Below are 118225 nucleotides of genomic sequence, written 5' to 3'. Positions count from 1 at the left end.
ACAAAACCCGCTCATCCCCGCCGAAGTCCTAAACCACGCCCCTTGGCATCTCTTAGCAACCGTAAACCCGCCCAGTCTAGAGCCAACCCTTTCGTAATTGGCTCCCTAACCCACCAATGGGCGCACAGGAGGACCTTCCCGCCACCTCTGGCGCCCGCTTTCAAACAGCCAGACATTCGCAACTGCGAGAGGAATTCTCAACCAAGCTTGAGAAAGGAGGGGACTTCCGCCGCCACGCCCCGCCTCGAGCCGGCACGGCCCCGCCCGCCCAGCCAGCTTTTAGCCGGCGATTGAAGGAGGAGGCTGCTCCTCAATGGCCTCGGCACCGCTGGGTTCGGTTGTGACGAGGAAGGAACAAGCGGATTAGAGTCCTTGGGAAGGGGGTTTGTTAGAAGTCCGCCTTCGGCGGGGACTAGGGTTTCCCCGTGGTGGCAGCACCCGTGGCCTCCGGTGAGTTTCGCTTCTCGGCTGGGCTTGGAGCTGGGGTTGGAGGAGGTGCGGGGTCCTCGGGATTCTGGCTGTGGCTGCCCGAGGGCTCACCCGCTGTCCCCTCCTCAAATCCGGTGGTGGTGGACTGTCCGCAGGTTGCAGGATTCCGGCTTTGACTTTGGACCCCAGTTTCTCCTTACAAGCGACGTGTGGGAAGCCCCCCCTGGCCCCCTGCAGGCTGCGGGGGAAAGCCTGAGATCCTATCCTGGGGACCCCCGCTGTGGTCACCCTGGCGCCACGCCTGGCTCACAGTGGGTGCTCTGTACACGTGTGTTGACCGAGTGCATGTGACGCTGGCAGCTAAAGCCAGCAGCCGCAAGGCACCCCGTGCTGGCACTCTACAGCTTCGCTGTCACCGTATCTATTTGTTGTGCTGTAGGTGACGCCAAACGGAGTTCCTTGGTAAGGCCGCTGATTGATTCTGCCGTTCAGCTGTGGGTGCCTACTTGCTGCATTCTTCAGGCACCTTGACTCGGTTTGTCCAAGCTGCTGTCATTAGCACTGATGACAGATTGTCATCATTTGTATAAACGTCTAGTCTCTTCTCTACCAAGTCCTGTTGAACTTTGTAATCTTGAACAGTGCATGGTGAATAATTGTTGAATAAATAACCAGGCCTCTTAAACTGATATTGCACGTCTAAAACAGGCTAGTGTGTTCTGGTTATTTTCCTTGTAGAAGGGAAGCTAGCATGTAAGCAAGTAAGTAGAATTTCCTAGCGCGTTTATAGACCAACCCCCTTCCTGGCACTTAGCCTTTTTTATCTTATAGTCATGAATTTGAGTCTGATTTAAGCTGAATTTGACCATATCCTTCACAATGCATGGCAATTTATATGCACTCCCTAGATACGTAAATGCATACATCGAAGTGAGAGGTTGAAATGGAAGCGATAAAAAAAAGTATAAGAAATACAGTCTGAAAGTGCAGAATCCTTCCCTCCTCCCTAGGGCAACAGGATTGGGAGGGCATCTTGAAGGAGGAAGCGTTTTCATCCCAGAAGAGGTATTAGTTGAAGTTAGGTTTCCCACAGGCAGCGTATTCACCTTTCTTAGATACACTGAATGCTGTTTACCTCTTCTGTAGCTGCTGTAGACTCCTGTTCATAGGTAAGAATGTTACAGTAACAAAACTAAAATGTAGTGATTGGTACATGGTGCTAAACACTTTATATTGATTGGTTATGAAGATTCACAAGATAATCTTTGAAGCAGGTACTATTTTTACCCGCATTTATTTAATGAAAAAATGGAAGCAGTGTCCTCAAACGTGCACAGCTGATAAATAAAAGAGCTAGAATTGAGCCCAGGTTGTCTGAATGAGTTATTATTCTTATTCTTAACCACTTCCAGAGGTATTGAGTTCTTTCTAACTGAAAGTCTTTTTCTGTGAAATTTCCTTCAGCTGCCCTTTCTTTTCAGTCAAAGTTAATTTGTGCTTTATACTCTCCTCTATTGCAGAACATATTACAATGTATCATGGTAACTCTTGATTTATATCATTGTTTCTCTAAGGGGCCTTAAACTCCCCATGGCTGATACCCTGTCTTAGATACATCTAGGATATAAACTGGCACACATTAGATGCCAAGGAAAAGTTTATTGAAATAATGAATCCTAGAGGGTGGCATGAATGTATCATATTCATTCAACAGATTCTTATCGTGTGCCTGCCTTGTGCAAAATGTGGAGGACATGCATTTTAACTCTGCTTTCAGAGAGCTTATAGGTTTTGGATGAGACAAAAGCAGTGCTTTTGGTTTTTGATATTTTGTCCAACTAAACACTCATTGGTTTTTCCTCTCATTGCAAGGTGGGCAAAGAAAACATAAAGAGTAACTACAAAATGAGTACTGAGACTGAGCCCTTCTGATCTGAGTGTTAAAAACAAACAAAAACAACCAAAAAACCCGAACATAGTCTTATTAATAGGTTCAGAAAAAGTTATCTGGGGAAAAAGTATTAACTATTTTTTTTTTAAAGTATACAGTACACTTATTCTGTGTCTTGACTGTTTAAGGATCAGTCAGTAAATACAGAAATATGTCATTATTTCTCTTATTAGCATAGTATCACCAAATTTATTCAAAAGTACTTTTACAAATGTTCTTTTTCAATATACTCATATGGTAGTTTTCAGGATGGTTTTTGCAATTCATACATTTAACCAGCAATTCATACGTTTCACCAGGAATTCATGAGGATATCTCTTTCCTACAAAATAGGTGTTTTAACACTAGGTGTTGTTAACTTTTTTTTTTTTAATTTAGTGGTTGAAAATCATTTCAGTGTTTAAATGACACTGTGAATTCTTCATGAGCTTACTTTTAAGTTAATTGAATATTAGACACTTTTTTAAAATGAATTGTCAGTTGCCCATTTTTAATTAGGTTGTCTTTCTCATTTCTTTTTGAAAGCTGTATATTGGGATTTTGTCATGTGTTTTGCAAACATTTTCTTCTGCATTATTTTATCTTTTGACTTTGTTAAGTGCGTTTTTTCATACGTAATATTTGACTTGTCAGTGATGTCTTTTGCCATATGAAAATTTTATTTTTTGTGATTAAGTTTCTTTCAAGTTTTTCTTCCATGGCTTCTGGGTTTACGGTCTTACTATTTAGTTGTTCTTATGAAGCAGTTTCTTTTATTCTGAATATTATGGTAAAGTCTCTGATAACAGTGATAAGTAGTAGTGGTTAATACGTTGAGGAAAAGCATTAGCTTTTATTTTAAAATTTCATTAAAATACTAATTATCTATTTATCCACAATAAGGTTATCAGATTTCTCTTTATGCCAAAGTAGTTTCTTAAGGTCTCCAGTAGTTTGCACTTTTGAGAAGGAAAACTTATTTGTGTCTTTTCTTCCCCAATCTAGAGAGACTTTAGTCTTTTCAGATATTTGCAGATTTCTTCAATGACATTGGACTAAAAAGCCATTCAAAAGCGATACGTTTTGGTCTTTTACATTCTCTTCATTTAAAAATGAAAATACCTTGCAAAATTCACTATTTTCTGAGAAAAAATGTAGCTCTTTATTTAAAATAGCTGTATTGGGGTGCCTGGGTGGCTCAGTGGGTTAAAGCCTCTGCCTTCGCCTCAGGTCATGATCCCAGAGTCCTGAGATCGAGCCCAACATTGGGCTCTCTGCTCAGCGGGGAGCCTGCTTCCCTTCCTCTCTCTCTGACTGCTTCTCTGCCTACTTGTGATCTCTCTCTCTGTCAAATAAATAAATTAAAAAAAATAAAATAGCTGTATTTAGCAAAAGGCTTTTGTAAATCTTGATATTCTTTTCCAATATTCAACAGGAATTGATGGCATGTTAGTGAACAATTGAAAAAAAAAAACCCTCTCCTTTCTTTTACCCAATACAGGAGAAATTAACCCAAATCCATATTCTGGCTTTATTAAATACAGGAAGAGGTGGAGAATACTGTAAATACTGTAAAATACTGTAAAGAGGTAGAGAATTACTGTAAATACTGTAAACTTCTGGTGAAGCAGGAAAGATGATTTCTGCCTAGAGAATTCAGGGATGTCCTTAAAGTCTTTAACTCCTCCTTTAAGGAACCAGGATTTAAATTGGCTAGTATTTTCATTATCTGTTGAATTCTATAGACTTGGTATTCACTTGCAGTAATAAAAAAACCCTAGAGACATGGGCTTGTGTGAGTGTTTTCCCCTTACCATTTCAGCTATATTATAGGCTCTTTACATTCAGGTCTGTAACTAACGCAGGTGTACAAGAAGGTTCTCATAGCTGTTGGATGGAGACGAGGTTTAGATTCCCTAAACTTATGTATTTTCCTTCTTAGTGAAAAAGTGCACATTTCCCTTCCTCCTTTCAGCTCTGGCACAAGAATAGAAAGGAGCAAGTCTGGTCTAAGAAACAGAAGCTGGAAGAGTTTAAGTTGATGCAAGGGGTTTGAGCTGATGAGATGAAAGGGATGCACTGGGTGTAGGGACCAGAGAGAGAGGGTTAAGGAAGGTGGACTGCAAAGTACAGTTTGGACAAGAAGTGTAATTCAGTCCTTGAAAAACAAACAAAAACTTGATGTTTGGGGATTTTCAGCATTAAAATTTATGTTAGTCTAACACCATATTTCATCTATTCTAAAGTGCTCATTTTCTTTTTGGATTTTAATATCTACAAAGTCAGGCTGCAGTTTAAAATTAATGATGTGTCATAATTTAATTGGCCACATCTTTTTCTTAGTGGTACAAATGGAATGGTGTCATACAATCAAAGGCGTGTTAGATCTGATGCAGTGGAATATCTTTTGCTTGTAGAGCTGTCGGCTTACGTAAAAGTTTGTCGTCATAGTTCTTAGCTGTTAACGCGAGGGAGCTAAGTTCTTTATGGTAAAATGTATTTGGATGCCTGGGCCTGTGCTTCTTAATTCACTTCCAATTTAATGGCATTTTAGAGCCCGAAAAGTGCAGGGAATGAGTTGTGGCTCAGGCTCACATCAAAGTGCATTTTGCTGGCATGCAGAGGAGTGGAGTGAAGGGAAGGCAGTATTAGGCTGGGTAATTGATGACGCCTGCCTACTTTTTTGTTGGGATTCTTTGGACCTTTGAAATTCTGGCTAGTCACCATGTAGCATCGATTCCTAAATATAATTCAAATCATCAGCAGGCTTTTGACTGTAAGTACTTGAAAACCCACCTCCTGCTGCTGCTGCTGCTTCTACCACTGCAGTAACCGCTCTGCAGAGAAATTCTGCTGTTGCTTTTGGAATTGGAACTCTACATGGTACAGCTTCACACTCTTCACTTCTGTTTTTCCTGAGTATTTTTTCCTTGAGCCTGATTTTATCAAGCGAAAGAGCAGGACATTTAACACTGACATTTTTGTCGTGTGCTACACAGAGTTGAGCAGATCGTCAAGGTTTTCAGATGGCAATCATTAACTCGGCATTTAGTGGGTCTCTTTTTGTAAAACACGACGTTTGGATTTGTGATACCGAAAGGATGAACCAGTTTGTGGAGGTTACCACCTTTGCCATATCTAATAAACAAAATTAGTAACTTTGAGCATATTCTTAAAATTTTTAATAAATTATTTTATTTTTATGTGTGTGAACAAAACTCTTGCTGTTTTAAGTTATACGTTCCAGACCATGAGAAAGGTCTAGTCACAGATTTATTAGCTTTTTGCATTTTTCTTTTTTCTTTAAGATTTTATTTATTTATTTCAAAGAGGGCTACCAAGAGAGCACGAGCAGGGGGTGGGGGAGTAGAAGCAGGCTCCCTGCTGAGCAGAGAGCCCAGAGGACCCAAGGCAGACATTTAACCAGCTGAGCCCTCCAGGTACCCTGCATTTTCCTTTTCTTTGAGTTACTGTCATACAGCTATTTACTGTGAATTACAATTAATTTGTCAGTGTAGTCTTTATATTTGGAATACTAACCATTTGTTATGCATGAGTTACATATATCTTTTCCCTGGCTGCTGCTGTCTTTGTGTGTGTGTGTGTGTGTGTGTGTGTGTGTGTGTGGCATCTATGGTGTCATTTGGAGAGACTTTATGGGATATTTAGAAACCAAGTGTCTTTCTCTTTCCACAGGAACACCATGTCATTAGATTTTGGCAGCGTGGCACTGCAGACACAAAATGAAGATGAAGAGTATGACAAAGAAGACTATGAAAGGGAGAAAGAGGTAGGTTACCCAGAGAAAAGACTCTAAACCCAATCTTAAAGTTTGATTTCCTGATCAAAATGCTATCTTCTTGTGTCCTTTTGAAGGAATTTATAATTTTTTTGTCACCCCCTAAAACCTGATCAGTATTTGAACTTTTAAAAGGTGGTTGAGGGGCACCTGGATGGCTCATTGGGTTAAGGCCTCTGCCTTTGGCTCAGGTCATGATCCCAGGGTCCTGCTTGGCAGGGAGCCTGCTTCCTCCTCTCTCTGCCTGCCTCTGCCTGCTTGTGATTTCTATCTGTCAAATAAATAAAATCTTAAAAAAAAAAAAAAAAGGTGATTGAGTGGAATGCTTCCTTTTTTGAGACAAGACTAAAACCTAGTAAATGGTTTGATTCTTTAAGATCTTTTCATTTAGGAGGTAGTGGTTGGTTTTGGAGGCAGAGACCTAGTTTCTTGTCGTTTGGAACTTTGCCTTGAACAAGTCCAGCAAGGTTCTTTGCTTCAGGGAGCTTATGTCCTTGTGGAGACCAGCAGTAAGCAAGTGAACAGATGAATAAATTAATTCAAGTGGCTGATAATTTAGCACTAATAAGTGCTAAGGAAACAAAATAGAGTGAAATTAAAGCAACTGGTGAGAGAAGGCCTTTTGGAGAAGGAAATGCCTGAGTTGAGACTTGACTCATGAGAAGGAACAGCCATGCAGAGGCCTAAGGAAGAATATTCCCAAAACATGCAATGAGTGTAAAGCACACAAGTGGGAATAGACCCTGTATATCTGCAGACCAGCCGGAAGGCCGTGGTGTGGGGATTGTGTAACCAAGGGGTGAGTATGGAGACAGCGTGAAGAGGTGAGCTAGAGTCAAATCAGTGTATGTAATGGGAAGATGTTTGGAATTTATTCCAGGAGCAATGGGAATTCAGTGGAGGATTTTCAGCAGGGAAGTGATGTCTGATCATGTTTTTAAAGATCTTACTCTCTGCTGTGTGGTGAAAGACAAGGAGAAAAAGAATAAGAGAAGATTATATTTTAGATACATAAATGAGTTTAACGGAATTCCTGGCACAGAGTCATGTTCAGTAAATGGGGCCAATAGTAGTAGTAGCAGTTGATGAAAGTCAATTTATTAAGATCGTTTTTAGTTTGAGTCAGATTTCTTTCTTTCTTTTCTTTTCTTTTTTTTTTTTTTTAAGATTTTATTTGACAGAGAGACCGCAAGAGAGAGAACACAGGCAGAGGGAGTGGGAGAGGGAGAAGCAAGCTTCCCACTGAGCAGGGAGCCCAATGTGGGGCTTGATCCCAGGACCCTGGGATCATGACCTGGGATCATGACCTGAGCCCAAGGTAGAGCCTTAACAACTAAGCCACGCAGGTGCCCCTTGAGTCAGATTTCCTGATTGCCTGTGATGATGGGCTTCTTTTATATTGAGACTATGCTTGATATGATCCATTTTCTCATCTATAAAACCTTTTTAATCATTACTGTGAACTATCTGTATAAACAGGAAGCAGGGAATAGGGTCAGTTGCCCATGTAGCTGGCAGTAGAGTTCGGGTAGAGCTAGAAACTGGCAGCTTGGTGGATTTTTGTCCATAGACATTTTGTCTTGTTTGTGCGGTGTTTTTAAAGTTCAATCTATATTTAAAGATTGGAAAATTTCTTGTAACAAGACAGTTTCTGGCTTGTATTGAAACATCCTGCGCCCTGGCCACATGTGCACATGGCAGCAGGCAGGCTGGATCTGAGCAGTGGCTGTCCCTTCCCAGTTGGCCACAGTCCTCTCACACTGACATGGCCTTATTCACGTGAACTTAACAGCTTCACTCTTGTCAGTCCTCTGCCGGTTGCTGAAGCATTGGCATTTATGACCCTGAGTAGGGTTTCCGGATTTTGACTGGGTCCTTCACAGCAATTGTTGTGGCAAGGATGGAGGTGAGGATTTTCTGTTACTTTGTGAACTCACAGCATGAGGTCTTGATGACCCCAATGGCTTTGGATAGTTCACTGGAATTTAGCTACCGGGATTCCTGAGGGGATCAGTTTAAGTAATTATTATAATAGATTTTAAAGAAAAAGAAAAAATAATCTGACAGGTGATTTTTCATTGGAAAAGATATTAGATCATTAGGGTATTACAGGAACTAATTAGAGGTGTATTTTGTGGTGAAAGTTTTAAGGGTGACATTAGTAACTTTAAAAGAGGCAGTTAATTCTAGGTATATAGAAAATAGCCCTAGGGATCACTTCTTGGTAGGTTATAAGCTGGGATAGGGAATTTCCAGAGGAAAAGGAGCTCTTAAGAAGTGAAATACCTAAGAATGAGTGTTTCTAGCAGAATGGAAGAAAAGAATGTAGAGCCAACTTAACTCTGACATGATTATGTATTGTGTTAATAAAATGTGTTTTTGCCTTTTTTTCTTCTTTAATTGCTTCAAGGGAAGAAGTGAGATCAGAGGCTAGAGGGTTTCAGATTTTCACCAACAAAATTCAGGATTATTCATAAAATTAGACTTATGTGTATTTTGTCACTACATGTTAAAATGATAAATTGGTTAATCAAACCTAAGTTTGTTTGCATATCCAGAGGCCATTTCAACCTCCTCAGGCTGTCTGACCTCGCCGTAGTAGAACATTTCACAGCCTTAGGTGGTTAAAGAAGAGTGGTCTTCCTGCTCCCTTGTTGGTAGCTTTGGGATTGACAACTGGGTTATAAGTGTTAGTAGTGGCCTAAGGCATATTGCTTTCTCTACTTAGTGAATCACTTGGTATTCAATTTTCTCATGTAGGAGGAATGTCTGTATCCCTAAGGATGTACTATAGGGCCAAGCAGGACGTATCTGACTCTCGGTCTACCCTGCTAAGGATTTGTGAGATCCTCTCTCTAGAAATGTTAGAATAATCTTGATTTTGACCTTCTGCTATGAATGGCCAGTTGCTAAGTTTAATTTTGGTGCTTTGGGGGTCAGTTTGAATTTTGTCCACACTTGCCCCTAAGTCAGTGAATAAGTCAGAGTCAAATTCTGACTTCCTTGCCATCCCAGCAGCAGCGCTATAATTATGATCTTGCCTTTTCCATTTCTGTTCCCTCCTCTTCAGTGCAAAAAATGGAGAGAAGAAAGTGCATTTAATCTTTGGAAGAGGAAATAGTCACCTCATTTAGTAAAGCGATTCAATATTCAGAGGACATTTAGACCAGTGGAATCTCAAACCACATGATTAGACCCATATTTTGAAAAAATCTCCCAAGATTTTTGCAGAAGAGTCTGGCACTACAATCCTTTCTAAAGTCCCTCAGTTCTAAATGGTGTAATGGTAACGTTTGGGCACTGTTGGCCAAGACGTAGCAGAGAAGTGTACAACCCTCAGCCTCACCTAGTGTTTCACCCCAAACTCCATTTTCTACACAGTAAACAGGGCAGATTAGGGTGCAGATGAGTGAGGACCATGGATTTATGCGGTCACGTCAATTAGTATTCATCTTACTCCTATTTCTCATGACATACTGAAGCACACTACTTTCTTATGGTACCATTTGAGAATTATGGCTGTAGTTATCTTTGCTACCAAGTAGACCTCATCCAAAGTATTCTAGGCAAACTTTTCCTTGGAAAACTGGCCCAGAGAAGAAGAATTCAAAAGTTCTTTTATTAACTCGTTCATAATGTAACAATGTGATTTTTCAAAATACTTTACACTTAAGTCAGCATGCTTTGTGATCACCGTGGGATATTACAGACCTATAGTTGTTGTTGTTATTGTGATAGGAGTGAAGGTACAAAGTTATTGGTGAACCCACAGCTTAAGATCTTTCATTTGGGATCTTCCAGTTTGCTGGAGTATACACATACTTTTCTGCAGTCTCCCCAGAAACAGCTCTATGCTTATTGCTCACTTCTAGGTATGGTACTAGCAGAAGTACTAGTAATCTCTACTGTCAAGGTAATACTTTAGTAACGATCGATTTGAAGCCAGGAAAATGATCTTGAGTAGAAACGTTTGTGGTTTAAGTAGCAGATGGCAGAGAGGAGCTCACACCTGGCCATGCTGATAGGAGTCCATTTGGTTTTGATATCGGTGCTTCTCTAATAGAATAATAGAGCTCATTTGAGCTTCAAATCCTGTATTTTTAAGAGGTAGGGTTTCCCATTGCATAGCCTTTCTTCTACTTTTTAATTGCTTTGTTTGATGTAATTATAGAAAGATTTTTGACGTTTTGTCCCCACTAGAGGGAGTTATGAAGCTAGTATTTGTTTACATTTTATGATATTTGACTTATTAATGGCATTTTCTTGTCATCACCAGAGAAAAAGAAACAGATGGTTTAGTAATTCACATGGTTGATGTTTTTTTTTTAGCAATTTCTTATACTTGATCTGGATTGTGCCTTTTGAATGTTTCTCAAAACATACAGTTTTTCAGAGACTGTCACGATGGGAACACAAACATTACTCTGGCTGACTGTAGCTCAATTGTATACAAACAGGTACAAATAAGTGTCTTCCAGTGACAAATGAAATGTCTTATAGAAGAAAATTGGAGTGAGAATGGTGAGATTCAGATTCTGCGGCTGGCTCTGGGGCTGTAACTCTCGTCGTTGGGCTTGCTCCTCACCTTCTCTGGGCCTTGGTTTGCTTCCTTTTACAAGGCCAGATTTGCTTGGGAGGAGCTCCGGTATTCCTCCCAGGCTTAAAGTTCTGTGTCATTTGTGGGACAGCCAGTACTTGTCTAACAAATGCTGCCATATTTCTTTTTCAGATATGGGGCAATCTAGATACAGCTTTCCCCACTAACCTAAATTTAGTTTAACTAATGGAATGGTTTTAAAAAAAAAATTCTGCATGCAATGTAATTCATAAACTAAAGCTCTGGCTGCCCAGTTATTTGGTCCTTTAGCGTTCCCATACTAAGCCTTTGCAAGGAGGTTTTTAACTCAGCTCTTAGGTTAAAAGGAAGATTTTCTTGACTGAATATCCACGAAAGCATTATTTAATAATTTATAAAATATCAATCTTTTCAGTATACTTATGAGGTAACCTGTTCAAAAGACATATGAACATTGGTTACTCCATTTGCTGCTGCTTTTCTCCTGGGAGATGTATGGTTTGTAATCCGAGAACTCTGGCTTTCATGAGTATTGAAGATCATAGTCTCCGGAGACAGTGTGTTTAGTTAATTTAAGTAGAAAATACTAACAAAAGGTTTACATGTTCTCTGTTTTACATTCCCCCTAAACATAGGTGTTTTGGATGTTCTTCATGGGTTATTGCAAAGTATTTTGCTGTTGAAGTTCTTTGAGTAAAATGCCCTCAGTTTTTTACTAGACAGGTTTCTTCCCTAAAAAGAAAAGGTAGAGGAGTTTACTGAAATGCATTCTAAACCATTCTATAGGAGTGTTAGCAATGGCAAATGATCTTTTTTTCCCTAGGCAAGGTATCTGTTTAATTATTAAACTCAGTTGACACATAAGAACATCCCACTGAAAAGATTGCATTTGTGACCAAAAAGCAGTCTGATGAATTTGAAAGTAGTGAGTGGAATTAAGTGTCATTTATAAAGATTATTCTCTGCCCATGAATCTCTTTGGTAGCCAGGTGAATCTTTAACAAGGAAAATTTATGGTTTATAAAATTCTATACTTGGTAACATGCCAAGTTGATCTGATAATTCTGTGTTTTATGGCACAAGGTTCAATGACCGAAAGCAAAATCTGTTTGACAGTGTATATGACAAGGGCACACTTTGGTCCTGGGAATGGAGGGCTTGGGGGAGGAATTTGTTCCTGAATGGCTTTATGAGGCGGACTCACCTCATTTAGCTTCTCTTTGGTCATGAGAGTTATGGGAACCAAGGAATATGGCCCAGCTATGCCAAAGAGCTTCATGGAGAAATTTTTTGAAGGTGAAATGCTTTCAAAGTGTTAGCATATGTGTAAAATATTTTATAAGAAACTAAATACTATAGGAATGATTTTGCCAGTTGATAAGTTCACCTGTGGTTCCAGAAACATTTTGATGAACTTATTGCTTATGCTTAAATTAATTTTCCTCTCTGGATGCCAATTTTGTAAATTTTGAGGTGTCACAAAGAAAGCCATAAGAACTGCTTAGTTATCATACAGCTTTTTCTAGGTGAGAGGAAAAAAATGTACTGTTCAGATGTCTCTCTTAAGGTTCCCCTTAATTATAAGACCATGTACTGAACCTCATGGAAGGTTTAGAAGAAAATATTCTTTCTGTACAGGACTCTTTACTTGATGCAAGTATAAGAGATTTATTTCGTTACTTTTCTCTGTGTAGAATGTGGGGGTAGTCTTTTTCCATAAAGGAGTGATGCGTAATTATAGACAAGCAGGTTGGACCACTTTTAAAAGACCTCATGTATTTTTTTTTAGTGAATTTTGCCTTTCTCAAATCACTTGGTTACCTTTCACTTAAGGCACACGTGTGGTATACTAATATTTTTATGTGTTCTGTTTAGCTTTTGATGATTCTTTTGTGTTTCTTATTCTTTATATCTTTGGATCATCTATGATATGGCTAATTCTCAGAATGACTTTTCAATTACCCAACATGAGCAGGTGACCAATAAATCAAGGTCTTGGTTACTAATATTAACATCAAATAAATTTTGAGATGAAGTTAACTTTTCATTGGGTTAGAATATTTTTCTCTTGTTTAATTTTTAAAGAATGATGGATCAAGACAAACCTTTTTTTAAAAAAATAATACTGAATATTAGAAATATATGTGAGATCAAGGAAATATCCCCTCCCCTCTTCACATACCCCATTTCCATTCCCAAATTTGACATCTCCAAAACCCAGTTAACACTGGAACATTCCTTTGAGTCCTTTCTTAAAACAATTTTTTTAAAAAGTGGGCTCCATGCAGGGCTTGAACTCATGACTCTGAGATCAAGATCTGTGCTCAGACAAAGAGTTAGGTCTTAACTGATTGAGCCATCCATGTGCCCCCATAATATTTTAACTTTTCACATATGTATTTGCTTTCAGAAGGCTTTTGGTTGTAAATGTAACACTCAGATAGATTTTATAGCTACATTTCATTTCTTCTAAAATGGATTAAAAAAAACAACAAACTTGCCATAGACCAAGGAGCATCTCATTTTCCCCCCCAGGTTTTACAGATTATTAAAATCTTTAAAATTCAGTCATTGCAGGACGCCTGGGTGGCTCAGTCAGTTAAGTGTCATGATCCAGAACCCAGGATCCTGGGATAGAGTCCTGCACTGGGATTCCTTGCTCAGCAGTGACCCTGCTCTCCCTCTCCCTGCTGCTCTCCCGCTTGTTTCTCTCTCTCTCACCAATATATAAATACAATCCTTAAAAAAAAAATAAAATTAAATTAACTCATGGCATAACTTGATGGGGTTCATTTATTTATGAACTGCGGAGGACTCAGTCAACTTGTTAATTTAACTAATGCTTAATTTTATTTTTTTATTTTTTATTTTTTTTTAAAGATTTTATTTATTTATTTGACAGACAGAGATCACAAGTAGGCAGAGAGAGAGAGAGTGGAAGCAGGCTCCCTGCCGAGCAGAGAGACCGATTCGGGGCTCGATCCCAGGATCCCGGGACTGACCCGAGCCGAAGGCAGAGGCTCTAACCCACTGAACCACCCAGGTGCCCCTGCTTAATTTTAAAGAGAAGTGATAAGCAGCCCTCTTCTGTTTAATAATATTTGAATATTCTGATGGCTATAAATTTTAAGACAATATATTGGGAATTGAAGAAAGTCATTTACAGATACTGAAATTCAACAAATTAGACAATTCATTCATCTCTTAATCACCGTTTATCTTGAAACAATAAACAAATTTATCTAGTTTTTAAAGGTAGAAGAATGTAAAGATGTGATTTATCTGCACAAAAATTGGAGAGTGAAGTCAAATGCTTTTATGTCAGTTTGGAGTTATGCTTTTGAGAGTGCTCTTGGTAGAAAACTGAGTCTTAAAACTCCCTTTTTACTCAATTGTGTTAGCAGAGCAGAGTATCATGTATCTTTTCTTCATTGGAATTAGATGGCAGTCTGCTAAATTAGTCACTCTCCAAGGGGTTTCTATCACATTATTAAAGCTTTTAAGAGCTTCTGGGCCACCTGTTGCTGCTGGTACTACTGTTCTTACCACCTGGGCACAGCAGAGCTGGCTGCTTGGATTCCCAGGGGAATGTGTGATTGTCACGTCCCCAAGGTCTGATTACTGGGAGAACAGGATTCTGAGACTCAGGTCTACTGCATGATAACATAATACGGTGATTGTACCATTACCATGAGTTGCTGTGTTTCCATAAAGAAGGTTTAAAGTTCTATTATAATGTTAAGTGTATTTAAGTCTAAGAGTTTTGTAGAAAAAAAGCCTTCCAGAATAAATCCTGATAATTTGTGTGGAATTTCAAACAGTTATTAAATGGAGAAATTAGGACGGTCACTGACTTCTCAAGTCAAAGTCACTCGTTGCAAGGCCGCTTTGGTTTGGCCCCTCATGTCTCCGTCAGTGTGATATTGACGACGACTTTCCTGTCTCAGTTGCAGCAGTTACTCACCGACCTGCCACATGATATGCTGGATGATGACCTGTCCTCGCCCGAGCTCCACTATTCTGACTGCAGCGAGGATGGCACAGAGGGAGAGTAAGGACCTGAAGTCACTTGCACTCATATGTTCCGATTCTATAAGGCTCTTTCTTTTGATTCTCTGTAGGCAATAATGGACACAGTTGTAAAATTGTAGACTAATTCTTAGAATTGTAGGTGATAGAGGGAGAACATGTTAAAATCTTGAGGTTCTTTGTGAAATCTGTGTCTGAGTAAGTGATGGGCTTTAAATCTAAAGTATTGATTTTTCTCAAGACTGCATCGCTCTGAGCAATTGGAGGTGAATTGGTGTGAGCATCCAGTGCTGCCTAAGTCTCAAAGTGTGAATGTAAGTATCTAACAGGTAATGACTTTGGCAAGGGTGGGAATAGATCTTAGTGCCTTTGTTTCACTCTTGTTATCTACTAGGACTATAATGAGATTCGGGATGTATATATTGGAGAGAAAAGTAGCAACGGCTGGGAAGACAATCCAAGTAAAAATGACGACCAGCATCCTGGCTACCGTCCCAAAGAAGGTGGAGATGAAGGCGGAAGTGGTTATAGTCCTCCAAGTAATTATGAACAGACAGATTTATATCACCTTCCTGAAAACTTTAGGCCATATATCAATGGTCAGAAGCAGGAATTTAATAGTCAACCAACCAATGTAATTAAATTTTCAGATCCTCAAAGGAATCATTTCCAGGTATTATAAGAACTTGACTTTCAGGAATTTGTGTGTATGTCTGCACACATTTGCTTGTATGTGGATGTGTATATTTAAAAAACATATGTAGGTGCAATGATAAGCTTTAAGTACAAAAATCCCTGAGAGTGCTTTTATTCAGGCTTGTGCTGAATTAGTCATGCTGTTTTCTGTTTACAATCTAATGAAATCATGGCCTTAAGTTCAAATTTTAAAATAGAGGCTTTACAGAAACAGTTAAAAGATAAAAGTTAAGTTTACCGAAGAAGAACCATCCTCATTTACTGCCGCTTCTGGCTTCTACCACTTCACCATGCTTCAGCGAGAAGCCATGTTCAGGTATCTTGGTATAGTTTTAAAGTGGCCAATGTATGTAGACGATCCCATTTAGTTACTTGATTTTGTAGCCCACCACCTTGATAACAAATTTTAGGTTGAATACTTCAAAGCTGTTATCTGTTTTGAGGTGATACAGCACTAGACAGAATGAATGCTAAGGAAATAAACAAAGGTCGTTCCCTTCTTTGCTTCCCCGGGGAAGTTTATTAATGAGCTAAGGATATAGGTGGCTCAGATATAGGATGAGCTTAGGATATGGGTGGCTGCTTCTTGGACTTTGAGTGACATTGATTTTGCCAGTAGCTTTTATCTTTTTGCCAACAGCTGTTCTGTGTCACCCAATGACAGGATGACTTTTTCATCCTTTTAAGATGGTCATTTTCTATCTCTGTGGAATATTAATTATTCCGCAAATGTTAGTGAATATTTATTATATACAAGGCATGTTCTTGCTATTGAATATGTACACTCTTATGTTCTCAAGATGTTGCCATCACCTAAATCATTCTTATTTATATACAATCTTACTGGAATTCTTGAGTGTTATTTATGTAATTGGACCCATTGTATGCTCAGAAGTACCATTAAGATACGTAAAATTATATATTATAGACTTTTAACTAATAGGGTTAAATGACTGTAAGTGGTATTTTTAAGCTAAGATATATGTATAAAGTTTGTGATTGTACCACAATTAAATTTCCTAACAAAATTGAGGTGTCTAATTCAGATCATTTTCAAAGAAAAAGCCAAATCCTGATTGTCAGTTTCATTTATCATCTTTTGATAGCAATTTGTTACATCACAAGGTCCCAGTTGTCAAGCTTTGGAACCGTATAAAGTGACATATAAACCTTATCAAGCTTCTGCACAGAATAATGGCTCACCAGCCCAAGAGATAGCAGGAAGTGACACATTTGAAAGCCTGCAACAACAATTTTTAGGAGCTAATGAAAGTAGGTATCAAGTTTATATTTATTTCTTAATAACAGAATTAGTTTTGAACACTGGGCATACTCAAAAATTGTCATTTTTTCTTAAAGTATGATAATGGGATTGTGGTTGATTTTTTCTTTTTTTTTTTTAAAGTTCTCTTATTAGAAATCTGGAAGTGTTTATGAATAAACTGATATGGAGTCTTGGATTTACTTTAAATAATATGTTGTTGGGGGTAATGTTAGGTGGAGATATAAAGCAAGACTGACCATGAGTTTGTAGTTACTGATTCTGCGTGGTGGGTTTATGGGGTTCATTGCCACTCTACTCTCTACCTTATATATTTGAAACTTACCATAATAAAACATTAATAGTTCTTCTCAGCTGCATATTTCAGTTGTTCTAGTTGGTTAAGACTTTTCATTAGATACAAGTTTTTCTTACTGAAGTCTAATTTGGAAAATGAAATTGAGTTTTCTCTTCAAACTTAGATTTTTTTATTACTATATAGAAATGTAATTCAGTAAGTCAGCCGTTATCATCTTAAGTTTTTCTTTTAATTTTTAGACTTTTAGTGTGGTAATTAGGTAACTCTGATATGCAGTACTTAATATTCAGAATTTAAACTAGGGTTATCTCGGGTTTAGTCCTGTGGCGTTTGCGACAAAAATTCCCTTTATGTGCTGCATGTATAAATATGAGAACAAGAGAAATGTTACTGGAGAGTTGGGAGGAGATGAAAAACCCAAAATCAAAAGCCAGGACTTAGGCTGTGACTGACCTGAATGAGTGTTTCCTACATTTAACTTTTGTTGTTACTCTCCAGCACGTGAAATCGCTTCCAGTTATTGTGCATATTGAAGAGCCAGGGTGACTCTAGAGTGTGACAGCAAGGTGGTGGTTTGTTTCACGTTTAAGAATCAGGGGGGTATGTCATTGGCTGTTCTGGGCTTCCTGGGCTCCACCTAGAAGACTGGGCTGCACGCCCTAACTTCAGAGCACTGCTTGTGGCATAACACATACACGTGGGCTGCAGGAGAGCTATGGGGGAGGCCAGACCTCCGTTCCCCGCAAGGAGTTGACAGCAAATCAGGGTCGCCTCTCTTTGTTCAGGAGGTTTTATGGAATGAGGTGAGGGGGTGGACAGCCTGGGTGGCATAACCGATTTTAGGCTGAGTTAATAAGCATCACACCAGTGGCCCGATATCTTGGTATTTGCTCTTTCAGTTCTACTGTGTTCAGTGATGTTTGTATGTCTGGTCTTTCTGTGTAGATAACCTTATGTGACTCTCTTAAGAGTCTGTGTTTTGATAAAACACAGTTGATTTATTTTTTGTTTAAGTAAGTTACACATTTGCCTAAATTAAACATTTGGAAGTTAATTAGGTAACTTAATGGTACAGTAGTGTTGAATTTTAGTGATTATAGCTTCTTAGCCATAGTAGTTAAAAAAAAATGACTGGGGAGAGGTGTGGCCTGTAGACTGCTCATTCTTGAGTTAACCCTGTTCTAAGTTGACCTGTAACAAAGTTTTCAGTCTTCAGGTCTCAGCCTTATCTCTTTTTTAAAAAGAAGATTGTTTTGTTTGTTGGCAAGTAGAAGTATTGTTCTAGAAGAAAATGAAGAAAAATATTTGTCGTTTTGTGGTTGAAGCACTATCCTTCTCCTACACATCACTTTTTCTCTTTTTTCCCCCAGTCATTTTTAAGTGGTCCCTAAAGTGACTTTAATCATTTCTGTTTTTTTTTTTTTTTTTTAAGATTTTATTTTATTTATTTGACAGAGAGAGATCACAAGTAGACAGAGAGGCAGGCAGAGAGAGAGAGAGAGAGGGAAGCAGGCTCCCTGCTGAGCAGAGAGCCCGATGCGGGACTCGATCCCAGGACCCTGAGATCATGACCTGAGCCGAAGGCAGCGGCTTAACCCACTGAGCCACCCAGGCGCCCGTCTTTAATCATTTCTGAAGGAAGACCTCAAAATTCTTTATTCATCTCTTCATTGGTTATGTGCTAGCATGAATGTGAATACGATGTAATTCCCATTCCTGTTTAAGATAAAACACTTTGAGAAGAGTGCCTAGAAATTTCCTTTAAAATTGGCTTTATAGAATCTGATGTAGTTTTCTTTTTTCAATTTTATGAGAACATAGAACTCTGTTCCATTGTAATTGGTATGTGCTTATTTTTAATTAGCCAAAATGGTAGTGTGACTCAGGGTTATACTCTAGACCAGTGACTTCTTAAACTTTTCTGGCAGTGACCACAGTAAAAAGTACCTTTTTTACATTGTGATGAGGTCTTATAATATTTACCTATGTAAATAAGTATACGTAACGAAAACACATTTCACAAAATAATCATTATTCATACTCCATGATGCACTCGGATATACTGTCTTATTTTTTTAAAAAATAGTAATCAAAATTCACTGAATTGATTTCATGATACTAATGAGTTGTATCCACAAATTTACATTTGGGTATGTTTTTATCTAATAAATTATCTCTAATTTTAATGCAGATGCTGCAGAAAATATGCAGATTATCCAACTTCAGGTTCTTAACAAAGCAAAAGAGAGACAACTAGACAATTTAGTTGAAAAGTTAAATGAAAGTGAGCATCAAATTAGATATCTGAATCACCAGCTTCTGATAATCAAAGGTAAGATGACACCTGTTGGGTGCTGTCATTTATGAGGTACACTAAAGCTAGACATCTTGTTTCTAACAGCTTATTTTAAATATGAAGCTTGGAGAGTGGATGCGCTTGGTCAAAGGGCTCCTAAATGGTCAGTCAGAATGAAACAAAAACCCAGGATTTTGACACCGTGCCTTGGATTATTTCTCACCAGGACATTCTATTTTGAGGTCCTCGCTTTCTCATTCTCTTCTATTGGGCTGTTAGAATCAGTGAACATTATTTAACTATGCTTATAGCATTCTGTCCTAATAAGTTGTTGATTCCATATGTAGTTTACCTTGGATGAAGTATTCCAATTCCCAGAGAGACTTGTGTTTAGTTTGCAATACATTTTCTAAGCCTACAGATTATAATAAGATTTTAATCCAAGTAAGAGTTTGTGATCTCAAACTCCTTTTGGTGTGTCAAGGAGAAAAATAGTGCCATTACTGAGAGAGGCACATAGAGGAAAACAGTTTCAAGTTATAATTGTTTACTCTTCATGCATTCTGTAGTTTTGGTCAATGGTGAAATTTTCATTTGTAGAATAATTTTGTGACTGATCTCTAGCTTGTTTCAAACTTAATTAATAGTGAAAAGATCTCTTTCTGTGATGTTTATAAAATTTATTTTGAGAGAAGAACTTGTAAACTGTTACCATAAAGTATGTGGGAAGAATTTAAGATTAGGTGAATGTTAAAGTTCATTGCAAGTGTGTATGAAAAACAAATAGTCTTCAGATTCCTTCTTTGATTAGCAGGGATTTGTCCCATCTATGTAACTTCTCAAGTAAACAAATGCTGAAACCATTGTTAGGAAATCTTATGGTCCTCAAAAGGATACAGTAATATTTTTGAGAGAAGTGGTTCTGATTTTCTCAATTTTTTGGTGCCACTGAGGCATTCTTTTTTGGAACTTTCCTGGTTTTCTCTAAATCAACTGAAGTTTACCATCTGAATTGAACTGAACATTCATATGATACCAACCTGATATTTGATAAGAGATTGTGAAAATAAGGGTCCCTGCACAGTAAGTTATTTATATAATAATTTTTAATGTTGTAGATGAAAAGGATGGTTTGACCCTCAGCCTCCGAGAATCACAGAAACTCTTTCAGAATGGAAAAGAAAGAGAGATACAGCTTGAAGCACAAATAAAAACACTGGAGACCCAAATACAAGCATTAAAAGTGAACGAGGAACAGGTAAATATTTTATCGTGATTATTTATGGTAAAAGATTATTCATTACAGTGAAAACTTTACTTAACTTTTGGTAATGTGGGGCTAAACTCAGCAGAACTTTGCAGTTTATATCTTCTTCCAGCGTCAGCCTGCTTTGGTTTCCCTGACCTTGGAGGGACGGTGCTCTCACATACCCAGTCATCTACTTACCAGATTAAAGTCTGCACAGCTCCTCTGTTCCCTCTCATCCAGTCAGCCACTACCTTCTGTTGAGTCTCCACATTTCTGTCCCCATGTCCCTGATTCAGGATTTTACCATTTGTTGCAAAAGTATCTTAACTAGTCTCTAGTCTTTTTTTTTTTAAGGAGTGGGGGGTGTAAGGGTGGGAGGAGGGGCAGAGGGAGCTGGAGAAAGAGAATCTTAAGCAGGCTCCATGCCCAGTGTGGAGCCCAATGCGAGGGTTGATTTCATGACCCTTTGAGATTGCGACCTGAGCTGAAATGGAGAGACGGGCACTTAACCCACTGAGTCATCCAGGTGTCCCTAGTCTCTAGGCTTTTACCCCTTCTGCAAATTCTCTCTTGGCCAGTCTTTCTAAAATCCCGATTGTTTTTCCCTTGCTTAAGGCCTGACCCCACTTTACTTGTGGGATGAAGTATGGCATGGAAATGGCCATCAGATCCTTGCCTACCTCTTTCCTTATTCTTCTCAAACTCAATAGTGCATGTGTTGCTTTTATGTACTTGTATATGCCATTCCTTCTCTCTGGAAGGTGCTTTCCTCAGCAAACTGCTAGTTGATTAACACGTCCTGCTGGTGGGTTTTCTTTTCCTAAGTCTTCCCTGCCTTCTGGCACACAATAGGAAGTCAGTATAGGTTGAGTGAATGCTGTTGAAAACTGATGTAACCTGTACATATTTTGTCTTATGTATTTCTCTATTCTTGCTCTGATACTGGCACAACTATGGTTTTATGGTGTGTTTTAAAATGTGGTGAACAAACTAGTATTCTTAAAAAATTTGTAGCTCTTTTTCACATTTTCTTTTCTAGATTTTGCGTATCAACTTTTTATGTTTGTAAAAAATCTTGTTGGGATTTTGATTAGTGAGGCATGAGGCATTGTGTTTACTATTTTATCAATGAATTCATCAAGTTTTGGAGAAGTCAAAATTGCCCAAGGTTACAAAGCCAGTTATTGACAAAACAGCAACGCCTGAATTTCCTGACCCCGGTAGACTTGCCTTTAAAGTGGTGGCACAAGGGAGCCTGGCTGGCTCAGTTGGTGGAATGTGTGACTTGATCTGGGGGTTGGGGGTTCAATCCCCACGTTGGGTATAGAGGTTAGTTAAAAATAAAATCTTAAAAAAAAAAAAGTGGTGGTACATTCTTTGATTAATGAGATAGATAGCCATTTAATGGTTGGAAATGGTCATAAGTCATTGGTAGCGAAGGCTGGTGAGGGTGACTCATGATATTGTTCTGGAGGTGGGGGGAGGAAGGGGGCTAAAATTAAAAGTGCCTATAAAGTTGTGAGGTTGGTTTTGGAGATGTGTGGCTAGTTCTGAGGATGGTTCTATGAAAGAATTTAAACAATGCTGTCTCATAGCTGTCTCCTTATCCTTTGGGTGTCAGCTAAAACAAGCCACGTTATATCTAGAGTAGCCCATAGCTCCATATTCCTACTCTCCTTCATCATGCCATATCCTGTTACTCTATTTTAAAATGATCTGAAACGATCTCTTTGTTTACTTGTTATTGTTTGTCTCTTTCCACCAGAAAGTAGCAAGAGCTTGGACCTTGCCTGTCCTGTCATCATGTCCTTAAGTTTTTAGAAGCCTGCCTGGTACAAAGTAGTCCCATTCTTTATTGAGCAAATGAATAACTGTCATAAGTGCTTTAAACAGTATTGGAATAAATGGTCAATCTCTGTAATAGAAAGGAAGAATAAGCCTCATTTGAAATTTTAATTTTTTTGTGTAAGAGACTGTTAGCATTTTTAACTTTCTGAAAATTGATAGTTCTTATAAAAAGTTGAATTGCTTTTATATAGTAAAATGTTATAACTTTTAAATCTTTTTATAAATTAGAAATTGCATGTATAAAAAAATACAGCATAAATGAAAACATAAAAGCAACAGAATCACCACGTGTACTAATTTTCTATTGTTAGCATAAACTTAATGGCTTGAAACAATGCATATTATCTTACCGTTCTAGAGGCTGGAAGTCTGACATGGGTCTCACTGGGTGAAAATCAAGCTGTCAGCAGGGATTTGTTGCTTTTCAGAGGCTCTAAGGAAGAATTCATTTTCTTGCCTTTTCTAGCTCCTGGAGGCCACCGGCATTCCTTGGCTTGTGGCCCATTTTCATCTTCAGAGCCAGAAGTCACTGGTTCTGATTTTTCTGCCTCAGTTTTCCTCATTTAAGGACCTTTCTTGATACATTGGGCCCACCCAGATAATCCAGGATAATCATTTTTAATTTAAGGTCATCTGAATAGCAATTTTAATTTGGTCTACAGCCTTACTTTTCCCTTGCCATGTGACATAACATATTCGCAGGGTTTAGGGATTAGGATACAGCCCTCTTTTGGGAACCGTTGTTTAGCCTGGTACACCATTGTTTTTTCCAAAACTGTAGAGATTCAAAACTTTGTTTTTAACAAATGGTTGTTGACAGTTTTCATTAGTCTTTCAAGAAATGGTTGTCATTTTTCTGTGACCCAACAATTGGCTTGCCCCTCACACTTGGTTCACAGAGCAATGCAAACAGTGCTGGGACCACTATTGTAGCAGCAAATGCCTTGTCTGGTACCCACATTGCCATTATGCTGAGCAAAATCCTCTATCACTCTCCTCAGGTAACTATAGGTTCTTTTTCTCAGTGAATGTTTCCAGCAACTGGAAACATTTTTTAGGAGTGGGGGGTGTAAGGTAAAATGGTAATGGCCTGGTGGGTTCCAGCTAGGGAAGTCCTAAGGAACTAAATCTCCCCACCATAGGGAGACCCTTTCTTGACCATTCTTCTTGAAGGATGGTTGATTTTTGGCATTACAATCTATAAAGAGAGGACAGAGTTAAAGTACTGCAAACATGGCTCTCCCGTGTGTATCCGCTAGATGATTAAGAAGTCCAGGACAACTGAAATGGCTCTGGAGAGCCTGAAGCAGCAGCTGCTGGACCTCCGTCACTCGGAATCCCTTCAGCGTGCTAGAGAGCAGCATGAGAGCATCGTGATGGGCCTCACGAAGAAGCACGAAGAGCAAGTGGTGTCCTTACAAAGGAAGCTGGATGCTACAGTTACTGCCCTTAAGGAACAGGTTAGGAGGCTTTCACATAAGCAACTGTTATAAATGAGGAAGGCTGGCTATTTTTTGTAACTGATATTTTGTGGTTCCTCATGTGAAAATTTTGGATGTTTGCAGTAGGTGTTTATAAGTAAAACTTAAAAGCCAATGATTTTTCATCAATGAATATGTCCTGAAGGCTTAATTTTGGAAATTCTCTCCCTAATAGGATTGGTTAGTACTTTCTCAGTTCTCACATTACTAGTCCTGTATTTGTACAGTATTTATACATATTGTTGTTGTTGCCCTAGAGCAAATCCATACCGAAAAGAGTGAGTGTTCTGGGAGCTGGAGTGAACTTGAGAGGTTGTCCTGGGAGCTTAAACAGTAGAAAGTCTTTCTTGAGTAATTTACCCGTCAGTAAATATTGTGTAGAAGTGGTTCTTGGGAGAAGAGTTAATTTTTGAGAATAGTGTAATAACATAAGGAAAGTCTGATCTAAAATCGCCGAGATATAAAACTTGAGCATCTCTCACAGTCTGTATTATTTCTGCCCCAAAGAGAATAAAATGGAAGATGATGGGGAGTCAGGTGGTGAGTTTGCTTGTGTTCCAAACCCCAGGTAACCACTTGAATGAGTAAAATTTCAGAGTGTAATTTACTTCATGTAATTTTAAAATTAATTTAACCCAAGGGAAGAAGAGCAAAAAAATAAAATGGGAGGGTATGGCACATCCTACCACACTTAAAATTCATCCTGATTTGTGTTGCTATTTTTTATTTATAATAGCTGACTAAATTTTTCCATATATTAGGTAGAAGTACATAAGATTAGGTACTTAAGTACTGCATTTTTACCAGTAATAATTGTATTCCATCTTATTTTTATATGTATTTATATGAATTATGAGATTTATTTTCTTAAATATACTTTTTGTATAGAAAAATATTGAGAGTTTGATTGGTGTGGAGGCTATGTGGGGAAAGACAAGCTATGCCAAATTATTGAAAAAATCTTCAGTATTTAAACAGATGACATTTGAGATATAGTTTTATTTATTTTGGCTATGTTGGTATAGTAGCATTAAAGTTAGTTGGACTTGGACAGTGGTCCTTTTTGGATGACAAGAGGGGTGGAGTCTGGTGGCTTTTCCTTGTAGAGGATCTCTCCATTCTCTGCTGACTTTGACACATTACACAGGGGAGGGCTGAAAGAAATTCTTGCTGTGTTCAACCCCTGTGCCCACTCCATTCTGTTTTCGCCACTACCCTTCCCCCTGCCCCCAATAAAAGGACCTTGGACTAGAACACAGAACAAAGCCTTGATTTTGTGCTGACTGTGTTTCAGATTCCTGAACCACAGATTGAAGGTGTTGACTGATGTCTTTTCTACTGTTACATTCTGTGACTGATTTTATTTTATTTTATTTTTTTTAAAGATTTTATTTATTTATTTGACAGATAGAGATCACAGGTAGGCAGCGAGGCAGGCAGAGAGAGAGAGGAGGAAGCAGGTTCCCTGCTGAGCAGAGAGCCCGAGGTGGGGCTTGATCCCAGGACGCTGGGATCATGACCTGAGCCGAAGGCAGAGGCTTTAACCCACTGAGCCACCCAGGCGCCCCTTTTTAAAGTTTTTTTTTTTTTTTTTTTTAAAGATTTTATTTATTTATTTGACAGATAGAGATCACAGGCAGCGAGGCAGGCAGAGAGAGAGAGAAGGAAGCAGGTTCCCTGCTGAGCAGAGAGCCCGATGATTTTATTATTATTTTTAAACATATCATAAGATTGATGTTAGCCCTCTGGATGTAATTGCATAGCTGCTCTGCAAAGTGATGATTCCGAAGTGCTTATAGTTTTTCCTCTTGAGAATGTTTCTTAGGGTATTTCTTTTGTGCTGACAATTTGGGATCAGTTGGCTCAACAGTATTTTTAATAAAAAGACAATCCATACTATCTTAGAATCCAAATTGAGATTCCTGGTTAGAAAGCCGCTATAAATTAGATCAACCAGGAGCTAGGGAGTTGCCTGCCTATAATCAGAAAAAGGTATGAATATTCTATACAGAGAGGGTTGATTTCTTAGAGTAGCTGGTAACCATACATACATTCTGCATTTTGCCCCTTGCCCTCTTTTTCTTTATAAAGTTATTGAAGAGGGATATACTTTATAAAGTATCTCCCTTTCAGACAAACCTTTTCCTATGTTCCATTCAGCACAGTACCAAGACAACTAAAACAATTCTTGGAAAATAGTAGCAAGGTACAAATGACTGGATAATTTAGTAGATGAACTTGAGTAAGTTTCTCAGTGGGAAAGGACTACAGTTGTAAACTAATCATATTGTTATACTCAGCTGAAACTTCTTGGAGCTCCGTGTTCCTTCAGTGACAGAACTCTCTTATAGCAAACCATCTCCTGGACTCTCCTGTCTTCTGTCTCCCATTCTTGGGAGTGTCATGTTCTGAGGTCTCTGAATGTCAGGTTAAGATCTCTGATTATCTCCTTGATGGTATAAAATCTTTCTTCACTCTGATCTTCTTGAAATCTGCAGCTTTGGGTGAAGTCATGGACTTTGGTTTCTATGTCATAACTTTTGCCTGGTCTACTTTCTAACTTTCCTTTAACCTTATATTTAAAGGCTCCAGTTGAAATACCTTCTCTTGGCTAAGAGATTACCACAGACCTTTGTGTGGCATAATACTCATGTCCCTGTGCTCTAAAAATCTGTTCAATTCTATTTGCTCCCATAGATTCAGCTATTATCTCTGTCATCACACTTGTCTTGCTCAGTCTTTTTCTTTTTTTTTTCATATTTTTACTACATTCAGTTAGCCACTGTTTAGTACATAATTAGTTTTTGATGTAGTGTTCACTGATTCATTGGTTAAGTATAACACCCAGTGCTCATCATAACACGTACCCTCCTCAATACCCATCACCCTATTTCGCCTCATCCCCACTCACCTCCCATCTGAAACCCCCACATTGTTTCTTGGGGTCCATAGATTCTCATGGTTCATCTCCCTCTCTGATTTTCCCCTTTGGATTTCCTTCCCTTCCCCTATGTCCTCCATGCTATTGCTTATGTTCCACATGTGAGTGAAACCATATGGTAACTGTCTTTCTCTGCTTGACTTACTTAACTTCATTTAACATAATCCCCTCCAGTTCCATCCATGTGGATGCAAATGGTGGGTATTCATCCTTTCTGATGGCTGAGTGATATTCCATTGTATGTATGGACCACATCTTCTTTATCTATTTATCTGTTGAAGGGCATCTCAGTCCCTGCCACAGTTGGGCTATTGTGGACATTGCTGCTTGTTGAGTCTTAAAGCTTCAGCCTTTAACCATCTTGAACTGCATGTTCTCACTCAAGCTACCCATAGAAAAGAAGGAACGACTCATTTTGTTTATTCATTTTTGAGGGTCTTCTAATTGTTTTTATTTTTTTATTATGTTAGTCACCATACAGTACATCATTAGTTTGATGTAGTGTTCCATGGTATTGAAACTGAGCAAGTTTGAGTGTAATTGGTTTCCCTGAACTTGTCAATAGGAAACAACATGGTTCAGTTGATTGCTGCATTTAGTCAAGTTATTGCCACCATTGGCCTTCTCTTCATATGTTTTTCATATCTACTTTTTCTTGAACTTTCTTTTTGCCAGTTCTTAGGCTCTTATAAAAGTATTACGGCCTCCCCAGCCCATAAATGTTGTCTCCCCACCCCTTCTCACACATACATTCGAGCTGTTGTTAATGTTAGTCCATTCATTGTGTTTGCCGTGTTATTTTGGCGCTTTAGGACCATGCTTTTCAAGCTGGCTTGGGAATCTGCAGCAGTGTGCCAAGAGGTTTGCACTGTTGAATAAACATGGAGCAGTTTCCAGAAGCTTCATTTTGCTCATAAATTTGGTAGAAAAAATTTAAAGCAAACATGACTACATTATGAAATAGAAGGCAAAATTCACACGAGTTTTTTAACTAAAATAGGAGACTTCGGAGTCCCTTTCCTCTGCTTAGTGATGCTGTCGGTATCCTTATGAGGTGTACCTTATGTTACTATCCTTAAGGCATTATTGGGCGTTAGGTTATCCTATGGATCAGGTCACAAATGCCTTCTCTTTGCTTCAAAACCCTCCCTTGATATTCTTTTTTTTTTTTTTTGAACCAAAAACCACTGAGGTTTACTTTTATTTTTTTATTGTGATTTTAAATTTTATTTTTTTAAACATATATTTTTATCCCCAGGGGTACAGGTCTGCGAATCGCCAGGTCTACACACTTCACAGCACACACCCTCCCCAATATCCATAACCCCACCCCCCCTCTCCCAACCCCCCTCCCCCATCAACCCTCAGTTTGTTTTGTGAGATTAAGAGTCACTTATGGTTTGTCTCCCTCCCAATCCCATCTTGTTTCATTTATTCTTCTCCCACCCCCCCAACCCCCCATGTTGCATCTCCTCTCCCTCATATCAGGGAGATCATATGATAGTTGTCTTTCTCCGATTGACTTATTTCGCTAAGCATGATACCCTCTAGTTCCATCCACGTCGTCGCAAATGGCAAGATTTCATTTCTTTTGATGGCTGCATAGTATTCCGTGGTGTATATACACCACTTCTTCTTTATCCATTCGTCTGTTGATGGACATCTAGGTTCTTTCCATAGTTTGGCTATTGTAGACATTGCTGCTATAAACATTCGGGTGCACGTGCCCCTTCGGATCACTACGTTTGTATCTTTAGGGTAAATACCCAGCAGTGCAATTGCTGGGTCATAGGGTAGTTCTATTTTCAACATTTTGAGGAACCTCCATGCTGTTTTCCAGAGTGGTTGCACCAGCTTGCATTCCCACCAACAGTGTAGGAGGGTTCCCCCCCTTTTTTTTTTTTTAAAGATTTTATTTATTTATTTGACAGACAGAGATCACATGTAGGCAGAGAGGAAGGCAGAGAGAGAGAGAGGAGGAAGCAGGCTCTCCACTGAGCAGAGAGCCCGATGCGGGGCTCGATCCCAGGACCCTGAGATCATGACCTGAGCCGAAGGCAGAGGCTTTAACCCACTGAGCCACCCAGGTGCCCCAGTGACTACTTATTTTCTTGAGGCTTTTTCAGGTAACTTCAGCCAGTTAACTTACTCCTGCCTGTCTCATGTTCTTCAGTTCAGCCTGTGTAGTCTTTTTTGTTTTTGTTTTTGTTTTTTAAGATTTTTATTTATTTATTTGATGGAGAGAGACACAGCAAGAGAAGGAAATAAGCAGCAGGAGTGGGGGAGGGAGAAACAGGAAGCCTGATGTGGGGCTCTCGATCCCAGGACCCTGGGATCATAACCTGAACTGAAGGTAGATGCTTGACAACTGAGTCACCCAGGCATTCCCATGTGTAGTCTTTCTTGAATGAGAAGGGATGATTTCTTCTACATAGGCTTGGGACTAGCATGGCTTATTACTCCTAAACACATTTTTCTTTTTGAAGAAATTTGAATATATTATTATACATGCTCCCTATTTTTCTATATATCCCCATACAGTTACACACATGAATGCATGCATGTGTGTGTGCACAAGTGTGTGCACACGCATACACATACACATATATCCTGTCTGGTTTTCTCTGTCATTCATTTTTAAAGGGTTGTTTGTTTGTTTTTATAACACTCACTGTGTATAAGGCACTGCATAGGTACCTTCAAGGAGACTTTATTAAGAAAAATAAGACATGTAAAAGGTAGAAAAATATAATAAAGAGACAGATTAAGTATAAAAGAAGTTCAGAGGCGGGAGAGATTATTTTTGGCTGCTCAGAGTAGAATGAGCTTTTGGCTCTTCAGAATAGGTGAGTTTCCATGTATTTATCTGAATCCTTGCTGTCTTGGGATATAGGTTCCATGGTTCAAAGTGGTCTGCCTCAATGTATATACATACACTTATACTGACAGTGTAACATGCAGATAGAGGTAGGTATAATACATTTTCTTTGGCCTGAATGGAATCTAGTTTTAAAATATTGATGTCTTGTGATTGTAGAACGGAAAGGACTTCAGAAATCATTGAATTTAACCTTTATTAGCATAATTATAAAAGAAAAAACAGATGGAGAAGTTGATGACTCCCCCAAGATCATAAAAATTTGTTCTAACTTCCAGTCCTATGCACTTAACCTTGAAAAAGAGGTGATGCTGCTTTGCGATGATTTTATGTTTGAGCTAAAATCCAATTATTTATTATATTTGTTAGTTTAGTATTTAATAACTGATCATGAAAATGACTTCTTGAATACTTTTTCTACTTAGGAAGATATTTGTTGTCATTTGAAAGATCAAGTGAAAGAACTGGAAAGGAATCAAGAAGCAATGAAATTAGAAAAGACTGAGATCATTAACAGATTGACGAGAAGTCTAGAGGAGAGTCAGAAGCAGTGTGCCAACTTCTTGCACTCAGGTGGGTGTCTGGGATGAACCCTTGTCTCCCCAGGTGGCTAGTATAATATGCAGAGAGAACATAGTAGGATCTGTGAATTATTAAAATCCAGAAAAGACAGAAAAGATCATCAGTTACAATTTTTTAAACATTACTAGTATATATGTATAAAGGTATAATGCGTTTTCATTAGATAATTTAGAGAACATAAACAAGTACAAAGTAGCAAATAAAAATAACCAATAATCCTGTGACACAGAGGTAACTTTTTAATGTTTGAATGCATTGCCCTCAAGTGAAATTGAACGCATGCACTTAGGTAATTCCCTGCTTCTGCACATAATACATTTTTGAAAACATACCAAAGCTGAATGTGCAAAAATTGAACAATAAAATGTATGTTAGAAGGTGGGTTCTATCCCTGGGAAGTAAAAATGATTATGAAATCCCATTATATTTTGCTTTTTAACATTAGTCTGATCATGTGTTTCTATTGTTTTGTGAAACTTCTTTTTTTTTTTTTTAAGATTTTATTTATTTATTTGACAGAGAAAGAGATCACAAGTAGGCTGAGAGGCAGGCAGAGAGAGAGAGGAAGGCAGAGAGAGAGAGGAAGGGAAGCAGGCTCCCTGCTGAGCAGAGAACCCGATTCGGGGCTCGATCCCAGGACCCTGGGATCATGACCTGAGCCGAAGGCAGAGGCTTAACCCACTGAGCCACCCAGGTGCCCCGTGAAACTTCTTTAATTTTTTTTTTTTTCCCCTCTCGCACTTAACCTGGTCAGTTGAAGCTAGGGGTTCTATTTTTGTCATGCTTAAGATTTCTCATATGGTTTCCATGGTATTAAGTTTGTGACCTGCTTTGTTTGTCATTAGTTTCAGCAGTACTTTTCTTATCCGTTTCTATAGAATGACATTAGAGTAAAAGGCAATAAAATAATCACATGTTTATGCAAACTGTCCCACCGACAAAACTGCCGTGGGTGCTGGTGAGTAGCTCCTGCTGTGGAAATAGCTCAGTGGTTCTTCAGGACCCGACATATGAAAGTCACACTTCGGCACGTAAAGCCTATTCAGACTGTTGGTACAATGTGTATCAGAGTCACTTACTCAGAAGCTGAAGGTGCTGAAGTCAAAGGCTGTCAAAATATGTGTGTGCAGAGGTTTTGGTAGGGGCAAAATTTGGCTTATACCGTTTGGGCCCCCACTTCCTCTTCAGTTTTGTATCCGTTTGTTTCACATGGCATTATTTAGTGAGCTTTTCTCCTTGCCACCAAAGGGTTTGAAAATACTATTTTCTTTTGTTGCATAATATGCCATCATTACTCTGCTTAGCCATTTCCCAGATGCTCATTTTCTTTTGAGAAGGCCCCATAAAGTTCCTTTTAAATGGGAGCCTCCCCTAGTACATTTAAAACATTAGGTTACCGAAGTTTCCGAAGCATGGCCTGAATATGGTTTTTTCACATGTGGAGGTGGGGGTGGTGGAAATAAAAGCATTTCGAAAGAAGCTAAAGGCAGCAAGATGTAGTTTTCTTATTAGAGGGTAGAAATGGGTTCCAAAGAATTTTTGCTTTGGCTTTCTATGAGTTGGAACGTTACGCTCCTGTTAAAGGACTCGTGGAGTATTAAGGTCTGTAGACGTGGCTGATTTGATTCATAGCAAGGTCACAGTAGTCCCAAGTCTTCAACCTCCCAGGGACATAAGAGGAGCCATATTAAGTGTGTGGACATGTCTTGGAAATGTCTGGATCTCTGCCTTCTGGGTCCCAGTGGCTACACCTTTGTGCTCCTAGAAAGGTAATGAAAAGGTAATAAAGCAGAGCTCTACCTTCCATAGCCTCAGTGGATTCAAGGTCTTCTGAACATCGTGGGTACTTTGTCTCTTTACTTGTGGTGTACTCTGTGATTTTTTCCCCCACAGGCTCCGTACAGGAGGTGGCTCAGCTACGGTTCCAGCTGCAGCAAGCACAGAAAGCACATGCTATGAGTGAAAACATGAACAAGGCTTTGCAAGTGAGTGTTGCCACTTGGAAGAGACTCTGTGGGTAACTGAATTAGGCAGTGCTTACATCACTTTTCTGAACCTTGGATTTCTCTATAAAAGAGGTAGTTGGACCATCTCCAGACCAGACACTGAGAGTTGTTCGCAGTCTCACCCACACAGTTAGGTAGTCAAGCCCTGGTCCTTCTTGACTGCAGAGCCAGGGCACCGCCCCTTGCCCCCAAGCTGCCTGTAGCCTTCTTCACGTGGCGTGTCCTTTCATTTATGGGTGTATCCCAGAGATCAGTACATGTACAGGTGTGGGGGACCTGCAGTTTCTCTCCAGCTCTCTCACCTCCTCCTCCAGCGCTACTTCCATTTTCCACTGGAAGACGAATTCCAGTATTACCTCTGCTGGAAAGACACATTCTGCCTTTTCCCACCGGCAGGCTAAAGTACAACACGTTCTTGGCAAACCAGTCCACTCTGTCCTCTAGAATGCTAAAAAGTGCTGCCGTCAATTTCTCAGCTCAAGGGACACTTTTTGTGGAGGACAGAACATAAGCGAGGGAGGTGGGAGAGAAGCTCCTTACATTTGCTTTCACCTTCATTTATTCATTTGTTCATTCAGCTTACTTGAAAACCAATGTGTGCTGGCCTTTCTAAAGTTATATATATCTCTCTGTGTATATATACCTCTAAAGTTATTAATGTATATATTAGTTTTACACCTGTGTTCATAGCAGCATTATTTTAAAGTTATTTTTAGTGTATGTGAAGAAGCATTTCTGCTGATCATTAAAATGAATTTCGAAGCATAGATGAATGACTGATTCTTTCATGTAAGAAAATAATTTTCAATAATTTTATGTTTCAGGAAGAATTAGCAGAACTGAAAGATGAAATTTCTCTCTATGAATCTGCTGCAAAATTAGGAATACTTCCAAGTGACTCAGAAGGAGAATTAAATATAGAACTCACTGAATCATATGTGGATTTGGGTATTAAAAGAGTCAACTGGAAAAAATCCAAAGTGAAGAGGTATTAAGAAAATCATTTACTATAGAAGAACCTACATTAGTAGTACTGACGATACATGTAAATAAGTGACACCAGGCATGACATGATGAGCTGACTAGGGGGCCTTGAATATGGGACAGAAGTTTTTAGTTATTTCTAATGAAGTGTAAATGTCTGAAATCAAAATGAACAAAACCTCAATTATTGATATTGTACTATCTTTGGTACCGGTAGGCACATCAGTTTCAATAAGGTAAAAGTGATAAAGTCACAGTTAAAATATACAGAGTAAATTCTATGACTGAGTTTATATATCTTTTATTATTAAGGCAAGGACATATTTTTATTCACACTGTGTTGAAGTCGGGTACATGGCATTTATCAATGTATCAATGGCATGTGAGAAAACAAGCATTAATTTTTCGAGGATCTTTCCTGTGACGTTACTTTTAAAATAGAGGTTCTGTCTTTTATTCCACTGTTTAACACAGATACTTCAGCAGTCTCATGAAAGGGAGGGCCTTCTCATCCCTTGCAGGGAGTGAGGTGGTAGAAGAGGGAACACATTTTGATGCCATTAAATACTTAGTAGATGAATGAAGGACAGAATGTATACTCTTGAGGCACTCGCAGTCTGGAAGATGCTACCCAAGGCTCTGGGAGTGGAGTACGGAAGATGAGGATGAAAGTCTCCCTTCCGGCAGGGAGTTTGCATTTGCCTGGGCAGGGAGAGGAAGACCTACTTGTGAGCAGCTGAGTGATGCATGCTACACGTTATCCCTGATGAATGAAGAAGCGTTTATCCAGTCATTTCTTCTGCTGGTGTGGGAGAAGGATGAAGGGTGGGTGTGTGGCAGAGATGGCATGTAGGCCAAGGAGAGCCTTTCTTGAATGCATTCAAATGCCACACACCCACGGGCCAATCGGTAGTTTCGGACTGAGTTTACCATCATCATTGTTCCAGGAGAGTGTTTATTACCTGTCGTGTTTCAGGTGTCCTGCAACTAAATACAAGTGTATGAATCTCCTGAAGGGTTTGCTCTACAATAGGTTTTAGAAGTGAGGTATTTTAATCCTGTGATTCCATTTTCAAAACGGTAAGATGACATTGAGAAAATTGAAATCTAAAGTGATCGGGTAATACTGTGAAACAAAGTGTTTATTCAGTTCACTAAGGCTCCATTTATCTGGAGGGTTGGTCTTTCGGGACGTCCGTTTTGACAGATGACAGCTACAACCCAGCAGGAAGCTAGAACACAAATAGCACAACTAGCATGGGCACTGTGTTTAGCAGGAGCCTCCTGCAGGCTCTGACCCAGGGCCTTACTGACTTAGATTTGTGTGTATCCCGTGAATTCTCTGAGTTCCTGGCTGTGCAGTAGCTGGGGCAGAGATTTGGGAGAGGTAATGCCAGCGTTGGAGTCCGCTAGCTCAGCCTTAGCAGGGAGAGAACTATGGGAACCGCAGCTGTAATCTCCCTCAAAATGCCCGCGGTCATACTCCTGAGTTTTGAAGAAAGTCATCATCTTTGGTTAGTTAAAGCAAAAAAGGTGCATTATATTTTTTAGATGGATGTATATAAAATTTTGAAGTTAAAAGGTAGTTATCTGGAAAATTTACTGCTGTGAATGCCTTATTTCCTGTTCATGCCAGGTTAGTTCTGAGTGGCTAGTGGAAAGAGCATGGTTTTTAGACCCAGATTTTGTTTTGATTTGCAGTTTCGCCATTCATCACTAGCTTTGTGATCCTGGGCAAGTTTCTTGGTTTTCTGAGCCTGTTTTCTCATCAGGCTTTTTCTATTAAGTAGATTATAGATGTCCTTTGGGGTTAAAGTGAGGATTAAAACCTAAAGGACCTCATAGAATATGTTCTTGCACATATTAGGCATTTATTTTTAATTAAAAAAAATTATTAGAGAGTGAGTGTGCAAGCAGCGGGGGAAGGGTCAGAGGGAGAGATAGGATCTCAGACAGACTCCCTGCTGAGCATGGAGCCCAATGCAGCTGGACCCCAGGACCCTGAGATAATGACTGTAGCCAAAATCAAGAGTTGGACGCCTAACCGACTGAGCCCCCGGGTGCCCCACATGTATCAGACATTTAATTGTTGATAGCTATTGCTATTATTATTTAGTAGATGATTGGCTAAAATATACCATTGATCCAGTTTTCATATTCTCTTTTAATTCAACATATACTTTGTAAAAGGTTTTTGATCCTCATCTCAACCTTGGGGAAACCTCAGATCTGTATCTTCGTTTTAGGGTTGGGAAAACTGGAGCTGAAAGGGTTGAACTCTTTTGCCCAAGAAGAGAGACCATTAGCAGAGAACCAGTCCTGGAGCCCAAAACTTCACTGTCCTGTAAATCTGTTGGTTTATATTTACATGACAATCAAGTCTTTTTACTTTCAACTTCATTCTTCCTTATGTCTTGTATTTTAGAGCATTAAAGATTTAGTTCATCTCAAAGATTTTTCTCCAGGTTGTTGTTTTTGTTTTTTGTTTGTTTTCATTTATTTTCTATTTTTTGTTAACATATAATGTATTATTTGTTTCAGGGGGTACAGGTCTGTGATTCATCAATCTTGCATAATTCACAGCACTCACCATAGCACATACCCTCCCATGTCCATCACCCAACCACCCCATCCCTCCTACCCACCTCCCCTCCAGCAACCCTCAGTTGTTTCCTGAGATTGAGAGTCTCTTATGGTTTGTCTCCCTCTCTGGTTTCATCTTGTTTCATTGTTTCCTCTCTTCCCCTATGATCCTCTGCCTTGTTTCTCAAATTCCACATATCAGCGAGATCATATGGTAATTGTCTTCCTCTGACTGACTTATTTCACTTAGCATAATACCCTCTAGATCCACCCATGTTATTGCAAATGGCAAGATTTCTTTTTTTTTTTTGATGGCTGCACAATACTCTACTGTATATATATACCATATCTTTATCCATTCGTCTATTGGTGGACATTTATGCTCTTTCCATATTTTGGCTTTTGTGGACACTGCTGCTATAAACATTGGGGTGCAGGTGCCCCTTTGGATCACTACATTTCATTTGTATCTTTGAGGTAAATACACAGTAATGCAATTGCTGGGTCGTAGGGTAGCTCTATTTTCAACTTTTTGAGGAACCTCCATACTGTTTTCCGGAGTGGCTGCACCAGCTTTCATTCTTATCCAGGTTGTTATTAATTTTAATTTAAGCTATAATTAGCCTGGGAATTTGGAAAATAATACATATATGTTATATACAAATAATACATATATATTTTATTTTTTCAAGTAGACTTATTTCATCGTGATATTTGCTAAAATGTATTCTTCTTCTGCCCTTTGTATTTAATTAGTACTCATAGCCAAAATCCTACAGTAATATAAAGCACATTCCAGTGAATATCCAACCTGAGACATCATATCACTATTTTAGTAAAAGGATATTCTGCCTCATTCAGCTAGGAAAGTGGAGAATAACTCAGCACAGAGTGAGTGGTCATTGAGATTCAGCTAGAAGACATCCTCTGAATCACAGGATTAGTGAAAAAAGGTTTAGTTTGTAGTCATCCCACCCACCAGCAGTTTAATAGATAGGAGTTTGGCTTTGAGGCAAAAGTAAAAATATTTATTTGTAGGTCAAAAATATTTATTTGTAGGAGAAAAGAGATTTGTACCTTTTCTCTGCTGGATTGTGATTCTTAGAACGAGAGGAAGCCACAGTTTTCCCAGTGTCGAGAGTTTTGGTTCTTTGTTGACTTGAGCTGCTTTCAAATCACTGACCCAAATATTAGCGGCTCCAAGCTTTTATTCTCAACTACCACCTCCCTCAAGCTACTGCCTAGTAAATTTTAAGGGTTTAGGCTCAGTGTTCTATTTCACATTCATGGAATTTGAGTAGCTAAATCTGCATGCAGCTTGCAGACAGCTTCCCCTCTCCCTTATTATAGTTGGCTGCGAAGCTCAAATAATAAACATTTAACAAGTGGAATGCCTTTTCCCTTTGGTCTTCTCAGCAGGCTTCATAAGGGACTACAGTTTATTTGGACTTAGGGGAACTGACTTCCACAGGGCTCAGCAGGACTGGTCACCACTGCTGACTTTTTCCCTTTTGGGAAAGAAGAGAAAATTATTTTAGCAAGCACTTTCTCTGCTCTCTGACTTGGCTCCCTCTAGGAGTACATGATGTGCTATTTCAGTGGTCAGCATTCAGTAAGAAAAGAAATTAGAGGTGCCTAATTTGTTAGTTGAGCAAAATAAGCCTTCTGCTAAAAGTTTTCCACATCTTACAGCTCAGGAAGATGCATTGTAATAGATTTTATATTTTTTATATAATTCTATTTCTGTGAATTATATTTTTATCTTCTAATACTATTTCTGTATAAATAGAAGTGGTTTAAGTAGATGAGAGCTACACAGACATATTTATATCATATCAATGTCCTATACAGGTGTTGTGTATATTGGTAAATATGTAGTGTATTATAAGGAACTCCTTTTATAATTTAGTGTCTAAAAAACCCTAATATTTTGTTCTCCTTTTCCCTCTGTCTCTCTGTATATATGTGTGTGTACACATAATATATATGTATATATTTCATTTGGAATCATCTGAAACTGAAGAACAGTAAAAGTTAAACTCAAGATACTTTTATTTCTCTTTTTAGAACTACCTTTTAGTTTTTTAGAATAGTTTCAGATTACCAGAAAAATTAGTACAGAGTTTCCCTATACGCTGCACCCATTTTCCTCTGTTAACGTCTTGCACCAGCCTGGAACCTTTGTTACAGTTAATGAATTAATATTGACACATTATTAACTAATGCCCATAGTTTATTTAGATGTCCTCAGTTTTTGCCTGATGTCCTTTTTCTTTTCTAGAATTACACCCAGGATACCACATTACATTTAGGAGTTATGTTTCCTTAGGCTCCTAATTATAACTTTAGAACTTTCCATGTTTTTGATGACCTTGACAGTTTGAGAAGTACTGGTTATTTGGTAGGAAACCCCTCTTGAAATTTGATGTTTCTTTTATGATTGTATTTTTTTCATGGGTTTTGTGGAGGAAGACCATAGTGATGAGATGCCATTTTCATCACATCATATTAAGGGTGCATACTAGCAAAACTATTTCTCTTACAAAGTAACATTTTCCTTTGGGATTGGGAGGGAGACAAACCATAAGTGACTTTTTTTTTTTTTTAAAGATTTTATTTATTTGACAGAGAGATCACAAGTAGAGAGAGAGAGAGAGAGAGAGAGAGGAGGAAGCAGGTTCCCCGCCTAGCAGAGAGCCTGATGTGGGACTCGATCCTAGGACCCTGAGATCAGGACCTGAGCCGAAGGCAGAGGCTTAACCCACTGAGCCACCCAGGTTCCCCTAATAGCCTGCTATTGACCAGAAACCTTATCAATAACATAAGCTGTTAATTAACACATATTTTGCATGTTATGTATATTTTATTCTTACATTAAAGTAAGCTAGAGAAAAGAAAATGTTGAGACAATCATAAGGAAGAGAAAATACATTTATGATACTGTATTGTATTAAAAAACATCTACGTATAAGTGGACCTGTGCAGTTCAAACCCATATTACTCAAGGGCAGCTGTTTATCTGGGAGAGGAATTGCTGGGTAATGTGGTAGTTCTATGTTTAGCATTTCAAAAAATGGTCCTACCGTTTTCCAAAGTGGCTACACCATTTTATATTCCCCACCAGCGATGTATGAGGGTTCCAGTATTTTTATATCCTGGCCAACACTTGCTATTTGGTTTTGGTTTTCTAATGATATAGTTTTATTTGGTGGTTAATTATGTTGAACATCTTTTGCTGAGTTTATTGGCCATTTGTATATCTTCTTTGGAGAGGTCTCTTCGAATCTTTTGCCCATTTTAAAATTGGGTTGTCTTTTTATTGGTTTTGAGAGTTCTTTATATATTCTGAATACAAGTTCATTGTTAGATATATGATTTGCAAGTATTTTCTCCTGTGGGTTGTTTTTTCACTTTCTTGATGGCATCCTTTGAAGCACAAGTCCTTAATTTTATGAAGTCCAACTTAACGTATTTTTTCTTTGGTTGCTTGTGCTTTTGACCTTTTTTTTTTTTTTAAAGATTTTATTTATTTATTTGACAGAGATCTCAAGTAGGCAGAGAGGCAGGCAGAGAGAGAGGGGAGGAAGCAGGTTCCCTGCTGAGCAGAGAGCCGGACGTGGGGCTCGATCCTAGGACCCTGGGATCATGACCTGAGCCGAAGGCAGCGGCTTTAACCCACTGAGCCACCCAGGCACCCCTGCTTTTGACTTTCTAAGAAACCATTCTCTAATCCCAGATCCTGAAGATTTATACCTATATTTTCTTCTCCAAGAGTTTTATCTCTTACATTAGGTCTTGGATTCATTTTGAATTAATTTTTACTATATGATTTGATATAGAACTTCATTCTTTTGTATGTGAATATCTGGTTGTCACAGTACCAGAATTTGTTTTGACATCCTTGTCAAAAATCAGTTGACTCTAAATATGAGGGTTTATTTCTGGGCTCTCACTTCTATTCCATTGATCTATATGCCTGTCCTTAAGCCAGTGCCAAACAGTCTTGCTTTGTTAAGTTTTGAAATTGGAATGTCTAAATCTTTCAACTTTGTCTTCTATTTCAATATTTCCTGGGCTATCCTGGATCTCTTGTATTTCCATATAAGTTTTAGGATCAATTTCTGTACAGTAACCAGCTGGGATTTTGATTGAGGTTTGCAGGTAGTCTGTATATCAGTTTAGGGGAGTATTGCAATCTTACCAATACTGGGTTCTGATTCCTGAACACAGGATGTCTTTCCATTTGTTTAGGTCTTCTTTAATCTCTTTGAGTGTACTACTCATGTATTTTGTATTTTTGTGGTTTTTGGTGTCCTAGTCATATACTTTTGTTAAATTTACTCCTCGGTGTTTCATTCTCTTGGCTATTCTTTTTGCTGGATTGTTTTCTTAATTTTATTTTCGGGTGGTTAATTCCTAGTGTAGAGAGATACAATTGATTTTAAGTATATTGATGTTGTATCCTGACACATTGTTGAACTTGTTAATTTAGTTCATATAGTTTTTTTAGTGGATTTCTTAGGGTTTTTTTTAGGTATAGGGTCATGTCACCTGAAAATAGAGATCATTTTGTCTTTCTTTCCAATCTGGATGCCTTTATTTTTTCCCTGACTAATTGCTCCAGCTAGAATCTCTAGTACAAGGTTAAATAGAAGTGGTAAAAACTGATATTCTTGTTTTGCTCCTCATCTTACAGGGAAGCATTTGGTCATTCTCCATTAAGCATGAGTGCTAGCTGTGTGTTTTTCATATATATGGGTGTTCTTCAGACTTTTTTTCACTTAACATTTTGTTGTGGGACTCATGGTGTAGCTCATTCATTTGCATATATAAATATTTAACGTGTATCTTTATTTGTATGAATATTCCAGCTTATTTTCCATTCTACTAACCATAGATTCTTAATGTTCCTTCTTAGTGCAATGTGCATACATGTTTGTTGGGTATATACTTAGAGGTGAAATTGCTTGTGGTATGTGTGTTTCAAACTTTGTCGTGCCAACCTGTTTTCCATAGTGGTTGTGCCGATTTACCTTTACATGAGAAGTGTAAGAAATTCTTAATTGCTCTCTTTGCTGACACTTGATATTTTTTGTTTACTTTCAGCCATTTAATGTGTTGTGATACTCTATTATGGTTTTCCACATAATCCATTATCCTGGATTACTAATGAGATTGAGCTCCATTGAGAAAAACTATTTATTGACTTTGTGTGTGTGATTTGCTCATGTCCCTCCTCAGTTTTTAAATGACTTGTGTTTGTGTGTGCATGTGTTCTGTTGAAATGTAGCAGTTTTTTCTTTTTTAGTATCTGTTCCAGATAGGAGTTCTTTGACAGTAATGTGTATTGTAAATATATTCTCACTTTTTAACCTTTTAATTTGTCTTTTGATGAATGGAAGTTTTTTAACTGTAGTCAAATTTGTCAATCATGGTTAGTGCTTTTTATGTTTCCTTTAAGAAATCTTTCCTGTTGGGGCACCTGGGTGGCTCAGTTGGTTAAGTGGCGAACTCTTGGTTTTGGCTCAGGTCATGGTCTCAGGGTCCTGGTACTTGGAGCTCTGCACTCAGTGGGGAGTTGACTCAAGGATCCTTTCTCTCCCTCTGTCCCTACCCTTGCTCATGCACTCATGTGCCTTCTCTCTAAAATAAACAAATCAATCTTAAAAAACAAAAACTAAACCTTTCCTATTATCCTATGCTGCCTTCTAAAAGCTTTAATAATTTGCCTTATACTTGAGTTTTACCATCTCTCTGGAATTGCTGTTTTTGTTAGGGTTTTTCTGATGGGTCTTTCTTGTTTACACGTGCAAATGAACTTTATAATTGTTCTACTCCTGGAAAAAATCCTGAGAATACAATAGAATACAATCCCAATTTTTATTAGGATCACATTGAACATATGTATTGACTCTCTCCCAGTTCTTAGGGAGAATTGATATTATTATGATGTTGAATTTTTTTATCTAAGAATATAGCATGCCTTTTCATTTGCTTAAATCTATTTTTGTTTTCTCAAGAGTGTTTTGGAATTTTTTATATTTAGATTTTTGCACAAATCTTGTAAAATTGATGCTTATTTTTGCAATAGTAAGTAGGGTATTCATTTCTATTATTTCTTCTTGAATAATGTACATATGACTTCTATATTTTTTGTTATAACCTGTTTGCTTTTTATTCTCTTACTGTTTGTAGTAATTTTTCCATTATATTTAGGTTTACTGGATAGGAGTATATCATTTGCTAGTGGAGATAATTATAGCTTTTTTGTTTCACTTATGCTCCAAATTGTTTTCTCTTTAAGGTTACATTAGAGTCCTTCTATTTTATTAGGATATTGATAGCATGAATGCTGTTTTTCAAAGTGATCATACTATTTTTTGCATTCACAGAAGCAATATCTGAGGTTTCGGTTGTTCTACATTTTTGTTAAAACTTGGTGGTATTAATCTCTTTAAATTTGTAGTGTGTGTAGTGGTAATCTTACTGTGGTTTAATTTTTATTTACCTAATGACCCATGATCTAAGCATCTTTTTTTTTTATTGATTGATTGATTGATTGGAGAGAGAGAGAGAGAACATGTGCAAGAGGGAGGGGAGGGGCAGGAGAGAGAGAATTTTAAGCAGGTTCAGGGCCAGGGTGGAAGGAGCTGACACTGGGCTTAATTTCACAACTCTGAAATCATGACCTGAGCCTAAATCAGCAGTTGGGACACTGAGTTGATTGAGCCATCTAGATGCCCTCAGCATCTTTTGATGTGCTTCTCTTCCCCTCCCCCCTTTTTTTTTTCTGATGTGCTTAATTGCCATATGTATATGTCATTTTGTCTTTATTTATTCCAGGGTACAAGCCCCTTCTCAGATATATATGTTGTGAATATTTTCTTCTGCTCTGGTTTTCCTTATCACATTCTTAATGTATCTTTTGAAGAGCAAGAGCTTAAGTTTTTATGAATTCAAATTGATCAGTTATCTCTTTTAAAAGAGTTCATGGGTTTTTGTTCTAATGTAACTGTGTCACAGAAATTTTCTTAGGACTTTAGAAATTTGATAGTTTTACATTTATATCTATGGTCCATTATGAATTAGTTTTTTAGTATGGTATGAGGTAAATGTAAATGTACAGAATAGGCAAATCCATAGGTAGAAGGTAGATTAGTGATTGCTTGGCGCTGTGAGGACAAGAAGGGGGTAATGAAGAATGTATGAGGAATGTAGGAATAGGGTTTCTTTTTTGGGATGTTGAAATGTTCAAAATTAGGTTGTGGTACTGGTTGCACCACTCAATTTTTTCATATCAATATCCAGTTGATCTAATATCATTTGTCAGAAAAACTTCTCTTTCCTCATTGAATTGCCTTGGTATCTTTGTTAATAATTAATTGACCATTATGGCCCTATTTCTGTACTTCCATTCTGTTCCCTATGCTTTTGGTTAATAACAGTCTTGATACTGTAGCTTTACAGTAAAGTGTTGAAATGTTTTGGACGAGTCCTTCAACTTTATTTTCTAAATTGTTTTGAATATTCTAAGTTCTTTGCATTACAAAATGAATTTAATGATTAGCTAGTCAATTTCTACAACATAGTCTCCTGGACTTTTAATTGGGATTATGTTGACTCTATAGACCAATTTGGAGAGAATCGACACCTTAAGAAATTGCTATTTGTCAGTTATACCTAAATAAAGCTGGAGGAAGAAAAAAAATTGTCTTCCAATTTCAGAACATACATGTTGTACCTCTCTATTTATGTCTTCTTTAGTTTCTCTCCAGTAATGTTTTGTAATGGTTTTTTTTTTTTAAGATTTTATTTATTAATTTACTTGACAGAGATCACAAGTGGGCAGAGGGGCAGGCGGAGAGAGAGGAAACAGGCTCCCTGCTGAGCAGAGAGAGCCCGATGTGGGACTCGATCCCAGGACCCTGAGATCATGACTTGAGCCGAAGGCAGAGGCTTAACCCACTAAGCCACACAGGCACCCCTGTAGTTTTTTATAGATGACATTTTCCGTTAAATTGAATAATTTTCTTTAGCATTTCTTCTAAGCTTCCTTAGATGATGTCCTTTTATTTCCTGATTATAGAATTCTGGACCAATTGTTCTTTTATTTCAGCATTTTAAAGATATGTTCTTGCACTGTCTCTGGCCTTGGTGGTTTCTGAAGAGAAATCTGTTGTTATTTGGACCATTATCTTGTGTGTAATGTGTTGTTTTACTTTTGTTGTTTTCAAGATTTTTTTCTCCTTTTCACACTTTGATTATGATGTGTCTTAAGTGTGTGTGTGGTTTTTTTTGGTTTTTTTTTTTTTTTAGTTCATTTGGGGTTCACCAAGTTTATTGAAAATGTAAATTTATTATGTCTTTTACCAGACTCGTGGAATGTTGACCATTATCAAATATCTTTTCTGTCCCTGCTTCTCTCTCCTACTCTAGGTCTCTAATTAGACAACTTAAATTTTTTTATATTGTCCCACGGTTCCTGAGACACTTCATTTTTTTCCAATTTTTTTTTTTTCTGTTTCATTTTGGATAATTTCTCTTGAGCTATATTAAGTTTACTCACTCTTTGTTCTGTTATCTGAGTTTTATTAAACTTGTCCAGTGAGGATTTTTTTTTTCTTTAACTTTCAAATACTGTATTTTTCTTTTTTTTCTTTTTCGAAGATTTTATTTTTTGACACAGAGAGATCACAAGGAGGCAAAGAGGCAGGCAAGAGAGAGGGGGATGCAGGCTCCCCGCCGAGCAGAGAGCCCAATGGGGGACTCGATCCCAGGGGTACCCCGAGATCAATCTGAGCTGAAGGCAGAGGCTTTAACCCACTGAGCCACCCGGGCGCCCTGTCAAATACTGTATTTTTTCAACGATAACATTTCTTTTTGGTTCCTTTATAGTTTTTATTTGCTGAGAATTCTATCTTTTCATTCGTTTTAAATATGTTTCCTTTATTTCATAGAACAGAGACATAATAGGTGCTTAAACTTTGAAAACTCTTTGTGATAGCTCCAGCATTTTCATCATCTGTAGATTGTTTTGTTTTTTTTTTTCTTGCAGATTGGTCTATTTTCTTGGTTAGTTTGCATGTCGAGTAATTTTAGATTATGATCAGGCCCACACTGGTTGTATGTGCTTTGCAGATACTGTATTTTCTTTGCAGATTGGCAACCCTACATCAAGCAAGTCTGCTGATGCCAGTTTGCCAACAGTGTTTTGGTGATCTCAGATCTCATGTTCTCTATGTCACATTTTGGTAGTTCTTATTATATTTCAAACTTTCTTATTATATTTGTTGATGGCGATCTGTGATCTATGATTACAACTCACTAAAACTCAGACAATGTCAGCATGTTTTAGCAAGAAGAAGTTTTAAGTAAAGTTTGCATATTGTTTTTTAGATATAATGATATTACTCACTTAGTTTGACTTCATTTGAGTCACTTATTGCACCTGTTTGCTCTACTGTGGTGGTCTGCAACCACATCTGTGATATCACCTGGGAATGCCAATATAGACGTTCAGATTTTAAGTTGTGTAGAAACTTGTATGGGTTCAAATCTCAGTTTATTTAGTCCAAGCCTTGCCACATTGGTCTGAATCTGTCCTTATATGCATAGCTCAAAAGTTAGGTCCTTGTGAGATTTATGTGTGGGTTTACATTTCAATTAAATTCTCCAAATATTTACTCTGCAGGTTCGTGAGTCTGTTTCTGTGCACGCATAGTTCAGGCTTAGGCGGAGGCGTGTACACATTTATGCAAAGAATTTATGACTCCTTTCTCTGCTTCCCTCCTCTCCAGGAGCTTCCTGCACTCTCTCTTTATCTTGGTTTCAGCAATTTGATGTTAATATAACTTATAGTGGTTTTTTCTCATTTCCTGCTTGAGATTCATTGAGCGTGGTAGGTTTTTAATAGGGTCCCTTAATTTCATCAAATAGATTTTTGGTCATTAAAAAAATATGTGGTTGTGCCTGGGTGGCTCAGTCACTCGGCTTAGGTCATGATCCCAGGGTTCTGGGATTGAGCCCTCTGTTGGGCTACCTGCCTCAGCTCAGGAGGTCTGCTTCCCCCTCTCCCTCTCTCCCGCTTGTTCTTGTATCCTCTCTCTCTGAAATAAGTAAAATCTTTAAAAGAATAAACAATTTTTTTTTTTGGGGTCCCCTTCCCTCTCCTCTTCTGGGATTTCAGTTACAAGGGGTTAGAAAACTTAACCTGCTTAGTATATTTCTCTTTTAGTCTTCTTTCTCTCTGTGTTTAATTTTATAGGGCTCTATTGTTATGTCTTTATGTCTGCTGATCTTTTCTGCATTAATAATTAATGTTAATTAAATAAGCTGTTAATCTCATCCAGGATATTTTTCGTTTCAGATGTTGTAATTTTTCATCAAAGTTTGGTTGGGTCATTTTTTATATACTTTATTTCTCATTGTGTTGTGTTGTTTCTCTTAACATCTGAAATTAATTAGTTCTACTGCCAGCACATTGCTGGGTCAGTTTCTATTGACTGATTTGTTCTCCTGGTTGTGGTTTATATTTTATTTCCCTATTGCATGCCTAGTAAATTTTGATTGGATGTCTAAACATTTGAATTTTATGTTTGAGATGTTAATCTTGTTTAATTTTTAAAATAATTGTTATTCTTTTTCTGTGGCACACTTAAGTTTCCTGGAATCCATTTGGTCCTTTTAAGGCTTCTTTATTAGGTTTTGTAGGTCAGATTTAGAGCAGTCTTTATTTAATCTGGGCCTAATTTGGCCCTGTTACTAAGGCAGTATTTGATATTTTGTGAATTAGGTCTTTCCACTATGGTTCTTTGGACCCTGCAGTATTCCCAGCCCTATTTCTTTTCTGTGACTCTTTACCTGGCCTTGCAGTAATTTTCTCACATGGATATACAGATCTCTAGAGCTCTCTCTTTCTGTAGTTACCTTTCCCATAGTATTTCCCTCATCATATTCTAGCCATTTTGTCCTTCCCAAACTGAACTCTGCAACTTGGTAAGATTACTAGGCTGCCTTTGGCTTTTCTCTCCCTGTGCCGCAGGCTGGAAACTTCCTGGGGAGAAAATAGGAATGAGCATAGATAGGGCTCATCTTGTTTGTTTTCCTTTCCTGAGGGATCATTATGCTGTGCTGTCTGTTGTCTAATGATTGAAAATGATCATTTCATGTATTTTATTTGGTTTTCTTGCTTTTTAAGGCAGGAAGAGAAATTTGGTACTATTAATCTATTACAGCATGGCACAGATTTCTCATTCTCATTCCAGTTTTGAAATTTATTGAAACTAAATTTGGAATTAAATTAGCGTGGCTTTTATTTTTGTTATTTTTGCCCCAGTTGCTCAGATAACCACCCAGATTTGTGTATTAATAAAAGAGATACAGAAATTGTTAGGATGACTAGTATCTTACTTTTTTCACTGCCTCCTTTTGTGTTGTTTCTCTTCGGTTCATACAGGGCATTTATGTAAAGCATGCAACTTAACCAAAAGCAAAAAAAGCATGCCATACCGAAGTTCACATGGTTCAACTCTTTTCAGTGAGGCAGGTGGTCTAAGCATAATCATAGTCTTATCAATAGACTTCTATATATGGGGACGTAGCGAGGGTAATATCGTTGTGTATGAAAGAACTTAAAATTGTTTTTGAAATACTAGTGTATAGTTGTATACATGGTCACAAAACATGGTCTCAACTGTAGTCAGTTATTTTCAAGGACTAACCATGCTTGATTTGTTACTTGCTTTAATATTAAATATGATAATTTCTCTATTAGCACTATACAGCAAGAAGAGCCAAAGGATGAACTTTCCAAAGATGAGGTCATTCTGAAGCTGAAAGCGGAAGTGCAGCGTTTGCTGGGAAGCAACTCTGTGAAGCGTCACCTGGTGTCTCAGTTACAAAATGATCTCAGAGACTGTCGCAAGAAAATTGAAGGTCTCCAACAAGTGGAGAAAGATGAGAAAAGCATCATGGTTGAGGTTTGTAGAATTTGTCGTCAAAAACCCATTTTTAAAAAGTTAAATAATGAAAATGTTTACAGTCTTCACATTTAAATCAAACCTTTGTCTTCCAGGGTTTCATTTGACGTTATTTAGAAGTAAAGTATAAAGAAGGGAATGCCACATAAAGTAATATATTTTCTAGTTCTCCTGACATCTTGTAAATGAGATGCTAATTAGGTAAAATTCTTTTACCACAAATCCAAGGAAACAGTCTACGTAACAAATTACCTGTATTTCCTCAAGATTGGCTTGTACCAATGATGTTGTAACCTTAAGTTCTTCACAGCTAGATCTTTCAGCATTTTGTCCATAAGAATTCTCTGGCCCATGCTCCTGTAGTAAGCATCATTCTACATAAGGAAATTAATTATGTAGTGGTGGTGTTATGAGTGGGATCGGCACAGAAACCAGTTAAGTCAGAATCATTGAATCCACTTTTATATCCTTTAGTTAGTGTCCTCACTTTACAGATGAGGAAAATGAAGCTGGGGGAAGTAGTAATTTAACCAATGGGTATTTTTTTAGATGAATACTCAAGTTCACAGTCATCTGATTAGCCCATGGACACCTTCAAACTATGCCTTTACTTATTTCCCACATTTCTAATGAGATTTCTACTTAGTCTGTAACATTAGAAAGCAGGGTTGGGGGATATATGGAGTAAGAGCAAACTGTTCAGCTTAAGGTGTTTTTTTGTTCATTTATTTTTGGTTTTTGTTTTTGGTAAAGCTATTCTGTGCAAGGTCTTCTGGGATGCAGTGAAAAGAAACTATGGCCATTCCTTGAAGGAGTTTAGAATCCAGAACTACACTATCCCAATAGCAGTATAATGGAGCCACCTATGTACTTTAAAATCTTCTAGTAATCCCATTAAAGTAAAAGTAATGGTGAAATTAATTTAAGAATATATTTTATTCGACCCAATATATTAAAAATATTATCTTCTCAGTATGTAATCAATATAGAATTATTAATGAGATCGTTTACATTTTCTATGTTTATGCCAAGTCCTTGAAATCTAACATATATTATCTACTTACAGTACATTTCAATTTGGACAAGACACATTTCTTTCTTGATAATTTTTTATTTAATTTCAATTTAATTAACATATGCTATATTATTAGTTTCGGAGGTAGAATTTAGGGATTCATCAGTTTTATACAAAACCCAGTGCTCATTACTTCAAGTGCCCTCCTTAATGCTGTTCACCCAGTTACGCCATCCCCCCACCCACTTCCCCTCCAGCAACACTTTGTTTTCTATAGTTAAGAGTTTCTCATGACTTGCCTTCCTCTCTGTTTTCATCTTATTTTATTTTTCCTTCCTTTCCCCTCTTTTCATCTGTTTTGTTTCTTAAATTCCACATATGAGTGAAATCATATGGTATTTGTCTTTCTCTGACTTATTTTGCTTAGTGTAATACCCTCTGGTTCCATCCACATTATTGCACATGGCAAGATTTCATTCTTTTTGATGGCTAATATTCCATCGTGCGTGTGTGTGTGTGTGTTTGTGGTTTGTGTACCACATCTTTATCCATTCATCTGTCAATGGACATTTTTCAAGTGCTCTATAGCCATATGAGATTAGTGGCTACCATATTCAACAGTACAGGTCTGTAAGGAGATGGATGTGTATGACTTTGTGTAGTAAGGATGATGCTAGTTGCAAAGTGCTCTGAGATGGAATAACTAACCAGGCATGTTTGTAGGGGAGATGGTAAGGCAAGCCTTAGTGAGGTCTTTAAGGAGAAAATGTTTGATCTCTCTCCTGAAGGATAAATGCAGGAGAGAAAGTGGGAAGAAACATTTCAGCAGTGAGCAGAAGTATATGAGAGGTTGTAGCAAATAAGCTGATGTAAGTAGGGAGTAGGGCATGTGAATGAAAGTCTATATTGTATAAACTCAATCTTTCTGGAATCTTTGAAGCCACAAGTATATAGATATTATATCAGTTTTTAGAATAATATTAAATCCTGACGTTAATGTTATAATGTTGAGTTTCTCTGCTTGCTGTAAGGATGTTAAGAGAGAGAACGTGTCAATTTAAACTTCCTCAGATATCTTTCTAAAGAGAATTAGGTCATCAAAATCCTTTCTTAAAGCCTTTCTTTTTTTTTTTTTTAAAGATTTTATTTATTTATTTGACAGAGAGAGATCACAAGTAGACGGAGAGGCAGGCAGAGAGAGAGAGAGAGGGAAGCAGGCTTCTTGCTGAGCAGAGAGCCTGATGTGGGACTCGATCCCAGGACTCTGAGATCATGACCTGAGCCGAAGGCAGCGGCTTAACCCACTGAGCCACCCAGGCGCCCCTCTTAAAGCCTTTCTAAGTATTGAAAGGCAAGCAAGAATATGTACTATGTAATCTTAGCATGTTTCCTTTATGAACATTTAAAAGTATTACTATTTTTACTGCTTTATAACCTTGTAGTATATTTTATGTTTGCTCATATCTATTTTATACAGAACAATTACAGATTATCACAAAGAGTCTGTTGTTTTTGCTTTCATGTCATTTGACTGTTCAAACAGTGCTGCTCTCTGACATTTCCAGGATCATAAGTGATGGTTAGTAGCTTGTCCAAATGCAGCACTATGCACTGATTGGGAGTGGACCAAATCCTCTGCTGTTCATTCCAATTGAACAACTGGGCCATTAAGGTAGAATGTAGTAAAGTTCTTCAGAAGATCAGTCTAGTAGTCAGGACCCATATCCACATGGAATTTTTTGTTAGCATAATAATAAAACACAGAGGCTTTTCTGTATCTGATACTCAGTAGAGATCATTACCTAACTATGAGCTGTGGTTAAAGCCGTTAAAGCCATACTCTGATTCCAAGGTACTTGATAGGCAGTGTTCAATAGCTCAGAAGGTTCCTAGCTAGAATCTTTTTAGATGTAGAAATTAGGAAGATAATGTGAGAATTGGTGTATTACATGTCTAATTTTCTTGAAGGTAATGTTTTTAGTATTCCAACTTTAGAAAGAAGTTTCATTGTGACACTCAAGTGGTGTTTTTCTCTTTAAAGATTTTCCTAAAGGTTTTGTGCTGATAGGTATAAGTATCTAGTGTCTGCCTGCTTGCAGTGTGATAATATGTCAAAACTGAGTGTAATAGCTAGCCATGAAAATTGTTTTCCCATATATCAGTATGATGTTATTTTCAATCCTTTCATCTCATAGGAATAAAAACTCACCAATGGGGAAGGAAGCACAAATGAATATCATAAACTTTAAAAAGTGGGGGCCAAGTTAAAAAAAAAAAAGGCCATTCTAATGAGTCAGTAAAATCTTGAAAGTATCGTTAGTACCCCTACATTTAGAGAGAAGGTAACAGTAGATATTCGTAGCTCTTCTCTTTTCTGACTAGAGTAAAAGCATGGCTTCTGGGCAATGATGGCAAGTGAAAGAAAGGGGAAAGTCAACAACTAGAGCAGTCTCCCTATAAAGAAAGGCAAAGGCTATGAAATGGAAGACTGAACCAGAAACTTGGTGTTCCGCCACCCCACACATGAGGTGCACATTATCTCCCCAACGAGGAGAATGAATCTCAATACAGGATATTTTTCAGACATTGTGAAAGAAAGCTCAGACTTCAAGTAAATACATAAACCAAAAAGTCAAATATAGTAGATATTAAAAAAAAAACTCTGTGGCGTCCACAATGAATAAAGAATTCATAAAGGTATAAAGGTAGGTAAGGAAGACACTTAGAGCTGAGAGGAAAATGAGAAGTCCTGTAAACAGGCAAATCTGGGAAGATGAAAAACAAACAGTGAAGGTTATGTAAGAGGTTCTGGTATGATGGCAATGCAAGAAATGCAAATAAAAGCAATAGTTGGCTACCATTACCCCATCAAATACAATAATTATTTCTAGAGAGTCACTGCCATTGGAGGCAAAGAGAGTTGGGCAGATTTGCTCAGACTATCTGACCATGTACATTTGCATGACCTTGTGGGAAACAACTTGCCAAAGTCTGTCATGAGTCTTAAAAATTGTACCTGTTGAATAAAACAGAGATCTATGAGTTAATACTGGTTATACAAACAAATAAGTACAGAAATAGAAGAGATGTTAAACTTAGTGGGTGTAAGATAAATAATAGAATTTTTGCATAGTCTCCAAATATCTCCTCATAAGCTACTTATTCCGAATAACAAGTAGAAAAATTATGACTTTACATTGAAGGTGCCTGCGGACACCACCTTCATTTATTGACCATCGTCAGTGATGACACGCATTGACATCCTCTGTTTCCTAAAGCACACACAAGTCACTTCTGTGGTATTCATGACAAAAATGGATGACCTGAATTTAATAATGAAGTAATATCAGAGAAACCCAAATTGAAAGACATCTTACAAAATAACTAGTTGATACTCTTAAAAAAAAAAATGTCAAAGGTTTGAAAGACAAAGACTGAACTGTCCCTAGATTGAAGGAGACTAAGGAGACATGACAATTAAATAAAAAGTGGAATCATTGATTGGATCCTGAATTAGGAAAATGGACGTGAGAGAAAAATTGGAGAATTTTTTTTATAGCGTCTGCAGATTAGTTAATAGTACTATATCCTTGTTAATTTCCTGGTTCTGATCATTGTACTGTGGTTATATTTGGGGATGGTGGTAAAAGTTATATGGAAATTATTTGTGTTGTTTTTGCAGTTTCATTGAAGGTATGAAATTCATTCAAAAGCAGAACTTAGAATTTTTAAAAAACCTGAAAAGCTTTTGATTTCTTTTTAACATTTAGACTAAAATAGAGACCTCAGAAAACGGAACTAATCAATTATGGCTTGGCTCTTCTGCTTCTGATATGATTGTCAAAGATGACATTCTGCGACTTAAAAATGAAATTCACGTTTTACAACAACAAAATCAGGTGATTTAAAAAGTTTCCTATATTTTGTGACAATTTTTATGACCTCATTAAAAAAGGATATAACAGACTTCTCAAAAATCCAGAGACAATGTGATTTGATTTAGTAGACAGGATTATTAGTAGGTGACTAAGGATTCCAGTTATTCCCCTTTATTGGTCATGAGATAGTAGTTTCATGAGAAGGTGATTCCAGTTTCTTGTCTATAGAGAAACATGGCTACTAGAGGTGTTCTTCTCTTGACCAAAAAATTAAACCTTGTTTATTTATATAGCTGTGAAGATTATTGAATTCTAAGACTTAATTTAAGAGCTCGGTTAGCTAATACTTCTCTGGTTAAATGCTTTCATGTCATACAGTGCAAAATGAATTCAAAATTTTAAGTCTTAACCCTATCAGAAAGCTACTTGTCAAATAAATGAATCTATACTCTTACAGGGGTTATAAAGAGACATTGTAGAATTATGAAAATGATTCATCAATGTTACAGGGTAGAGATAAAGCACAGAGGATATTAAAAGATAAGATTGGACTAATCAGTGAAAATGATGTTTATTTCCTCTAACTACTTTATTCTTTTGTATCTAGGAACTTAAAGAAACTGAAGAAAAACTGAGAAATACAAATCAAGACTTATGTAGTCAGATGAGACAAATGGTACAAGATTTTGACCGTGATAAACAGGAGGCTGTGGATAGGTAAAGTCTACATAGAAGTCTAATGCCTCCCTCCACCCTCTGCCCTCCTGTCCCTGCTTAGGAAAAAAAAAAAAAAGATTCAAGAGAAGTTATGGAGTGAACCCTCCCTGCTGAGATCTTAGAAGAAGAGGAGTCCCTGGCTTCTCAAATTAGAATTCAGAACACATTTTCCATGGGAATGATGTTGTGTAGTGGTTGGGTTCTATAGCACCATCAAAACTTGTTCATTGAAATAGTATAGTTTTATGGTTTTTATAGACTGTCTGGGAAACTATTCTTTATTAGGAAGAAATCTGTGGGAGGGAATATGTCTTCCAAATACCAAATCATAAACTTGGAAACAGATTTTTGGAGCATAACTTACTTGTAAGTTGGGTACTTCTAGTATTTACGTTTAATCTAGATACCTTGGAAATTTGGAACTATACCCTATTATTTCAATTAATTTTTTGTCAATAATCCTCAACCAAAGACCATTATCTGTGTGAAGGATTGGGGCATTTTCATGTCCAAGTTTTTAATTTTTCTCTAGAAACATTAGAAGAAAGATGATTTTGAAGATTCTTTTAGCTCATCCATTGGGAATTAATTATTACCACTTTTGGTTGGGGGAAACCAACCTGACCTTGATTATAAATTGCATCAGAGGGAGGGAGTGGGTAGGGAAGGAAGGAAAAGACACCAGTTCATCTTGGTGTTTCTGGTAACACTGGGTACTGCCACAGATTCTACTGTCTGCTTTCTGTTTCTAGGTGTGAGAGGACTTACCAGCAGCACCATGAAGCCATGAAAGCCCAAATTCGGGAAAGCCTCCTAGCAAAGCATGCTCTGGAGAAGCAGCAGCTCTTTGAAGTTTATGAGGGGGCTCGATTGCAACTTAGGTAAGAACAGGAGCGTGTAGCTACCCTTTACGCTGTAGAGACAGTATTCTGTTCCATACTTGAGAGGAAAATTGTTTTGCAGCCCTTGTATTATTTTGTGGTCATTTAGTTGCCGATTTTGTGTATCCAAGGTCTGACTTAGACAAGATGAATAAGGAGATGGCTGCTGTGCAAGAATGTTACCTGGAGGTGTGCAGGGAGAAGGATGACCTGGAATCGACTCTCAGGAAGACCATTGAAAAGGAGCAACAGGCTCAGGAGAAGGTATGGGGCAAGTTCATGTTCTTTGTTCCATCTCATCCCTCTGGCCTCACTGTTATCATGGAAACCAATGCACCTGTTCTCTTGTGAACTGGGGAAGGCATACGAAGTCCCTTTGCTTTTGGCTGTATCACATCAGTGTAGCTCACAACGTATAGTAAGTATTGAGATGGTTAGTAAAACCTAAGTAGAAAATGTTGTACATATAGGAGAAAAGGATTCTTCCTTATATATTTATTCTAAGAGGCAAAATAGGGTTCTAAAAATAAATAAGTAACTAAGTAAGTAAGAATGGACCCAAGTCACTTTGACTCTGAAACCCAGGGATCCTTGTTTTGCAATCATTTGTTGGCTGCAGGCAAACCTGCCTAGTCCTGTGAGCACTGCACAAAATATTCCCTCAGACACATTTTCCTCTGACCCACTTATCTCTCAGTACCTAAGTATCATTTTCTTCTTCTGGGGAGAAGGGCAGGAATTTGAACTTGGAACTTATGGAGCTAGGAGAGCAAGGTCACACTGTTAGTGTGACCCAATCTTTCAGGGAATTTCTCATTTTTAGGGAAGCTGGAGGGGCTACTCCATCCTCCTGCCTGAATCTTCCAAGTTGCTATTGGTGAGTGTCCAGGAGTAAAATCACATGTAAACAGTCACCTCTCTTTTCTTCTTTGTCCCGGCGGGAGTCTCATCCAGACGCACGTCTGACTCTCCCTTCCACTTTGGACCAGCCTACAGACCACAATTTGAAAGCCACCTGTGTCAAGATTAGAAAATATTTTTAAAGGCTCGAGTAAATGTTCTATACAGAGGTTTTCTGAACAGAGTTACATTAAAGCAGGCTATTGCTACTACAGACTTACAAAGAAATAGTAAAGAGCAGGTGAGGAATTCAGCTCATTTAATATTTTGATTACTTTTGAGTAGATTAGTATGATTAAAAAAAAAAACATGCCATGTACACATATCATCTAATGGAAAAAGAACTTCTAAAGGGAGCTATTTGAGTTAGTGCTGGCAGTATAAAATTTAGAAGGGATATTAAATTACTTAGAAATTAAGAACTTAGTTTTCAGTAATGTTTAAAAAAATTAAAATCGGGGGGAGATCTCTACTGGGATTATTTCTTTTTAAATATATAAATTGACAAAGAACAGGAGAACACTTCTCTCAAAGAGGTCATTCCTTTCATAAATACATTTTTGATACTTTTAAAAGAATCAGTTTAGCTATAAAATTGGATATCCTATAATGAGCCACTTGCAGTTAACAGCAGATACGACACTGGCTCATGAATGCTTGCGCACCACAGCAGGAAGGAAAGTTAAAACTGCTATTTGGCCCTTCCAAAAAAACTTAGAGGTTAAGTTTTTTTCTTTAAAAATTTCAAATTGTCATACAGTGAAATTGACTTTTAATTTGGTTTAGAGTTCTATACACTTTTAACACAGGATTTAACACAGGTATGGAGTGATGAGGGTACAGAAGACTTATCACCCTACAAGACTGCCTTGTGCTAGCCCTTTGTAGTTATACCCCACTGAGAGGGCCCAAGTACTTAACCACATGAGAAGTAGAATTCATTCCTTCTCTGGGAATACTTTAGTTTTTTATTTAGACTTACACAAACCCGTTATAAAAATTTAGTGATCTTCGTAAGCCAGACAGAACAGAATTTTAAATTTGAGAGAAATTTATTAATCTTTTCATATCCTCCAGAGGTAGGCAAAGATATACCAATCTGTTTTCCTAGGAAATGTCTCATACGCACACCATGGAAGACTCTTACTAAACTCAAGCAAGCTAGGGAACTTCAGGGTAGTCCTTCCCAGCAGGACATAGTCATTTTCGCTGCAGTTGGCTTTCAGGTCAGTAACAATCTGGATACAGAATTTGTAATATAGGTAACCCCAAGAATCCTAGGGTGTATTTTCCTGTTCTATATATGTTCTTTTCTGAAACACTTATTGAGTCAGACTGTGGGTTAAGTAGAACTCAGTTCTAAGTTTTAAAACTTTTATTAAAACACAGAGAACTTCCCTCACATGTTAGCTTGGCTTGTTCAGAGAATGGGAAAAACGTAGACACAGAGCCCTTCAGACTGTAGTAATCATTGGAAGTCATGAATTTGCAAACAAGGCAAAGGTGGGCAGTATTCCCATTCATAATGTCATTTCCATATACCTTAAGACTCATTTATACAAATTGTAATACATGCTAAGTCATTCCTTAGAAGTTAGAATTCTTTGCTGTCTTAGGCATGCAAAGTTTAAATGTTTTAAAGCTATCTGGAAATTTACTTCCCTTTGATGATAAAACTTTAAAAATTAGGTATTCCCGTGTAGGATGTTCAAATGGCAGGTCCCCGGTGCTCAATAGATCTATTACTTTACTTCTATAAAGAGAGGAAAGCAAGGTTTTCCTCATTGTGGTAGACTGCAGAAATGGCCACATGTTCTTCCCGTCAGTGAATGCATGCTATAGTATTGTAGTGTGACTTTGTGGCTGTTCTCAGTAAGAAGTGGCCTGTTTGTCATCCCTTGAATCTGATCTTGGCTGCATGACTTACTTTGGACAATGGGACATTAGTATAAGCAAAAAGAGCCTTAAAAAGCATTTGTGCATTGGAGCTTACAAGCTTGACACTCTGAGGAACACTGTGACCACCACCATGTGAATGAACTGGGATAACCTGCTGGGTGATGACCCATGTGACCAGGTCATCCTTCTAGCCAGACATTAAGCTAACACCCAGACATGTGAGTGAGGCCATCTTAGACCATATAACCTCAACTGCCTGCAGAGATCAGCTGCATTGACTTAGGTCAGAACCACCACCCAGCTGACCCAGAGAATCATGAGAAATAATGGATGTTTGCTATTTTAGTTTAATTTTGTTAAATTTTGGCTGGCTTACTATGTAGCAAAGCTGATCTATACACAAACATACAAATACACAGAAAATTGGTAGCAGTTTTCTGCTGAGTCAAAAGGAAATGTAGATACATATGGAAACAACTCCTGAAGGATAGATGTACACAAGTAAGATAATTTGAGGATTCTTCCTAAAGTCAACAGAAAATAACAGTGATATGTGATATGAGCCTGGACAACTTTCTCAGCCATGTGATGGAGACTGTCCTATAGTGTTAGTACAACTGTAGTTTCCATGACTTGAGTGTGAGGAATGGGTCCTTTAGTTACCAGAGAATTTCCGAAACCATGCAACCATGCAACACTGAGCAAAACTAGGTGGTATCTTTTTGGCACCTGCCATTGGTGGAAAGGAATCAGACGGCAATTCAGACCAAAATAAGCCAGGTCAGGTGTGAACCAGAAAAAATCCCAGACAACCAGGTAGTCCTAAATTGGAGCTAATGGTAAAGAGACACCGAGCCCGAGCTCTGTTGCTGCTTGGCAGTAGGGATGGCCACATGTACACTTCTCAGGCATGACATTCTGTGGGCTTCAGTGGCATCTCAGTGGAATGTCCAGAGAACCATTTCTAAAAATTTCCAAAACAAAACTGTTAAAGGTCATTTCGATCCCTGAGTAGATCTTTATTAGAATTTTTCAATCAACTGGATTTCTAGAGTAAGTAGAGAATGTTATAGTAATACTTAAATTATTAGACTTTATCTGGCCCTTGACAGTTACTATTTGATAATGCTTCAGCTGGTTGTGATAAAAAATTTTGTCTTTGTAGTGAAAAAAAAAAAATACCAATCTGAATTTATTATAGGATGTGTAACTTTTAAGATAGAGCAATAATTTTTGACTTGCATTGGAATATAAGTCTTTGAGAAGTACGCATTTTTTTTCTGGGCTATAATATCTAATGGGTCCCGTGATGGGTGTAAATGTAAATGTCAGTTTCACTTTTTAAAAAGTTGATGTTCTGGGACTTTATTTATTGAATAGTTAGATGCTTTTTCTTTTTCTTTTTTTTTTTAAAGATTTTATTTATTTATTTGTCAGAGAGAGGGAGAGAGAGCAAGCACAGGCAGACAGAATGGCAGGCAGAGGCAGAGGGAGAAGCAGGCTCCCTGATGAGCAAGGAGCCCGATGTGAGACTCGATCCCAGGATGCTGGGATCATGACCTGAGCCGAAGGCAGCTGCCTAACCAACTGAGCCACCCAGGCGTCCCAGATGCTTTTTCTTTTGATATAGCCGTATATAAATTTTTTTATCCGATATTTGAGATCTAAGTTCTTCATAAGACAGTTTACTAAGCTGATAGAGTTAGCATGTAGGAAGATCATTTGTCTCTGTTGCTATTACATGCATGTAACCATTATTTTATATATTTGACTTGAAGAGTATTAGTGTTATACAGAGATATTTACTTGAATTTTGTTTAAGAGACAGTTACTGGAGGAAAGAGAAGAATATGTAAGCAAACTGCAGGTGGAACTTGAAGAAAAGTACCAAGGTACCCTAATGATGGAAAAGAACAAGTGGCTGAAAGAACAAGAAACTGATATTAAGCAACAGGTTGAAAATGAAGTGTTGTTAGCCAAATCACACTGGGATGAGGAGCAGAAAGAGGTGTGGGTTAAAATTTCTTTCTAGTCACCATGTTTAAAAAAGGTAGTATTAACTGTAGAGAACAGTTCTTCCTGAACACAATTTTTAATTGCAAGTACATACATAATCATTTATTTCATGTCTCAGAATTGGGCTATTGGCAGCTTACACTAGTAAGCCTTTATTTTTTTTAAACTTCCCCCTCCCCTCCAACTCTTCAACCCAATTCAGGATATAATGGTTTTTGGAAGAGCACTTTTTTGATTCCTCAAAATGAAATCCATATCTAATTTCATATTGGGGAATGGTTCAGATAACTCCAGAACAGTCTATAATAAATAAATACCCTGTATTGTAGATTAGAAGAAAGAAGTAATGACTAGACAGGCTCAGAAGCACAAAACATTACCTTTGTTACCTAAGTAGCAAATGAGATTGCTAGTAGTTTTCTACAAAATTTAGAATCAGTTTATGATCTAGAAAACTTAGTCGGAAATGAAATAAATTTTCATGCTTATTGAAACTAGATTCTCTTAAGCACAAGATCGCTATTAATTGGAGTTGGTACCACCTCAAGTGGACTAGTAGACCACTGTTCTTTCTTTCGGCCTTTCCTTCTTTCCACATCCCCAAGAGCAATTCATTAGTCTAGTGCTGACACCTGAAATTCTTTTACTCGTCATGTTTTAATATAAAAATATATATTCTAGAATATATATGTTGTATGTATTTATATATATAAAATCTGGGTAGCACAAAACAAATTCCCTATTTTTACATTGTTGCAAATTGTTTTTCGTTGAATTTGCTCACCAGTTTTCACAAGAAGGATGAGATAGCTAATGTTTTTGGGAGACTGTCAGGAAAGCATAAACCCTTACACAGGTTGCCATTTCAAATGAACCAATGCAACCTGGGAATGTGGTAGCCAGGGAAGTAGTTTGAGAACTCTGGATACCCAGAAGGTAGAAAACAGGAAAAAGAAAAAGCAAGTTCTGCTGTATCACATTTTTGCCTAAGACTGACTGTGTTTGGATGCATCCTAGCATTTTGTTGAAAGTAGAAAGTTATCATTAAAACATTCTTCTGACTTAATTGTGGAGCACAAGGAATAACACGGACAGTGGGAGATGGAGAGGAGAAGCGAGTTGGGGGAATCAGAGGGGAAACAAACCGTGAGAGACTGTGGACTCTGAGAAACAAACTGAGGGTTTTAGTGGGGGGGGGGGGTTGGGGGGGGTGGGATGGCCTGGTGGTGCGTATTAAGGAGGGCACGTATTGCATGGAGCACTGAGTGTGGTGCATAAACAATCTTGGAACACTGAAAAAAATAAAGTTAACAACAACAACAACAAAACATTCTTCTACTATGCCCCCCCCCTTCTTGAATTTATAGTTAACTCTAACACTAGAGCGTAGTATCATAACAAACAAGATTCTAATCTGTTTAAGTAAATAGAACTGTTTTTAGATTTTTCAGTTTTAGGTTGATTAATTAGATTTAACTCAGTCCCTGCTTTGTGGAAAGCCTGGTGTTGATGGGGGAAAAAAACCGCATATTAATAGAAGTTTTCTTCTTTAAAAAAAAAAAAAAATCATGTCATTTTTGTAGTGGCAGTGTCAAAGCTTCCAGAAGGTTGTATCTTGAGAGCAAGATAGCCTGACCTTATGCAGTACATTTAAATCCTCCATGTGATTTATGTCACGTATATACACAGTAACTTTCAGGATTTACTTGAGAATATATTTTCATCAACTAAGTTTCTAAATCTCATGTAATTACTACAACAATGTCTAGATGGTTTTCAAACACAGCTGTGGTTGCTCTTTTGGCTAGCTATTAATTCTAGTTTTTGCTTATTTGAGTATTTTTTTGTATGATTTTTCTTCTGAAAACAGATCAAACAAGAACTTATTCAACAGCTTGAAAAGGAGTGGCAGTCTAAGCTGGATCAAACCATAAAGGCCCTGAAAAAGAAGACTTCAGATTGCTGCAGCCAAACTGACCAAGTTACCGCCATGGATGTTATTTCCAAGAAAGAGATGGCAATCATACTAGAAGAACAAACGCGGAAGATGCGGCAAGATTTAGAACAAGAGAAGGAGACAGCTATCAATGGGGGTTTGAAAAAACTTGAAGTTGAATTAGAACTCAAATACTGTGAAAATATTGCCCAACAGGTAATATTAATGCTTTATTATTGTAAAATTATTGGAACTGCCTATTAATGAAAACCTGTAAAATGGTACCATTGAACTTGTTTGTAACTTTATATATATATTTTTTAAGACTTTATTTTTTTGACACAGACAGAGAGAACACAAGTCGGGGGCGGCTACAGGCAGGCAGAGGGAGAGGGAGAAGCAGGCTCCTTACCAAACAAGGAACCCGACATGGGGCTCGATTCCAGGACCCTGGGGTCATGACCTGAGCCGAAAGCAACCATTTAACAGATTGAGACACCCAGGCGCCCTCAAAACTTTATATTTTAAAAAATTTTATGCATTCTAGGGTAGAGAACCTCTTATGTTGTCACTAAAATTTTCTTCATTATATTTCTGTCACAAAGCTTTTACTCCCTTGGTTTTTCTGTGTATTCTTTAAGTTTTCAGAATATTTGCTCCTTTTTCAATCTAGCATGAGAATGATCAAGGTTAAAGGTGGTTTTACAGCTGAATGAAGCACAATTTCACTATGTATCTTTCATATCTAACTTTACAGAAAATACTCCACTGAAGTAGTTATAGAAAAACAAACTTAAAGCAAGTAAGATATTTAACAGTATTTACATTGAGACTTGCAGAGTTGAATCTGCAGGCATGCCCCTCAAATGGGACATTGTCTGTCAATCCCATATCCTGCCAGAAAGCGGTGCCATTGCCTCCCCTTGGACCAAGCACTCAGAAAACTAGCTCCCATTTAACTGGGTCATGTTACTTGGTTTCTAAAAGTGTCATACTGAGAAAAGTATAGCTCTGTATAAATGGAATAAAAAGTTAATATTATTTTATCTGTATTATTATAGTGATTTTTTGGTTTCAGGATGCCTTTACACTTTCAAAAAATGTAAGACCCTAAAGAGCTTTTCTCTGTGTGTGTTATACCTTTTTACTGTATTGGAAAATAACTTCGAGAAATTTTTAAAAAAGAATACTGAAGCATGCTTGCCATTGGCTGTCAGAGCAATGAGATGCCATATAGCATGTAGCCTCTGGAGCATTGTGTTGTCCACACATGAATGAGTGGGAGTGAAAAAAGGTCTGAATATTATTTTGAAAATAGTCTTGGCCTCACAGAGCACCTGATAGGATATTTAGTCCCTCAGAGGTTCCTGGACCTTAATATAACATTCTTTAGTTTATATTTACTATTTTAGACCTATCACTTATTAAAAACTCTTAAAATAATACCTGAAGTAATATGTTAAAGTATATTCCACTTTTGATAAAAACTTGGCATTCTGCCTCTTTGTTAAATTGTTCTGTGTGATTTTAGAGGGAATCCTTATGGAATGGAAACATAGGCGAATATATATAATGGTATCAAGGGCATCTTCTGTCAGTTAAATAATTTCCCGAAATGTTTAAGGTTTGAACAGAGTTAAGAAAATGTTCTACAGACAAAGAGATATGTTTAAGGATACTGCTCTGGTGTATATCTAATCATAGATCTTGTGAAGAAAAATAAATAACATGATGTAGTAGAAAGGAAGTATTCATAATAACTTTTTAAGGAATATAAATTTCCATAGGAGCTTTATCTTTTCCCCATATTTTTAACTCCCTGGAATTTACCTGTAAATATATTTAGCATTTTGCAAAAACAGTTAAGCCCCTTATGTCAACTTGGTTTCTGTATGTTTGTATGGATGTAGGTATATGTGTGTCTGTGAGTATTTCAAAATAAGGGAAGAGTACTTAATAAATTATCTTGTGGTAACCTGTGACAGATTTACAACCATGTAGCCCTCATAATTCATCAGGTCTTACATTTTTGCCTGAATCAATGCATCACCTTCATTCTTTAGTTGCAAACTCACAATAGACAGGAAAACTTGCTCTGGGACAAAGCTATAAAAAATATCGGTGTGTGCCAGCATGTGTTAATGTGTCTATATGTAAGGCGGGAGGACTGTGGATATGGTTGGTGTGCTACTAGACAGCAGCTGACCTCAAGCAGCATTCCTGCATGTCTTCTCCTTTTTCTCAAGAGAAATAGGAGTTTTTTGGAAATGGCGTTGGTACTTTGTATGAAGCTTTCCAATAGTAGTATTGACCGTCGAACATTTATAGATTCCTGCTTGTTGTGGTGGCATTCTCATGGGGGCAGTGTGGGAAGTTTTGAACAGAAGGATGAGAATCTCCTGTTGGGGATAAGGTGGAGTACTAGAAGTCACTGTAACTAATGTAGTGCAGTACAGTGTGAAATACACATGAAATTGTTGTAGCTATTTGCAAATGGGCTCTTTCTGAAGGTTAATACCTCACTTTACCTCTTTCTCTTGCAATATCCAATTGCAGGTGGAAACAGCTGTACAAAATGCTCGTCATCGATGGCTAGAAGAAATGCCTGACCTTGCAGAGTATAAAGCACGTGTCAGAGCAGAACAGAAGAAGTGGGAAGAACAACAAGACATCACTGTGGCCAGACGGGTAAGCGCTCTCCTTGATAGATGCTTCACAATGGCCTCTCTGCTGACCTCCCAGCTTTGTCCCAGGAATTTGTATCTGCTCAGATGGTTATGGAAGGATTAAGTATAATCATCCATGTTGAACATTAGCTCAGAGCCTGGCTGATGATGTCTGTTATCATCATCAAGATATTGAGGGAGAAAGAATATATTTTAGGGTCCTGAAACTCTCATAGTCAGGAAGGTAACCTTAACTGTGAAACTGAATCCCATTTGATCTTGCCCTATCATTAGGAGAAATTCGGAGCAGGTATTTATCTGTTTATTAATAGTTGTGCAGTATCCTTTCACATGGTTTGTTCTCTGCGCTCACTCAGTAGTCTTATAGTCTTGGAAAATAGCCAACAATCCTTTCCGGATACGTCATGTTTGACCAGAAACAAAATCATTTTGCATTCTCCCAATTTATTAGAGTAAACCAATTCTAATCAAAATGACAATAAACTGAACATGGTTTTGAAATTTGACACAATAATACTAAAATTTACTTGGAAAAGACTAGAAATTTTTTAAATGTTCTGGAAAAGAAATAGTAGTCCAGCCCTAACACATAATAGAATATGTTGGAAAATGACAATTCAGTGTTGAGTCACAAAAAGAGAATCCTTTTTCATTCTGTATTATACATACTTCAGAGATAGGACCAACTGTGAATGAAAGCTTAATTGTTTCAAAACAAGGGGATAAGGAATTATTCCATAATAAATACTCTTCTGATAGCCAGAGAGCAATTTGGAAAAATTAAGGTTACCCAAGCATGCATCACAATAAAGTCTAAATTGATTAAGAAGTTAAACATTTTTAGGGCAACCCTCTCAGGTCTCTTTCTAGGAGCTTTGTACTATCCGTCAATAAACTTTACTATCAATAGGTTTTGCTTTACTGTCCACCCAAAAAAAAAAAAAAAAAAAAAAAGTTAAACATTTTTAAATAAGCACATAGGGGAAAGAAAGGGATATTTTATATTTTTACCATAATAACTCAATTTTGGGACAACAGACATAGTAGCAAAGATTAAGTAGATAAAATAGGTACAAACATTTAAAACATTTTTGCTTTTATAATTAAAAATGACAGGATAATAAAAAGGAAAATGAATAAACATGGGAAACGATGGGGCACCTGGGTGGCTCAGTCAGTTGAGTGTCTGCCTTTGGCTCAGGTCATGATCTGAGAGTCCTGGAATCAGGACCCCACAATGGGCTCCCTGCTCAGCGAGAAGTCTGCTACTCCCTCTCCCTCAGCCTGCCACTCTGCTTGTGCTTGCGCGCTCTCTCTCTTTCTCTCTCTCTCTCTGTGTCAAATAAATACATAATCTTAAACATGAGAAATGTTAATACTAATACATGATAAAAACAATACAAATTTATGAGAAAAACAAGAATCTGTGGATAAGTACAGCAGAAAATGGACATAGAATCTTTATGAGAAGTCCAAATAACAAACATAGGGTATGATTTTATGCCACATATGTAAATTCTCTCTTCTTAATTATAATACAAAAAAAAATACATTGCAGTGTTAAGTACATACTGTTCTCCCAATATTACAACCATTTTTTGAAAATAATATGTGCAACAGACATTGTGAATTATTCATATGTCATATTTATAATCTTATTCCACAGATGACTTAGGGAAATAATTCAGCATGAATAAACTATTTTAACAATCTTTTTTTTTTTTTTCTTAATTTTATTTTTTATAAACATATATTTTTATCCCCAGGGGTACAGGTCTGCGAATCGCCAGGTCTACACACTTCACAGCACTCACCATAGCACATACCCTCCCCAATATCCATAACCCCACCCCTCCCTCCCAACCCCCCCTCCCCACATCAACCCTCAGTTTGTTTTGTGAGATTAAGAGTCACTTATGGTTTGTCTCCCTCCCAATCCCATCTTGTTTCATTTATTCTTCTCCCACCCCCGCAACCCCCCATGTTGCATCTCCTCTCCCTCATATCAGGGAGATCATATGATAGTTGTCTTTCTCCGATTGACTTATTTCGCTAAGCATGATACCCTCTAGTTCCATCCACGTCGTCGCAAATGGCAAGATTTCATTTCTTTTGATGGCTGCATAGTATTCCATTGTGTATATATACCACTTCTTCTTTATCCATTCGTCTGTTGATGGACATCTAGGTTCTTTCCATAGTTTGGCTATTGTAGACATTGCTGCTATAAACATTCGGGTGCACGTGCCCCTTCGGATCACTACGTTTGTATCTTTAGGGTAAATACCCAGCAGTGCAATTGCTGGGTCATAGGGTAGTTCTATTTTCAACATTTTGAGGAACCTCCATGCTGTTTTCCAGAGTGGTTGCACCAGCTTGCATTCCCACCAACAGTGTAGGAGGGTTCCCCTTTCTCCGCATCCTCGCCAGCATCTGTCATTTCCTGACTTGTTAATTTTAGCTATTCTGACTGGTGTGAGGTGATATCTCATTGTGGTTTTGATTTGTATTTCCCTGATGCCGAGTGATATGGAGCACTTTTTCATGTGTCTGTTGGCCATCTGGATGTCTTCTTTGCAGAAATGTCTGTTCATGTCCTCTGCCCATTTCTTGATTGGATTATTTGTTCTTTGGGTGTTGAGTTTGCTAAGTTCTTTATAGATTTTGGACATTAGCCCTTTATCTGATATGTCATTTGCAAATATCTTCTCCCACTCTGTCAGTTGTCTTTTGGTTTTGTTAACTGTTTCCTTTGCTGTGCAAAAGCTTTTGATCTTGATAAAATCCCAAAAGTTCATTTTTGCCCTTGCTTCCCTTGCCTTTGGCGATGTTCCTAGGAAGATGTTGCTGCGGCTGAGGTCGAAGAGGTTGGTGCCTGTGTTCTCCTCAAGGATTTTGATGGATTCCTTTCTCACATTGAGATCCTTCATCCATTTTGAGTCTATTGTCGTGTGTGATGTAAGGAAATGATCCAATTTCATTTTTCTGCATGTGGCTGTCCAGTTTTCCCAACACCATTTATTGAAGAGGCTGTCTTTTTTCCATTGGACATTCTTTCCTGCTTTGTCGAAGATGAGTTGACCATAGAGTTGAGGGTCCATTTCTGGGCTCTCTATTCTGTTCCATTGATCTATGTGTCTGTTTTTGTGCCAGTACCATGCTGTCTTGATGATGACAGCTTTGTAATAGAGCTTGAAGTCCGGAATTGTGATGCCACCAACTTTGGCTTTCTTTTTCAATATTCCTTTGGCTATTCAAGGTCTTTTCTGGTTCCATATAAATTTTAGGATTATTTGTTCCATTTCTTTGAAAAAATGGATGGTACTTTGATAGGAATTGCATTAAATGTGTAGATTGCTTTAGGTAGCATAGACATTTTCACAATATTTATTCTTCCAATCCAGGAGCATGGAACATTTTTCCTTTCCTTTGTGTCTTCCTCAATTTCTTTCATGAGTACTTTATAGTTTTCTGTGTATAGATTCTTAGTCTCTTTGGTTAGGTTTATTCCTAGGTATCTTATAGTTTTGGGTGCAATTGTAAACGGGATGGACTCCTTAATTTCTCTTTCTTCTGTCTTGTTGTTGGTGTAGAGAAAGGCAACTGATTTCTGTGCATTGATTTTATATCCTGACACTTTACTGAATTCCTGTACAAGTTCTAGCAGTTTTGGAGTGGAGTCTTTGGGTTTTCCACATATAGTATCATATCATCTGCGAAGAGTGATAGTTTACTTCTTCTTTGCCGATTTGGATGCCTTTAATTTCCTTTTGTTGTCTGGTTGCTGAGGCTAGGACTTCTAGTACTATGTTGAATAGCAGTGGTGATAACGGACATCCCTGCCGTGTTCCTGACCTTAGCAGAAAAGCTTTCAGTTTTTCTCCATTGAGAATGATATTTGCAGTGGGTTTTTCATAGATGGCTTTGATAATATTGAGGTATGTGCCGTCTATCCCTACACTTTGAAGAGTTTTGATCAGGAAGGGATGCTGTACTTTGTCAAATGCTTTTTCAGCATCTATGGAGAGTATCATATGGTTCTTGTTCTTTCTTTTATTAATGTGTTGTATCACACTGATTGATTTGCGGATGTTGAACCAACCTTGCAGCCCTGGAATAAATCCCACTTGGTCGTGGTGAATAATCCTTTTAATGTACTGTTGAATCCTATTGGCTAGTATTTTGGCGAGAATTTTTGCATCTGTGTTCATCAAGAATATTGGTCTGTAGTTCTCTTTTTTGATGGGATCCTTGTCTGGTTTTGGGATCAAGGTGATGCTGGCCTCATCAAATGAGTTTGGAAGTTTTCCTTCCATTTCTATTTTTTGGAACAGTTTCAGGAGAATAGGAATTAGTTCTTTAAATGTTTGGTAGAATTCCCCCGGGAAGCCATCTGGCCCTGGGCTTTTGTTTGTCTGGAGATTTTTGATGACTGTTTCAATCTCCTTACTGGTTATGGGTCTGTTCAGGCTTTCTATTTCTTCCTGGTTCAGTTGTGGTAGTTTATTAGTTTCTAGGAAGGCATCCATTTCTTCCAGATTGTCAAATTTGTTGGCATAGAGTTGCTCATAGTATGTTCTTATAATTGTCTGTATTTCTTTGGTATTCGTTGTGATCTCTCCTCTTTCATTCATGATTTTATTTATTTGGGTCCTTTCTCTTTTCTTTTTGATAAGTCTGGCCAGGGGTTTATCAATCTTATTAATTCTTTCAAAGAACCAGCTCCTAGTTTCGTTGATTTATTCTATTGTGTTTTGGTTTCTATTTCATTGATTTCTGCTCTGATCTTTATGATTTCTCTTCTCCTGCTGGGTTTAGGCTTTCTTTCTTGTTCTTTCTCCAGCTCCTTTAGGTGTAGGGTTAGGTTGTGTACCTGAGACCTTTCTTGTTTCTTGAGAAAGGCTTGTACCGCTATATATTTTCCTCTCAGGACTGCCTTTGTTGTGTTCCACAGATTCTGAACCGTTGTGTTTTCATTATCATTTGTTTCCATAAATTTTTTCAATTCTTCTTTAATTTCCTGGTTGACCCATTCATTCTTTAGAAGGATGCTGTTTAGTCTCCATGTATTTGGGTTCTTTCCAAATTTCCTCTTGTGATTGAGGTCTAGCTTTAGAGCATTGTGGTCTGAAAATATGCAGGGAATGATCCCAATCTTTTGATACTGGTTGAGACCTGATTTAGGACCGAGGATGTGATCTATTCTGGAGAAAATTCCATGTCCACTAGAGAAGAATGTGTATTCTGTTGCTTTGGGATGAAATGTTCTGAATATATCTGTGATGTCCATCTGGTCCAGTGTGTCATTTAAGGCCTTTATTTCCTTGTTGATCTTTTGTTTGGATGATCTGTCCATTTCAGTGAGGGGAGTGTTAAAGTCCCCTACTATTATTGTATTATTGTTGATGTGTTTCTTTGATTTTGTTATTAATTGGTTTATATAGTTGGCTGCTCCCACGTTAGGGGCATAGATATTTAAAATTGTTAGATCTTCTTGTTGGACAGACCCTTTGAGTATGATATAGTGTCCTTCCTCATCTCTTATAATAGTCTTTGGCTTAAAATCTAATTGATCTGATATAAGGATTGCCACCCCTGCTTTCTTCTGATGTCCATTAGCATGGTAAATTGTTTTCCACCCCCTCACTTTAAATCTGGAGATGTCTTCGGGTCTAAAATGAGTTTCTTGTAGGCAACATATAGATGGGTTTTGTTTTTTTTATCCATTCTGATACCCTGTGTCTTTTGATTGGGGCATTTAGCCCATTAACATTCAGGGTAAGTATTGAGAGATATGAATTTAGTGCCATTGTATTGCCTGTAAGGTGACTGTTACTGTATATTTTCTCTGTTCCTTTCTGATCTACTACTTTTGGGGTCTCTCTTTGCTTAGAGGACCCCTTTCAATATTTCCTGTAGAGCTGGTTTGGTGTTTGCAAATTCTTTCAGTTTTTGTTTGTCCTGGAAGCTTTTAATCTCTCCTTCTATTTTCAATGATAGCCTAGCTGGATATAGTATTCTTGGCTGCATGTTTTTCTCATTTAGTGCTCTGAATATATCATGCCAGCTCTTTCTGGCCTGCCAGGTCTCTGTGGATAAGTCTGATGCCAATCTAATATTTTTACCATGTACGTTACAGACTTCTTTTCCCGGGCTGCTTTCAGGATTTTCTCTTTGTCACTAAGACTTGTAAATTATACTATTGGGTGATGGGGTGTGGACCTATTCTTATTGATTTTGAGGGGGGGGGTTCTCTGAACCTCCTGGATTTTGATGCTTGTTCCCTTTGCCATATTGGGGAAATTCTCTCCAATAATTCTCTCCAATATACCTTCTGCTCCCCTCTCTGTTTCCTCTTCTTCTGGAATCCCAATTATTCTAATGTTGTTTCGTCTTATGGTGTCACTTATCTGTCGAATTCTCCCCTCGTGGTCCAGTAGCTGTTTGTCCCTCTTTTGCTCAGCTTCTTTATTCTCTGTCATTTGGTCTTCTATATCGCTAATTCTTTCTTCTGCCTCATTTATCCTAGCAGTGAGAGCCTCCATTTTTGATTGCACCTCATTAATAGCTTTTTTGATTTCAACTTGGTTAGATTTTAGTTCTTTTATTTCTCCAGAATTACTTTTATATCTCCCGAGAGGGTTTCTCTAATATCTTCCATGCCTTTTTCGAGCCCGGCTAGAACCTTGAGAATCATCATTCTGAACTCTATATCTGACATATTACCAATGTCTGTATTGATTAGGTCCCTAGCCTTCGGTACTGCCTTTAGTTCTTTTTTTTGTTGTGAATTTTTCCGCCTTGTCATTTTGTCCAGATAAGAGTATATGAAGGAGCAAGTAAAATTCTAAAAGGGGTAACAACCCCAGGAAAATATGCTTTAGCCAAATCAGAAGAGATCCCAAATTGTGAGGGGGGAGAAAGGGTATAAAAAGGGGTTCAGAAAAAAGAAAAAAAAAAAAGAAACTATTAAAAAAAGAAAGCCGATAAAAAATATAAAAAGGAAAAACAATATATATATATATATATATATATATATATATATATATTAGATAAACTATTTAAAAAACGTTAAAAAAGAATACGGTAAAAGTTAAAAAAATTTAGTAGAAGTAGAGAAAAAAAAATTGCAAAAGAAAAAAAAATTAAATTAACTGCAAGGCTAAAGAATCATGGGGATAAAGCCATGAGTTCCATGCTTTGCTTTCTTCTCCTCTGGAATTCCGCCGCTCTCCTTGGTATTGAAACTGCACTCCTTGGCAGGTGAACTTGGTCCTGGCTGGGTTTCTCGTTGACCTTCTGGGGGAGGGGCCTGTTGTAGTGATTCTCAAGCATCTTTGCCCCAGGCGGAGTTGCACCGCCCTCACCCTGGGGCCGGGCTGAGTAATCCGCTCGGGTTTGCTGGGTTTGCTTTCGGGAGCTTTTGTTCCTTGAGCGCTTTCCTTAGAGATCTGGAAGACAGGAATGAAGATGGTGGCCTCCCGGTTTCCGGCCCGGAGGAGCCGAGAGCCCAGGGCCCCACTCCTCACTGCGCCCTCAGAGAACAGCGCCCAATTACTCCCGTCACCCTGGCCTCCGGCCACGCTCCGAGCTGACCGAGCCTGCGACCGGTTCAAGGTAACCCCGAGCTGAGAGTCACTCCTCGGCTCTGTCTCCGTAGCTGGCTTCCCTGTTCTAATACAGGTAATCTCTGCGACACTCAGACACCCCCGATCCTTCTGTGACCCTGTTGGACCTGAGGCCGCGCTGACCCCGCCTGGGCTTCACCCCAGTTAAGCCTCTGGAGCGATGTCCCTCAGTGGAACAGACTTTTAAAAGTCCTGATTTTGTGCTCTGTTGCTCCGCCGCTTACCGAGAGCTGGCCCCTCCCCCCGCGGTCTATCTTCCCATTGCTTTGGATTCACTTCTCCGCCAGTCCTACCTTTCAGATAGTGGTTGATTTTCTGTTTCTAGAATTGCTGTTCTTCTTCTCTTCAATCTCCTGTTGGATTTGTAGGTGTTTGCAATCTTTAGATAAGCTATTTAGCTGATCTCCCGCTACCTGAAGTAGTCTCAGCCTGCTACTTCTCTGCCATCTTGACTCCTCCCTCCTGTTTTAACATTCTTCTTAAGTTACGTGATAGTACACAGTGGTGCTCATTGCATTATTCTCTATACTTTTTAGTAAGCTGACATATTTCAAAAGGAAATTTAAGAGGAAGAGAAAAGGGAAATAATGTGATGACGTGCATGTGTTTCAGAGCTCTGACGTCAAGAATTATAATGTTGGGCAGAATATAGAAAATAGAGTAGTCAAGAGATCTTTCCTAAGAACCAGAAGACTCGGATATATGTGAATGCAGACATGTAGAAATCAGAGGACAGTGTGTTAATTCTCACACTTTAGCTGGCATGAGACCCCCTTGAGGGTTTGTTAGAGCAGATTTCCTGGGCTTTTTTCCTCGAGATTCTGAAACGGTGGGCCTAATTGAATCCTGTGAATTTGTGTGTCTAACAGACTCCTAGGTGATGTAACACTGCAAGTTTTTAGAGCCACTCGGGTGTAAGTAGCACTATTCTAAATAATTATTGAGCCACAAAACATAATGTTAGCGTCTTGTGGATCCTTCCTCCAAACCAAAGAAGGTGAGCAAGGGCCAGTTTCATAGCACAGGCTGGAGGGTTCTTATAAGGTTAGAGTGATCCTTCAAGATCTGTAAAAATTTAAAGCCAGTTTGTCCAGAGTCCCAACTTTGACCAGAGTCAAGGTGGTTCAGTGGTTCCTAAACTTTAGTTGCACATTAGAAAAACTTGAAACAAAGCATCGTGAGGGCCCACGGTGGGTGTTGACGCAATGTGATTTCTGCCCAGTGCTCTGAATGTCAAAGTGAAGAGGATCTTTTAAAACATACTGTTGCCAGGCTCCCATCCCCCGGGCTAAATGTTTTAAGGTACAGGGTGTGGCCTGGGTATTAGGATTTTTAAAGGCTTCTCAGGTGATGTAATGTGCAGCAACTATCAGGAAACCCCTGAGTTGCTTAATGCTGTCAAATTTGCTTTGCACCACTTCATGTGATAGGATACACACTTTTGATGAGGTCAACGGGTCATCCAAATTCTGTAGGATCTTCCACCTCCACCAAGTCACCTGGTAATTTTCAGGTATCCACGGTGACAATCCTGTTTTCCCTGACAGCACTCTTTAAACATGTTTCACATCACTACTGAATTATCCTGCTGGTAGCAAAAGAATTTTGCTGTGCATTCTTTTGTAAAGCTCATCTTAGATGGTGGGTTCCCTTAGAAAACTTAAAATACAAATTCAAAAATTTTGATTTATGTGCAACTCTTCAGGAATACATCGTTGAATAGAGGTGTATAACATGTTTAAGAATTTTTTAGTTGAAGATGTTTGCTAAGATTATATAATACCTGAAAATTTAGGAAATAACCCTATTTCAACAGCCAGAGCATACATATAGATAGTATTGATTACTAGCAATCACCACTGTCCAGGCCAAGCTTTTGGAAATGCTTGCTTTAACACATATGCTTTTGATATTTTTGAAAATATAAAAGACACTCAAGGTCATTATCTGATCTGCACGATCTCATATACAAAATAGATTAAGTGACTTTTCTAAGGCCATGCAGCCAAAGGTAAGAACGACATAACATTTATTAAGTCCTTATCTGCCAGGCTCTAGACTAAAGGCTTTAAATGGATTTTTTTTCTTTTGCCATTTATTCCTAACAAAATTCTATCAGGTAAGCATTATAATGGTCCCCATTTTATAGTTGAGGACCCTAAGGCTCAAGGAAATTGAGGATGGGGCCCTTGATCTCACGGCTGGTCAGTTTCCTACGTAGTGTGTCCCCAGAGCCTACCCTGTTAAGCACTGCGCTAGGCAGCTCTCAGCAGCCAGAGGTGGGGTTAGAGCCAAGCTTTGGTTTTTTGGTTCCCTAGGACTTCTTGGTTATGTACTACTACTGTCTGTGATCTGCTACTCTTCTTATTCTTTCAGAAAATTAGATTAATGACTAAAATGACTTTTTCTGTCTGGTATTGTTATTTAATGAACACTGCTAACCACTGTGCTTCCATTAAAATACAGTTAATTTGTCTGCAAGTTATGCAGGTATGTGTTATAGATTTCTTCATGAGGCTGCTTTTGCTTTATGTGAGAAGATATTTCATTTGCCATGGACATAGGTAAAATTTGAGGCTACATTTGTGTAAGACTAATAGGAATTTTTTTTCAGAAGTTAATTTTGGGTAATTGTATAATTACATATATTTGGGGTCAGTTTAAATTTCTAGTTCTCCTTCAAGAAACTGGTGTTTTTAAGATAGCATAAGACAAAAATATTAGGTCATTTAAAATGAAGCAGGGGGCACCTAGGTGATTCAGTCGCTTAAGCATCTGCCTTGGGCTTGGGTCATGATCCTGGGTCCTGGGATGGAGCCCTGCATTGGGGTCCCTGATCAGCTGGGAGTCTTCTTCTGCTTTTCCCTCTCTTCCTCCCCCTGCTCATTCTCTCTCAAATAAATTAATGAAGTCTTTAAAAAAAATAAGGAAAGGATCTTTGGTTATAGTATATAGGTTTATTTTAGGAACAATGTCTTATCCCAAAAGTTACTGTAATTTTTTAATTAATGAGATCACAAAGAATTTTAAATGTGTATTGTTATGTCTTTTAGATATCATTTGCGATTTCTGAAGCTAAAGAGAAATGGAAAAACGAGCTTGAAAATATGAAAAAAAGTGGCATACCTGGAAAAGAATTGGAAGAGAAGATTCATTCTCTCCAGAGAGAGCTTGAGTTAAAGAATGAGGAAGTCCCTGTGGTTGTCAGGGCTGAGCTGGCAAAGGCCCGGAGTGAATGGAACAAAGAAAAGCAAGAAGAAATCCACAAAATTCAAGAACAAAATGAACAGGATTACCGGCAATTTTTAGATGATCATCGAAATAAAATTAATGAGGTGCTTGCAGCGGCCAAAGAAGACTTTGTGAAACAGAAAACTGAACTACTTCTTCAGAAGGAGACAGAATTGCAAACATGTCTAGACCAGAGTCGTAGGGAATGGGCAGCGCAGGAAGCCAGGAGGATCCAACTGGAAATCTATCAGTATGAGGAAGACATCCTCACTGTACTTGAATTTCTCCTGAAGGACACCCAAAAGGAACATGTCAGTGATTCAGAGAACAAGCAACTCTTGGAACTCGTGTCAACTTGTTCTTCAAAATGGGTGTCTGCCCAATATTTTGAAAAACTAAAGGCCTGCATACAGAAAGCTTTTCGAGGTCTCCTCTCCCTAGCTATAGAAAATGCCAACTCCGAGTGGGAAAAGGTATGTTCCTGATAAATCAAAAGCACTATTAATAAATATCAGAGATGAATGTAGAAGTTGAATATGGTCTTTTTTCCTTTCTTCATTTTACAGTTTAGTAGACATGAAACTTGAGTTTTTAGCAGTGGCTTAACAACTTTTTGTAGTGAATCCAGAGGATTTCATTTCTTTTTGCCAAAAAGCTTTGCTTCTTCATGGTGCCACAAATATGAGGCAGAGCTTTTAGGCTGTAGACCTCTTTTTCCTAAAAAATATATGCTGTTCTTTGTAAGGGCCTGAGCTTTGAGAAACTGAATTAACTCTCATTCCTATTTTTGTTTCTTGGGCATGACCACTTCAAGAAATATGCATCATATTAAACTAGGGTTTCTTAAGAGCTTTTAAAGAGTTTGGAAGCCTGTTTCTTGCCCTCAAGGAATTTATGTCACAAAGGCAAAAAAATGCCAACCGAGTACAAAAAATGTTGTAGAACAAGCAGTTAGAAGTATGGCTCACTCATACAAAACTCTGAAGCCCAGTTTTGTTGCTCTACTGTATCTGTGCATGTAGAATGAGTTAATGATATTCTTTTAGTTGTCTAAGTAGTCTCTGATACTAGCTTTTAGTTTTGGTGAAAGATCTGATGATTAAAGAAAGGAGATATGCATGAAAAGTCTAGAATGATATGTAGCCAATTTCAACATTTGGAATTAGAGGTAGAAAAAAATGCCGATATTATAAGTTTTGAGAACAGACATAAGAGTTAAGTTTCATTAAGATACCATGATTAATGATTTTCAAGGCAGGATTGAACATTTGATAGTAATACTTACTGGAAAGTTACAAGCTGGGAAAAAAAATCTGAGTTCCAGTCCTGCACTTGAGGATAACTACTCTGTTACCTGCGTAACTGGTAACTGCCAGTGTAACTACCTGTGTAACTATCTGCGTAACTGCTTATCTGAAAAAGAAAGTATAAATCTCTGGCCTAATTCCTTGGGTTTTGTAGGGTATAAATGACACGGCTTGGACTTTCTGCCTCCTGTGTTTGAGATAGTACAGAATTTTATCCCCAAAAGTTACCTGAAAGATCAGTTTACTCCATCCCAGTTCACCCCAGTTGATACTATTATTCTGATTTCGCAGAGATGTGAAAGCAACCAGTTAAGAGTTGTTTTCAATGTAAAAATAACTGGGCAAGATAATTTCCCATGAATAATACTTGTAATACTTAATTGAAAATTTTGGAAAAATAACTAAGAATTACTTAGAGCGAGTGTTAAGGGTGAGTAGAGATGGGAAAATCGTGTTACATGCTTTCTCGTTTACTTTCCTGAAAAGGCAATCTCTGCTACAAAGATCAGGAAAATATAACACCTTTCTTCTATCAATATACACTCAATTCTGGGGTCTCTGTATAGGGTTTCTGATTGTGCTAGCAGTGTTAAGATCATTTGGATGATTTATGTCATCCTGTGGAGACAGAATCATGTAATTTGGTTAAGAACTTAGACTTTTGTGGCTTTTGTTGGGTGGGATCAGATTCTATTCCTGAAAAAAAAAGGTGGCTTTGAAATGCCTCCTCTGGCATTTGTCATAGAAGAATACTTGATTGTCTGCTGTTCGAGATCTATCCCAGCTCAGGACTTTGAGGTAAAGCAATAATTGTAACCAGTGATTGTAAGTTTGCAATATAAGTGCTATTAACATGAAGAAATATGAATCATAGTTTATTAAATTTGTCATTTTTAGAACTGTTTGTGAAAATTAAACCAGGAAAAAATAATCAGTACATATAAAAAAAAACAGGTCCTTGTTTAAAATAACTTAGATGATCAAAAGTTTTTTAAAATGGACAGGATGCAATCAGTTAAAAAATGAAGTTTCCAAGAAAATTAATGCCTTATTGGAGTACATTAATACAATTGGCCATGATGGGGAAAAAAAAAAAAAACAAAAAAACGCAAAAAGCAAAAATATCAATTGGAACAGAAATTTCGAACAAATTTAAGGATGCTTGTTCTGTCTTTCCTTACCAACAATGTCAAGTTAAAACTAAGACAAGAAAGTTGCTGCTTCTGTTATTTTTGTCATCTTGGCTTTTCTCCATTTTTGAGTAAAATCTGGAAACATTGGCTACCTTACCGTTAAACTTTTATTACTCCTTTTGGCCTCCGCCTCATATCCCCTTGATTGCCTGGAGTTTGCATTTTCTATGTAACTGCTGACCTCTACTTCTGATGCACGTTGTAAGTAGGTTTTCCAACAGCCAGTTAAATGGGTTTCTTATAATCAAAACCAAGTCTTCTAGAATCAAGCTGATATGTCGGTTTTAAGTAATTAAACACGGTAGCTTTTCCAAGATCACCTGTACTGTTCTTTTGGGGTTCAGTAGTCATCTAGAATCTGAAAACACTGCCTTAAAAGAATGTTTCACCATTAATGGTTTTAGTAGCTGTATTGCCATAACAGGGACTAGAACACCGAAAGTGTTCAATAAATGTTAGTGAAGAAATAGTTTTGTGCAAAATGTTTAGGTTAGCTTCAGTTTCTCTAACTTTGGAATTCAACAGAACTTCCTTATAAGTTGACAGTAAATATTAAAGTATTTAGAAATGTAACATACTATATAAATGAAACTTTAAATTTGTGGGAGACAAAAGTTTGATATAGTTTGAGTTTGACCTCTGCTGCAGTGAAAATATTCTAGATTTCCTTTTTTTTAATATTCTAGATTTCTAAGAACAATTGTGATTTGACCACATAAACCATTAAAATATCTTAAATTCGTATATATGTGTGCAAACTGTATCTCCTATCTGTCTCATAGTTGGCCCACCAGACTTCTGTCAGATAATGTTCTAATTTGAAAATTATGGTCATGGTAGACTAGTTCATAGTAATGACCGTATTCTTGAAACACCCTAACAAAAATACTGGTGATGGTTTAAGCAAGATTTTTTTCAGGCAGTGTTTTCTTTTTATGTTTTTAATATGAGCATTTTAAATAGAGAATTGTGTAAAGATTTTTACATGCATTAGCTGTGAAGATACTCTCTTTCAGAGAAATATGGCCAAGATCTCTAAGGATCCTGCCACAGAGGTCACTGGCAGAGGAGACCCCGGAGTCCTGGCAGTCCTTCCTGCACCTACTTTTGGATGCTGTGCTCAGGCCTTGGCCTTGCAAAAAACAGAAGCAGAAGCTGGTAATGGGGATTTTATTCCTACTGGTCTTTGTTACATTCATACTCACAGTTGCAGAGGGTTGCTTTGAGGATAAAAGGAAGTCAAAGATGCATGCAGCTTTTATGAGTGAACAAGTCGTAGGTAATATTACTCCTACCTAATCTGTGTCTTCTCCCTGGATTTCATTTTGCATTTAGGAGACGGGGATGCTTTAGACCCTCTTAATTCTATTTTTTCATGGTCTTCCTGCCATTCATAAGTAGTTCTTATTATAAGGAGAAGAATGAGAATTTTAATAGAACAGTCATGTTTTTATTCCCTGGCTTTATTGGGAAATCACGGGTTTCATATAAAAGAATTGCCAAATAACTGGGACCTTTTTGTTCACGTTATTGAAGCTTATTTCAACCATTTTTTAATGGAAATCTTTCTGAAGAGGTATTTCCTGGTTTGTGAGTTTCTTGAGAGCAGGAGCAGTGTTTCATCTTTTCCTCTCCAATCCACGGCAGAGTGAATGTGCCCTTGAATATTTGGTAAATTAATAGCTTAATGTTTCCATAATGACTTACAGTTGTCATTATGAAAAAGAATTACTGTATTGTCCTGAAGCTCCTTGACTTACTCAGACCTCACTGAGGAATATTGATTGGGCTTATGTTGCCTAATCACTGAGAATTCTCCTCTAGGAACTGCCATAGCCTTTATTAGCTCTAATCCTTTTCAAAATACAGATCTCTCACAGATTGCTTCTGCCCTCCACAAACAAACATGTACCCACTCTTTCTGTTTGTTACCTGCTGTCTCTATTGCAACCTGGAAAAGAACTGTGAATTGCCAGAACAACTCATATGTACTAGGCTAATAACCTTAGTTGCCACCATTTCTAATTTAGTAAGTAATGTTATCAGAATTTTAGAGAACCTCTGCCTTTCCTAAGAAGCAGGTTGACAGTTATTTTCCTGATCATCCATAAGCCCTTTTTCCTAACTCCTAGATTCTGAGTAGTTGAGAGGATCTTATTGTTCATTAGGTATATGGGAATACTACCTTAATTTGTATTTTGTTTCTTACTTTTCAGTGTCATTGTAGATCTGTTTTTTTTGTTTTTTTTTTTTTAATTTATGAAATGGGTAGCAACAAGTTTTACATATTATTTGGCTTTGGGAAGCCCTATCAATATGAAAGGAATTTGTTTTTACTTAAGACAAAACAAACAACAAAAAGATTTTTCTTTCTTTAGTCTTTTTTCCCTCAAACCAAACACATTAACCAATTCATTAGAAAAGACTAAATAATCCAAAATATTTATTAAGTGCTATAGTCCTTTATAATATTACCACCAGAGACTACCATTGTTAACCATTTGATTATAGTCTCCTAATATCATTTTTTAAAGTAAGTTAAATATTATGAAATACTTGATACATAGAAAGAAAATATGTGATGGACATGTAAGTTTGGAAGCCTTCCAACCAGGAGCCAGTTCTTTGACTTAAGAACTAGAGTGTCACCAGTACTGTTGAAGACCCCTCTGGGTCTGACCACAGTTCCATCCCTGTAATTTCCTAACAGTCCAGGGTAACAAATGTTCTGATTTTTAAAAATTATTCTCTTGCTTTTCTTTGTATTTTGACCAAATACAGGTATCCTGCAAAAGCTATTGCTTTGTCTTCTAACATTTTAAAAATGATTTAATATTCATTGTAGTCTTTGTAACGTGCTTTTTCCCCACTTACCAGCAAGCTTCTGGTATTTGTCTATGTTAATGCCTGTAGTTCTAGTTGCTGTGTACTAGTCCATTCCATGAATATACTATAGTTTAGTCTCTTGTCAGTGGGCATTTGCCTGGTTTCTAGTTTCACCACAGTATCTTAAATGAAAAATATAAATGCTGTGTATGATACCAGTGTGATGCTTGATTAATTCTTTGATGCTCATGGACATAAATGGCACCATTCAAAGGAAACTAAAGTCAGGAAAGAGCTAAGAATAATTTTGCTGAACCAATGATTTTACATTAAGTTTTTGGGTATGGGCTTTTGATCTATGCCAGTTTGTGTTCCTACTTTATTATATCAATTATGTTAATAGTAATAATCTATTTTTGCATATAATTTAAATTTTACAAATTCTGTACATTACTAATAGCAATAGCTGTTACATATTGTATGCTATTCTCTGGCAGGTACTGTGCCACACAACTTTTATACATTTGTACCTCTTGATAGTTTTAAATATTTTTTTCATTTGGAGACAATTTTAAACTTATAGAAAAGGTACAAAAGTAAAAATAGTTACAAGTAGCACTCATCTATCCTTTACCTAGATACATTTGTTAATAACGTTGTATACAATTTTGTTTTTCTGTGCTTATGTGTATGTGAACATTTCATTTCCTCTCCTGAACCATTTGAGGATGTTATATTCATTGTGCCCTTTTACCCCTAAATACTTCAGTGTGTATTTTCAAAAAATAGGAATTTTTTTCTTTTATACCTTAGTATAGTAAATTAAGCATTTGATAAATATTGTATCGACCTGTTTGGATTCTAATTTTGTCAACTGATGCAATAATGTCTTTCATTATTTTTCCTCCTGCAGTACAGGAATCTGTCCAGGGTCAGGTACTACCTTTAGATGTCATCTTTCTTTAGTCTCCTTTAGTCTAGAATATTTCCACAGTCTCTTTTTGACTTTTATGACATTGACGTTTTTGAAAGACTTATTCCCCACTGCTCCACCCCCACCTCCGGCTTTTGGAAGAACTTTCCTCATTTTGAGTTTGTCTGATGTTTCTTCACAATTAGATTCAAGCTGTGTTTCCTTGCCTGGAACGCTGCATGGGTGATGTCTTATCACATGCGGAGGTGCACAGTGCCCATTTGTCTTATTGGTGACGTTCATTTGAACACCTGGTCACAGGGTGGTCCATTTTCTTAAGTGGGTTCCTCCCACCTCACAACTAATAAGTAATCTGTGGGGAGACACTTCTAAGACCATGAAAATGTCCTTCTTATTAAATATTGCCCTTCTATTTAGCAATCATTGATGATGCTTGTCTGATTCAGTCTTCACTGTGGTGGTTGCAGTATTATAATTTTTCTGGCTCTAGACTTCCCTCTACTTTTACCGGTTGGCACTTGGAGTGTTGCTATAATTGTGAGTCCTCCTGTTAGTTTGTGTACTTATTTATTGGTCTGTCTTTTGTTTATTTATCAATCTGTCCATCAGTCCATCTACCTACTTACCTATCAACTTCACCTACTTACCTATCTATCTATCCCATTATTGGTATGGCTCATGGATTTTTTTTTTTTAATATTTTATAATTCAGTAGTATACTTAGTGTTCAGATTGCCCCATATTCAGCTACTGGAGCCCTTTCAAACTGGCTCCTTTTTCCTTGTGACATTCCTGTATTTTTCAGGAATTTCTTTCTGGCATTGATCTTGTATATACCCCTGTCCCAGTACTGGAGCTAGGCATTTCTTGAAGATTCGTGGTTCCTTTTAGTGAGGAATGGTATTCAATACCAAGAGCTGAACATTATGTTTCATAGCAATTTTTAAAATAGATGGTATTATTTAATTTTACATGTTAAAAAACGAGGTCTCATATTACATAGTATGCTCTGAGCCACACTGCCAATAAATCGTATAAAGAAGATCTAAACCCAGGTCTCTCTCTCTTAAGCATTGCGTTCTCTTCAGTTGCACTGTTGCCTTTCTTTAGTCATGTCCCCTGGTTTCCTTCCTTCTTTCGTTCCTTAGTTCCTTTGTTATTCCTTTATTCCTTCCCTTTTTCAGTTCTTAGTCTAAACTGATATAAAAGTTTGCTGTCATTTAATTTTTGCAGATAAGAAAAAGATCCTTGAAATTAAAGATTCATGCTGTGGACACTGCTTCCAAGAACTTGAAAAGGCAAAGCAGGAATGTCAAGATCTGAAAAGAAAACTGGAGAAATGCTGTAGGCATCTTCAGCATTTAGAAAGGAAGCACAAAGCTGTAGTGGAAAAAATTGGAGGTTAGCGTTTAAAGTAGCACTACTACCGGTATAAATCTCTTTGATCCTTGAAATGTTCAAATGTGACATTTTAGTTAATGTAGGCCCCAATTCTCTTTGAGGATTAATGTAAACTAATTTGGACCTTGTTTTTACTGACCAAATTATTATTCCTGAACTACAAAGAGGAAAACTGGAGCTCTAATTAAAAGGTCACATTCCTTTCTTCCTTTTTGGATTGAATAGATATTGAGTCCCCAGTATGTGTCAGGCGGTGTTCTAGGCCCTAGGAACACAGCAGTGAAGACATCTGATGGAATTCCAGTTCTGCTGTAGATGCACAAAACTCTTATTTCCTTCCTTCAAGAAGCTTATCATCAAGTGAGGAGACTGAAAAACTGTCTAATAAATAATTGCAGGGCCGAGGTCTCCTGGCGGTATGCTTATGTAAACTTGGCAGAAAGGATGTGAGTGAACTCTTCCTCCTATTTGAGTTAAGGAGGGCTTGACTAGACCTGGAAAGATGAAGGCGTTTGCCAATGAGCACAGCATTCTAGGCAGAGGGGAAAGATGTGCACAAAGACCTATGGGCCTGGTCCGACATCCTTCTAGTCCATTCTTCACAGTGCTCTCAGGGAGATTGTCTGGAAGGGATAGCTTCCAGTATCTCCTCTAGCCCTTCTGCACCAGGGAAGCTACTGAGCTGCTTTACTAGTCACTTCTCTCCTGTGCTCTCCTGTGTGCATTTGAAGTAGTCCTCAGATTGCTGAGTGGGGCAGGAATTGTACTGTTGGACCTTGCATACAGTGTTGTCACACTATCCTACACCTTATCCTTCCATTCTCATTTGGCCTAACTCTTCCTCATCCTTTAAGGTTCAGCTGAGAAAGATGCCTTATCTGCAGAGCCCTTCTTGATTTTCCCGTCTGGGTTATTCAGGCTACTTCTGTGTGGCCCCATAGCACTCTGGGCTCCTACTCTCTTACCATTCTGAATTTAATTTTTTTGGTTACTTGCCTGATAACCCTTTCCAACCTATGCATTCCCTGAGAAAAAGGAATATGTTGTATCTTGTTCATCATTATAGTCATGATGCCCATTACATGCCAGGCGATAATAGACAATAAATGTTTGAATGAGGATTGAATGCAAGGGTCGCAAATAATTGTGTGATCCAGAAAAAAAACAGACGGATAGGTTCACTTTTTTCCTACAGTTTAACTTGATTGCTTGCCTGGACACCAGTCACCACCTTCCCTTTTCTGTTTCTAATCTTGCCCCTCCAAGCCATTCCCCATCAAGCAGCTCCAGTGACCTTTTAAAAAAGTAAATCAGATCATGGCACTCTCTTGTTTAAAGTCCTGTGGTTTAGCTGGTCCTCAGTAGGAAATACACACACTTTATTTAACATCATCTAAGAAGCCTTTCATGATTCACCGTCTGCCAGGCCCTTCGCCTTGTCTTGCCCCATCCCATTTATTCTCTCATTGGGCCAGATCATGGATTTCCGTCTCTTTTCTCTTGTCTGTTTTCATCTCCACTTACCAAACATGTCTTCTCACCCTGATTGCATTGCCTGGCTAACTCCTACTCCTCCCTCCCCAGTGCATGGCTTCCTCAGGAAGGCTTTCCTGACCACCCCAGATTTGGTTCGCTTCTTGTCTTAGACATTACCTGCAGCTCCAATGATTTTTCTAACATTATATCATGCTTGTAATTAATTTTTGTCTGTATTGTCCTTTGGAGTGTGGCCTTGATGATGACGACAAGGATCAAGTCCTGGCCTGGCACTTAGTACACTCGGGAAATAATGCTGGCTTAGAGGAGCACCTGCTTCACTCCCCCACACCACTTACCAAGTCTAACAGAGACAGATAATCCTTATTTTAAGACAAGACAGGATTTTAAGAACTTTTTAAGGATTTTAAGAATTTTAAGAGATAAAAATTTTAACAACTGTAATTCCCATGGTGTTGGCTTAGCTCTTTGATAGAGGCCAGAAGAGTAAATGAGCTATTTGTAGCTCTTGAAGAATTTGATGGAAATCAAGAATATGTGTTTTACATAATAAAATGACAAAGGCAGCTGGATAAGAGTATCATTTGTAAATAGTATGTAGCACCATACATTGTGATCATAGTTATTCTGCACAGTGCTTTTTGAAGCTGTTTTATGTAATCCATAGACTTAGAAATAATCCAAGAAGTTGGGACCTACCTCAAAACAATGGGCTGATAAAACGGGTCAGGGTCAGAATTAAGTCATCTGATAGTTTGGTTTCAGTGTTTGTCTTAATGTATATCCCTTAGTTGATAATATTTTTGCTATTATTGTTGCTCAATTCTTAAATTCCATTTTCTTCTGGTAGTATTTATTGAAAAGTGGTAGAGTAAGAGTGAGTGATTTAAAAATATACAAGTTATATCAATCACTAGAAGGAGTAGAATTACCCAACTTACAGAGTGTGTTGAGAGAGTGGCATGGTAAGAAACATGATGTATCCTGTTCATATTATTAAACCCTGGTATTGCCAAACTTTGTGTAAGGTGCTGTGCACTTAGGATTTTATTTCTATTATCTTAAAGGTAAGTAATACTATTTCCATTTAACATATGAAAAATCTCAGGTTCAGAAAGCATAAGTAGCATAAGTGATTTGCCTAAGTTGATTTAACTGATAAAGAAGCAAAGCTAAGATTTAAACCCATGTCTCTCTCACTCTGAAATTCATGATTTATCCTCCATTCCATATGAACTCCATTGGTCTCCTCATCCTCTTTTTATAAGTTCAAAGAATTGAAATCTTACATTAATTGTGAAGGTGGTATCTACTTAATATTACTTTTCTTTTTATTTTGTATAGCAGTGCTTGTTCAATGATTGTATATATGAGCATATATATGAGCATAGATCCAGGAGCAAGATAAAAGTAGAAGACCCAGTATGTTTCAACAGAGCTTCAGTCTAGCTGGGAAACAAAATAGATGCCTATCAAACAGTTGGAGACCTATTCCAGGGCAGTATGTAACCCAGAGCAGGATGTGGATATAACACAGATTTTAAGAGCTAAGAAACTGGAACAGGGAGTGGTCAGATGAGGACTTATCAGGAAATGAATGACACAGGGTGCAACTGCCAGTTCCACAATCTCCTCTATAAACATTTTTACTGGGAATTTCAGGGAGAGGAAGACTGAGGGGGAAAAAAAGATCGACTGACCAATATACCATTAATATTCTTTTTTTAGAAGAGAATAGTAAAGTTGTTGAAGAATTACTAGAAGAAAACAATGACATGAAGAGTAAATTGGATGAACTTAAAACACTTCATAAAATACCACCAAGGTAGACTTTTACTATTTTATTTTATTTTTATTTATTTATTTTATTATTTTTATTTTTTTAAGATTTTATTTATTTGTCAAAGAGACAGAGGCAGGCAGAGGGAGAAGCAGGCTCACTGCTGAGCAAGGAGCCCAATACAGGACTTGATCCCAGGACCCTGGGATCAGGAGCTGAAGGCAGATGCTTAACCAACTGAGCCACCCAGGTGCCCCTTATTTTTATCTTTGAATTTATTTTTGTTTATTTTTTTGAGAGAGAGAGAACATTTGTGAGTGGGGGGAGAGGAGGGAGAGAGAATTTTAAGCAGGCTCCACACCCAGCACAGAGCCCCACTCAGGGCCTGATGTCACAACACCGAGATCATGACCTGAGCCAAAATCAAGAGTTTAGTTAGTTAACCAACTGAGCCACCCAGGTGCCCAACTTTTACTATTTTAAAGAAACTTTATTTCTAAGTATTTTTTTTTACTTTGTAATACTGTTTAAATCAATAATACTCATACCAAGAGTATAAAACTTGTTATTGTTACGTGGCAAGAAATATAAAAAAAAAAAACTTCCAAAACTTTATTTCTAGTAGGTACCCTCTGTTAACCTCTTGTTTTTTATCATTTAAGCCCCTTTATACTCATATGTGTATGTTTTTAAAACTGAGATTGTCATGTAAGCTATTTTGTAAGCTTTTATTAATATGATGGTATAAGATAAACATTTCCATATGATTAAATATTCTCCTATAATGTGCTTTTTAGTAGCTGCATATATTTTCATTATGTGGATTTATCATTTATTTAAGTAACCCTAACATTTGTTTCTATTTTTTTCTATTTTAAATAACAATATAATAAAGATCCTGATATATAATTTTTTTTAGCACATTTCAGTGAGATATTACTGGAATATATAGATAGCTAGATATTTTTACTTAACAATCTCTGTATGCAATGTTTTGTTCATTTTTAGGTCGTTGTCAGAAGGGGCCATTGAAAATGCTTGCCTGCTGTGCAGTGGGAGGGCCTTGGAAGAACTTCGTGGACAGTACATTAAAGCTGCAAAAAAAATTAAGCGTAAGTCCTTGAGGAGAGTCCCAAGATTTTAAGGTGGTTTGAGCCTTTTTTATTACTAGCACTAGTAATTTGGAGTAATTTTCCAAACTATCTTGTTCTGAGATCTTATCTACTTTTAAGAAGAAATTAGTGGCACCTTTTCTAAATTATGCAGCAATGCATCATTTTGCCTAATATTTTTGGAAGTGACATGAGGGTAGAGTTATTTTTCGTTGTTAATTTTCTTGTTTCTTTTTTGGGTACTAATGTTAAACTAAAAATTTCAGAATCTTAAAACTTAAATAACTAAAACAAAATGTGATATGAGTTTTAAATTAGCAAGTATTACTTTCTACCATAAGCTTTTCTTTTCTTTTCTTTTAATATTTTACTTATTTGTCAGAGAAAGAGAGAGAACACAACCAGTGGGGGAGCAGCAGGTAGGGGGAGAAGCAGACTTCCTGCTGAGCAAGGAGCCTGATCTGGGACTCAATCCCAGGACCCTATGATCATGACCTGAGCTGAAGGCAGACAGTTAACTTACTGAGCCACCCAGGAGTCCCTCTACCATAAGCTATTAAAAACCATAGGAAATAGATCTAGCTAGGCATTATTCTGTTCTTTCCCATTATTTCGATCATGGATTAAGACATACATGTAAATTTATCAGGTCCTTTGCATTAAAAGGTGATGTAGCATACCATGCAGAGGATTTCTCTGGTTTATGTTTTCTCATAGGATATCTCTTGGTTTTAATTACAGTATTGCGTAGATTATATGTATGTCCCAGAACAATAACCAGTGTTGATACAGGAGAAATGTACGTTTACCTCTTAAAATCGCTTTTATTTTTAAAAAAATGAGTGGGAAAGGTCATAAGTTCCAAATGTGTTAGATCATCATAGTCTTGTGTAGATGTTTTGAAAATCCCACTCAGTATCAATAAAGACACTTTACTTCTCAGTTGTTGCTGGTGCCAATAGAGTACATATTACTACAAAATAAAGCAACTTTTTGTTAAGAATCCTATCAGTTGGGGGGAGGAGTCAAGATGGCGGAGAAGTAGCAGACTGAGACTATTTCAGGTAGCAGGAGATCAGCTAGATAGCTCATCTAAAGATTGCAAACACCTACAAATCCAACAGGAGATCGAAGAGAAGAAGAACAGCAATTCTAGAAACAGAAAATCAACCACTATCTGAAAGGTAGGACTGGCGGAGAAGTGAATCCAAAGCAACGGGAAGATAGACCGCGGGGGGAGGGGCCGGCTCCCGGCAAGCGGCAGAGCAACGGAGCACAAAATCAGGACTTTTAAAAGTCTGTTCCGCTGAGGGACATCGCTCCAGAGGCTAAACCGGGGTGAAGCCCACGCGGAGTCAGCGTGGCCTCAGGTCCCGCAGGGTCACAGAAGGATCGGGGGTATCGGAGTGTCGCAGAGCTTACAGGTATTAGAACAGGGAAGCCGGCTACAGAGACAGAGCCAAGGAGTGAGCTCTCAGCTCGGGGTTACCTTGAACCAGTCGCAGGCTCAGTCAGCTCGGAGCGTGGCCGGAGGCCAGGGTGACGGGAGTAAATGGGCGCTGTTCTCTGAGGGCGCACTGAGGAGTGGGGCCCCGGGCTCTCGGCTCCTCCGGGCCAGAGACTGGGAGGCCGCCATCTTCATTCCCGTCTTCCAGAACTCTACGGAAAGCGCTCAGGGAACAAAAGCTCCCGAAAGCAAACCCGATCGGATTACTCAGACCAGCCCGGGAAAGGGCGGTGCAACTCCGCCTGGGGCAAAGACACTTGAGAATCACTACAACAGGCCCCTCTCCCAGAAGATCAGCAAGAAACCCAGCCAGGACCAAGTTCACCCACCAAGGAGTGCAGTTTCAATACCAAGGAGAGAAGTGGAATTCTGGAGGAGGAGAAAGCAAAGCATGGAACTCATGGCTTTCTCCCCATGATTCTTTAGCCTTGCAGTTAATTTAATTTTTTTCTCTTTTTCAATTTTTTTTCCCTTCTTCTGCTAAATTTTTTTTAACTTTTACCCTTTTCTTTTTTAACGTTTTTAACTAGTTTATCTGATATATTTTTCTTTTTTATATTTTTCTTTATTCATTTTCTTTTTTTAATTGTTCTTTTTCTTTTCTTTCTTTCTTTTCTTTCTGAACCTCTTTTTATCCCCTTTCTCCCCCTTCACGATTTGGGATCTCTTCTGATTTGGCTAAAGCATATTTTCCTGGGGTTGTTGCCATCTTTTAGTATTTTACTTGCTCCTTCATATACTCTTTTTTTTTGTTTTTGTTTTTTTGTTTTTTTGTTTTTCTTCATATACTCTTATCTGGACAAAATGACAAGGCGGAAAAATTCACAACAAAAAAAAGAACAAGAGGCAGTACCGAAGGCTAGGGACCTAATCAATACAGACATTGGTAATATGTCAGATATAGAGTTCAGAATGACGATTCTCAAGGTTCTAGCTGGGCTCAAAAAAGGCATGGAAGATATTAGAGAAACCCTCTCGGGAGATATAAAAGTAATTCTGGAGAAATAAAAGAACTAAAATCTAACCAAGTTGAAATCAAAAAGCTATTAATGAGGTGCAATCAAAAATGGAGGCTCTCACTGCTAGGATAAATGAGGCAGAAGAAAGAATTAGCGATATAGAAGACCAAATGACAGAGAATAAAGAAGCTGAGCAAAAGAGGGACAAACAGCTACTGGACCACGAGGGGAGAATTCGAGAGATAAGTGACACCATAAGACGAAACAACATTAGAATAATTGGGATTCCAGAAGAAGAGGAAACAGAGAGGGGAGCAGAAGGTATGTTGGAGAGAATTATTGGAGAGAATTTCCCCAATATGGCAAAGGGAACAAGCATCAAAATCCAGGAGGTTCAGAGAACCCCCCCCCTCAAAATCAATAAGAATAGGTCCACACCCCATCACCCAATAGTATAATTTACAAGTCTTAGTGACAAAGAGAAAATCCTGAAAGCAGCCCGGGAAAAGAAGTCTGTAACGTACATGGTAAAAATATTAGATTGTCAGCAGACTTATCCACAGAGACCTGGCAGGCCAGAAAGAGCTGGCATGATATATTCAGAGTACTAAATGAGAAAAACATGCAGCCAAGAATACTATATCCAGCTAGGCTATCATTGAAAATAGAAGGAGAGATTAAAAGCTTCCAGGACAAACAAAAACTGAAAGAATCTGCAAATACCAAACCAGCTCTACAGGAAATATTGAAAGGGGTCCTCTAAGCAAAGAGAGACCCCAAAAGTAGTAGATCAGAAAGAAACAGAGACAATATACAATAACAGTCACCTTACAGGCAATACAATGGCACTAAATTCATATCTCTCAATACTTACCCTGAATGTTAATGGGCTAAATGCCCCCATCAAAAGACACAGGGTATCAGAATGGATAAAAAAACAAAACCCATCTATATGTTGCCTACAAGAAACTCATCTTAAACCCGAAGACACCTCCAGGTTAAGTGAGGGGGTGGAAAAAGATTTACCATGCTAAGGACATCATAAGAAAGCAGGAGTGGCAATCCTTATATCAGATCAGTTAGACTGTAAGCCACATACTATAATAAGAGATGAGGAAGGACACTATATCATACTCATAGGAACTGTCCAACAAGAAGATCTAACACATTTTAAATATCTATGCCCCTAACGTGGGGCAGCCAACTAGTAAACCAATTAATAACAAAATCAAAGAAACACATCGACAAGATACAATAATAGTAGGGGATTTAACACTCCCCTCAACTGAAATGGACAGATCATCCAAGCAAAAGACTCAACAGGAAATCAAGGCCCTTAAATGACACACTGGACCAGATGGACATCACAGATATATTCAGAATATTTCATCCCAAAGCAACAGAATACACATTCTTCCTCTAGTGCACATGGAACATTCTCCAGAATAGATCACATTCTTGGTCCTAAATCAAGTCTCAACCGGTATCAAAAGATTGGGATCATTCCCGTGCATATTTTCAGACCACAATGCTCTGAAGCTAGAACTCAATCACAAGAGGAAATTTGGAAAGAACCCAAATACATGGAGACTAAACAGCATCCTTCTAAAGAATGAATGGGTCAACCAGGAAATTAAAGAAGAATTGAAAAAATTTATGGAAACAAATGATAATGAAAACACAACGGTTCAGAATCTGTGGGACACAACAAAGGCAGTCCTGAGAGGAAAATATATAGCGGTACAAGCCTTTCTCAAGAAACAAGAAAGGTCTCAGGTACACAACCTAACCCTACACCTAAAGGAGCTGGAGAAAGAACAAGAAAGAAAGCCTAAACCCAGCAGGAGAAGAGAAATCATAAGGATCAGAGCAGAAATCAATGAAATAGAAACCAAAAAAACAATAGAATAAATCAACGAAACTAGGAGCTGGTTCTTTGAAAGAATTAATAAGATTGATAAACCCCTGGCCAGACTTATCAAAAAGAAAAGAGAAAGGACCCAAATAAATAAAATCATGAATGAAAGAGGAGAGATCACAACGAACACCGAAAAATACAGACAATCATAAGAACATACTATGAGCAGCTCTACGCCAACAAATTTGACAATCTGGAAGAAATGGATGCATTCCTAGAGACATATAAACTACCACAACTGAACCAGGAAGAAATAGAAAGCCTGAACAGACCCATAACCAGTAAGGAGATTGAAACAGTCATCAAAAATCTCCAGACAAACAAAAGCCCAGGGCCAGATGGCTTCCCGGGGGAATTCTACCAAACATTTAAAGAAGAACTAATTCCTATTCTCCTGAAACTGTTCCAAAAAATAGAAATGGAAGGAAAACTTCCAAACTCATTTGATGAGGCCAGCATCACCTTGATCCCAAAACCAGACAAGGATCCCATCAAAAAAGAGAACTACAGACCAATATCCTTGATGAACACAGATGCAAAAATTCTCGCCAAATACTAGCCAATAGGATTCAACAGTACATTAAAGGATTATTCACCACGACCAAAGTGGGATTTATTACAAGGGCTGCAAGGTTGGTTCAACATCCGCAAATCAATCAATGTGATACAACACATTAATAAAAGAAAGAACAAGAATCATATGATACTCTCCATAGATGCTGAAAAAGCATTTGACAAAGTACAGCATCCCTTCCTGAATCAAAACTCTTCAAGTGTAGGGATAGACGGCACATACCATCAATATTATCAAAGCCAGCTATGAAAAACCCACGGCAAATATCATTCTCAATGGAGAAAAACTGAAAGCTTTTCCGCTAAGGTCAAGGAACACGGCAGGGATGTCCATTATCCACCACTGCTATTCAACCTAGTACTAGAAGTCCTAGCCTCAGCAATCAGACAACAAAAGGAATTAAAGGCATCCAAATCGGCAAAGAAGAGTCAAACTATCACTCTTCGCAGATGATATGATACTCTATGTGGAAAACCCAAAAGACTCCACTCCAAAACTGCTAGAACTTGTACAGGAATTCAGTAAAGTGTCAGGATATAAAATCAATGCACAGAAATCAGTTGCCTTTCTCTACACCAACAACAAGACAGAAGAAAGAGAAATTAAGGAGTCAATCCCATTTATGATTGCACCCAAAATTATAAGATACCTAGGTATAAACCTAACCAAAGAGGCTAAGAATCAATACTCAGAAAACTATAAAGTACTTATGAAAGAAATTGAGGAAGACACAAAGGAAAGGAAAAATGTTCCATGCTCCTGGACTGGAAGAATAAATATTGTGAAAGTGTCTATGCTACCTAAAGCAATCTACACATTTAATGCAATTCCTATCAAAGTGCCTTTCATTTTTGCAAAGAAATGGAACAAATAATCCTAAAATTTGTATGGAACCAGAAAAGACCTTGAATAGCCAAAGGAATATTGAAAAAGAAAGCCAAAGTTGGTGGCATCACAATTCCGGACTTCAAGCTCTATTACAAAGCTGTCATCATCAAGACAGCATGGTACTGGCACAAAAACAGACACATAGATCAATGGAACAGAATAGAGAGCCCAGAAATAGACCCTCAACTCTATGGTCAACTCATCTTCGACAAAGCAGGAAAGAATGTCCAATGGAAAAAAGACAGCCTCTTCAATAAATGGTGTTGGGAAAATTGGACAGCCACATGCAGAAAAATGAAATTGGACCATCTCCTTACACAACACATGAAAATAGACTCAAAATGGATGAAGGACCTCAATGTGAGAAAGGAATCCATCAAAATCCTTGAGGAGAACACAGGCAGCAACCTCTTCGACCTCTGCCGCAGCAACATCTTCCTAGGAACATCGCCAAAGGCAAGGGAAGCAAGGGCAAAAATGAACTATTGGTATTTCATCAAGATTAAAAGCTTTTGCACAGCAAAGGAAACAGTTAACAAAACCAAAAGACAACTGACAGAGTGGGAGAAGATATTTGCAAATGACATATCAGATAAAGGGCTAATGTCCAAAATCTATAAAGAACTTAGCAAACTCAACACCCAAAGAACAAATAATCCAATAAAAAATGGGCAGAATACATGAACAGATATTTCTGCAAAGAAGACATCCAGATGGCCAAAAGACACATGAAAAAGTGCTCCACATCACTCGGCATCAGGGAAATACAAATCAAAACCACAATGAGATATCACCTCACACCAGTCAGAATGGCTAAAATTAACAAATCAGGAAATGACAGATGCTGGCGAGGATGCGGAGAAAGGGGAACCCTCCTACACTGTTGGTGGGAATGCAAGCTGGTGCAACCACTCTGGAAAACAGCATGGAGGTTCCTCAAAATGTTGAAAATAGAACTACCCTATGACCCAGCAATTGCACTGCTGGGTATTTACCCTAAAGATACAAACGTAGTGATCCGAAGGGACACGTGCACCCGAATGTTTATAGCAGCAATGTCTACAATAGCCAAATTATGGAAAGATCCTAGATGTCCATCAACAGATGAATGGATAAAGAAGATGTGGTATATATACAGAATGGAATACTATGCAGCTATCAAAAGAAATGAAATCTTGCCATTTGCAACAACGTGGATGGAAGTAGAGGGTTTCATGCTTAGCCAAATAAGTCAATTGGAGAAAGACAACTATCATATGATCTCCCTGATATGAGGAAGTGGAGCTGCAACATTGGGGGTTAAGGGGGTGGGAGAAGAGTAAATGAAACAAATGGGATTGGGAGGGAGACAAACCATAAGTGACTCTTAATCTCACAAAACAAACTGAGGGTTGCTGGGGGGAGGGTATGTGCTATGGTGAGTGCTGTGAAGTGTGTAAACCTGGTGATTCACAGACCTCTACCCCTGTGATAAAAATATATTATGTGTTTATTAAAAATTTTTGATTAAAAAAAGAATAAAAAAAAGAATCATATCAGTTGGGATGTGAAATTTTAAGCATTTTTTCATACTCATATCCTAATTTGTATGTATGTGTATTGTTTAACATTTTAGACATGGTTTGGAGGTTTTGTGTTGCTATGTATTCCAATTTAATTTGTCCACTGCAAATAATGAGAAGTAGTCTTTCAGTTAGTATTTTTTGCATAGAGTGTCTAATTTTCAGGACGAGCTTACTGATATTGAGGGAGATTCCCATATGAATTGAATCTTTAATATAACAGTGGTGGTATTCTAGAGGCAGGATTAGCCCTAGATTTAGTAAAAAGAAAAAAAAAAAAAGTTGACCTTAAGTAATGGTAATCTCAATCAAATCGTGTTGAATCAAAGATAAAAAGAAAACTTGAAAGCAGTGAACTATTTTTATTTTATTTAATCTTACTGATTTATTTATTTGAAGATTTTATTTATTTATTTGTCAGAGAGAGAGAGCACACAAGCAGGGGGAACAGCAGCCAGAGGGAGATGCAGACTCCCTGCTGAGGAAAGATCCTGTTGCAGGACTCTGGAATCATGACCTGAGTCAAAGGCAGATGCCTAACCTACTGAGACATTTTTAAATGTATATTTCAGAAGGCAACATTGGTCTCAACCTTCTCCCTGGCGTTTTGTACATATCCCTCATGGATTGTAATATTGTATTACTTGGGTACTCATAAGTGCTGCTGAAAGAATTGAATAAATAATGAAACAGATTTTCAGAGCTTAAGTAAATCGGAATATGAGTATCTCCAAGTTCATATTGCCTCCATCTTTCTGTGTCTCGTTCTTTCTTTCTTTCTTCCTTACCCTTTATATGTATCTTTTCCTTTTCTCTTAATCAGACAATACATAATTGAAATGTGAAAGTTTCTGTATTCTATGTTTTCCTAGGCAATATGCTGTTTCCTTAACATATGTGGCTACCATCATCTAAAAGGACTTTTAGATTATTTCTCCTTTGAGTCTCCTAAAACAGTGATCTGAAACATTCCGTTTTAATGATGGTAGAAAAGTACAATGTTTAAACTACGCCTCTAGTCACTTCCTCTCCCAGAAAATTGATCTGAAGTCTGCCTCCCCTATTTTTGAAAAAAAAACGGTAGTAAACATACATTTTGTGGGGATTCTTGTCTCCCCACCAACTCTCACCTTCCCACTAGGTGATATGCTTCGTTATATTCAGGAGAGTAAGGAAAGAGCTGCGGAAATGGTAAAAGCAGAAGTATTGCGAGAACGTCAGGAAACCGCCCGAAAGATGCGCAAATACTACTTGACTTGCCTCCAACAGATTTTGCAGGATAATGGAAAACAGGAAGGGTAAGTTCAATCTAAACAAACAGTATGTCCTGAGACTACCAAGACGGCATGTTGTCATTTTCTAAACATTTTCCTTAACCACAAAATTAACTATTTCTACATGATTGGCCATTAGGGGTTAAGAGAGGCTTATGTCTGTACTACCCTAAATATTGGCAGAACTAATAGGAAAACAGAAATCCTGGGGCTAAGGAAACTCATTTTTTCCTTTAAACTATTATTAATTTAATATTCTGGAATTCCCCACAGGGCTGAGAAAAAGATTATGAATGCTGCTAGCAAACTTGCTACAATGGCAAAATTGCTGGAAACGCCAATTTCTCATAAATCCCAGAGCAAAACTACACAGTCAGGTATGTCAAAATGAGTCACTTAAAGGGCTTTTTTCTCTCTTCTCAAATACTTAATATTTTTAGCATGGAAAAGAACAAGGAATGTAAGGAGAGAGATTTAATTTACAAAGTTGTGTCTGTGCTTTATTAAACTAAAAACTTTTAAAAAAGTATAGAGTTTTCAGTTTGAGTAGGCAGACTGAGCATACTCATCAGCTTCCTATAGTTGCTTTCCTTCCTAGAAATGACAGAAAATATTTTAGAAAAGTTAGTAGAAGAGAGGGAATGATAAAGAACAGAGCAGAAATAAATGAAATAGAGATTTTTAAAAAATAGTAGGAAAGGTCAACAAAGCCAAGAGCTGTTTTTTTAAAAAGGTAAATGAAATTGATAAACCTTTACCCAGACTCTTCAAGAAAAAAAAGAGATAGGACTCAAATAAATAAAATTAGAAATGTAAGAGAAGTAACAACTGACACCACAAAAATACAGAGGATTGTAAGAGACTACCACAAAACTCTATGCCAACAAATTGGACAACCTAGAAGAAAGGGATACATTTCTCAAAATATACAATCTTCTTAGACTGAATCAGGAAAAAAATAGAAAATCAAACAGACCTGTTACTAGAATGAAATTGAATCCATAATTACAAAGCTTCCAACAAACACAAGTCTAGAGCCAGATGTATTCACAGGTGAATGCTACCAAATTTTTGGAGAAGAGTTAATGCCTGTCATCCTCAAACTATTCCAAAAAATACAAGAGGAAGGAATTCATTTCTAAATTCATTTCTATGAGGCCAGCATTACCCTGATACCAACGGACAGAAAGATACTATTAAAAAAAAAGAAAACTACTGGCCAAATCTCTGACGAGTATAGATGCAAAAATCCTTGACAAAATAATTAGCAAACTAAATTCAACGGTACATGCAAAGGATCATTCACGATGATCAAGTGGGATTTATTCCAGGCATGCAAGGATGGTTCATTACTCACAAATCAATCTACATGATACACCACATTAACAAAGTTAAGTGAACAAACCATACGATCATCACAATAAATGCAGAAAAAGCTTTGGGTAAAATTCACCATCAGTTTACGATAAAAACTCTCAACAAAGTGAGTTTAGACGGATTATACCTCAACATAATATAGTCTGTATATGACAAACCCACAGCTGACATCATACTCAATGGGGAAAAACCGAAAGCATTTCCTCTAAGATCAGGAACAAGACAAAGATGTCCACTCCACCATTTTTATTCAACATAGCACCGGAAGTCCTGGCTACAGCAGTCAGATAAGAAAAATCCAAATTATTAGGGAAGAAGCAAAACTGTCATTTTTTGCAGATGACATGATACTATACATAAAAGACCCTAAAGACAACACTTAAAAATGACTAGAATTAATAAATGAATTCAGTAATGTTGTAGGAAATAAAATTAATGCATGGAAAACTGTTGTGTTTATATACACTAATAAAAAGTATCAGAGAAATAAAATAATTCCATCTATAATTACATCAGATAGAATGAAATACCTAGGAATAAATTTGATGATAGAGGTGAAAGACCTATCCTCTGAAAACTTTAAGTCATCAATGAAAGAAATTGAAAATGATGTAAATAAATGAGAGGATTAATATTGTTAAAATGCCCATACTACCCAAAGCAAATTACATATTCAGTGCAATTCCAATCAACTTGTTGATAGTATTTTCTGCAAAAATAGAACAAATAACCCTAAAATTTGTGTGGAAACACTAAGACCCTGAATAGCAGAAACAATCTTGAGAAAGAACAAAACTAGAGGTATCACAGTTCTAGATTTCAAGCTATATGACAAAGTTTTAGTAATCAAACTGTGGTACTAGAACAAAAATAGATACATAGGTCAATGGAAAGTGACAGAGTTCAATAAGCTCATTATTACATGGTCAATTAATTATATGGTCAATTAATCTACCACAAAGGAGGCAAGAATATACAATGGTGAAAAGACTGTCTCTTTAATGACGGTCATTGTGTGGCTGTGACTGTACAGCTACATGCAAAAGAATGAAACTGAATCACTTTCTTAAACCATAAACAAAAATAAACTCAACATGTATTAAAGACCTAAATATTTGTAAGACCTCAAACCATAAAAAACAGTAATAATAAAAAATAAACAGTAATCTCTTATACATTGGCCTTAGCAGCTTTTTTCTGAGTATGTCTTCTCAGCCAAGGGAAACAAAAGCAAAGATAAACTATTGGGAATGCAGCAAAATAAAAGTTTCTGCACAGCAAAGGAAACAACAAAACAAAAAGGCAACCTCCTGAATAGTAGAGCGTATTTGCAAATGATATATTTGATAAGGGGGTTAATATATGACTTCAACTCCACACCCACAGAACAAATAGTCCAAAAATCAAAAATTAAAAAATGGGCAGAAGACATGAACAGATATTTCTACAAAGAAGTCATAGATGGCCAACAAACATGTGAAAAGATGCTCGCATCAGTCATCATCAGGGAAATGCAAATCAAAAGTCCAATGAGACATCATCTCACACCTGTCAGAATGGTTAAAATAAAAAACAAAAGAAACAAATGTTGGTGAAGAAAATGTGGAGAAAAAGGGACCCTCACTGTTGGTGGGAATGCAAACTGGTGCAGCTACTGTGGAAGGCAGTATAAAGGTTCCTCAAAAAGTTAAAAATAGAACTACCTTACAGTCTAGTAGTTGCATTACTGGGTATTTACCCCCAAAATAAAAAATAAAACACTAATTTGAAAAAAATATATGCACCTATGTTTATTGCAACATTATTTACAATAGCCAAGACATGGAAGCAACTTAACTGCCCACCACTAGGTGAATGGACTAAGAAGACTTCATACACACACACACACACACACACACAGAGAAGTATTAAACAGCCATAATAAAAGAAAGAAATCTTACCATTTATGACAACATGGATGGATATAGAGAGTATTGTGCTAAGTGAAATAAGACAGAAAGACAAATACCATATGACTTCACTTATATGTGTAATCTAAAAAAACAACACGTTGAAGAAAAACAGTCTCATAAATACAGAGAACAAATTGATAGTTCCCAGAGTGGAGCGGGGTGGGGATGGGTGAAACTGGTGAGGAAGATTAAAAGGTACAAATTTCCAGTTATAAAATAGGCATGTCACAGGGTTGAAGAGTACAGCATGAGAAATATAGTCAATAGTATTTCAATAACTTGGTAGTAGATGTTAATTACACTCATTGTGGTAAGCAGTGTATATGTCTAGAACTGTTGAATCACTATGGTGTATGCTTGAAACTAATACAATATTGTATGGCAAGTGTACTTCAATTTTTAAAAATATATAATTTTTAAAAGTTACAACTGAAAGGCCAGAAGCTGTGAGAAATCCCTGAAAGAAAGACTGTATAAGACTGAAGATGGAAACAGTTCAAAACTGCCAGAAGATAACAGCTACACATAGGAGCAGTATCAAAACTGTTCCACAAATGAAGGCAGTATGTTTCAGGAGAAGTAGTAAGCCTAAGGGATACCAGTGAGATAATTATAATTAGCTGGTGTTCTAGAGCAACAGTAACCAGGTAGGGCCACCCTCTTTATTAATCATTCTCCTTTCCCTTCCCCTACTCCCAATATTGGGCTGGAGTAAGAGCAAGAGGAACCGAGAGTCTCAGAACAGGGCAAGGCACAAAGATTGGGGCGCCTGGCTGGCTCAATTGTTAAGCATTTGTTTTGGGCTCAGGTCATGATCCCATCCTGGGATTGAGCCCTGCATCAGGCTCCTTGCTCAGCGGGAAGCCTGCTTCTCCCTTTCCCACTCCCCCTGCTTGTGTTCCCTCTCTCACTGTGTCTCTATCAAATAAATAAAATCTTAAAAAAAAAAAAAAAGCACAAAGATTATTTGTGTAAATTTGGGAATGGTGCTGTGAACCTTGGGTGTATAAGATGTGGGGCAATTGTTCAAATGTCCCTAATAAAAGCAAACCCTTTTCATGATGTAGGGACCAAGGTACACTACTCTGAAGTCTGATTTCTCTGACTCTATGCTATGTTGCTGCTTTGCTTCTGAACAGATTTTGTGTCTTAGGTAGCTTAAATCAGAAACTCCATTCTAGCTTTTACTCTGTGTGTGTGTGTGTGTGTGTGTGTGTGTGTGTGTGTGTGTGCGTGTGCTTATGTAGGCATTGGGCGTTGGGGTTCTTTAGCAAATTTTCATCAGAGCAGAATTGGAAATGTTGCAGTTGGCTCTTGAAATGCAATATATATCTGTGGCAGAAAATAACAGATCAGATGTATAACAATGTCAGATTTTAATAACAAAATCGCTTCGCTTTATTTAATGTATATATGTAAAATAATATTTTTAAATGATGTATTTTCTTTGAGAATGATTAAAATATAAGCTTTCTTTGGAAATGTGTGAAACCGTAATTTTTTTCCCTCCCCTTTCAATGTTAAATTTCTCCTGATTTTGTTTTCCCCTAATTTTGTGTTCCCTTGTATTTAGTACTACCTCTGACTTCAGAGATGCTGACTGGAGTTGAAAAATCAAAAAGAAATGATATGAATCAGAATACACCATGTCGCACTGAAAGCAAATCAAACAGTATACAAACTATCCCCAGAAGTATATGTGACCAAGTCCCTAAGAGAAGGGCTGCTTGTAACTTAAGAAGGCGGTTAGAGGACACGGAGCATGAGGACATGAAGCACGTGGGTGCCAAAGGGTCACACTCAGGCTTCCAATTTGGTGATAATGATTATAAACACCCAGACATGTTGCCAAAAAATGTTTCCCCTGAGTTTGTTCCTTGCGAAGATGAAAAAGGCTTTGGTTTACACAAGAAGAAAGACCTCAGTGATACTGGCTCTCAATCACTAGGGCATTCTGCTGTATACCCCTTTCTTGGATCCTTTGGAAATAAACCCTCACCTAGGTATACCCCTAGTCTTTCTGAATCTGGATCCACACATACAACCTTTCGAGGTCCTAATGAAAGGCTTGGTTTGAAGGTGTATAAGTGCAATCCACTAATGGAAAGTGAAAATGCTGCATCTGAGAAAAGTCAAAGTTTGGGTGTTCGGGAAACTCCAGTGAAGGACGGAGGGGACCTGGATGACTCCATAGGCTGGCAGTCCAACAATGCCACTTTACCCTGCAACGAAGTGTCATTTCTACACAGTAGACCACAAGAAACTCTGGATATACCAACTGAAGCTATTAATTTCAAACAGTTTTCAGCAGCCAGTTGTCTTTCAGTTACAGAGAAAAATAAAATGATTTGTCAACCAATGAAATGTCAGAGTGGTCACACTTCAGAACTGTCAGAAGACACCCTTTGTTCCCAGCCAGAGATCAGTATGACTCTTAGACACCCACCTCATCATAAGGCTGATATATTAAAGTCCGATTTCAAAAAACTGAGCAGTACCGTACCATCATCTGTGTGTTGGCAGCCCTCGAGAAAATTAATTGCTCCTCTATCTAGCCAGCAAGATAGCGGCTTTGATAGCCCATTTGTCAATCTAGACAGTATTTAAGAAAAATCAATATATTGACAATACTGGAAGGGAAGACTTCATACTGAAAAAATTGTGGACTCTATTTTGAGATGTTTTAATAACATCTGTCGTATGAGTAAAGTGTTCTCATAAAATTATTTGAGATATTAATGTTGCCTTAATCTTCCAGAGGCCTGAGGGTGTATGTGTATTCTTCAGTGTGGTGCTTTATATTTGGTTTCTAAACCATCTATTTTTATACTTCTGAATTAGCTTTCTGTGCAGTGTTAAATTATTTAAATAAACTTGCATATTGCCCATTGTATTGTCATGAGTTCTTTTGCAGTTCATAATACAAAAATGTTATACTGATATGTTGGAAATTCATCCAGAATAAAATATAAAACTTGATGGTTTGTATGTATGATTAGCCAAATTCAGTATTTGACGTTAGTCACACTTAACGAGGATGTAGATTTATTTGACGTAATTTTCCTGGAAGTATCTACTCAAATTTTTGATCCTTACTCTCAACTAATGGAAAAGAAGTATTTCAAGGATTGCCATAAAATACATAGTTGTGTCCTCATTTCATTATTTAAAATATTAGTCTGAAATATTTTTAGTTAACATTTGCCTTATTTCAAATCTCATGTGATAGCTAGAGGCTTTGTCTTTTATGGTTTCATGCAGTCTTTCATCTGAAACACTACTTTTTATAAAATTGAAATAAACAGCAAAAGATTTTAAACTATTAGATTTTTATGCTCATGCATAGTACAGAATTGGTTAATTTATTAATGCTGTGGGTCGAAACTTAAAATTCTAAACCATGCACAAATGAATGTCCACCTAAATAACGTTTCTAGATGAATTTTTTTTTCAGATTCCTAGAGATGGATATGAAAGTTTTTGGTGAGTGCAAGTGCTTTTTAAAAACATTTCTTATAGCTTTCCCTGGTATCTCTTACCCTCAACTGTGTTATGAACTGTATTTGTGGATTGATTGAGTTATTTTTTTACCAGACTAAGTTGGCTGGTGGTTGGATGGGTAGCAGGGTGCATCGTCCTCCTGCTGATAACCATCTTTAAAAGCAAGAACCTAGAAGTGAACAGCACTGTCACCTTAACTGGTGACCTGAGGTGCTAAGCCTAAAATTTAGTCCTGGATTTCAGAGTATGAGTTGACATGAACTGAAGAAAGGAACACACCATCTCCTCAAAGTCTCACTTCTATTCCTGGTGACACAGTGTTCCTTTTCCAACAGTTAGGGTGTCATTTCTTCTAGGAAAACTACTTAACCATCCATGTTTCCCTTGGATCTGGTTGGTGATTGATAGTTTTAAGCTCTGAATATAATTGAACTGAAAATCTAGCTCCTTGCTCACCTACTTTTTCATCTTTGTTTTAAATCCTTGTCAGGTATCTCAATCCTCAATATCAAGGTTGAAATTGGAAATCATCTTGGTTTCTGCTTCTTTTATGGTATCTTCCATAAGTTCAGTAGGATTAGGTTACTTTATTTTGTCCACTCTACACACAACCATCAAAGAAGCTTTATACTGAAGGGACTGCACAGCCAAAGTGCCACTGGCAATTTGCATCAGTCTGAATGAAGCGTGACATCAGCACAGAGAGGAGGTTGGAGCCTCATAGATGTCATGGTCCTACTGCCTTACACTGGTTTTTCTTTTTTGTATGTTGCTGGATTTTATTTGCTGCTAATGTGTTAAGGATTTTCATGTGAGTGCTTGCAAGGGATATTGATCTCTGCTTTCCTTTTGATATCTTTATCTTGCTTTGGTAAAAGGGTAATACTGGTCTCAGAATGAGTTGGAAAGTTCCCTTGCCTCTATTTTCTGAAAGAATTTGTGTAAGATTGGTTCTTTTATAGCCCTTTTAATTTGCGTGGCTATTTATGTCCCTTCTTTCATCCCTAGTTTTGGTATTCTGTCATCTCTTGTTTTTTCTTAGCCTAGCTAAAGGCTTCCCAATTTTGTTTATTTTTCCCAAAGAACTTTTGGTTTCTTTGTTTTTCTTTATTGTTTTTCTGTTTCCACTTCATTGATTTCTTTCCCCTCTGATGTTTATTTCCTTCCTTCTGCTTGCTTTAGATTTAATTTGCTCTTCTTGTTTGCTCTTAAAGTGGAAGCTTAGATTATTTTTTTTTAAAGATTTTATTTATTTATTTGACAGACAGAGATCACAAGTAGGCAGAGAGGCAGGCAGAGAGAGAGGTGGAGGCAGGGTCCCTGCTGAGCAGAGAGCCCGAAGAGGGGCTTGATCCCAGGACCCTGGGATCATGACCTGAGCTGAAGGCAGAGGCTTAACCCACTGAGCCACCCAGGTGCCCCTGGAAGCTTAGATTATTGATGTGAAACCTTTCTTTCCTAGTATAGATATTTAAACTTCTAAATTTCCTTCTAAGTACTTAATAAGCTATACCTCATAAATTTTGATATGTTGTATTTTTGTTTTCATTTAATCCTAATATTGTCTAATTTCTCATTTCTTTTTTTGAAACCATGGGTTATTTAGGAATATGTCACTTCATTTCCAAGTACTGGGTATTTTCTGAATTTCTTTGTTTATTTTTAATTTATTTGTTGGAGAATATACTTTGAATGATTGGAGTCCTTTCAAATTTCTTGAGGCTTATTTTATTTTCTTTTAATTTTTTAATTTTTTTTATAGATATATAATGTATTATTAGCCCCAGGGGTACAGATCTGTGAATCACCAGGTTTACACACTTCACAGCACTCACCATAGCACATACCCTCCCCAATGTCCATAACCCCACTCCCCCTCTCCAACCCCCCTCCCCCTGACCCCCCTCAGTTTGTTTTGTGACATTAAGAGTCTCTTATGGGGGACGCCCGGGTGGCTCAGTTGGTTGGACGACTGCCTTTGGCTCAGGTCATGATCCCGGAGTCCCGCATCGGGCTCCCAGCTCCATGGGGAGTCTGCTTCTCCCTCTGACCTTCTCCTTGCTCATGCTCTCTCTCACTGTCTCTCTCTCAAATAAATAAATAAAATCTTTAAAAAAAAAAAAAAAAAGCGTCTCTTACGGTTTGTCTCCCTCCCGATCCCATGTTGTTTCATTTATTCTTTTCCTATCTCCCAAACCCCCCAAGTTGCATCTCCACTTCATCATATCAGGGAGATCATATGATAGTTGTCTTTCTCCAATTGACTTATTTCACTAAGCATAATACCCTCTAGTTCCATCCACGTCATCGCAAATGGCAAGATTTCATTTGATGGCTGCATAGTATTCCAATGTATATATATACCACATCTTCTTTATCCATTCATCTGTTGATGGCCATCTAGGTTCTTTCCATAGTTTGGCTATTGTGGACATTGCTGCTATAAACATTCGGGTGCACGTGTCCCTTCGGATCACTACGTTTGTATCTTTAGGTAAATACCCAGTAGTGCAATTGCTGGGTTGTAGGATAGCTCTATTTTCAACTTTTGAGGAACCTCCATGTTGAGGCTTGTTTTAGGTCTAGCATATGGTCTATGCTGGAGAATGTTTCACCTGCATGTGAAAAGAATGCATATTCTTCTCTCATTTGATGGAGTGTTAAAAAATGTCAGGTCACTTTGGTGACAGTGTTACTCAAGTCTTCTCGCTGATTTTTTGCTTGCTTGTTCTGTTAGCTATTAAGAGTAGAACATTGTAATATCTAACTGCAATTGTTGAATTGTCTATTTTTCCTTTTTTCCTTTTAATTCTGTCTGTTTTTACTTCATATATCTTGGGGCTCTGTTTTTAGGCATATATACCTTTATATTTGTTAGGTCTTTCTGATGTATTGACCTTTTATTATTATAAAGTGTCTCGTTATGCCTCTAGTGGTATTTCTTGTCTGAAAGTCCAGTTTGTCTAATATTAATACAGCCATTTCAACTCTCTCATTATAACAGTTGATGTGGCATATATTTTCTATCCTTTTTCTTTTAGCTTATCTGTGTCTTTTAAGTGGGCCTCTGGTAGCATGTTGTTGGATCTTGATTTTTTTTGTTTGTTTGTTTTCCTATACAATACAGCTTTGCTCTTGGATTGGAGTTTTTTGTCCATAAAATTTAATAAAATTATGGTTGGATTTATGTCTGCCATTTTGCTATTTGCTTTCTCTATATCTTTTTTTTTTTTTTTAAGATTTATATATTTATTTGAGAGAGCGTGAGCACAATGGAGTGCTCAATCCCAGGAACTGCAAACATAGAGCCTGATATGGATCTTAATCCCAGGACCCTGGGACCATGACCTGAGCTGAAGGCAGACACTTAACCAACTGAGCCACCCAGGCGCCCCTGCTTTCTCTATATAGTATGTCTTCTTATTATTGGGTTATTCCTTTTCTCCTTATTTTGTATTAAACATGGTTACTGGGGTACTGTTTTAATCTTAACTTTTTACTATTTTAAGTCATTTTCTAAGTCATTCTAGGTGTCATTTGTCATAATTTATTGCAGACTACTTCAGATTAATATTTACTAACTTCTGGTACAATATAGCAACTTTGTTCCAGCATACCTTTATTTCCTTCCCCTTCCTTTGTTCTATTAATTGTCATATATATTACATTTGTGTTTTATTTTATATATATCTACACACATATACATGCATACACAATACTGTTATTATTGCTTTAAACAATGACATATGAGGGAATGTATATACATTTAGAAATGTTTACTATTGCTGCTGCTTTTCATTTTTCCCATGGATTCAAGTTACTGAGTCTATTTATTTCATCTAAAGGCCTTTTGTTTTGTTTTGTTTTTAGCATTCCATATAAGGTGAGTTTGCCAACAACAGAGTCTCTGTCTTTATTTGAAATATATGTCCAATTAATTTTTGAGGATAGAGTTTGATGGATTTAGAATTTTTGATTGTTACCCTTCTACCCCAGCACTTTGAATAGGTCTTTCCACTGCGTGATTGTCACCATTGTTTTTGATGAAAAATTAGCTGTTAATCATATTGTTTTCCTGTTTGTGATGAGTTGTTTTTCTCCTACTGCTTTTAAGATTTTCTCTTTGGCTTTTAGCAGTTTGAGCATAGTGTGTCTAGGTGTGCATTTGTGTTTATCCTACTTGGGATCTTATGAGATTTGGGGATTTGTAGATTAATATTTTTATCAAATTAGGAGGTTTTTTGACCATTATTCTTTCCATTATTTCTTCTGCCCCTTTCTGGGGCTCATATGTATATTGATACATTTGCTGTTGAGCCATTCTTTGAAGCCCTGTACATATTTCTTTAATTTTTATTATCTTGTGTTTTAAATTGGATAATTTTTATTCATCTACAAGTTTGGTGATTCTTCTGCCTTCTAAATTCTGTTATCGAGCTTGTCTAGGAATTTTCAGATACTGTTTTTGACTCTAGAATTTTCATGGATTCTTTTTAATAATTACTTTTTTTTTTTTTAGATTCCCTGTTGATTCATTGTCCTATTTCTTTTTAATTCTTTAATCATTGTTTCCTTTAAGTTTTTAAACAAATTTATAATGGTTACTTTATAGTCTCCCTTTTTTATTGTAGTATGAACACTAACATGAGATCTATTCTGTTAAATGTTTTTTAACTGCACAAGACAGTATTGTTAGCTATAGGTACAGTGTTGTACAGCAGATCTCTACAGCTTAATCATCTTGCAAAACTAAAATTTTATATGCCTTGAAAAGCAACTCTCCACTTTTCCTTCTGTCAATTACTATTCTCTCTGTTTATAGGAGTTTGTAGATATCTCATATATGTAGTATTATGCAGTATTCTGTGAGTTGTAGTTTTTGTTTATTAAATTCAACATCTGAGCACAGTTTCTCTTGATAGTTTTTTTCTTCAGCATGAGTCACACTTTACTATTTCTTTATATGCTTCGTAAATTTGTTGGAAACTGGGATATTATGTAAGATACTATAGCAGCTCTAAATTTGACATTTGTTCCCCTTAGGGTTGTTGCTGCTTCTGCTGTTATTGTTGTTAATGTGTTTGCTCTGTAATTTGCCTGGACTTAATCTGAAAAATCTCTCTCCTGCTGTGTGTCTGCTGATTTCTCTTCTCAGTTATTTTAGTTTGTGTTTTTATTTTTTAAGCCTGGCTTTTAGAGGATGCCCTGCGTGTATATATCATTTTGTGGTCATCCAATAATTAGTCAGAGATTGTACTCAAAAACCTTGAGTCAGTAGCTCTTCCACCCTTTGCTGATATATCCATAGGTGTGTGGAGTCATGCATTCCAAGTTCAGACAATGTTTTTTTGTCTTCCTCCACTTTTACCTCCTCTTGAGCCTTTCCAGGTCTTCTGTGCGCATGTGTACATCCTCTTTGTCAGCCAAATGATATATGGAGAGCTTGGGCCCTTTACATCTTCCTTGTATATTCATGCAGCCTCCCACTCAGGGACAGATGCATAGAGAGCATATTTAGCCCCGCATTTGCAGTCTTCTTGCCAATTTTTTCATTAGTCTGCTGGATTCTGGTCTTAAATGGGACCACAGTCTCAGGCAAGCAGAGCTATATACCTTCCTTATTTTTGTCCCTCTAACACCCTAACCTCTGGGTGTGGGCTCCTTGCCTTCCACTCCAGATTAAGTCAGCTCACTCTGGAAGAGAAGCTATTAATTTTCACTACCATCCATGCCCTGTTAGCACTACCTAACTCATCAAGCTGGAAAGAATGGGAGTAGCCCCAGGTAAGAATGCCTCAGAGTCCCTTTTCCAAGTTGTTGTTTCCCTTTGGTTTATTTCCAGAGCCCTGAAAAGGTGGGTTTTGACAGCTTTTTGTTTGTTTGTTTGTTTGTTTCTCTAGAGTTATAGTTGTTTTGTGGGGAGGAGAGGAACTGCTGACCTCTTTTACTGCCAGAAGTTCTCTTATTTTTATCTATTCTCTGAAATTCTTTTCCATGTACTAATTTTTCCTTTATCTTCAAAATTTTTTATCTAGAAAAACTTCATAATCTGTAGAAAATAAACATCTGCATACTCTTCATTTAGATTTACCAATTGTTAAATTTCTACATTTGCTCTATATTTATTTGGAAACACACACATGCATAAATGTTATATAGGTTTTTACTCTTAACTATGAAATTTAGTTGCACACACCATGGCAATTTCCTCAAATACTCCAACATGCATCTCTCTTTTTTTTTTTTTTTTAAAGATTTTATTTATTTGACAGAGAGATCACAAGTGGGCAGAGAGGCAAGCAGAGAGAGAGAGAGGAGGAAGCAGGCTCCCTGTGGAGCAGAGAGCCCGATGTGGGACTTGATCCCAGGACCCTGAGATCATGACCTGAGCTGAAGGCAGAGGCTTAACCCACTGAGCCACCCAGGTGCCCCCCAACATGCATCTCTTAAAAACAAAGACCTTTTCCTACATAAATACAATTGTCATATTTAAGAAATTGTATATTGATAAGCATATACATAGTCTACATTCAAATTGCTCTAATTATCACAATAATGTGTTATAACTTTTTTTTTTTAGATTTTTGCTGTCCACCTTCAAACTGAGGACCCACTGCTTTTCTTCCATTATGAAAAACACTCAGCCATTAATTTTCATTCACTACAGATTTATGATGTGTAACAATTGCTTTTTGTTGTTCGGGGGGATGCAGCACTTAATCAAAACAGATGAGTTTCTATCCTCATAGCTCTCACATTCTGGTCAGGGAGACAATAAATACCCATAACTTACATAGTACGTTAGAAACTGGTTAAGTGCTATGGAGAAAAGTAAGGTCAAGTAAGGGCGCAGAGTGATAGTAGAGAGGTGGTAACAAGTTTAAATGGGATAGTGGGGGTAGTCGCTCTGAGATGCTAACATTCGGGTAATGATGTGAAGGAATTGAACACAGCTTCACCATTTCTTACATTCTCTACTTCAGGAACTCTTATCAAATATTACCGCACCCTCTGTACCTTTTAGTTATTCTTTTGTATCTTTCTAGCTGTGCTGCTTTGTGGACTTCAGTGCGAGCTTCCAATCTGCTAATTCTTTGTTTATTCCGTTTATGGAATTTTTAAAATTTCACTTTCAGGATTTCTAGTTGATGAGTTTATACCTGTATTTTTTGTATCATTTCTGCTTGTTTTGTTTAGTAATTTAAAAAAAATAGATTCTGTTTATATATTTAGAGACCTAAAAATACTTTACTTCTGGAGTAATTATTGATGTCACTTGGGAGTGGTCTTACCCAAATTGTTACTTTTTGGCATTTCATAGAATTCGTTTTGCCCTGCGTATGGAATTTTAACTTGCAGTGCAATGGTAAAGAGGACTTTTTTTTTTCCTTCTGAATTCTCTCCGTCCACCTGTCTATATTTTTGTGGTTGCCTCTGCCTGGACACTTGGGTCCCCAGTTCCAGAGCAGGTCTTTTTTTTTTTTTTTTTTTTTAAAGATTTTATTTATTTATTTGACAGAGAGAGATCACAAGTAGAGAGGCAGGCAGAGAGAGAGAGGGAAGCAGGCTCCCTGCTGAGCAGAGAGCCCGATGTGGGACTCGATCCCAGGACCCTGAGATCATGACCTGAGCCGAAGGCAGCGGCTTAACCCACTGAGCCACCCAGGCACCCCAGAGCAGGTCTTATATAAGTGGTTTCCAATCCTTTAGGGATATCTTAAATCTGGTCGCTGAGCCAGCAGGCAAGTTGGCCCCAGTCCTGGCTGCAAGACTGTGTCTGGATCCTCCTGGCTCTTTAGGTACATAGTTTTTACATAAGCTATGGCCTGAGGCAGTGATTTTTGTTCTCAGTCACCCCAGGGTAAGAAAGCTCTACCTGGGTTACTAGTTTAAACAGCTAGTTTTTCCTTTATCTCCTTTAGGTAGGACACTTTTTATCCTTGATATTCTGAAGAACTCCTGGCCACCTGTACTGCTTTTGGATCCAGAACAGGTAGTACCTTACTTTTCAAGTCCTCAGAAATATCTTGTTTTTTAATGTTTTTTGATTTTTTCTTTTTTCCATCACTGCTATATGTTGGCAGATGTTGGATACTCCCCGAGTATTGACTAAAAATGCCATCAGTGACCAAAAATCTGCTTTGCTGTTAACTCTGGCCTTTGGCTATTTTCTTAGCATCTCTGGGCCTCAGTGTCTGCTGTTACTAAGATTTAGGCATGTCTCACAACTAGTTATTGATTCAGGTAAACTAGATCTAATAGTATATGAAGGGGAATAGTGGGAAATACAGCTGGAAAGGTACAGTGAAGCTACATTATGGGTGACTTTGAATGCAAAGCAAAGAATGAGAAGTTTGGTTCATAGAAAATGGAGAGTTATTGGAGGTCAGGTAGCATGATGTGCAGAGGTTAGTGAGTCCATGCCACAGGAGGCCTTGGAGGAGCAGAGGAAATAGACAGGGAAGCCAGGAGGATGATGTCCTGGCACAGTTTAGATGGGAGCCAGGCCAGAGCCCAAGTGCAAGTGGTCGGAATGAAGAGGTGACAATGGTACAGCAGTAGGTTTAATGGGACTTGCTTCCTGATTGTGAAAGAGAAGTACTAAAAGGGATTTTTAGAACCTGGGTGATTGTAAAGATGATTGTTCCATCTATAGGTATTGAGAAATTAGGAAGAAACTAGGACATGATGATTTTAAGTGGCTTTGCTTTCCCCTGAGTACTACAATGTCCAGGCCTTTAGTGGGCACACATTAGTGATTATAACTACACACGTGTTAACTTCATGCTGAGTGTTGTGGCAAGCACTTCGTTAGCTCATTTAATCCTCATGGTAGTCTTTTGAAGTAGGCTCCGTATGGGCACTTTTTGGATCAATGAAATTGAGACTTAGAGGGGTTAAATAATTTGCTCAAGGCTAACACAGCTAACATGTGGAAGCCAGAAGTCACACCCAGGTCTTTTTTTTTTTTTTTTCCCAATAAACTTAAAATAGTTTTAGATTTACAAAAAAGTTGCAAATATAGTACAGAGAGTTGTCATATACCTCTCACTCAGATTCCCCTATTGTTAACGTCTTCCATTTGCCACAAATAAGGAATTGATTTCGTCTAGGGTTTTTGTTTTTTGGGTTTTTTTTTTTTAACTTTTTTTTTTTTTTTTTTTTTTTTTTTTAACTTAAGAGCCCATGGTCCTAATCCCTATACTGTCTTTATTTGACTTGGCTTATAGGTGAATTGGAATTTATTTTAAAGGAGAGTTCTTTCCTTTTCCATCTCCTTCCACTTCTCCCCTATGCTCCCAAGAAGGAAAATGAGTCCAGCAGGTTTCTCCACATGTGAAATCAGTTTAACTTGCTTTCTTGGTAGGATATATGAAAAAAAACAGGATTTACTCTTTAGGGAAGGTTTATGGAATAGGACATTATGTGGAGGCTATTTTGAAACTAGGAATTAACCAACATACCGGAAGAACCTATAATACAATAGAACTGTCTTCTGTAATTTTAAAATTCGACTAGTAATGGTTCATCTAAAAAGAAAGATTAAAAGACATTTAGAAATTTCTTAGCAGTAAATAGACCATTCAAATTTCTTGATATTATAACAACATTTTTCCTTAAGGACCAGACAGCAAATTAATTAGAAATCAAACTGGTAACTGTCTTTAAGGAGAAACTTTATTTTTAAAAATAATATAAATGGAATGGTTTCTCCCTTAAAGTTCAGCAATAATATGGAAACTTTGAGATCAAATTAAATTTTGTATTAAAAATGTTGTCTGATGAGTAAATTGAATAAAACCAACAAAAATGTGGTTTTTAAAATTGTTTTGTTTTGGTTCAGGCATAGTCCTTGTCTGAAGGATTTTGTTTCCTCACAAATTTGATTTCACAATTTTATTAATCTTTTGTGTACATAATGTACTAGACAATATTCTGCTTTCTGTATTTCCTCAACCATCTGAATCCCAGAAACAGTTCATTTGTATAACATTGGGTGAACCCAATTCATGCATTATATGGCCCTATAAGTGTTAATGGTTTCATGACTACCAGTTAGTTTTTCTGTAGATTTTTTAAAAAATGTGGTGCAGTTTCACAATCTGCTTTGCAAAGTCTCCAAGACTTTGATTGTTCATTAAATAGTTACTTTGATTCTTAGATGTTCAAGCATTCACGTAATTATGGTTTCTGATCTTCCCATGAATTCAGATTTCTGTTGTAATTGGTTAAAAGTTTTTCAAAATTCTTGCCTATTAGATTTCTTAAGGTTTGGGCTATGTATAAACACAAGTAATAGCATATGGTTTTGGGGTTATGTATAATGGGCCAATTGTCATATTAAGCTCCATACATATACTTTGATTTCATCTTTCCAAAGTGGATTTTTTAAAATCCTCATTTTACAGAAGAGAAAGGCGAAGGGACTGACGCAAGGATTCTTGCGCAGCTGATAAAGTATCCAGAGTGGCCATGGGGTCACTGCAAGGGGACTCTGAACCCAGATGTTCACCAGGCATTGTCTATAAACTCAAACCATTTATCTCTACACTGATGCTGCTTTTTTCCCCCAAACTAGATGCTACTGTATCATTGAGGGGAGGCCTTCTTACTAAAAACAGTTAGGAGTTGCTACACTGTCCCGAAGAAACACCTTCTTAAAATCAGATTAGGTCTGTACTGCATAGCTCAAATCCAGTTAGTACAAACCATACTTTTCTCAGTTTAGAATACTGAGGTAGTGATTCCGATCAGACTTTGGAATTCCGCCTCTGAAAAATGGGTATGTGGCTGTTGCTTGTGTACACAGCGTTATCACCCACTTCTTCCTTTTTGTCAGAGCAAGGAGAAGGGTGTCTGTTCCTTCCCCTGGTGACACTGTGCCAACTCAAGAGCTAACTCATGTTTAGTATGACCTAAGCACAGTGATCCCAACTCCTATTGCCAGTGATTGGTTTAGGGTGGGCATATGACTCTGTTCTGGACAATGTGATATAAGGGAAGGGCTGGAGGGCTTCTGGAAAATGTTCCTTCTAAATAGTATCTGTTACATTGGCTAGAACTGATGTGCAATGACGAGCATATAACCTCTAGATCAGAGGTGAGAGCTACTTTCTAGATGTCTTACCTATTAAAAGCAAATTATCTCCTTTAGGTCACCTCCTCCTGAATAAATAGTCTATGAAGTTTATTTTCAAAGGTCTTTTCCTTGGAGCAAATCAAATTATCGACATCTGTTTGCCCACTCAGAAGTAAAACTGGATACCAGAAGAAATGCTGAACATGCCCCAAATCAGAATAAGTAAGATAAACCCAAAGGGTCCTCCTTAGAAGAAACGAAAGCTTTATTGTTTTTAAAACAAGTCTTCAAAGATTTTAAAGCCAAACACATATGGATATGGGCAGTGTTGTGGGGTTGTGGAATGCAGTGGTCTAGAAAAAATTCTTGAGACGTTACATAAACTTAGTAAGTTTAAGTACTGTGGGGACAGGACCTGTGGGCAGAAAGAGCTGCACTTTTGCTGTATAAAGCTGGTTATATGCTTAGTGTTCAAGGGGAAGGAGATGTGCTGGGAGTATCAGATCATAAATGTCTTCTTTGAATTTCTGCTCTTAAAACTTGCCCAAGATTTCTTTGGTGCTTATCATTCTAGCTGGATATTCACTAGCAGGGAGATGTGTAAGCAGTCAGAAGACCCTTTAAGAACATAGGAGCCAGCCCCTGTTTGCTCTTTAATTGAAGCTATGCGGGGTGTAGATCAGCCTTCTGGACTATAGGAGAACATTTTTCTGCTGTCCCTCATCAGGCACCATAAGATTAAAACAAAACAGAACTCAAACAATGAAGATGTTTTGTTGTAAGTCCCTCAGAATAATTAACATGTTGCTGTAGCTGATAAAATCTATGGCCAGACAGAAACTTGCAAGTAGAAAATTTGGAATCCTCTGACTTCCCACCTCTTCCTAAGATCGTGAAGGAACAGCTGTTCTCCTCCCCGTTCCCATCAGACTTTCTAGAGTGGCCGGGTGGTATTCTCCCAGAAAAAGTGCAAAGATAGGTGGCAGAGGGGCCAAAATTCAATGCCAGACTTAGTTTTCAAGATGTTCCTAATGATGGAGGCTCAATTCAGAATGCTCAGCTGCCCAGAGAAAGGCTTTTGGATATGGCAGAGTGATTGACTTTCTTCAGTGCACAGTTTCAGGACAAATATTTGATTATGTAAAGAAGTTATGTCTCCTGGCACCCAAAGAACTGACTTACAATGACAAATGTGCAACTTATTAAGCAAATTCCACTGAGCCTGCAACACGTACTAGTTATTTTCTCAAGACACATAGTTGTTTTACCACCAAGAGCCCTTTCCTCAATAGTTCCAGCTGGCAAATCTCTCTTATTCGGATCTGTTACTTTGTAATCACACAAAGCTTCTCTGTGTGCTTTTTAAAATGCAAAATAATTTGATGTACTCTCATTCTGCTTTGCTGCCATGATCCTAGAGACCATGGATAATTGTTGAAGCTCCAAACCCATGATGTGAGTTTCTATTGGAGAAAGACCGGAGAGCCCCTCTGGGGCTCTTGTACTGTCTCCTCTGCGGTGGTGGGTGCAGCTTTGTTTTCTTAAGACGCAGGTCCTAAACAGAGATGCCTGCTTTCCATTTAAATGGGTATGGGGTGCCTGGGTGGCTCAGTGGGTTAAAGCCTCTGCCTTCAGCTCAGGTCATAATCCCAGGGTCCTGGGATCAAGCCCCACGTTGGGCTCTCTGCCCAGCAGAGAGCCTACTTCCCCATCTCTCTCTCTCTGCCTGCCTCTCTGCCTACTTGTGATCTGTTTGTCAAATAAATAAATAAAATTAAAAAAAAAAATAAAATAAATGGGAATAAAAATGTGCTCCCTTTGTTCTGGAGTGCTCACTTAAATTCATCCAGAAAACTTGGCTCCATATGTTATTGGAGTTTCTCCTTTTCCCATAAGGCACATGGGATGGATGGTTGTGCCAATGGAGAGCATGATCACTGCGGTCTGTTAGAGTAACTGGCACAAATCATGTGTTTGCTGAGGAGGGATATAATCCTAAGTGGGAATACCTCCATGGAGAGTATCACATCCCTGTCCTAATAGGTTAAGCATTGGAGAGGCTCAGGAAAGAGATAAGATAAGATAAGAGATAAGATAAGAGATAAGATAACAATGGCTGCCTACTGTATGCATTCTACTTAACATCTGAAGACATGTTGCAGGTGTAGCAGATAGAATGATCAGTATCTATGGTGATAATTCATAAGTGAGCTTTTTTTTTTTTAGACTTTTATTTATTTCACAGAGAGCACAAGTAGGCAGAGGGGGTGGGAGAAGCAGTCTCCCCACTGAGCAGAAAGCCTGATGCGGGGCTCAATCCCAGGACTCTGGGATCATGACCTGAGCTGAAGGCAGAGGCTTTAACCCACTGAGCTACCTGGGTGCCCCAAGTAAGCTTATATTTTTAAATTGTTAGTGTATACAAATAGTAAGCTAAACAGTATAAGAATATGTATTGTGAAAAGCCTCCTTCCCTGCTCTGTTCCCCAGATCCTAGTTCTCTCACCTTGAAGCAGAACCGTTACTCTGAATCTGTACACACAGGTATAGAAGTATATATAGACCTTATTTTATGTAAGTGGTAGCATATTTTACCCACTATTCTGTGCCTTATTTTTACATCAAAAAATTTTAAATGAGTGTATGAGCAGCAAATTGGCATTTTTTAATAGTCAAAATAGTGAAAACTGGATAAAAAAAAATGGTTAGTTACTTATAAGCATGGTGTGGTCTTTCACAGATAATTTATAACTAAAGTGTGAGGTGACCTAGTGAGGACAGCCTCCCTTATCCCAAGGAGATGATGGAGGCAACCTGACAAAAAGGGACAAAGCTGAACACAGGTGTCCCCTGCTACCTTCTTTTCACTGTCTGACTCAGTCCGTTCCTACAGATCTTCTCTGTGCCATCTTCCCAGGCTACCCATCCTGCCTCTCCAACCCTCTTCTTCCTATTCCTTCTGTAAATCACTCCCAGTTCTTTTCATCCACTCTTTCTACCTCCATCATTTCCACTTTCTGGGTTTCCTGATTACTACCCTTCCTTACCTTTGAGTTCTTCCTTCTTTGGTTGGAATGGAGGAGCTATCTGTGTATTGATGAAGAAACAATGAGTTGTAATAGGGGGTCTGGAGAGGTTGACTCTGAGCTGGTGATGGTGTGGAGGAAATAGCCCAGGAGCTGGAATCAAGACTGCCTTCCCTGCCTTCAGTACCTGCTCAGCTGCAAGAAGTAGTGTTATCAGTCAGGGTCCAATCAGAGAGGTAGAATCAATAGGAGGCGTAGGTAGATTGGTAGATAGATAGATAGATAGATACAAAGAGATATATTACAAAGAATTTGCTTATACAATTATAGCTGGATAAGCAAGTCCTAAGTCTTTAGGCAATCAAGAAGAGAAGACCCCTGATGGGGCTAGAACCCCATGGGCACAAAGTTATTGCCCACAGGCAAGGTCTCTGCTTTTCTTTTTCTATCTTTTCCTTCCTTTTTTTTTTTTTTAAGATTTTATTTATTTGACAGAGAGATCACAAGTAGGCAGAGAGGCAGGGGGAGGTTTGATCCCAGGACCCTGAGATGATGACCTGATCTGAAGGCAGAGCCTTAACCCACAGAGCCACCCAGGCATCCCATGGTCTCTGTTTCTTATAAGGCTTTCCAGCCCATTAAGTCAGGCCCACCCAGGATAGTCTCCCTAATTACATATTCTCATTAAGGACTTTACTTACATTTGCAAAAGTCATAGCAGCACATAGGTTAGTGTTTGATAGAATAACTGGAAGGGGACATGTGGAAGGAATACAATGAAATGGCTGCCATTTTCTTTCTTTTTTTTTAAGATTTTTATTTATTTATTTGACAGGCAAAGATCACAAGTAGGCAGAGAGGCAGGCAGAGAGAGAGAGAGGAGGAAGCAGGCTCCCTGCTTGAGCAGAGAGCCCGATGCGGGGCTCAATCCCAGGACTCTGAGATCATGACCTGAGCTGAAGGCAGAGGCTTTAACCCACTGAGCCACCCAGGCGCCCCCCATTTTCTTTTCATTCTCCAGTTCTTATAAAAAATATGTCTTATAGCCCACATTATCCAGAAACATACTAGAGAGGCAAGTTTAACCCAAACAAGTTGAAACACTACAAGGTCATCAGAGAGAGTTAATAAACTGGGCAGTTGGTGGGCAAATGCCCCTGCTCTTGCCAGGCTAGATTCATCCTGGAAGAACTCACAGCTAATTATTGCTCCACTGTTGCTTTTGTAGGGTCCTTAAAATGGCACAAACAGAAATAGGACATTCCCATATGCCCTTTACCCTGCCTCAGAGAGCTCCTCAACCCTTCAACATAGTTCAAGGACCATTTATCGAAAGGGAAGAGACTTCTGCTAAAAATATATATTTTCTTTTTCCATGCCAGATTTGGAAAATAAGCCAAAGCAGAGATGTTACAGAAATAACTTCAAGTCTCCTTATACTGGATATCTTTGGTTTGCTGATTCAGACTCTCCCCTCATCCTTGTCTACCTGTTCAACCTTGGGACTCTGACAGGTTTTGGCTGGTTTGGACTGTATCAACAGTGCTTCCTTCCAAACCCCTCCTGGCTTCCAATTGGATTGACCAATGGATAATATTTGTAGGACACGGGGATAATATTTGCAGGAGACGGGGAAAAGAACATCCAGGAGTTTAATTTCCTAAATCCAGCCCTTAGTTTACTCTGGGTTGCCTGAGTCCCTTCACTAAAGGGAATGCTCACTTCAAGTCTTCTCTATTCCAGTGCTTCTCAAACCATACATGGTGAAGGACCAGGTATGGCACAATTAGAATTTAAATTTGAATGTCAGATAAACAATAGTTTTTTAGTGTAAGTATGTCCCAAATGTTGCGTGAGATTCACCCTAAACATCTGTTTGTTGTTCATTGGAAATAGAAATTTAG

At 37.8% G+C, this 118225-nt stretch overlaps 1 protein-coding gene across 6 annotated transcripts; it reads left to right on the top strand.

The window, feature by feature from the left end:
* The first annotated feature begins 262 nt into the window (after window positions 1–262).
* Window positions 263–101693, top strand: CEP152 (centrosomal protein 152). 6 transcript variants are annotated; one of them, XM_047738050.1, is made up of 29 exons: window positions 264–450; window positions 585–891; window positions 6056–6149; window positions 14682–14785; window positions 15005–15077; window positions 15158–15436; window positions 16566–16731; window positions 19231–19371; window positions 20454–20593; window positions 23692–23892; window positions 30158–30305; window positions 32208–32299; window positions 33145–33308; window positions 47661–47865; window positions 52651–52779; window positions 53366–53475; window positions 54228–54356; window positions 54488–54620; window positions 58978–59163; window positions 61042–61323; window positions 63664–63795; window positions 74476–75126; window positions 78170–78311; window positions 82147–82314; window positions 85540–85636; window positions 86600–86703; window positions 95253–95409; window positions 95659–95762; window positions 100288–101693. In XM_047738050.1, exons 3-29 carry the CDS (start codon window positions 6063–6065, stop codon window positions 101319–101321), a joined length of 5358 nt encoding a protein of 1785 aa, XP_047594006.1. In that variant the 5' UTR covers window positions 264–450; window positions 585–891; window positions 6056–6062; the 3' UTR covers window positions 101322–101693. The 6 variants fall into 6 exon arrangements, with proteins under 6 accessions (XP_047594011.1, XP_047594006.1, XP_047594005.1 ...); XM_047738049.1 differs by lacking the exon at window positions 585–891; XM_047738055.1 differs by lacking the exons at window positions 585–891; window positions 95659–95762 and having other exon boundaries at window positions 263–450; window positions 100288–100460.
* The last annotated feature ends 16532 nt before the right edge of the window (window positions 101694–118225 follow it).

Source organism: Lutra lutra, chromosome 7 (assembly GCF_902655055.1).
Source record: "Lutra lutra chromosome 7, mLutLut1.2, whole genome shotgun sequence".
Lineage (NCBI taxonomy): Eukaryota > Metazoa > Chordata > Mammalia > Carnivora > Mustelidae > Lutra > Lutra lutra.
This window is presented reverse-complemented; position numbering and strand designations above follow the sequence as displayed.

What these genes read in the sequence shown, in the direction of transcription:
- CEP152 (XM_047738049.1), top strand. Translation starts at nt 6,063, where the DNA reads ATGTCATTAGATTTTGGCAGCGTGGCACTGCAGACACAAAATGAAGAT. An exon ending in CCAACTCCGAGTGGGAAAAG is followed by an intron (nt 75,127 to 78,169) that starts GTATGTTCCTGA and finishes ACTCTCTTTCAG; the next exon opens with AGAAATATGGCCAAGATCTC. An exon ending in GATAATGGAAAACAGGAAGG is followed by an intron (nt 95,410 to 95,658) that starts GTAAGTTCAATC and finishes AATTCCCCACAG; the next exon opens with GGCTGAGAAAAAGATTATGA.